At 53.2% G+C, this 142,096-nt stretch overlaps 1 protein-coding gene across 1 annotated transcript; it reads right to left on the bottom strand.

Annotated features, from left to right (window-relative positions):
- Positions 1–25,480: 25,480 nt before the first annotated feature.
- RUNX3 (RUNX family transcription factor 3) lies at positions 25,481–86,200 on the bottom strand. The gene is made up of 6 exons (XM_061186982.1): positions 86,143–86,200; positions 51,977–52,251; positions 49,938–50,094; positions 42,265–42,369; positions 30,817–30,975; positions 25,481–26,025 (listed from the first exon to the last, which is right to left on the bottom strand). Exons 1-6 carry the CDS (start codon positions 86,198–86,200, stop codon positions 25,481–25,483), a joined length of 1,299 nt encoding a protein of 432 aa, XP_061042965.1.
- Between the last annotated feature and the right edge of the window lie 55,896 nt (positions 86,201–142,096).

Below are 142,096 nucleotides of genomic sequence, written 5' to 3'. Positions count from 1 at the left end.
GGCCCAGGCTCACACAGCCAGGAAAGGCTGAGGCCGATTCTGACCCCAAGCACGGCTGACTCCTGTGGGAGATTATTAGTCCCTTAGTAGATATTGATCACAACAGCCACTGGGCAACTGGCTCGGTAGGACAGGATTCAGAGTGGCCTCCTCACACAGGGGGAGAAACAGCCCAAAGAACGTGTTACCAGGGACAGAATTTATGACATCGTGTTGAAGAGCAAGGGTTTTGGCATCAGAAGGACATGCTTGTGTCCAAGCTCTGCCCCTTCCTGGCTTTGTGACCTCAGGCAGGTCCCTTCACCTCCTGGAGCCTCAGTTTGCTCATCTTCGAAAGAGGGTGAGAAACCACCTACCTGCCAGGCTCTTGTGGATTGAGCATATTGTGGACAGGACAAGACCGTGTAAACTGTAAAGTGCTGCTTATTCATTTCCGAAAAGAGCATTTATAATGCACCTGCTTTCATGCCAGGCAGGCCCTTCTCATGACAGACGAGGTCCTGGTCCCTCAAGGTGGCCCACAGGGCTGGAACCAGACAATCAACCGGGAAACCAGTGAGAGGATTCATGGGTGGTGACGCGGAGGGGGACGGAGGGCTGGTGCTGGTGGGATGGAGCCGCCTCAGAGGCTGGGCCCTGCGCGGGTGGCTGGTGAAGGCCTCTCTGGGGAGGTGACATCTGACAGCGGCCAAGACGTGGGAGGTCAGTGTGTCACGCTCTTTAGGGGAAGTGCCCTGGGCAGAGGGACAGCCCCGAGGAAGGGAAGCGCTGGCGTGGCTGAGGGGTGAGGAAGGCCAGGGCGGCGAGAGCAGGGAAGGAGTCGGAAGGACTCCTGAAGACAGTAGGTGGATTTCCTGGGGCTGCGCACATGACTCCTCCCCCCCGCCCGGCCGGGCGCCCGTCGGGTGGGGGTCTGTGTACACATCTCAGGAGGCGGGCACGTGTCTGAGGACATGTGTCCTTTCCTTGAAGCCGAGAGAGGCTTCCCCACTCAGACAGGGGAGAAAGCAGGAGCCCTGGGCAGGGCCACTGGGGAGGCGGGAGGAGGAGACCCCTGCCCAGAGCCCCTGGTCCCCTGGAGCGGCTCCGGTGGGAAGATGAGCGGCCAGGCAGGATTAAATGTCAGAAATGGGGCCTGGGAGCAAAGCAGGGGGGATCAAGGCACAAGAGGAGCCTGATGCCCCCAGATGCGGGGAGATGTGCACTGGCCCAGAGGGGAGCCCAGAGAGCGGAGCCCAAGGCGGTCCAGAGGGCGGTCCGGGAGGTGCCCAGGGAGGCTCTGGAACACATCTCCAAGGCAGGTTTCCAGGTGCCCTGGGCAGAGGCAGGGGTTTGGACTGGTCACTGGAGTCCCACATCCTCAAAAAACCCCAGACGGCTAATGCCCAGCCACTAATCATGATCCTTAGCAAGATGGATCTTTCCAGAAATGTCATTTTCTCCCCAGGGCAATTGGTTTGCTTAGGGGTGCCCGTGGGACGTCTCAGGAAGGCGGTTAGTGCCATCCACTGCCCTGTGGGGGTGGAGTCTGCCAGTGTCACTCTGGCTCCCTGAGTCGTTTCCTCGTCTGGAAGACAGGAGAGCAGTAGCATCCCACCCGCAGCTTTGCTGTGAGGCTTGAGGCGCTAGTGTTTGCACAGCCCGCTGCTCGGCACTTGGGCCAAAGTGAGGAAGCAGCAAAGGGGGCTGTCCCAGCCCTGGGTCCTCCAGTCACAGGATCACGGACTCTCAGGGTGGAAGGAAGGTCGAAGAATCCACCCCTCCATCCTGTAATTGATCACTTCTGTGGTGTCCTGCTGGGCAGTGCCAACCTCAGCTTGATCTCCTCTGATGACAGGATGCTCACTCCCCACCCCTCAAGGTAGTGTATTCTACTTTAGGCAGGTCTGTTGGCGGTTCTTCCTGACGTGGAGCCCAGCTCTGTATCCGGGGGGGTCTCCTCCCAGAGGTTCCAGTCTTTTCTCTCGGGACCGCGTGGAGCGCATCGCACGTCTAATCCACATACGAGCTACACTTATCTGGGTCTGCTCTCTGGTCCCCCCAGCCATTCTCCATCAGGATGCTCCAGGCCCCCCACTCTTCTTATCTCCCACCTCCCACCCTTCTCGTTTGTCCAGATCCTTCTTCCATGCAGGGCTGAGCACAAGACTCTGGCTGCAGAATGCAGAGAAGATACAGGGGCCTCCGGCATCCTCCTCACATGGGGTGGGCTTACCTGACATCATTACCTTTGCCAGCTCTCTCTCGCTCTCATCCTTTTCTTTCTCTGGGTGTCCTAAAAACACAGGCACAGCTGTCTGAGGCATGGAGGTCTTAGCCCGAGGAGGGTCAGGCTGAGCCAGCCTTGTGCCCCGAGACCAGAGGAGACCCTGGCAAACCACCGTCATTTTTAACTGAAAACACGTTTTCTTCCTCTCATCTTTATTTTTTTATTTTTTATTAATTTATTTATTTTTGGCTGTGTTGGGTCTTCGTTGCTGCGTGCGGGCTTTCTCTAGTTGCGGCGAGCGGGGGCTACTCTTCGTTGTGGTGCACGGGCTTCTCATTGCAGTGGCTTCTCTTGTTGCTGACCACGGGCTCTGGGCGCGCGGGCTTCAGTAGTTGTGGCACGTGGGCTCAGTAGTTGTGGCTCGCAGGCTCTAGAGCGCAGCCTCAGTAGTTGTGGCACACAGGCTTAGTTGCTCCGTGGCATGTGGGATCTTCCCAGACCAGGGCTCGAACCCGTGTCCCCTGCATTGGCAGGCGGATTCTTAACCACTGCACCACCAGGAAAGTCCTTCCTCTCATCTTTAAATGACAAAAATGAAACAAGCTCACTGTAAAAATGTGAAGCAATTCCAAAGTGCATAGAGTAAAAAGCAAAGCCCTTTTTCATTGCTCTCTCTCTCCCCAGATCTTAACCTCTGTCAACAGATTGGTGAGTCTCTTTCAAGGCATTTTTCTTTCCACATGGAAAATCTTTTTTCATCCCAAAGGTAGCACTACACATAGTGATCGTTCATTTATCAGGGACAGGTTTCCATGCGGCACATAGAGCGCAACCTCATTCTTTTTTATTTTTTAAATGAAATATGAAAAACAACTTTATTAACTGTTCTTAAAACAATGCTGTGCCTGAGGCAGCCACGTAAACAGCATAAAAGTTTCACTGTGAAAACCGAGTTATCTTCAGTCCCATCCCCCACACTGACCCCTGCTATGAGTTCTCTGAACCCCCAAACACACAGGGGAGGGCAGGTCATACTGCATTTGGTCTAACAGCTACCCCGGGGGGCTAAGGGTGTGGGCATGCCATGCTCTGTGACTGACCTCCTACTGATGTCACTTAGCTTATCTTTAGCTTTTCACTTTTAAACAAGGCTTCAGTGACCCCACTGCACTGATACACTTAGGCTGGAGTAGGAAACCTTCCCAAGGGTGGACTGGCCAGACCACAGCATCGCCGGTCACAATCAGGGTGCCAGCAGACCTGAGACCCTGATTCCTGGGAGGTGGCTGGGAACAGGATGACGCAGGAGGGGAAAGAGTCCTGGGCCAGGAGTCAGGAGGCCTGGGCTCTTAGAGAGTCACTTCCCCTCTCTGAGCCTGTTTCCTCTACCTCAAAAGAGGATGTTGGCCAGAGGGCACTGGCAGCCTTTCTTGGCTTGCATCAGATGTCAGTCCACAAAACGCGGCAAGGACTCTTCTCCAGTGCCCTGCAATTCTTCCCTGCTGTCCGAAAGGACTCTCTCTGCTCTGGCGACAGTGAAAGGCTACTGGACTTTTCTGGGTTTGGGGGTGGTTCAGTTTCTGCTCTAGGACCTCTCTGGGTGGAGCCAGCCTGTTCAATGCCCCATCAGAGGGAAGTGGGCACTGGGATGGGCAGGGGGCTGTGGACTCCTGGGTGAGAGTCGCAGGCTTACAGAGGACCTCCCGGATCAGCCTCTATCCATGACTTGTCAGGACAAGGCTCTTCATGTGGCTTCAGGAAGGACTTGTGTCCTTTCAGACCCAATCAAGTAACAGACACGCTCTGGGTATTTCAGATAGAGGGACTTAAAACCGGGAGTTGGTTACCCAGGTGTATAGGAGAGCCGAGAGGCCAGAGGGGTGATGAGTCAAACCAGAGATCATCCACCGTGGGAAACTGCCACCGCCCAGGGGTGGAGGGACCAGGGGAGGCGGTGGGGTGGGCAGAACCCAGGATCCTGGGCTACCTGGTGCCAGCTGGAACCTTGCTGTGTGGAGCACAGAGGAAAAGCAGCTGCTGCCAGTGACCCCACCTGGGGCAGACTTGAACGGGGGAGGAATAGTCCAGTTTCTCTCATCACGCCCCCCTCCTCCAGGTCCCCCAGTGCCTTGACAGGGCAGCACCCAACTGGAAACCGGCTGGCAGGAGAGCCTGGGCAATGCAGCCCGCAGGCATCAGCCCCCTGCAACACAGACAGGGAGGTATTTGAGACTGGAAGCCCAGGACTGGCCTGTGACTATTTGTGCTTAAATGCTTCAGGTGCTGGGGAGCTCACTCTCTAATCCTAGAGGGAGCAGCAACAGACCATTTCACTGCCTGCTGAGTATGAACGTTGGCTCAGAATAAGGAAAAAAACGTCTGTGACTCCCACCCTGAAGATGAGGGTTTGTCTTTGGAGCAGGAGCCCTTTGTGTAAGACAGTTGCCTCATGCCTCCTGGCTTTGCTCATGCTGTCATATCTGCCAGGAATGCCCTTCCCACCCTCCACTGCTCAGCTGACTTTCACCCACCTGATGAGATTCAGCTCTTCCAGGAAACCTCCCAGCACCCCCATCTTGGGTGACGCCACCCTTGTGCCCGTTCAAAGCACCTCGTGCCTCCTTCTCTGCTTAGCACTAACTGCATCACATCACACATGAACTTCCATGTTTGTCCACCTGATTCATCGGAGCACAGAGCTTGATGGACTCGACTTTGCCTCCCCAGTGCTAACCTACTAAATGCTTTGCATACATTGTTTAATTCTCCCAATAACCTGAACTTAGGCACTATTATCCCCATTTCTCAGCTGGAGAATCTGAGGTTCAGAGAGGAGAGTGTCCAAGCCCACTCGGCTCTGGGAGCGCAGACTGGGATTTGAACCCTCTTCCCTGGCTGTGAAGGCCTGGGGCCGGCCCACATGGCCTTGCCACAGTACAGCTGGGCAGCGGGGCGGAAATGCATGGGATGCCTCCCTGGGAACGTTTTCAGTTCATCTCTGGTGCCTCATCCCCCGCCCTCTGTCCAAGCCCCTACGTCAGTCCCTTACAGACAAGGAGGCCATTCCCATGGCCACTTCTCCATTCTGAAATGACCAAGAGACCAGGCTGGGACGGCAGGTCTAACCACAGATTGACAGATGTTTCCACATGTGGAAGTGAGTTTGAGCCTTGACGTGTGTTTTCACGGTTCCCTTTTCACTCTCTCCCTTGGGTGATGTGTTCAGTCTTGGTCTTGATGCTCTGATGTGTTTCATGTCTATTGCACACACTCCTTAGACTGTTCTTAACAATCTTTCTCATTAGCAGAGCACTTTCTAGTTTGCATAGCACTTATATATGCAACAGCTCAGTGGATCTTCCCAGCAAACCTGGGACTTGGGCCCATTTGATAGATGGAGGCTCAGAGAAGCTAAGAAATGACAATGACATCAATTTGCTGCCCTTTATTGAGCTCTTTTATGCCTCGCTAAAGGCGTGGTGCTCAACCATGCTGCACACAGCATCTCCTGTAATCTTCTCAGCAGCTATATGAGGTAGACAATATTATCATCCCTATTTTAGAAGTAGGGAAACTGAAGCTCGGAGAGGATAACTGACTTGCCCAAGGTCACAGAGCAGCAAATCCAGACTTAGAACTCATCTCTTGATTCCTGGCCCAGTGCTCTAAACAGTTCTTGAGAACAGCCATAAAACTGAAAAAAATACATTACTATAGTTCAATAAATCCACAACATCATTGAACATAGATACACCAGTATTTTATATGCCTTAGGAAATAAAAATGCTGTCAGTTAAACTAAGACACAATACGTTATCACTTAGGATTTTTTTGTTTCCTACTTAGTAAAAGAGCTCTTTTAGACTTAGATGCATATCATATATATGTATATATATACATATATATACACATCACTCTTGTGCATAATAAAAGGAAATTTATATGAAAATAAATTTATGTGAAATGAAACTAAATTTATGTGAAAATAAACTTCTTCACATTCAAAATCTGACTCTGACTCAGAGTGGCCAAGGCTGGTGCTTTTTCACACAACATCGTCCTCTGTGTCGGCCAGCGCTGGTGACGCAGACCTCACTCTCTCTTTCTATTTTTAAAAACATTTTACTGCACTAAAGCTTCCATATAATAACATGCACAAATCAGAAGTATATCTGATGAGTTTTTGTCCACTTGTATATACATCAGTGGTGGGCTCATGGTTAAATATCTAGGAATTTTGCACACTGGTTTTTAAACTCTTAGTCACTTAAAATGAGCCATAGTGAGAATATTTACACCGTGGAAATTGGCAAGTGCTACAATTCAGGGTCCCCCCTCCCCCCCTCAGAGATTGGTTTACGAGCACCTCATTGAGTGTGACCACTGTAGGAATCAGGAGAGAGCTTTCCAGCAGCCTAGAAGGCGCCTTTGTGCTCTCCCTAGCCCACCTCTGCCAAGGAACCTCTCTGAAGCAGCATTTCTTACAAGAATTCACAGATAAATTGAAAGCCAAGGGTCCTTACACTGGCCTTGCCTTTTGTAGCTCTTCCCACATTGGATCCCCGCTTGAGGAATGCGGCTGAACACGTCTGCTTTACTGACTGCCCCACCCTCTACCCACAACCGGTTGGTTCCTAGAGGTTAAAAGAATACTCTTCTATTGTCTCCAGGGTTTTCTTCCAAGCCGCAGAAACCCATACCAGAGTGCTGGGCAGGCAATGATGACTCCATCCAGAGGGGCCCTGGCCAGCAGATACTGGGAGACGCACCCTGATTTCAGAGCTATTAAAATGTGAAAAACCATGCCTCTTAGAGTGGCTGAGTTACAGTGTATTGTTACACTTTTGAACATCATCCCTTGCTGAAGCAGTTTCCTTTGAGAAGCAGCTCGTCTTGATGATTAAGCTCCGTAAAGCAGATGTGCCTCCGTTTCCTCACGGCCAGCAGTCTCACTGGTCATCCCATCCCTAAACAGGTGGCATCTGCCCATGTCTCCAGGGTGTTACTACCTCTGGCCCCGACCTGGAAAGAGAGGGAAACCGTGACTCTGACACCAGGCTGCTTCTGGACCATCTTTTCTGGGTGCAGACAAAGGTGGGGCTTGTGCTCTCTGGGGATGGTTCAAGGTGTTCTTTATAGGGTCTCACCTCAGACAGACCCCTCTAAGGACTGTTTCAGGGTCAGTGTCGTCTTCCCAACCTGGCTGTGACCTTCTGCAACTTTTTGTTCCCTCAAAACCCAGCACACCCCTGACACGGAGCAGGTGCCCAGGAAATATTTAAATGAAGGAGCCAATGACAGACCCTGGTGGAGAGACGTCATCCTGCATCCTGCAGCCTGCCTGACTCCCTGCCCTTGAGAAAGTCCCTTTTTGTGAAATTGACAGGAGCAACTAGGATGGCATGCAAGATGGCTTCGCAGGAACTCTGAAGGATTCACTGAGAGCATCGTTATGTGACCCCTTTGGAGACCTCGGGACCACCCCTTCCTTCTGTGACTTGGTTCAGGCTGCCCTACCCCAACCCTGCCTGTTGGGACCAAGGACTGGGTCTCTGGTGAGTGGGGCAGGGAGTGGCAGGGAGGATAAGGCTGAGACCTGCTCTGGAGCTGGCGGAGGGGGTGGCCGGAAGCAGCATCCAGAGTAAAGCGGATTCAGAGCAGAGGGTTTAGATAAAACCCCCAGAATAGCAGGGAGATTGCAGTGAGTTTGCGGAAGATGGAGTGAGTGGATTGGAGCACTGGGGGTCTGGAACGGACCTAGCATGTGCTTCAGGAACTGTGGGGAATTCAGAGGGAAGTACGTGGACCAGAATATCTGGGCTCAAGTCCTAGTCCTGCCACCTCACGGCTCCAGGTGGTTCCTGCTTCCTCTAAGCCTCAATTTCACCACCAAGATAATAACCCTGGTCCTGCAAACCTCCCAGTTATGGTTATGGGAATAATTAAAATGTGCTTACGTGATAGAGAGTCCTTGCTCAGAGGCCAGACCCAGAGCACTTTACAGGAATAATTAATTCAGTGCTTCTCAAAGTGCGGTCCACGGACCAGCAGCAACAGCATCACTCAGCAACTTGTTAGAAATGCAAATTCTTGGGCTCCTTCGGAATCTGAAACCCTGGGAATGTGGCCAGCAGTTGGTATTTTAACAACCTCTCCAGGAGATTCTGCTGAAATCTAAAATTTGAGAATCACGGCATTAGCTTATTAGCCTGCTCATGCCTCCTGTGAGGTAGGTGCTGTTATCATGAAGAGTAGAAGCCTCAGTCATGCCAGATTGTCCCCAATTTTTCCAGACTCAAAAGCATTTTTTGGAAAAAAGGTATGATTCATATATCATACAATTAACCCTCTTACAAAGTGTACAATTCAGTGGTTTTTAGTATAGTCACACAGTCATGCAGCCATTACCACTAATTCCAGAATATTTTCATTGCCCCCCATAGAAATGAGGTACCTTTTAGCAGTCACTCCCCATCCCCCTTTCTTCTTAGCCCTTAGCAACCACTAATCTATTCTGTTTCTATGGATAGACATTTCTGAACACTGTGAACAATAGACAATGTTAATGTCAATGTCTATTCTGGACATTTCAGATAAATGGAATCATATAGTATGTGCTCTTTTGTTTTACTTAGCATAATGTTTTCAAGCTTCTTCCATGTTGTACTTGATTCATTTTCATGGCCACATAATACTCCATTGTATGGATACACCACATTTTGTTTATCCTTTCAACCACTGATGGGCGGTTGGATTGTTTCCATTTTTTGTTAATTTCATTGTACACTGAATGTACAATTCAGTGACATTTAGTTCATTTACAGGGTTGTGCAACCGTCACCTCTATCTAGTTCCAAACATTTTATCACCCCCAAAGGAGACCCTGTACCCACTAAGCAGTCACTCCTCAGTCCTCCCTCCCCTAAGCCCTGGCAACCACTCATCTGCTTTCTGTTTCTATGGATTTAACTATTCTGGATATTTCATATAAAAGGAATCATACAATATGTGATCTTCTGTGTCGGACTTATTTGACTTAGCATAACGTTTTCAAGGTTCATCCATGTTGTAGCATGTACCAGTCCTTCACTCTTTTTTATGGCTGAATAATAGTTTATTGTATGGATAGACCACATTTTGTTTACCCATTCACCCGCTGATGGACATTAGGGTTGTTTCCACCTTTTAGCTAATGTGAATAGTGCTACTATGAACATTCACGTACTTGTTTGAATACCTATTTTCAATTCTTTGAGGTATACATCTAGGAGCAGAAATCCTGGGTCATGTGGTAACTCTATGTACAACTTTTAGAGGAAATGCCAGTCTGTTTTTTCAAAGTGGCTGCACCATTCTACATTCTCACCAGTAATGTATGAGGGTTCCAATTTCCTCACATCATTGTCAACACTTGCCATTTTCTTTCTGTTTTAAACTTTGGCCATTCTAGTGGATGTAAAGTAGTATCTCATTGTGGTTTTGATTTGCATTTCCCTAATGATTTTTGATGTTGAGCATCTTTTCATGTGCTGGTTGGCCATCTGTATATCTTCTTTGAAGAATGTCTTTTAAGTCCTTTGTCCATTTTTGATTTGGTTTGTTTGTCTTTTTGTTGTTGAGTTTTAGGAGTTCTCTATATATTCTGGATATTAATCCCTTATGAGATATGTGATTTGCAAATATTTTCTCTCATTCTGTGGGTTGCTTTTTTACTCTCCTGGTAGTGTCTTTTGATACACAACATTTTTTATTTTGAAGAAGTCCAATTTATCTACTTTTTTCTTTTGTTGCTTGTTCTTTGGTGTCATATGTCTAAGAAGTCATTGCTAAATTCAAGGTCATGAAGATTTAACCTCTATAAGCTTTAGTGCTTACATTTAGGTCTTTGATCCATTTTGAGTTGGTTTTTGTATATGATGTGAGGTAGGGGTCCAATTTCATTCTTTTGCATACGGATATCCAGTTGTCCCAGCACCATGTGTTGAAGAGACTAGAAAGAGGCAATATTTTAAAGAAAAATGTTAAGTAAAACACTTGTGTAGCTGATATGGGCCAGATATGGGAAAAAGTGGGGAAACGATACTTGAGTGAGTGAAGTTTGGGAGATGAAGTTTGGATTTTTGCTCCTTGAAGATTTCCTCTGGCCTGGGGAGATGCTCTGTTTAGTAAAAGATGCCAGGACTGAGGTGATATGGCTGTTGGTCTCTCACCCAGAGGGACAACTTGGCAAGGTCCCAGCCAGGTTTCACCTCCCCTGCTCTTCCTAGACCTGCCTTCATGGACAAGGGGTCTCCAGGAGCAAAGAAGAGCCATCCCTCTCGCTTGCTCACCTGGTGCCCGTCTGCTCCCTCCTCTTCCCCCAACTGGGCCTTGGTCCAGCTGCCAGGCCCAGCACGTCTCCCATCTGGCCAATGTGTTTCCAAAAACAACCTCAGGAGCATTTGGATGTGTTTCCAGCCCAGACTAATGGCGCTCCTGTCCACAGCCCAGACCCAGGCTCCTGGTGGGGGGGTGGGGGTGGGGGTGGTGGCAGCTCCCCACCTCCTGGAAGGTGATGGAAACGTGTGGTTTTTCCTTTTTTCGTTTTGCTTTTGGGACGTAAGTCTCTTTCCAAGTCTCTCTGGCCAGATGATGACAGTGCAGGCCCGTTGGCCTCCTCATCAAAGCCCAGGGCTTCCATGTGCTACTCCTGCTGCCCGCCACCCAGACGCTTCCAAGTGCATTCATTTCCTAGGGCCGCCGTAACAAAGGGCCACAAACTGGCTAGCTTAAAACAGCAGAACTGTGTTCTCTCACAGTTTCGAAGACTAAAAATTTGAAATCAAGATGTTGGCAGAGTTCGTTCCTTCTGGAGGCTCTAAGGGAGAATCTGTTCCATGCTTCTCTTCTAGCTGCTGGTGGCTGCTGGCCATCCTCGGTGTCCCTTGACCTGTAGATGCATCATTCCAATTTCCGCCTTCTTCTTCACCTGACCTTCTCCCTGTGTCGCTGTCTCTGTGTCTTTTCTCCTCTTATAAGGGCACTGGTCATAGTAGATGAAAAGCTCACCCTACTCATCTGATGATGATCTTACCATCTCATCTTAACTAATTACATCTGCAGTGATCCTGTTTCCAAATAAGGTCTGAGGTTCCAGGAAGGATGTGAATTTTGGAAGGGACACTGTGAAACCCAATGCTCGAGGTGAGGAGTTGTCGCTCTTGGGAAGCTGGCTGGAGCTGACACAGGGAAGGAAGCTGGAGCTGACATTCTGTTTCTGTGACCGCCCCGCCGGGTGCCTTTGCTTCTAATAGCCTGTACCTGTGGCTCTCTTCAGGGGCCTCCCCTTGAGCTACTAGAGCTGTTTTGCTGACACACACGTACACACTCACACACACACACACACACAGACCCAGAAGTGCCTGGGCATTTTTGTCCCCAGGGCGGCCTTAGCTTGATAATGACTGGCTGGTCCTCATGCAGGAGTATGAAAGCACAGTTCACTGGCTTCCAGTTGGGAACAAACTCTGAGGTGCAGCTGACACTTCAGAGGCCTCCATAGGTCAGGGTTGAGCTGACTAGTTCACTTTCCATGTCCAGATACCCCCACTCTGTTCATGGCTTGTCCTGGGAGCACTTCCTTAAGAAATTCACTTTCACATAGACCCTCTTCTAAAAGTCTACTCTGGGCAGCCCAACCTGAGACAGGTACCCATACCTTGAGCCTGCTGTGGTCAGGACTGATGCAGGAACCCAGCCCAGGGGACCCACGAAGGGACCCACCTCCCAGGGCCCCAAGATTCAGTGATCTGTGGCTGGTGGCACTTTGTAAATGGATTCACCCGCCGGGGGTCCTGAGGATCTTCCACACGTCCTGCTCAGGTCAGTCTTCCCAGCCATGCCATCTGAGATCTTCTAATTTTGCAGTTTCAGGCTGCTGACCAACCAGCTTGGGAGTTAGTGCCAATGGGTAGTCCTTCTTCCTCCGCATGAAGGGGACGACCACATGGATCGCTCATCGCTGTGTGCCAGCCCATGACCCAGACCTGAGTCCTTGACTCCTCTGACAGTTGACCATAGGGATCTATGACCATGAGGCCACAGGACTGTGCAGAGGGACAGGTATAGATGCAGCACAAGTGGGCAGCGTGGGGCCTGGCACACCTCTTCATGGAACCTGCTTGGATCCTCGGGACCTGCTCAGTCCCAATTCCAAATATATCATTTCCATTCTATAATGGATTGATGCTGGGCCCTCCTAATATTATGACTTGGTGGATTTGATAATACACAGCTCACAAGGGAAGCTCAGATGGTATAGTGGCTGGGTGTCTCATGGTCAGGCATGCAGTCTCTATTAGGATCCGGGAGAATGCCAGAAATTATCACAAAAAAAGAGTAGTTCTCTGCTGCAGAAAACCCAAGGAGTGTGCAGCAGCACTCTTCTACTGGGGTTTGCCAAAGGCTCCGCCCAGTATCCTTATCTAGCACCGTGGAATCTTCTTAGTCACGTGGCTTAAATAACAGGGCAGCTTGCATTGCAGCCTGAACCTCTGCAGAGTTATTTCTTTTTTTGTCTCAAAAATGATAGTTTTATTCTTTTTAATAACAAATGTTGGTGAGGATGTGAAGAAATTGGAACCTTTGTTCACTGTTGGTGAGAATGCAAAATGGTACAGCCACTGTGAAAAACAGTATGGCGGGCCAAAACAATCTTGAGAAAGGAGAACAGAGCTAGAGGTATCACATTCCCTGATTTCAGACTATACTACAAAGCTACAGTAATCAAAATAAATGGTACTGGCACAAAAATGGACATATAGATCAATGGAACAGACTAGACAGTCCAGAAATAAACCCACACAGTTATGGTCAACTAATCTACAACAAAGGAGGCAAGAATATACGATGGAGAAAGATAGTCTCTTCTATAAGCGGTGCTGGGCAAACTGGACAGCTACATGTAAAAGAATGAAATTAGAACATTTTCTCACACCATATACAAAAATAAACTAAAAATGGATTAAAGGCCTAAATGTAAGACATAAAACTCCTGGAAGAAAACATAGGCATAACACTCTTTGACATAAATTGTAGCAATAGTTTTTTGGATCTGTCTTCTAAGGCAAAGAAAACAAAAGCAAAAATAAACAAATGGGACCTAATTAAACTTAAAAGCTTTTTCTTTTAAAATTAATTAATTAATTTATTTATTTTTGCTGTGTTGGGTCTTCGTTTCTGCGCGAGGGCTTTGTCTAGTTGTGGCGAGCGGGGGCCACTCTTCATTGCGGTGCGCGGGCCTCTCACTGTCATGGCCTCTCTTGTCGCGGAGCACAAGCTCCAGACGCGCAGGCTCAGTAGTTGTGGCTCACGGGCCCAGTTGCTCTGCGGCATGTGGGATCCTCCCAGACCAGGGCTCGAACCCGTGTCCCCTGCATTGGCAGGCAGATTCTCAACCACTGCGCCACCAGGGAAGCCCAAACTTAAAAGCTTTTGAACAACAAAGGAAACCGTTGACAAAACGAAAAGACATCCTACTGAATGGAGGAACATATTTGCAAATGATATGACTGATAAGGGGTTAATACCTAAAGTATATAAACAACTCACACCATTCAATAAAAAAAAAAAAAACCCGATTGGAAAATGGGCAGAAGACCTGAATAGACATTTTCCCAAAGCAGACATACAGATGGCCAACAGCAATATGAAAAAATGCTCAACATGGTAATCATCAGGCAAATGCAAATCAAAACCACAATGAAATATCACCTGACAGATGTCAGAATGGCTATAATCAAAAAGACCACAGATAACAAATATTGGCAAGGATGTGAAGAAAAGGGAACCCTTGGACACTGTTGGTGGGAATGTAAATTGATGCAGCCACTATGTAAAACAGTATGGAGGCTCCTCAAAAAACTACAAATAGAGTTACCATATGATGCAGCAATTCCACTCCTGGACATACATCTGAAGAAAATGAAAACACTAATTCGAAAAGATACATGCACCCCAATGTTCATAGCAGCATTATTTATAACAGCCAAGATATGGAAGCAACTTAAGTGCCCATCAACAGATGAATGGATAAAGAAGGCTTGGTGTATATATACAATGGAATACTACTCAGGCATAAAAAAGAATGAAATTTCGCCATTTACAACCACATGGATGGACCTGGAGAGTATTATGCTTAGTGAAATAAGTTAGCTACAAGGATATATTGTACAACATAGGGAATATAGCCAATATTTTATAATAACTTTAAATGAAGTATAGTCTATAAAAAATTTGAAACGCTATTTTGTACATCTAAAACTAATATAATATTGTAAATCAACTTAAAAAATATCTACCTCCCCCACCCCCAGTATGGAGGCTTCTCAAAGAATTAATAATAGAATTACTATATGATCCAGCAACTCCACTTCTGAGAGTATACTCAAAAGAATAAAAAGCAGGGTTTTGAAGATGTATTCTACACCCATGTTTATAGCAGCATTATTCACAATAGCTAAAACATGGGAGCAATCCAAGTATCCATCGATGGGTGAATGGATAAGCAAAACGTAGTATATCCACACAATGGAACAATATTCAACCTTAAAAAAGAAGGAAATCCTGTCATACGCTGCAACATGGGTGAACCTTGAGGACATAATGCTAAGTGAAATCAGCCGTCACAAAAAGACAAATACTGTATGATTCCACGTATATGAGATACTTAGAGTAGTCAAAAATCATAGGGACAGAAAGTAGAGTGGTGGTTGTCAGGGGCTTGGGGGTTATCATTTAATAGATATAGAGTTTCTATTGTGCAAGATGAAAAGAGTTATGGGGATGGATGATGGTGATGATTACACAACAATGTGAATACATTTAATACAATTGAACCGTACACTTAAAATGGTAAAGATGGTAAATTTATGTTATAGGTATTTTAACACACACACACACATACACACAAAGCTGGTAGCTTTCTGATCACCTAATAGGTGATCAGAGTAGTATTGCCAAGTGTGGAATATGCTGCTTCAAAATTTAGAGAAGCCAACGATGGTGGCTTAAAACAATAAGAATTTACTCTCTCAAAGTTCTGGATGTCAGAAGCCTGAAATCAAAGTGTTGTCAGGGCCTTGCTCCCTCTGAAGGCTCCAGGGGACGAACCATTCTTTGCTTCCTCCAGCCTCTGGTGGTTCCAGACATGCCTTGGCCTGTGGCTTCTTTACTCCAATCTCTTCCTCTGTGGTCACATTGCTTCCTCCTCTGTGTGTCACTTATAAGGACATTTGTCATTGGATTTAGGATCTGCTCGGATAACCCAAGATTATATTCTCAACTTGAGATCCTTAACTTAATTACATCTGTAAAGACCCGTTTTCCAAATAAGGTAATAATCGCAGGTTTCAGGGATAAAGACATGGGCGTATCTTTTGGTGGGGGGACTTTTTTGCCTACTGCGTGGTAGAAGGTACAGAGTGCAGCAACTTCTCTTAGAGGTGAAGGCGTGGCATGCCTCAGCTCCCTGCTCCTTACTGTCTTCATTAACATGTTGGACCCCTGAATCTTCATGGGGTTTATCTTCCACCCTCTGGCACCCATGTTCTTGCCACTTCCTGCTCCTCAGGTTCACAGCAGCAGGGGAATGGGGCGCTGGCCCAGGGAGGGGGTGTATGGGTAATGTTTTGGCAGCATCCACTATGGTGTGCCCGATCCTCTAAACATTCCAGACACCGCCCTGGGCCACCAGGTTGGCTCTAGCAGCTTATAGATGCCTCCTTCCCTGGAGAATTGCTCTCCTCCCAACAGTAGGGATCTTACCAGGGAGGTTGCTCCCCTCTGGCGGGGGCAGGTCAGCCATACCGGCTGCCGGGGAGGCAACTCAGTGGTGCAATTCACACTTCAGAGGGCCCCGTGAGATCAGAAGGAGGCCAGCCTCCAGTCCAAAGACATCATGGATTAGCTTTCTTCCCCTGCTCTGTCCTACTTCCTTCATTCCACTTCTGAAAGCCCACCCCACAAAAATCCCTACCTCTGGATCTGCTTCTAGATAACCTGAGCTAAGACAGCCCCTGGCAGTGTTATTATGTTGGGGCTCGGGCAGGGCCGGGAAGGGGGTGCTGCGGTCCCTGCCGTGTAAAGGCAAACTGCATTGGCTCCTCTCTGCCGTGGGACATCATGAAGAGAGTTTGCCAGATCAATAGCTGTCTGCCGGACTCCAGACACGCTGACCTGCCCCAGTGAAGATGCCACCTGTAGCGGAGATCCAGCCACACCTGGCCGAGCTCCTGGCAGACTGCGTCCCCTCCTCAGGGGGCCCTTCCCTGACTACCTTTTCTAACGTTGTCTTCTAACACTCCGTCTTCCTCCATCATATTCTCCCATTTTATTTTTTGTAGCCCTTATTCCTTTCTGAAATCATGGCATATATTTATTTGTTTGTTTACAGTCTTTCTCTCCTACTAAGGCCGTAAGCTCCATGGGGCTGAGGATTTTGGCTTATTCACAGCTGCATCCCAAGCCCCCATCATGGTAGTAGGTGCTGAACCAATATGTGTCGAATGAATAAAAGAGCGGGCCTGTGTTCTTTCACTTGAAGTCGACAGAAGTCAAGCGATAGGGTTTTCTACGGAGGTTTTAAAGTGGAGGCCACTTCTGGGGGGTCACTGGGGTGGGAGAAAGCAGGTCAAGGTGGGCTGTCTTCCAGGTGGTGAAAATCCCCTTGGCCCGGTGAGCCCCTCCCTGGCTGGGCTTCTTGTTGGGTCTGGTGCAGACCTCAAGGAAACATTACATTTTAAATAAGACCTCAGGGTCAATAAAGCCAAATGGCCTCGGGTGCCCCTCCTGCCGGCCCCAGCTGTTGATGTTAGAAGTCAAGAGGTTGGGGAGTCGCCCAATTCCCGTGTAGTTCGGGGAGACGTAAGCTAGAAGGGCCTGGCCCATTTTCTATGAAAAAAACAAAACAAAACAAAACTCACTTGTCCTGGAAAGATTCCACCGCCAGCCAGAATCAAAGGTCCATTCAGAGTGACAGAACCGCTCACATTCGCCGCTAATGAAAACCAAATTTCTCGTCCCCCTGAGCGTTTCCAGGGGCTGCAACTGGAAGGGGCTGCTGTGGGCTCTTGGCCACCCTTCCTGCCACCCAGAGGGCCCCACCGTGTTAAAATAGTTTTATGATAATACCGGCCGCGTATTTTTCTAATTTCGGGCATCGGTGGTTTAGAACTGGGTTGTTTTCATGGAAAAAGACATAGCACTTGTTTGAGGCAGGGAAGACTGCCCCCTCGGCTGGTGGTCCCACTGTGTGTGCCTGTCCGGGGCGAGGGAGCCCTGTCACCAAGGGCCCGGGTCCCCCCAGGGAGGCCTCATTCGCAGGGCGTCTGTCCCCTTGAGTATGCAGGACAGGCTGGGGGTTGCCGGAGGGTCCAGAGACGGTGATTTCTGTCTTTCGATTTCACACTTCTGTGAAATCTTAGGTTCACAACTCAGAAAGGCAGACGCATCGCTCTCAGATGAGAAGAAAGGTCTGTAACGCCTGTGTCCTCCCTGCTTCTGCTTTTTTTTTTTTTTTAAAAGACATTTTCTCATGGCTTTTTCCTTTCTTTTTCCCTTTGATGGGCAATCTTTATGGCCAAGATGAGTCGTGGGGCACAAACTCAGGTGTGCAAGAAATTACACTTTTTTCCTAAAGTCAACTTAATTCTTACTTTGAGCCCCCAATATGTTTGGCTAATGGGAAACTTAAGCTCAACTTTTTCAGGTATTGCTCTGTCCTTGCTAGAAATGGGAGGGAATTCTTTCCTTGTTCTTCAGTTTTCTTATCTGTAAAATGGGGATAATGATAGTATAGACCTCAAAGAGCTGATTTAACATGGCAAAATATTTATAATAGCGCCTGGCATGCAGTGTTAGCTATTATTATTATTCCAAAGATAAACTCACAGAGAAGGCACCAAACCCAGCATGAGGTTATCAGGAAAGACTACCTGGAAGAGGTGACACCTCAGCTAATGTCAAAGGAGTTGGTCCAAGCATGATTTTGAACTCCTCTGCTTGGATATTCATCAAGGTCTAGAAGTTTAATATACTATACCCCTAACAAATGTGCTCACTTTAGAAAACTTGAAAAAACACTGAAAAATATAAAGAAGAAAACAGAAAACAGCTATAACCACAACCTTCCAGTGAGTTCACTCTAGATTCCTTTTATTTCTATTTTTTTAATGACATTAATTGATATACTGTATATACAGTGTGTACCTGGCTAGAAAATATTTATTCCTGGAAAAATATGTATATATTTATAGAAATAAAGATCTGGATGGGGGAAAATCCCTGAAAGTATTAACAATGGTTATCTTTGGAGAGGTGGGATTATGGGTAATTTTTCTTGTCCTCTTTTTGGTAATCTGTATAATGTATTTTTTCTCTGTAATTACTACTAATTACACTAGTATTATTTGGTGTAATTTTAAAATGTGATTTTACATCTGTGAGTCTGTTTCTGTTTTGCACATACATTCATTTGTATTATTTTTTAAGATTCCACATATAAGTGATATCATACAGTATTTGTCGTTCTCTGTCTGATTATTTCACTAAGCATAATATTCTCTAACAAACTAGTGGTTACCAAAGGGGAGAGGGAAGGGGGATGGACAAATTAGGGGTATGGAATTGACAGATATAAACTACTATGTAAAAAATAGGTAAGCAACAAGGATATATTATATAGCACAGGGAAACATAGCCTTTATCTTGTAATAATTTTTAATGGAGTATCATCTGCAAAAATACTGAATTACTATGCTGTACACCTGAAACTAATATAATATTGTAAATCAACTATACTTCAGTTAAAAACATTTGATTTTAGAATTTAATACATAGAATTTGGGAACTTCAGACTCAGGATCTTACAGGCATTACATCTTTGGGCCACGGAGGAGAGTGGGGTGGCAGGACCAGACTCTGAACCCTGGACCCTCTAGACTGAGAGGCTGCATGTGGCCTCGGGGGTGGTGAGGGGGTTGTCATGAGCCAGGACATAGGCTTCACTAAAACATGTGTGGGGGGTAGGGATTAGGGAGAGGGCAGGGTTGCTGTTATTACACACTCGGCATAACAAAAACTATTATCAAGACCTTGTCCCCAGTGCCTCCATCAAATGCCATGAACCCAAGAAACTGAGAGACACTTGAACCTGAGGTTTGGGGTACTGGATCCTTCCTCTGACTTTTGTGCTAAAGATGCCTTAGGGAACACTTAGCTCCTCCTCCGACCGTTTTGCACAGCCTTCACCCTCCTTTGCCTGGACTATTGCAGTAGCCTGTGAGCAGGTCTCTTCTCTGCATCCCCATGCAGTCCATATTCCAGGCTGCCATGGCGACTCCCCCCAACAGACGCACAACCATCTGAACCTGCCCCCACTCCCCAGTGCCTGCAGGAGCAAATCCAAGCTTGACCTTCAGCCCCTGTGACACCCCTGGCCTGCTTGTCTCCCATATCCCCTCGCCATTCCTCCATCTTCCCCACTGTCCTCCCAGCTTAGACACACTCCTGTCCTCCAGGCCTCTGCACGTGTGGTTCCCTCCACCTAGAGGCCCTCCTGCTGCTTCTCTGAGTAGAAGTGCTGCTGGTGAACTTCTACTCATCTTTCCATCTTGTCTCATCCGCACCATGTATCCCACGGGTTAGCCCTCCTGTCTTCCTGTCTGTCCTGTGAGCTCCCCGGGAGCGCAGCCGTGTCTTATTGGTCTTTTTTCTTGCTGTCTGGCGCATGAGGGTGGATCGAGGCCTGGGTCTGTTTGGTGAATGAGTGAATGAACTCTGGCCAAGGCCTCGCAGACACCAGGCCCAAAGAGCAGAGTGGGGTATGTGGCCCAAACAGCTGCCACCCATTAGGACAACAACGAGGTCACAACTGTTTCTAGCAGCTGGCATGGGCACAAAGGAAGGGTGGCTCCAGAAAGCCAGCTCTGGGGCTGCTCCTCTCCCCTTCGCTCAAGGGCTTCCTCCGGGCTGGCTCAGGGCAGGCTCCCTCTGCGGGCGAATATAAATATATAAAACAAACAGCGCGCCGTTAACTGCCAAACTAAAAATAGGAAGCCTGGAATCCGGCTCCCCGGGCTCCTCTAGCTGCTGGACCACATAGGTGTGGATGCGGGTGTTGGGGGGATGCGGCCCCTCACCCCCTCCCAGCTCCCCAGCCCTCGTGGGGAGGAATGGGGGGCACCCTGACTTTCCGCAAGGAACAGTTCATTCTTTCACTCCGGTGCCCCCCCGCCCCCGTCCTTTTGACAGCTCATTTCATTTACAACCCCAGAATGAACCGACCCACTGAGGTGCATTCCCCGGTGGCCAAGCTGCGTGTCTGTTGCAGCTGAGAGCTGCCCCCTGGGCCATGCTGGGGGGGCCTGGCTGGCTGTGTTTGTGGGGTGCAGTCTGGGGAAAGGGGGGAGTAAGGCAAGTCTGAGGCCCCTCCCCAGAACACCGGTGCTGCCCCACACCGGGCAGCCCCTCACCGTGGTCTCCTCCGGCCCTCACAGTTCTTCCCTTGGGCACACATCATTACCTGGGGCCCATAGACCCCTGCCGGGACATCCACCTCTCACTATAAAAGCCAAAGCCATCCCCACGGCCAGAAGCCCAGCACTTTCAAGTCTGTCTGGGACCACTTCACCCCTCAGGAGGTGCCAAGATCAGTCCAGTGCCCAGGGAGACCACCCCTAGAAGTCCCAAGGCCTGGACCACCTCTCTCAGCCTCTGGCCAGGCCGGACACAGGCTGTGGCCTGACATGGCTGGTGAACCCGTAGGCACTGCCCAAACTGGACCAGCTCCTCAAGGCTCAAAATGGAATTCTAGAGTCCAGGGGCTCCCAGACTCTGGAACAAAATGGCCCCCTTACCCTTGACGGGAGGTGCAGGAGGTGGGGGGCTCGGGCCTGGGCTCCAGCAGGCTGGGGATGCTGGGCCAGGGATGTCAACCTGTCCTTCAAGCCGAGTAAACCCCTGTCCCAAAACAGGGCCTTTGGGGATCATGGGACTTGATACTACATACCTGGCATATGATACTTCTACTACATACCTGGCATACAGTAGGTGCTCGTGTAATATCTGAATAAAAAGGGAGGCTCAGAGAGGGACAGGGACCTCCCACAGGCACATAGCTAAAGAAGGAAAGAAAACCCTTCCTCCATATCAAGATATTTTCCAGGCCCTTCTGGGATGAACCCCCTGAGGTTAGGAAGTTCTTTCCATCACCTAACCTGAATTCTGGCCATAACTGAGGCAAGTCCCTTTTCCCCCTTCTCTGGAGGGGCATGTTCACTCTCCCCACCTGCTGCCACCTGCAGGCTGATATGGTTACTGCAGCTCTTCCCCCAACAGCCTGTGTGACCTCAGGCAAGTCCTGGACTTCTCTGGGCCTCAGTTTCCCTTTGGGAACCTGGGTGTGCTGGTCTGTGCTTGCTAGGGGTAAGGTGATGGAGCTTTGAGTCAGGGGCTCTGGAGGCCACACCTCCTCTTGTATCAGCTGTGGCAACAAAGTGTGGCCAGCGGGGAGGAGCTTGAACTGTGGCTCCCTCATAACCTCCATCATTCGCTACAAAGGGCCCCCAAATAAACACATACTACGGAAGCAGAGTGTTGACTTATAGATGCTGCTTCAGGACCATTCCTGCTCATCCGGGCAGACGGCACTCAGAGCACACCCACAGAGTAGTTCTGCAGCTCTGGCTGGGACCCTGCTCAGAGAAGACTCTGCTGGCCCTGGGGCAGAAGGGGTGCTTCAGTGCAGAGGGGCGGGGATCAGGGTTTAGGCTGGGGAAAGGGGAACTTCCTGTCGGGTGTTGGGTTTCAGGCAGACCAACCTAACTGAACAGGGCAAAGTCTTGGGATTAGCTTTTGAAGTATTTTCACTCAAAAATAAGGTGTTTTATGAAATTTCCCCTCCCCAAGCCCCAGCTGGACAAGCACGGTGGGCCAGGCCTCCTTGCTGGCAGGCTTGGGGAGGCTGTCAAGCCAGGTCCCCACACCCTCACACCCGTCGCCCTCACCATCAGCCACAAACTCCTCCGCGGAGCTGTGGGGCCAGATTACACCCCCTCTTTGCACCTTAGTCGCCTCCTCTGCAAAATGGGAGAGCTGACGTAGCTGATTGCTTTGCAGTTCTGATTGCCGCTAACTTATCAGTATTGCAGCGAACAGTTCCCAGAGATGGGTTCTCACCAAGGCTGCTTCACGGTCCACCTGCCTATGCCCCCTTCCCAACTCAGAGCCTGGGGGACGAGCTGGAACAGATGCTCTGCCTGTTCTGTTGACTTGTGAAAAGTCATGGGCCACCTGTGAAGGGAGACGGGATGGTGGCACCTTGAAGACCTGATATTCCTCTGGGGTTCCAGCCACACATGGGAGAGGCCTCACCAGCTGCACTCACCCAGGGTGGTCTCTGGGGCCCTTCCAGATGGAGCCGGATGCAGGGAGGCCAAGGCGCTGGGGATCTCCAAAGCAGTGGGGTCAGTCCTGCTCCTGTCCCCAGGCCCTGCCCCACTCCTCCCTGGCCATGGTGGGAGGACTCCCATCCTCTCCCACCCCCCAAGCATACAGCTCTAGAAGTCTGGCATTGAGATCCTTCAACACATCTCAGAGTTATATTATTGTAACAAATCAGTCAAAATTTCATTTTACTGTTAAATAGTATAGAAGACAGTTTACTGTACATGGAAGTTGTGCATTAAAAACAAACACACCAAGCAAATTATAGTGCAAAGCAGTTTCCATCCCTCTCCACCTTCTTCCCAGCCCTGGGTCGGTTTTACGGAAGATATGAGTATAGCAGGTATTAACTCCTCAGCATGACAATATGTCACAACGTATCCGTACCCACCACCAAGAGGCTTACAGTAATATGGTGCCCAAACCCCTTCGTTTCCTTGTGCTTTCTAAATCAGTGTGTTTGCCTAGTACAACTTCAAAGCAGCCTTGTAAATAAGGACCCATTTTTACCAGCCCAAGCTGTCTGTACCCACTATGGGCCTTAAAAAAGACTCAGCACGGCTGCTGTCACTTTGAGTCAGGGAGTTGCGGGGAGGGGGTCGATTTATTTCCTGTCCCTGCCCCCACGGGGGCTTGAATGTCAGGAAGGGGGAGTAATCTGGGGAGGGGCTACAAAGTGCTGGGCACTGGGAACCCAAGGGTGCCTCCCACTGGGGCCTGGGGCCAGTCTACAACCAAAGAGGAGAGGAGGAGACACAAGGGCAATGGATTTGTAGCTGCTTCCTGAGAAGGGGTGGAGAGATCCCCCCCACCTCCCCCGGCTGAAGGGAGTCAGCAGGATCCCCCCAGCAGCTATTTTGAAGAGATAAAAGCAGGGGACTGCTTTTTCCAGTGAGGGCAGGACAAGAGAAGCTGTAGCAAGAGGGGTTTGAATAAGATCACCAGAAGGACCTCCTAACCTGTCTGAGCGTGTATCCCACGTGCTTATCTGGCGGTTGTTACAGGGTGCGGTGGCAGGCAGGCCACGTGCTATTACAGAGACCACCGCTAAGGAGCATTTTGTAGGGGAGATTTCCACATCCACAGAGGATGGGGCTGAAACAATGGCTAAAAGCCACATGCTGCCCAGTGCTTATAAGAGTTTTGTCCTTTTCCACTTACGCCTTTCGAGAACTAAAAAATTCAGACATGGGTTTTTTATGCCTTTCTAGAACGAAAAAAACTCGGACATGCTTAAACCCTTGCGCAAGGCCTGCTTTCCCATTTGTAAACTGTAATACTTCCCCTGTGAGCACAGCAGGGGCTGAGCTGAGGCTGCCAAGCCCTTCACAGCTCTTGTGTTCTGCCATCATGCAGCCACCGTGCTCCCCCACATCCCTCCCACCTCTACCGGGACACCCACACATCCTCTCGGACAAATGCCCGAGAGCCACAGACTTGAGATTCCAGCATCTCACCAGCGCTCCCTTTGTTCTGCACCAGGTTGGCCTTTGGCGCAAGCTGGTGGGATGCTGCTGAAGGACTGTGACCTCTTGAGGAGGTTTAGGGATCCTAACAATTCCACACTCTCGGAGGGGGAGGGATATCATTCACTATCATGGGGCCTTTTCCTGTAAGAGATCGTGTGTCTGAAAATGTTTGACAAACTTCTTTCTCTAAAATCAGCTTTAAAAACTGGTTTTTTGTTCAAGACTGCTTTGGGAGCAGACTGGTTAAAGACGGAGAGTTGTGTGTCAGAGACTGGAAGGTTTGGCTGGGCCTTCCCACGAGGCTGCGGGTCCGGGGCACAGCTTGGCTGTGCACAGCTTGGCTGGACCTAGGTGGGCCAGGGATGCTGACATCTGACCCCATGACCCCTTACCCCAAGGCTTTCTGGTAGGACCTGTCTGGTCCTGGTGCTCTCTCCAAAAATGGCAATTTTGAGACCAGCCTAGGGGGAAAGGGACCCTTCCCAGCCCCCACCGAGAGAACAGAGGGCGAATGCCTTGGACTGGTAAAGTGCATGGAGGACCTGTCCGCAGGTGTCTTCCCCAGTTTTAGGGGCCTGCTGCCGCAGGCCAGTCTGCTCTGGGGCCTGGGACCCACGGACGGCTGGGATGGGGTCGGGGCCCTTAGCTGCCAGGAGTTGTAGGGAAGCAGAACTGGGGGGCGGGCCTGGGGGTATCCTCATTCCATCTCTGCTAGCGATTCCCTGGGGCCTCTGGAGGGGTTCCTTCCCCATCCAAACCATAAGTGAGCCCCTCTCAGGGCTGGGGGACCTTCCAGTTGTGACTCAACTTGTGTAAATGCAGAGGGAGGGCTGGGCCCACAGGGTGCGGGGTCTCTGAGGAAGGTAAGGGTGGGGAGGTCTTTCTAGGGTCCCGAGGATAAGAGGCCAAACCATGTGGGCAAATGCCACCTCGCTCTAGAACAGAGATGGTCTCTGTCCCAGGAGGCCTGGGCCCCGTGACAGCAGTGGGCATAGCTGGGGACAGCCAGGTCATTCCAGGGGAGGTGGAAGGAGGAAGCTACTTCTCCCACAGGGACGCGGGATGAGATGAGTAGGATCTGGGCTGGGGGCGGGGTCCTGGGGGAGGTCCCGACCCCTCTGTACAAAGACGTGGCTGGACCAGATGCTCTCAGAGCCAGCCACCAGCTCTGGGCCCCAGGACCATGGACCCTGGGCCCACAGCTGCCGTGAAGCGTTAAGTCCCATGAGTGCCCTGAGCCTTGGAGCTGGGCCTGCCACTTGTCTGGAAGGTTCTTGGGCTCCCCGCCACCAGCGGGAGCAGTCCACTTGGACCCGGGCGGTCAGTAGGGCCGCCACACGGCCTCGTCCATGCGGCCGGGCGTGCTCAGGGCGGTAGGCGAGTTGCTGTGACTGCCATCGGCCTCCACACCGTCGCTCTGGCCACCCAGGCTGGGGTTCATGAGGTTGCCGGTGGCGACAGAGGCGGCGCTGCTGGGGCAGGAGGCCAGCATGCGGGTGGGCGAGCGGTCACCAGCGCTGCTGCTGCCGGCCACCATGGAGAACTGGTAAGAGCCGGAGGAAGCGCCGTAGTAGAGGTGGTAGGGGGAAGGGTTGGCCTGGAAGGGCCCGCTCTGGTTCTGCGGGGCCCCCGGGTAGGGCGGTGGGAGGTAGGTGTGGTGGAAGCGGCCGGTGGCCGGCATGCTGGCCACGCCGAGGCTGCTGATGCTCGTGCCCGAGGGGGTGGCGCTGTAGGGGAAGGCGGCCGACATGGCCCCTGGGTAATGCATCCGGGGGTCGGGGAAGCGGCTCTCCGGGAGGGTCGGCAGCGCTGCGAAGGAGCGGTCAAACTGGCGGGGGTCGGAGAAAGGGTTCAGGTCGGAGGCGCCTGGGGGACAGCAAGGAGGATGGTCAGTCACTGCCCGACACCACCCCGGCGGCCTTTCTTCAAGAATGACCTCGGGCTCTGGTTTACAGGTCCATCTAGGGGGATCCCTGGTGCTACATGTGGCTCTGCTCCGACCGCCCTGAGCTGCTCGGGGGCTGGAGCCTGCTGATTCCCAATCCGGCCCCACCTGGGAAGCAGGTGGGAGCAGGGGTCTGGGCTGTGGGTGGCCCCGGGCGCTGCTGGGGCAGGCAGAGGAGGGGGAGGGCTTTTCTCTCCTCCCGGCATCCTCTTCCCAGCCTAGCCGTGCAGAGGCCTGTCGAGGGGGCAGGTGGGCTCCCCGCTGGGCTGTGGGTGCGTGGGGAGCCAAGCGCGGGGCCAGCACAGGCCGCCCAACAGCCTGGCCCGGCAGGTTCGCCCTCCCTCTCTCGCTCTCGGTAAAGAGGGTCTCCAACGGTCCTGTGAGATTGGGAGTCAGGCCCTGCTCTCGCAGACGAGGAACCAGGCAGAGAGAGAAAGATGGATTCTCCTGATGCTGCACAGAAAGGACTGGAACTCATCACGAGGCCTCTGCTTTCTGCTCCCGCTGGGGTGTACGTGCGCGTGCGCCTGCACCTCTCCTGCCCAGGTGGGGCTCAGTTAGGTTACGGGAGCTTCCGCCTGTGCTGTGGGAGCTGGGTCCACGGCAGCTCTGTCCATCCCCGCCCCCCACCGCCCCAGCCTCAGCCTGGGCCTGTGTCTCCAGGGCTGCCCTGCAAGCTGGAGCTGACTGGTGGCCAGACAGGGATCAGATGCCACCCTCACCCCCCTCCACAGCAAAGTGAGACAGACGGCAGCCAGAGGGGCTTGGTGGCCTGGACCCTGCCCTTGTCACAGAGAGACCCAGTGTCCAGCCCAGGCCCCACCCTGGCTCCCCCAGGAGTTGGCTCCAAGACAAAAGTATCCCAGCCTCTGCCCCGTACTTTTGTAATCACAGACCCCCCAAACCTCAACACTCAAAGGGGCTTCAGGATTGAGTCTAAACCCCTTGGTAGGAAGACTGAGACTCAGAGAGGGAGAGGCACTCGCCTAAGTGTCACACAGCATATTGGACCTACACAGAATCCTAGGGCTCTCAGTCCGGAGTTCTGACACGCGCCTGAAGGGTAACTGTCCCATCTTTGAGGCAGCACAGACTGAAGGTTAACTGTGTGGTCTCTGAGGTTGGATACTTATCTAGTTCTGACACTTACTAGCTGTGTGCCCTTGGGCAAGTCACTAAACCTCTCTGTGCATCAAGTTGTCCCACATGAAAAATGGAGACAATAACAGTTCCTAGGGATTAAATTAGTTAATACATGTAAAGTGCCTACACTGGGCACAGAGCAGGGGCCTGATGAGGGTTTGTGCTGCCACTGCAGCTGTGACACCTCCTGTTCTGGGCACTCAGGACAACCGGCTCATTCAGGGCCCTGCAAAGATGAGCCCCTGACCCTGGGCCTTCCTTGTACCCTGGCCAAAGGGGTGACTCTGGGCAGCAGTGGGGAGGCGGATGAGCCCCCAGCAGCAGTCTAAAGTCTGTCTGTCCCCAAGCCCTCTGTCCACCAAAGACTAGGGGCCAGAGAGGGCTCAGGAGGAGCCCAGCCTCTGCCCCTGGCCAGCTCCAGGTGTGCACTGCCTGCCGTGCCTGAGGCGTGGCTGAGGCTAGAGCTGCAGGTGCCCTCAGGCCTCACTTCCCCTGATCTGCTTGAGGTGCTGTGCGACCTCAGATAAGACTTGTAACTTCTCTGGACTTTGGGGTCTTCCCAGCTCAGCTGGGGGGGTGTTTCCTCAGCAGCAGGCTCTGGTCCTGGATGTGGATGATACGGGATGAGGCTCCGGGCTCCAGGTGGGGAGATGTGGGGGCGAGGGGCCAGGAGATGGGGGCCTTCTGGTGCATCTGGACCCTCCCTAACAGATCCCTTGGCTGGTCAGTGGTGCCCTGAAGCCTAGGGGGTCAGAGGAGCCTGGCTCCTGCCCTCATCTCTGAACCCCAGGGGAGGAGCCTTGTTGGCAGTGCCTGGCACCCCAAGCACAGCCAAGCATGAGGCTAACACCTTGCTCTGAGCCCAGGGAAGCGAGCGCTGCCGCCTGACAGGAACCCCTTTTTCAAAACAAAGGGAGCCCAAACAGGGAGCCCAGGATGCGAAGGCAGGGCTGCAGCCCGGGAAACAAGGCCGTGCCAGGTGGGCCTGGGTGCGTGTGGCCCTTGGGGGTCATGTGGGCTGTGGGCAGGCCTGCCCAGCCCTGCCACTGTCCTCTCCTGCCTCCCTCCCAGGGTGGGGGGAGCGTCTGCCCTCAGCACCCCCTCAGCTCCTGCCCCCAGCCCCGCCCCCTCCAGCCCAGTAGCCCCAAGAAACCCGAGCTGGCCAGGCCGCTGTCGAGCAGCCAATCCCAACACTGGAAGGAAATGTTTATTTTCTTCTCCAAATTGCCCCAGCTGCTGTGTGGTGGCTGAATGAGGCCTTTGAGCTGTGAGAAGCCCCCATTGTGGGCGGCCACAGCCGGGGGGCTGGGGGCTGGGGTACGGAGGGGTTGGGGCCTCGGCACTGCTTGCCAGTCACCAAAGCTGGGGGGTCAAAGCTATTGACAGGAACCAAGAGAAGTGGTGGTGGGGTATCCTGAGGGGGACCTCCAGGATGGAGTCTGAAAGTAGAGGCTTGTCCCACCAGAAGGGGAGGGCCAGTGAGAGGGACTCCCCAAGCCTGGCCCTGCCAACACCCCTGTGACAGATACCTCCTTCTTCCCACTTTACAGATGAGAAAACTGAGGCTCAGAGAGGTGAAGAGACTAGCCTAAGATCACACAGCCAGTGCCTGGCAGAGCCCGAATTCCTAGCCAGGTCCACCTGACTGCAAAGTTCATGTTCCTTCCTTGGTCTTGGTTGTCAAAAGCCCTTCCTCTCACTCCAAAGGGGACAGGCCTGAGGACGGGGAGGCCTGGCTGGTGTGAAGGGCCACAGCGGCTGCCTGAAGTCCAATGCTGTGGGTGGCTAGCGAGCACCCTGCCTCAGGATACAGCAGAAGGGGAAGGACTGGGTCAGCCACTATCCCACACAGGCCCGACCTCCTCTCCTCCCAGCCTCGGGGGAGGAAGGGGCTCTGCCTGCTGCTGGGCTAGGCCTGGCCCTCTGGGGCTGGACAGAGGGTGGGTAGGCCTGCCTCAGGCTCCGGCAGGTGCTGATTCCCAAGCCATGTCCACACAAGTGGAAAGAGAGGTGGGTTCTCCTTCCACGGGAGCTGCTGGACAGGACGCCACTGTTAGCCCCCACCTGCTGGGTTCCAGGGCCCCCTGGCTGGGCCCCAGCTCTGCCCATGTCAGGGAAAGGCCTGGAGTGTTAGACCACTGTACCTGCACAAAGGCTGGCCTGCCAGGAACGGGAGCACGGACAGCTTCTGGGCAGGGGTGGGCATGAGCCCAGAGGACCTCTTGCTGCCTCTTGAGCTCAGACCCCTCCACTCTGCAGCCCCCCTGGCTCAAGAGTTGCTGAGTGTCTCAAACTCGACAGCCCGTGGCTAAAAGCCTGGACCTGGGGCCTCTCCCCACCTTGGGGGCTCAGCAGGGCCAAGGCCCAGCTTCCCAGGCCAGAAGGGAGGTACCGCCTCTTCACACCAGGGGACTGCATCAAGTCCCCCTGCCATGGCATTGTGCCTGGCACACATGGCCAGGGCTGGGGGCAGCGCCTCCCTTAATAGAGAGACCCAGTAGGGACTCCCTTGCTTCTGCCCTCAGAAGTAAAGGAAGTTCCTGGGGGCAGGTGCTGTGGACACTTTGAACCTGGTCATTGATGCACTGTGTGACCCAAGAGTGGCCCTTAACCTCTTAAGCCTCAGTTCACTCATCTGCCAAATGGGTTCTAACCAGGGCCTGGAGGACCAAGAAAGAACAGACACCCACGGTGCATGACAGCAGCAGCCAGCCCTCCCGGCCGCGTCCAGCACTGGTGACGAGCACTCTCCGTCCCTGCCTGGCCTGAGGGTCAGCTGTGCACTCAGCCTCCTGCACCCCAACCCACTGGCCAAGAGAACCTAGAGAGCGGAGGAGATATTCACCATTTGACCACCTACTGAGCACCTGCTATGTGCCAGGCCCTGTACACCTGGACGGCCTGCCCGAGACTTAGGCTCACACGTGCCTGCCGTGTCCATCTGGCCGAGGGGTAAAGACTCCATCCTGGGCCTCCGCTCAGAGGCCTCCCTCCTCCCTCCTGTTTGGGAAGAGTCTCTGGGCCAGGTGGGGACCTTTCTCAGGAGATGCTCTGTCTCTCTCCAGGGACAAATTCACTTCACAGTTTACAAAGTTTGAGTGCAGTAACGTCATTTGAATGTCACCCGAGGCCCAGGCAGAGGCATCCACCACCACCCCGCTTTCAGATGAGAAAGCTGAGGCCTGGGGTGCTGAGGTGTCCTTGGCAGACATGTGTCTGTCTCAGGCTCCTTGGGCGAGTCCTGCCCAACTTTAACGGGTGCACTGGGGGACTAATACCCATTTCCCGCAGGCGACGGGGAGCTCCTGGAGGGCAGGGACTGTGCCTGTCTATTCATCCCTGTGGCCAGGCACCACGACGGCACAGGGTGAGTGGCAATAAATGTTTGCTGAATGAATGAAGGAAGGGCTGAGCCCAGGACCGTGTAGGAGCACTGGTGCTCCTTTATAACAAACACCAGGGTGGTGCAGCCAACGACCCTGGCATGAGCTTTTGGTCTGGATCAGAGAGACCACTTCCAGGCCCCCGCCCCCTTCTCCCACCGCAGCCCCCACCTCCCTGTGCCGTACCTTGGATGGGGGTCTGGGCCTGGCTGCTGAAGTGGCTGGTGGTGCTGAGTGAGCCTCGGGGGCTGGGCGTGCTCGGCGTCACCCGCATGCGCAGGCGCTCCAGGTCCCCGAAGCGGTCGGGGAACGCCTTGGTCTGGTCCTCCAGCTTCTGTCGATGCCCTGCAGAGCATGGGAGCCCATGAGAAGCTGGTCCCCGAGAGTCTCAGGGGGGCAGAAATGTCTTGCTCTGCTGGGAAGTTCTCCCTGAGGTCTAACCTTAGGCCTCTGCAGGGAGAACCCATAGGACACTACCGATGTCTCTTCTGAACAGAGAATGGTCAGTACGTGCTGCCCTGAGGCCATCATCTCACTCCTACCTTCTTATGCCATAGGTGAGGCTCAAAGAGGTTCCAGGCCACAGAGCCAGTAAGTTGTGGAGTCAAGATTTGAACTCAGGGTTCAAATCAAAGCCTGCGACCTACACCTCTACGTTACGCTTTTTGGCAGAAGGGGAATCTGAGGCAACAGGCACGGGAAAGGGGCTTAAGCAGGCTCCCATGGGAGGCAGGGAGAGAACCCAGGGATGCTGCCGCTGTCTGCCCCCCAGCATCCATCCTGCCCGCCATTCACATCTGCAAGAGGAATGGGATATGGCCCCGGAATGGGAATGCTGGCTCCTCCAGCCCAGAGCTACCCTGGGACCCCCAGCACATGCCTTCTCCCCTCTGGGTCTCAGGAGGGGAAATTCACCACGATGCTGGGAAGTGGAGTGGGGCGCTGTGTGAGGGGCTGGACTCCCATCTCTGTCCCGAAGCTGGGGACAGGGGACCAGTGCACCTGGCTTGGGCATCACACTTGGAGAAACTGCCAGCATTTCCCAGTATCCCTCTGCCACGGCCCACACAGGAAGGACCCCAGCCTCATCTCCGAGACCCTGGAGGAGCTGGCAGGGTCAAGATGGCCATGCTCCTGCCTTTAAGCAGCCAGCCGAGGCCACCCTCAAAGCTTCTTGAATGACATCAGGCTTGCAGGGACCACCACCTCTCTCTCTCTCTCTCTCTCTCTCTCTCTCTCTCTCTCACACACACACACACACACACACACACACACACACACATACACACACACACCACTTGTTCAATTACTCATTTTACATTTCACAAGCAACATATGAATAGCTACAAAAATAAAAGCATTACAGGTAAGGCTAATGGCTCCTCTGGCCCACCCTAAATCCCTGCCCAGAAATCCCCACGTGATCAATTTGGAGGTCTTTCTTTCCAGCCTTTTTTTGGTTTCACGTGCATGCAAAACACAGAGCAAGTTTCTCACAGAACTTTCTTGAATGGTCTCAGCCTGGCTGTATCATTCTCTAGCTTGCTCTTTCAGTAGCACACCTGCGGGGCCACCTCAGTTTCCTCATCGGATAGATGGAGAGAGTCACCCAGCCCCAGAGAAACAACCTCGGGGGCCCGCCCTGGGGCACATTGAGGAGCAACAAGTGGGGGCGGGGTGGCCTCACTAAGCCTGTGGGTGTCCCTCGTTCCTGCTTGTCACATCCCCTGGAGGCCGCAGTCCCCTCAGCCGTTCCTCTCAGATGGACACTTAGCTCGCTTCCAAGTTATCCCCCTGCATGCAGGACTCCCAGGAATCTCTCTGTTCACACCCCTCCTTGTGTGGGGGGATTTCTCCAGGGCAGACTTCTCACTGAGAGGGCCGGACATTCCTGGGCTCTCCTGATCAGCCTGTCAGCTGAGGTTGGCCCGTTCGGCTCCACCCGACCCTGAGGGAGGAGGCCAGGCAGACAGGTGGGCCTGGTCCTCTTTTTACAGACAAGAGAACTGCAGTTCAGAGAGGTGAAGAGGCTTGCCCGAGGTCACACAGCGAGGAAAGAGGGAGGATGTCTTAGACTTGGGATCCTTTGAAAAGAAGTGTGGGGAGGGGCTGAGGGAGAGGGGAAGGCTTGCCTGAGTCCTGGGGTCTTCAGTGACACGAGGAATTTTCTAGATTGACAGAGAAAGAAGAAGGAGAGAGAGGTAGTGGGAGGTAAAACAAAACTCCTCACTATGCTTGCTGAGGCTTGGAAAATGGCGTCCTAGGGGCCTGGAAAGTGTGAGATGACTCTTCACTGCCATTGGGAGTGAGGGGACAGAGGTGGAGGCTTCAGAATGGGCCTGATTTCTGATTTTCAAAAGGGGGATGCAATGGATTCTGGTGCCCACAGGCCCCTCGTCTCGCTACACACCCCTGTCACAAGCTCAGATAGGCATCTGAGAGCCCTTAGAAATGGAACAGGTTGTCCTGGGAGCCTCAATGGGCTCAGCAAGTCACCAAGAACCAGGGACCCACTTTCTCCTCCTCCGAGGCCCCAGGTCCGAGCCCATGGGACACTCAGCAGCCAAAATGAGACCACCTGGCTCCCACCCCGGCCCCCCACTGCTACCTCCCAGGACCCTTGGCAACAGGAAAAACGTGGGCTGGGGTTAGTTTGGCTGGAGCTGGGGCCACTAAGTTAGATGACTATGGGGGCTGCGCAAGTCACATAAGTGAGGCACGTGGGATGGGTAGGACCTGGGGCAGACTGGAGAGGGTGGGCCTTGTAGAAGGGGCAGTTGCCATCCCGTCCAGCTGACTGGTGCCCTGATGGGGGTGGACCCAGTGTCGCCAGAGCTTCCAGTTTACCAGAAGCCATAAACCTGCTTTTATGTGAAACCTCCCATATTTTATATGTTGGCAATTAATTCAAATACTGAAAACAACAACAAAATAACTCAACCACTTTGTAGAACATGTCCTGTTCAGGGGCTGCCAGTTTGCATCCTCCAAGTTTGGGATTTCATTTGCTGGTTGGTTGTCTAACCTTAGCCATTGAGGACTGGCTAATGGATACCCCTCAGGACGTGGTCTCTAGGGAAGTGCCGGAGGGCTTGGCCTCAGTCCTGATCGGCCTTGGAGGAAATGCTGTTGCCCTTGCTGCTGAGGCCACTGAAAATGGCAAGGCAATGTGGATGAGCTGGGGCATGAATGAAGTCAGAACAATCTCAACAGGCAGGAAGCCGGCTGGATAGATCTGGAGACCGCAGACTGACCTGACAGCAGCTCAGGTGCAAAGGATCTGGGTGTCTTAGTCAACCACAAGCTTGAAGTGAGCCAGTGGGGTTACACGAAAGCTGGTGCAAAACCTCAGGCCTTGTTGTTATCGCCACTGGCTAATAAAGTCCCGTTTCTGAGTCACACTGTGCACTAAGCGTCTAGAGATACTCCTGTGGGCCAGTGGAAGGAGGGAGGGGTTTGCAGCCAGCCTGGGTCCGAGGATGGGCTCTGCCGCCTGGTAGCCTCACCCCTTTCCCCCACCCACCCCAAGCCACGGTGTCTGCATCGTGGTGCCCTCGCAGGTCGTGGTGCTGGCCAAACAAGGTGACCGGACGCTCTCCACCCACCTGGGGCCCCACCATCTGCACGGTCACTTCTACCCCAGCCCGTGCCAAGGGACGCAGGATTATCATCCCCACATGGAGACCAGGACACGGAGGCCAGGATGGTAAGTCCTGTCCGGGACACAAAGCCAGGACAGCGGAGCTGGTGTCGGCACCCAGACCCCGACTCCAAGTCCAGTGCTCTTTCTCCTGACACTTCCCTTTTGGTCCCATTGTACAGATGGGGCCACTGAGGCTTCAAGATGAGCCCTACACTAAGCGGTTGGTCTGGGATATAAATCAGGTAACGTGGTCCCAGAGCCCACGCTCCACCACATGCTGTTCTGCCTTCACGTAGGGCAGACTTCCTGGAGGAGGAGTTTTAACAGCACTTAAGGAACTGCTTCCTTGTTGCTGTGGAAGGCCGGAGCCACGGCCCAGGAGGGGCAAAGGGGAGCTGAGGTGGCTCCACGTGGCCAGGGCGCCAGAGAGTCTCAGAGCCACGGGGCCTGGGCCTTCACACTGGGAGCAGAACGGAACTCCTTGTGCCCGAGGAAAGAAGATGTGCCTTCAGAATAGACCTCTTTCATTCGGCTGCCCACAGTGAGAGCTGGGTGGGGAGCCCTGGCCCAGCTCACTAGGTCACCAGGGGCCCAGCCCTTTCACGCTGGGACTCAGTTTCCCATCTGCACACACTGCTCACTGAGGCCCCTCTAGCTTTGAGAGTCCCTGACGTAAGACTGCAAGACTCAGCCACTGGCCAGGATGAAGCCCCCGGAAGGAAGGGAGGCAGGGTTGCTTGCTCCCGGGCCCTCCCATCACCGCCTCCTGTTGCTTCTCCTGCTCCCAGGGTTTCTCTAGTATTTATTCCCTGCCTCTTCCAGGAAGCCCCCTTCTCCCAGCACCTCTGCAGGCTAAGAGCAGTAGCTAGCAGGAACGGAAAGAAAAACAGCGGCTGACACTTACTCAGTGCTTCCTCCACTCCGCTGTCTAAGCAGTTGACACGCTCTGCCTTGTTTCACCTGCATTATCCCCATGAGGGGGTCTACCACTGTCCCTAGTTCACAGGTGAGAAAACTGAGGCTCAGTGAAGGTCAGGGACATGCTCGAGGTCACATAGAGGCACCTGGCCACCTTGTCTTCCCGGAGCCCATCTTGTAGGAAAGGAGCCTGGGTTTGGAAAGTCAGGGGCTCCAAACAATGGGTGTTAGGGCCCAGCCCAGGCCCAGGGCCCGGAGCAGATGCAGGAGGACAGGCCTGGAAAGAGGAAGATGAGAGGGTCTCAGTGGACTCCACCAGGAGCCCTGCCCTGCTCTGAAGCTCAGCACTGAGAGTCCACCCCTCTAATCGCACCCTGCTCTAACCCACCCCTCTAATCGCACCCTGCTCTAACCCACCCCTCTAATCGCACCCTGCTCTAACCCACCCCTCTAATCGCACCCTGCTCTAACCCACCCCTCTAATCGCACCCTGCTCTAACCCACCCCTCTAATCGCACCCTGCTCTAACCCACCAAGTCCCTCTGCTCCTCCGGGCCTCAGTTTCCACACCTGTCAAGTGGTTATCATAGTGTCTAACCCCTGAGTTGAGGATGAGCTGGAGGACAGGCCCCAAGTGTTTCAAAGTAGAGCACTTTGTGCAGAGGAGGGGGACTGCCTGGGGACGGCCCCACTTTGGCCCTCTGGACCTCGCTTGGGCTGCCTGTCCGCCTGCAGCACCTGGGCTCAACTCACTGACAGCCCCTCCGACGTCACCTTGATGAGTGCTCCGATCCTCATTTATGACCCTCCAGGGCCCAGTGGCCCAGGCCTGTCCCAGGCAGCTCTTACCCACTGGGCCACAGTTGTGTCACCTGTGAAGTGGAGCTCACACTCTAACTCCTGAGGATGTGGACAGGCCGGGAGAATTAAACAGCCCACCTGGCCTTGGCACTCAAGGAAGGCACTCTGGGTTCACAACCCCTCCTCAATGGATCTGGACAGTGGGAGGGCCCAGCCTCGCAGGTGTGTGAGAAGGATCAAAGTTGGGGGAGGAACACTGGGGCCCAGCCAGGCGGGTGACTCACCCGGGGTCCAGCGGCAGGAGCCCGAGGATGAAGGCTGGATTCCAGGTGGGGCTCCCTTCCTTCCATTCCCGGGGCATCTCTCAGCACCGGGCCAGCACCGGGTCCCCACACCTGCCAGGTACCTGGTGCTTCAGGGGGAAACCCAGGGGCCATCAGGGCCATGCCCTTGCCTTCACACTGGCCCGACACGAGCCCCTGTGATGAGAGTGGCAACCGCTTGAGCAGACATCTACGACGTGCCAAGCACTGTGCCAGGCAGGCCACGCGTGTCGTCTACAAGGGCCACGATCCTCTGAGAGGCCGCTATCATCACAACCATTTTACAGATGGGAAAGTGGAGGCACATGGTCAAGGTCAAACCTGGACTGGTCAGCATGTTGCATGGAGCTCAGCTGCTAAGGTCTTGACTTCCCAAGACCTCCAAGAGAGCAGAGCTGGGTTCCTTGGCAGTGAGGCCCGACTGGCAGGAGGCCAGCTCAGTGTCCTGCCGCGGTGGGGTGAGGGGGGCAGGAGGCCATCGGGAGCAGGGAGCGGGGAGAAGCAGAGCTGGGCGGGGCCCCAGGAGCAGCATGGTCTGCAGGCAACAATGTGGGCCCCAGCCATGGGGCCCTTCTCCCATCTGAAGCCACTCGGCCACCTCCTCGGCTGCCCGACCTGGCCCTGGTGCGGCCACATCCCATACACAGCAGCCACTGTCTGTCCAGCCGTGGGGTGGGGCACCCGGGCCCAAGGCCGGCTCTGCGGCCTGTCAGGAGATTTACACCCGGCTCCTAACAGCCCAGCAGAGTCGCAGGCGGGGGCTGAGCCCCAGGTGGTCTGTGGTGAATCGGCCCCCTGTGAGCAGATGAAAGCCGGTCGGTGGCTAGGCAAGGAACCAGGAGGGTGGAGGGCCAGCGGCTCTCCCAGGGGCACAACTGGGGCTTCCAGTGGCCTGGGGTTGATTAGGGGAACCGGGGAGGTCCGAGGTTAACCCCTTCCCTCCTGCTGGGTGCACTCCCCCTGGGGGCGTGGGGTCCTGGGAGCCAGGGACCGGGAGCAGTTGCCTCTCCTCAAGCCGGGCATCCCTCCAATCCCACCTGGAGCTGAGGACAGAACTGTGGCAACTTTAGGACAGCCACAGTCCTAAAGTTGCAGGCTCAGGGTCACTTTTCCTGCCCACATCGTCTCCCGCCCCCAGCAGCCCCATTGGCTGTCTGCTCACCTCCTTCAGGCCTCTGCTCAAATGTCACCTCTTCAGGAGGCCTCCCCTGTCCCGCTCCCGCTGTGGGTCCCAGCCCTGCACTCTCCACCACTCCCCCCCATCCCCAGCTTAGATTTTCCTTGCAGGACTTCTCACTACCTGAAATTAAACTAGCTAATCATCTGTTTACCTCGTTTATTCATTCAACAAATATTTACTGAGCACCTACTAAGTGCTCACGTCTGTGTTCCAGGGTCTACATCAGTGTCTGGCAAAGCAAAGAACCCCCACCCCATGGAGCATATATAGTAGTCAGGGGAGATGAAAAATACGTGAAATAAATGAGTGAACTATATAGCATCTTAGGAGGTGATAAGTAAAATGAAAGCCGGGAAGTGTAAGGGCAAGAGGGGGATGCCTGTGTGTTTGATTAAAACAGCGTGGTCAGGGGAGGGCTCACTGAGAAGTGTGAGTAAAGACTTCAAGGTGGGAAGCAGCGAGCCACACGTCTGGGGTTGTTGGGGGAGGCGTGCCCCAGGTAGAGGGAACGGCAGTGCAAAGGCCCTGAGGCAGAAATGTGAAGCTGCCCAGTTTGAAGACTGGTCAGGAGGCCAAGGTGGCCAGAGTTGGGTAAGGAGAGGAGAAGGGTGTCAGAGAGGAAGGCAAGGGGTAATGGGCACAGATCAGGTTGGGCCTCGTGGGCCATGGTGACAACAGCACGGTTTACCATTTCTCCCCACCCCTAGTGTGTGAGACCCAAGAGGGCCAGAGCCCGTGTGTTGGGTTCACTGCAGTGTCCCTAGCTTCTAGAATAGTGCCTGACACAGAAAAATATTTGTTGAAATCATCCCATGTACACTTTGGGGAAGAAAGGGCCCCCAGGCAAGATGTCAGAACCGCCCCCGCCCCCTGGCCTCAGGCAGCATGGAGAACCTGCGTCCTGCCCTCTCAGCTACAGCACCTGCTAAGCCTGGGAGACAGGGTGAGCGGTTCCCAAACTGCGGTCTACCCCAGGCTCGCCAGGCGCTACGCTGCCTGCTGCCCCGTATATTGGATCCTGCTCCACTGCTTCTCTACCAGCCCCCAGTGACTCTGAGGGACACCAGCACCGAGAACCTCAGAAACCAAGGCCACACAGGCAGGAAGCCACCAAGCCAGCCTTCAAACCCAGCCGGCCACCTGGCTGCAGACTGGGCACGCTCTGCAGGGCAGCAGAGGGGAACGACCTGGCCACAGAACCCACAGCCAGGCCTCGGGGATCTGCAGGCGCCCCTCCCTGGCTCCCGGGACCAGTCTCTACTCCCACCCCTCCCCACAGAAGGCTCAGCCCTCACACGGGGTCGGGGGTCACAAAGCAGGAGAAAAGCCCAGAAGGGAAACCCTGTGATAATCCATCAGGGTTGTTGGGTACCTCCTGCAGGCCAGGCAGCTGTAATTCATGTAAAGCTCACAACTCCCCGGAGCAGAAGCTAATATCATCCCCATCTTACAGATGAGCACACTGAGCCATGAAAGCCCTTCTGAGTGGCCCTTGTTTCCCTGAGCCCCAGGGTGGAGCCCCTGGGGTGCACCGAAGCTCACCCTTGGGCAAGTGGCTTGGCCTCCTGGCCTGTCTCCTCCTGGGGTTGTCGAGGATCAATTAAGAGACTCTGGGGGACTTCCCTGGTGGTCCAGTGGTCAAGACTCTGCGCTTCCAATGCAGGGGATGCAGGTTCTATCCCTGGTTGGGGAACTAAGATCCCACCTGCCGTGCGGCATGGCCAAAATAAAAAGAGACTCTGCACAGGGCCTGGCACACAGGGAGTGCTCATTGACCAGCAGCAGCTGAGCTGCCCTCTGACCACTTATAGGTGGGGAAACGGAAGCTGGGAAAGGAGGAGGATTTGTCCAAGGTCGCAGAGTGAAGGGCAGGTTGGGGCTGGAACCCAGGGTGCAGGTGAGACCTGCCCTGACGGCCGGGCAGGGGGAAGAGCAAGCAGGTGCTCAGATGGGAGACTGGGAGATGTGCCACCTCCCACATCTGCTCTTTTCTCTAAGCGAGCCTCTGCTAAGATTTTGTTTCAAGTCACTCTAACACCACTGATGTGGCCCGTACCGCCTTGCTTCTGACTCCAGTTTCTCTCCGCTCCTGATTTCTTTCCCTTCCTCTTGCTGCCTCGACCTATGCCACCCCTTCCCCTACCAGCTCACCCCGAGAAGGGGCTGTCTCATGTATGGGGGACCTCAGGAGAGACGAGCAGGCAAGGACTTGACTGGGGGCTTCCAAGGGCAGGGCTGAGCCTCCACCCTCATCCAGTGGCCTCGGCTGGGGAGGGGGGGGGCAGCTGCTCTGGGCTGGGCAGGGCTGAACGTGGAGGGTTCCAAGGGATTCCAGGCATTGGTCGGTCCCTGGGAGCCTTCCCACCAAGCTCCCAGCGCCCTCTGCTCACATGCCTCTACACAGTGGGCGCTCACTGTTTTGTGGAGTGGCTCCTAACGGCTCATCATCCCGTTGAGCCCAACCGTGGCTCCCATTCATCCTGATTCTGCCCCTGGAGACTTAGAGTACGATACCACCTCCCTCAACGGAGACTTGATACCTCTATTACTACGGCCTGGGTTTCTCAGTAGCCACCCTGCTGCTGACCAAGAAAGGTTCATCATCGGCTGATGGTGCTAGTGGTGGGAGTACAGAAGGGATGCCAGGTACCAGGGATAAGAGAATACCACAGATACAGAGACTCACAAGGACCCTCCCTCTGCTACAGCCAGATGCTATCCACAGCCATCACTGATCTCCAGGCCTGCAGGCTGGGTGGTATCATCCCACTTCCTGGAGGAGGCAGCTGAGGCCCAGAGAGATCAGAGACTTGCCCAAGGTCTCCCAGCCAGGCAAGCTGGCTCAGAATCTGCTCTCTGTACCAAGGGCCTATGGCTCACAAGGGCTTCCCAGCCATCACCACCCTGAGACTCTTGGGGTCACTGACCCGGTTCACAGATGACAAAACTGAAGCCAAAAGGGAGCCATGATTGTCCAGAGCCACAAAGCCCAAGGCCAGGGGCATGGACCCATCCACATCCAATCCCAGCAGGAAGGACTCAGCAGGAATCTGACCAGGGCAGGTGCCAGCTGGGAGGTGAATAACTTGGGCCTGATCACCAGGTTCAGGAGCCCGAGGCGGGTTGGAGGAGGTGGCCCTGAGAGGCCTACAGGGAAACTCTTCTAGGGCCACCGGGCCCAGCTCTGAGCCTTTCCCAAGTGGCCAGGTACTGGAGTGGGCCCAGGAACTGGACTGATGGGGAGCCAGGCCTGGGTGGCCCTCACTGGTGCTGCCCTGGTACAGCCACACCCCATTCTCAGCCTCCTGCCTCAGGCCCACTTAGCCCTGGAACTGGAATTGAAGGCTGCCTCTGGGAAGACTGGCGCCTCCCTGCACCTGAGACAGTGTGAGGCCCTGGTCAGGTTCTCAACATCCCCAGGGCTGGATTCTCTCCTCCCTGGAACCTAGGGACCCTTTGGTTCAGGATCCCATGAGACAATAAATGTGAGAGGGTTTTCTAAACTGTAAAGGGCCACAGTTACAAAGAGAAGGACAGGGCAGCTCTCAATACACCAGGCATGAGCATGCCGTGAGTGGGGGCCGGTCCACACAAGAGCTCTGCTTAGAGCTCAGGAAGCAGCCAGTCCAGCGATGACCAGCTGCTTCTTTGTTTCACTCATTCATTCAGGGAACACAGGCCTCAGGCCCACTGTGGCAGCTGCCCCTCCAGTTTCCCCAGTCTGAATCTGCAAACTCCAGGTCATTCAGCAGGCAGAAGCAATGAAACACAAACTTTCTTTGATGCTAAAGTGCACGGATCAGGGCTCCCTGCACAGAATATGTGCTCAATAAATACTTGCAGAATCAAATTTGCATTCCTGATCTCAAGATGTGGGTCCTGGGGTCAGAGTGTCTGGGCTCTATGTGACTTAAGTCACATGCTAAGACTCAAAGAACGTTTCCAAGGAGGGGATCTGGCCTTGCAGCCCGAGCAGCCCCTACTTCTGATGGCTCCCTCCCTCCGCCACTGGCAGAGGAAGCTGGGGTGGAGTAGAGCAAACCTGGCCCAACCTCCACCCCCAAACACACACACACACCACACACACACATACATACACACACACACACACCCCCCCACACACACACCACACACACACCCCCCCCCACACACACATACCACACATACACACCACACACACACACCACACACCACACACACACACACACCCCACACACACACACACCACACATACACACCACACACCACACACACAGACATACACACACACACACCACACACACACCACACACACACACACACACACCACACACACACACCACACACACACACACACCACACCACACACACACAGCACACACACACATACCACACATACACACACCACACACACCACACAGACACACACACCACACAGACACACACAGATGCACACACACACACACCCATCCTTTTCCTTTCCTTAAAGGTTGCAAATCCATACTCCCCCAGCGAGCCCCCAGTGGGCAGTCATCCCTTGGGGTACGGGGAGCCAAGGGTAGGTCAAGTTGATTCAGTCAACTCCTCTTCCCAGCTTGGCTTCCTACAGCCCGGGGCTAAGCACAGGCACACAGTCGGGGGGGGGGGGGGGGCGGTGGTGGGTGTGGAGCGGAGGACTGCAATCCGCCACAGCTCCCAGGATCCAGTGCCATCTGTCTGACCCCGGCAACTGCCCTTCCCCCGCTGGGCCCTCCTCCCCGACCCAGGGGTTCAGTGGCTCTGGCACTTACGTCTGGGCTCCCGGGGTCCATCCACGGTCACCTTGATGGCTCGGTGGTAGGTGGCCACTTGCGTGGGGTTGGTGAATACGGTGATGGTCAGTGTGAAACTCTTCCCTGGGGGGAGTGGGGAATAAAGAAGAGGTTGGCACCTGGAGCTATTCACAACACCCTGAAGCCCTCATCTTCCAGAAGGAGCAGGTCTCTCTACTTTGAACCTGGGCAGAAGATAGGGTTCTGGGTAAAATTCAAGCTGCTGGGGTTGGCATTCAAGGCCCCGGGAGGTCTGGCACCAACTTTATCACATTCCCCCGCCCCACGCTCTGGCCACCCTGGCTTGCTTCCCCCCTGCTTCTTGGCCTTTGTTTGTGCTGTTCCTTCTATCTAGAGACCCTTGCGATTTTGGGGTGGGGAGCTCAGATGAGTACATATTTTTTTTTCATGAAAATAATTAGTGATCTTTATAGAAGGCTTTGAGAACACAGAACATATAAAAAAGAAGAAAAAAAAACCACCCACAGTTCCACTAGCCAGAGATAAACACTGTTAACATTTATCTGGGTGTTCTTTCCTGCAACCCTTTTTGGGCAAGTGTGTTTTTACACAGTTGCAATGACACTAAAATAAGTATTTCCGTACCCTCTTTTTTGTTCACGTAACACCACATCATAAGCACTTATGTCATTAAAAATTCTTCATAAACTTCATTTTTAATGGCTGCAAAACATTTCAACTCATGGAAGCCTCATCTTTTACTTATCCACTTCCTTACTCTTGGGTGTTACCTTGCTGCTAATTTCTTATTGGCGTGTGCAGCTGGGGCTGATAAAGGACTGATTTGGGAACTGCAGACATTTCATTTGTAGACACAACTGTTATTTCCAGAACTCTGTTCTATTTTTAGATAGACATTTGGCTCCAAAGTCTCCATTCAAAATTCCTGAGAGGGGAGAAAACTTTTAAAATCATCATTTTTGTTTTACCATTTAAAATAAAATGAAAATGGCTTTCTGTTTATAAAAATCTTTGTCTACATCTCTGCTTATTTCCTTAGAATAGATTCCAAGAAGCGGTGAGTGATTTCATCGCATCAGAGGGTTGGGATGGATTCAGGGGCATTAATCTCTGCGGTGAGATGACTCTCTGGAGAGGATCATCGTGATTGGTGTGGGCCCGAGTCTACCGTGATGCTGTCAGCATCTTCGTGACCTCATCTGTCAAGGTGGAAGATCTCTTAAACACTCTTGACTTCGTCGCCTTTGCTCTATTACTAGTGAGACTGAAAATTTTTATATGTTTATCATCTGTCCTAATCCAACACAAATCATTGCTTCATGGTCTTTCATACTTTTCTATTAAGGTTTCAATGCCTTAAGGAAAAATCACTCTATCAAGCTTGTTAACACTTTCCTTGTCCTGTTTGTGGCAGTCGGTTTCCCACTTCACTGGCCTTTACATTTCGCTTTCTGACACCAAGCTGATTTGCATTTTCAGTTCTACCTCTTGCTTGTGATTTCTCCTGTCATTTTATGTTTAGAAAGGTTACCTTCAATAAACACCATCCTCTCTACCTTCCACGTTGAATTCTTTGATTCTTCTGGGGGTTTACTGGTTGGGTTTTTCTTCAAAGGGCACCCCAATTTTCCCAGCACCTTTACTGAAGTGAGAGCCCCCCTCTCCCGCCCTGTTCTCTACCAGCATCAAAGCCTCCATGCGTGTGAGGCTGGGGAGGGGTGTGGGGGGAGCTTCGCTGATCCTCAAGTCAAATTGGCCTCCTCCTGCTCTGCCTCTGAGCACCCCTATCTCTGGTCCCCAGTTACAGGCCTGGGGACTCCCAGAGGGCAGGGGCTGATGGCCCTGTGCACCTGTGTCCCCCCAGGGCTGTCCTCGTCCTCCCAACACCTCTCCAGGGCAGGCAGGCCTGATTCCATATTCCCACTTCACAAGTAGGAGACGAAAGCTTGGGGTGGGGGGCGGGGTGTGAGAAACGATAGCTTAGCATGGCTGCTACTTGTTGATCCGGTGATGGAGGGAAAACTCCAGCCTCAGAAAGAGGACAACCCAGCACAAAAGAAAACCAGCCAGGCTGCCGGGGCCACACCCAGGAACCCAAGGGCTTCTGAGACTGGTGGGGGGTGTAGGGGGGTAGGGGGACAGAAGGGGTTTAAATTGAGGTGTGACTCGAACTAGGGAAGAGTGGGGTCTCTCTGGAGGGATTTGCCAGAGCTGCCAGCTGGAGGCAGGGTGGAAATACAACCTGCTCCTGACCTGGAACTCTGGGCCAGAGACACCCACCTGGCCCTCACTCAGACAACAGGGGTGCTTTCCATGCTTTCTGGAAACAGGAAGTGTAGAGGCCTCCCGCTCCAGGCCCCACACTTCCCGGGACCCTCCTTCCCCCCTACTGCTTCCCCTCACTCTGAGGTCTTTTCCCTCCTGAATCCTTCCCCCAACCAGTCAGGCCCTCTCCAGGGGTCCCTGGGCCTCTGACCCTTCCGTCACCTCCTTGGTACCACAGGGTGCCAAGCTGATGGGTAGTTTAGGTTGACAGCCCAGAGCTGGATGGGCCCCTGTGCCCCGCACTTGCCAGCTCCCTGAAGTGCTCTATTTCTCACCTTACTTCCTTCAGGTCATCACTGAAAAGTCACCTTTCCAGTGAGGCCCTCCCCGGTCACTTTATCTAAAGGAGGCATTTTTAACTTGGCATCCCTCTTAGAATTGAGTGGGCTCGAAAACTGGGATAGGAAAAGAAAAAAATGGCAACTGTATTGTCCCTAGCCTCTAGCTGAAATTTAGCATCTCTCTTAAGTATGAACGTAGACAACAAACCACAGAGGCATTACAGCAGTCCCTGTGACCTTGTCACCAACAGACGTCACAGATATTTACATATCACATTACAGACGTTGCAGATTTCTTTAAATATCTTTCATGCTCGTCACAACTTCAAAGTCACGGTCGTCATCAAACCCGTTGCTAGATCTTGTTATTTAACAAGCTAACAAGGCAGCGCATTTATCACAATTTTTAAAAACGTTTTGCTATGTTTTAACATAATTGGTTTTCATTGCCATCCTTTGTATTTTATTTCATTCTTTAAAAAGCACTATTCTGAGACTGTCAAAGGGGTCCATGGGGTGATGAAAGGTTAAGAAGCTCACTCTGAAGCATCACAGACCTTCCCACTCCCACTCGATCTGCTTCAGTTTCCTCCTGATGCTTATTACTTCTAATAATCTACCTACTTATCTATTTAGTCTCCCTTTACTAGATTATAAGCTCCCTGGGGGCCAGAACTTTTGTCTTGTTCACTGCTGTGTCCCCTAGGACAGCATCTGGCATATAGTAGGTGCTCAATAAATGTTTGTTAAATGAATTAAGGGCAGAGGTTACTGCTCCCATTTTACAGACGAGAAAACTGAGACTCACAGAGGGGCAATGAGTTGACCAGGTCACACAGTATCCAGGCAGAGCCCAGGAAGGTTAGAATGTACTGGAGCCTGCCCCTCCGCACCGACCCTGAGCACCTACTCCTGGGGAGTGAGGAGCCTCCACCCCACCAGGCAGCAAACCACAGGCTAGCCCTGAGGTCACCAGCCCACCTTAACAGCTTCCTCCCAGTTTCCAGGCCTGACACCACCCCTCCCAGGTACCCACAGAGACCAGGGAGGGAGGAAGGGAGGGGCTGGCACTTGGGAGCAGGAGTGGGAGGGAGGGGCAGGTGTCAGGTGCCACAAGAGGCAGGGGCCCCATGAACCACAGGTGGGGAAAGCTGTCTCCCTGAGCGCCCGTCACCTCTCTCTCCGCCTGGCGGCAAACCCATCCGCCCACCTCTCCACTCTCTTAGAGCAGGAAGCTGAGAGGACAAAGGAGGTGGACAACGGTGCAGAAACCCCGGGCAAACTCGCAATCAGCCGGGAGCCCAGGAATTGCAAATCAAGGTGCTCCCACCGGCCCTGGTGGCAGGGGGAGAAGTCCTAGTCTGGAAATAGCTGCTCCTTGGGGCTGAGAGTGGCCCTAGGCGTTCCCGCAGGACCTGGGTCCCTGGATGGAGCCGCAGGCACAGCGGGGTCTGGCAGTGCGCCCTTGGGCAAGTCCCTATCTCTCTTTGCCTGGGTTCCTGTGGGACAAGCCCCACTCACTGGGGCCTCATGGACAGCGGGAGGGGACATCTCTGGGGGCCTCTGGATTTGTTCAGTGTCGACCAGGAAGCCATCCACTCCTCCCCCACCAGTGGTCCCCCTAAGCCTGCACCTACACGTTGGCTCCCAAATCTGTCTCCACACACTACAGTTTCTTTTTCACCAGTTCATGACAGTTCAGGAAGTCATGTTGTTTTCATCTTCACCTAGGCCAGTGGCCCCCTCCTAGACAGCATTTTGGGGATGTGTGCTGCGTGGTCCTCAAGAGGTAGGATGTGGAAGGCGGGGGGGATGCAAATGTCTAGCACTGCACAGGGCAATCAACTATTCACTCTTCCCGTGTGGGAAAAACTTGCTTATGTAGATTCTCTGAGCCATGAGCCTAACTCACTTTTACATAAAACAAGGAAAAAGTTTTTACACTCTTTTAATATCTACTGAATTTTCTGGGAGGGAAGACAATTCCTTTTTTTTAAAATTTTGCTCAGAATCTTGCCAAGAATTGCTCACAGCTTCAGCAAATCATGTCATTGACGGCAGTGCCACGTTCAGACTTTGAGTCACGTACACCTGGCCTGTCGGGCCGGCCGCAGGGGTCACGGGGCTTCGGCTAGAGGTGCAGACACCCAGCCACCTCACAGTGTCTGTCATCTCGCCCCAACATTTACATATTCAAATAGATACATTATTATAAGTTACTTTTCCTTTTTCTCTCCATTATAGCTATGGAATTATATAGATTTTGAAAATGCACATAGGTGGATAGATTAAGTTATCTTGCGCGTTTCAATTGTAGGATGGTAGAGGGCGCGCTGCAAAAATTTGTTGTAAGAAGGGGCACTGCGTCCGGCAGGGCGGGGACCTTGGCCCTAATCACTGCAGGAGAATGACTTGGTTTCCTTCCCTTCCTTCTCTTGGTTTACACCTTCAGGCTTATCGTGAGAGCTCTGTGGTGGTATTGTGTGTACGCCTTGTACGGAAAGCTATCTTCTTGGAATTAAGACAGATTCAAGGAATAAAATGCAAGGAAACAAGCAGAAGTTTCCTTCTGGTTTCTTAGTTCTGGCAGAAGTCAGAGAGCCAGGGAAAGGCTCTGAGTCCCAAACCCCAGCTGTCCTGACTCCTAAAGTGGCCCAAACTGTCTGTGTCAACCACCGATTTGTTCCTCAGAGGGAATTTCCCAGTGGGCAGGAGGGGCACAGCAGATGCAGAGCTGCATGCCACAGGACCCCTGTGTCCTCCTTCCTCACTGCCAGCCGCCTCCACTTCTCCCACTCGACACTTCACACTTTCTGGGTTTCCCCCACCCCCGCCCAAACCACACCGTAATCAGAAAATCAGTGACTGTCACCATTCAAAGGGACTGCAAAGATCTCCTCCAGCCCCAGGCATTTGAAGTAACAAAATCTCTGACCTGTATCCAGCTCTCAGCATGTGCCAAGTGATATGCTAGTACCCGTTTCCTTAACGCTCACAAAAATCCCACGAGGTAGGTAACATTATTATCCCCATGTTACAGACGATGAAACGGAGACACAGAGAGGTTAAGCCATTTGCCCAATATCATCCAGCAAGTCACTGGCAGAGCTGGGACTGAAATCCAGGTCGGCTGGTTGTAGAGCCCAGGCTGTTGAAGACCATGAGCCTCCAAGGTCTGAAAGTCCCGTCGGGTACCACGGGCATCGGAGCGCCCACTCAGGCCTCTTCTGCCTCCCAGGACCACTGAGACTGGCAAGAGAATGGCTGTGAAGATGTCTCATAAACCCAGCCTCCTGCATCTCCCAGAGCCATGACCCCAGCCTCAGCCTTGCCTGCTCCAAGAACACGCTGCTACACAATGCTTTGGAAACCTATCTCCCTCCCGGCGGGCCTTGCAGGGTGGGTGCAGGTCTGTGGGTATAAATACCAAAAAGAAATCGTTTTCAGCAGCAGAAGGGCCAGGCAAGATCTCAGTAACACAGAGAATCACCGTCTCTTCTCTTTCTGGAGTTCACCTCCCAGAAGAGGGTGTAGGTGCTTTACTGGGCTCCCAAGACTGACCTCCCCTCCTGCTGCAGCTGTAGGGGGCCTCCCTCGCCACCACCATCTGGGCCGGCGGACCTGGCCACCACCCCACGGTCCAACTGCATCCAAGCAAGCTACCACCAACCAGTGGCGAGCGACTCTCCACTCAGGGCTGGGGCTGGGATTAAGTTGCAAAAGGCTCGAGAGATTGGGGATGACAAAAGGGGCTTGGAGACTAATTAGGAGCAGCAATGAAAGCTTAATTCATAAAAGCAAACATTTTCCATCCATCAACCTGCAACCAGTTAAGGGCAACGTCTGAAAGAAATCTGGGCGTGGGGAAAGGAGCCAACAGGAACAGGAAATGTTTGAAAGAATGTAAACTATTTCAGTTTCATAAAAAGTAACAAGTAAACAGTTATTACATGCAAATAATGCCCTGGTTTTAATTAATGCTGAAAAGTCAAAATATGTTTGACATTTGTATGTATACACTGAGCGGCTGGAGAGGAAAAAATGGTGCCCAGATGCCCTTTTCCGAGCAGGACCGGCGGCTCAGAGGGAACTAAAACCTTAAGCAGGTCTTGTTTATTGGTGATGAAAAGTACCATTCTGCCTCAGCCCCTGTCGCGACTGGATGCAGAGGCAACCTAGCTTACTTTCTTAAGCGGGAGGGGCCGGCTGGTGCTTGGGAAGGACACTCCCCACTTTTCGGCAGGCTGGTCTTAAAGGGCCAGCGAGCCCTCAAGTCCCCATTTCGCCCCAGCAGGGGTTCTAGAACTTCTCCACCCAGAAGTGATGATGGGTTTCAGGTCCCAGCAGCCTCCCACTCAACAGCCCCTGGCAGCAGCCACAGCGGCGTCTGGTCCTGCCTTCCTTCATCTTGCCTGAGGAAGATCAGACAGGCAGGGTGGCACACCAGCCATGATCCTAGGGTGGGAGACGGCAGCCTTCAAGCTATGCTTTCCAACATTCAGCATCCTGCACTGCATTCATGTCTTTTCTAAACCACCTTAAGGCTCGAAGAACTGGTGAAACTGTGGCTTCAGGAGACCGCAGCTGGGGAGAGGCAGCCTCAAAGTGTGGGGGAGATTCCACCCCAGTGGGGAGAGTGGCTGGGGTGCTGGGGACCTAAAGACCAAGGATTTGTCTAAATCAGCCTCGAAGCATCCTGCCAAAAAAGACTGATGAGGGCCCATTTTGAACACAGGGATAGTCCACTATCTTCTCCCAGCATCTTTTGTGAGACAAGCGTGCTTAATCGGGAAAGAGGGGAGGTGTGGAAGACTTCACAAGTTCGTAAACCCCAGAAATGGGAAGAAAATTGTGTCTTTTCCGGCAAAAGACCCTAACTTTTTTCACATCCTCAAAAGGGTCTGTAACACCCTAAGGGGTTCCAAACCGCTGTTTTTGACAGAGCTGGCCCTGAAGACCTGTTTCTGGGGCTGCCACAGGGACCCCAAGGCCTCGCTCTCAGCTTCTTTCTCCCCGCCTTTGCCATTGCCAAAGTCGGGCTGGCGCGGTCTCCCTCCCGCTCACCTCGCCCACTGCGGCCCACGAAGCGAAGGTCGTTGAACCTGGCCACCTGGTTCTTCATGACAGCCGAGGCGTTGCGCAGCTCAGCGGAGTAGTTCTCATCATTGCCCGCCATCACTGTCACCACCGTTCCATCTGGCACGTCCCCCAGAGCCACCACCTGAGGGCATGGGGGCAGGGGGACAGCTTAGGAAGGTAGGGGAGGCCAAGGAAAGAAGGGGAGGAGCTGGGCGGGCAGCTCCGCTAGGTCCCAGGCACACTGCAGATTTTTCAAATGCGGGTTGGAGAAGAGGTTTAAAAACAATAGCGACCTGCCCCCCAATACAACAAAAATCAAAAGACAAAATCTCTACCTTCCACACCCAAATCCTAGATCAACTGGTTAAGTCACGTCCTGAACAATTTATCCTTTCAATGAAATTTAATCGAAGTGAAAGCAGTGAATGAGCGCAGGCAGTATGCTGTGGGGTGCAGTTCCTCTCTTCCCTTCGGCTTGAGCAAAAGAGGAATCAACACGCTCCTAGCAACCAAGTCTCTAAATGAAAATAATATCATCAATAATAACGGGACTGCTCCCCACATTCAATTAATGCCAGAGCCCTTTGGGGTACAAAATTTGGTCCTGAAATGCAGCCCAGGCCCTGTTTATCTGCCTCTGCAGAGCCTGAATTTGTTATGGAGGGAAAATGCAAAATGCAAAACAAACTGGTGTTTTCAGAGGGGTTGTCCAGAAAACCCCTTTAAAGTGAGAGAGGGGCTTTTGACAGCAGGAGGACGCACCTGCTGGGAATTGCAGGATGGGGGTGGAGATGCCCCCCTAATACAGTCTCCCCTACGCCCCCACCCCAAGGAGCATGGGGAGGCAGATGCCTTTTGAAAAGGAATCAGACTGCAAAGGCAGTCACAGCCATTTAAACGTGGCCACCGCGTGCAGGGACTAGGGATCCAGATGGTAAAAATTTCAAGGAGAAAATGTTTGGGGTCTGATTAAAAAGGCCAGATTTCCTGTCAACATCCTGTCTTCTTTTAATTTCAAAGATTCCTTTTAAGCTCCAAGTGACAGTAAAACCTCCGATCTGAGGATTAAAGTCACACGGGCTTCCCCCTCCCCCTTCTCCCCGGGAGATTTTCCCCACTGGTATTTTAAGATGTCACCCGGGAGACCTCAAAGAGCCACTCATCCCTTTTTCCAATTTGGAGTCGTCTTAATGGGACCAAGGACGGCCTCAGCTGCCAGGAGCCGCTGTTTCCAGCCACCTCAGGCACCCGCCACCCCCAGCCGCTGGCCCTTCCTGCCTTGCCCTTTCTCACGGCAGCTGTGAGAGGTTTAGGGGAAAACCAAGGCGTTTTCGTTTCATCTCGCTGCCCCCTTAAAAAAATGAAAATGAAACAGTCGCCTACTCCCCAGCAAAGAGAAAAAGCTCCTTTGAATGACTGGGGGTTGCCGGGGGTGGGAGCGCCCCCAGTCTCTGCCTGACATTCGGGATCCCGGCCGCAACCGATTAGGGTTCGTTTAGGCCCCCGATCCCGGCCTAGAGCCTCCCGGTGTAAAATTTCAGAAGCCGGGAGTTGACGGTGTGAGCAGGAAGTGTTTCTGAAGCAGTGCAGAAGGAGGGGTGCTGCTCCTCTGAGAGGAGGGTAGGCCCTCTCCACCCTCCGCACCCCGCCTCCGGTGTCCTCGCCCTGGTCCCGGGGCTCCTCTGCCCCGCTGCCCGCAGGGCTGTGTCCGAGGGATCCGGGCTGGGGAAGAGCGAAGCCCCATCCGCCCGTTTCCGTATCAACGTCTCTCCGCAGGGCTCCCCAAGGGTGGAGGGGCCAAATCCTCTAAAAGTCGTCCGTGTCGGGTGCATCCAAGAAGGAACGCCTAAGTCCCCGGCCGGAGCGCGCGCAGAGACCGAAAGCGCCCGTGGCTCGGCTGCTGGGCTCTCGCCGCGGGGTCGCGGGCACGTCCCCTCCCCTCCCTTTCTGGGGCCCTGGCCCCAGCAGCTGAGACGCCCGAAGGCGCAGGGCCGGTGTCCTCCCGCCCGGGGCCTCGCACTCACCTTGAAGGCGACGGGCAGCGTCTTGTTACAGCGCCAGTGCGAGGGCAGCACGGAACAGAGGAAGTTGGGGCTGTCGGTGCGCACGAGTTCGCCCGCGTGGTCCGCCAGCACGTCCACCATCGAGCGCACCTCGGGTCGGGCGCGCCCGCCGGGCCCCACGGCCGCCTGCGCGCCCAGCGCGCCGCTGTTCTCGCCCATCTTGCCGCCGCCGCCGCCGCCGCCGCCGCAGGGGAAGGCCGTGGAGGGAGGTGTGAAGCGGCGGCTGGTGCTCGGGTCTACAGGAATACGCATAACAGCGGCCGTCAGGGCACCGGGCGGGCGGCGGCGGCGCGGCTCCCCCGGGGGCGGCTGGCGCGGGCGCCTCCTCGGCCGCCGCTGCCGCGAGAATCGGGAAAGCAGAAGCAGCCGGGCCGAGGCCTCAGGGCGCAGGGGGCGGCGCCCGGGGACGCCTCGCCTGGGCCCGCCAGCCGTGAGGCCTCGCTGCCCCGACGGCCGCGCAGCCGGTCCGCTAGTCCCGCATCCTGGTCGAGCGGCCCGCGTGCGGCCGCCCCTCGCGGCGATTCCGGTTGCCTTGACCGCGGCGGGGCCCGCGCGGGCTGTGCCGCCACCGCCGCCGCCTCCCGCCCCCGCAGCCCGCTAGCGGCCTCCCCACCGACTCCGCGGCCGCAGCCCCAGAGCAAATCCTCGAGAATCAAGTGGCGGTGCCGAAACCGCCTGCGAGGGGTTAGTACCCCGGGGCCCGCGGGGGCGGGGCCGGCCCGAGCGACGCGTTGTGCAGCCAATCGGAGCCCCCATCGCGGGCACCTCGGCAGCGCCCGCGGGGGAGGAACGGGGACCGCCGAAGGCCGCCCAACGGGGAGGGGCGGAAGGCTCCGCCCCGCCGAGGAAGCCCGGGGTTGGGGGCCCCCAGCGCGATCGCCCTGGGCTCCTTGAGAGTTCTGGGGAGCCGGAGCCGAGGCTAAGAATTTGTTTAAAACGTCTAGTCCCTACAGAGGCTCATTTGCCGCCGCCTCCTGACTCGGGGGCTGCAGCTCCTTTTCTGTCTCCCTTCCCGGCCGCCCGCAGCCAGGCCTCCCCAGCTCCAGCTGCTTTCGGCCTGTGAAGCTTGCACCCTCAGCTGGGGGCCGCGGGGGCCTCAAGGCCGGTGACATCCAGCGGGGAGCTGCCCCAAAGTGGCTTCTCACTGCCCCTACCTGTCCCGCAAATTATTTTGACCCAAGAGCCTCCACCGCATAGGAGATTACGCGCGAGCCAGAGGCCTCTGCAGCTCCCAGCTCTGCGCGACTTTCCTCCCGGCCTCGGTGGCTCCGGTGCCAACCTGGGGACAGAGGGAAGGGTGTCCCTTACGCGCCCTCATCGGCTTGGGGGCGAGTAACCCCATTCCTCTCCGCTCTCCCCTCAAAATAACTTTCAGGATCGCGCAGGCCTCGCTGCGTCGTTCTTCGTTGTGGCGGCCTGAGGGTCTTCGAAAAACGCGGTGGGGCCTGAAAAACGCGAGTGTTTACCCCCGCCCCCCGCCGACCCCGCGCGCATGTAAACACTGTCCTGCATCGTGGAAGAGGACGCGAGTCCCTGGTGAGAGGAAAACTGTGCAGAGAACGCAGGAATGGCTGCAAAGCTAAGGGCCCCTTCTTCCAAAGGAGGGAATTTTCATCCACCATGTGGATGCAAACTGGCCCCCGCGGGTCCACGCCCACCTCTTCCCGGGCGGTGCGCTTGGGCCGCGCGGGCAGGGACCAAAGAGCTCTGCCGAGGCACTGCTCGCCGGCCCTGGGTCCTCGCTCCCAGTCCCGGCCGCGTGGCCCAACCATTCCCCGGCGGCAAGCAGGCAAACAATCCCTCTCCCGCCTCCTAGGCCGGGCGACCGGGCGTAGGGACAGGCTACATCGAGGAGGGGAACTGGAAAGATCAAGCCGCCATTCACACTGGATTATCGCCCCAGATGCGCTCCCTGGAGTCTGGGGAACGAACGCGTGCAGAGCCTCCCCGCCGTTTTGCAGATCGGGTTGGATATTCGTTGTTTCCGGCACTCGACAGGTGCAAAACGACCGATTCCAAGCCTCGGGAGCAAAGAAGCATAGGATCCGACGGTGGCTGCAAGATCTCGCCCTGGATCTGACCCCGGCCCATCGCGCGCCATTTCGTCGTTGCCAAACGAAATCAAGCCCTGCGTCCGCTCCAGGGAGGACCGGCTCTGGCCCAACCTCGACCACCTGGAGAGCTGATCCCCACCCCTGTCGGAGCCTCACGTCAGTCCCTCGGGCCATTTAGAGAGCAGCGACGACGAAGGTCCCTCACTGGACCTTTTTATAGAGCCTACACGTCGGAGTTGCAGATCGCCGGGGCTCAGGCCCGCTCGCTCACGTGAGCGCTGACACTAGCCGCAGAACTAGAAGAAAGTGAGGAACCGGGACCTTGGTGCATCCAACCTCTGGGAGCTTCCCGCCAGGTAGGGCCCGGGGCCAGGGAGGACGGGCGACGCCGCACTGCCCTGGAGCGGCTTTGGGGCCAGGACCCGCTGCGTCTGGGGTTCGTAAATTCGATTTGTCGAGTGGTTTTGGTTTGCAGCCATGCCCTTACTTGTCTCTCCGCCTGATTTCTCCCTCTCATCCTAGGGCGGGTTTACAAATGGGTTTCCTGAGAATGGGGCTCCTGTGGATCTTGGCACCTGGCACAGGACCCGTCATGGCTCCAGCCCTAAGGAAAGCGCTCGCTGCCAGTGGGCGCCAGAGCTAGGGAACCTGGGTTGTAGACGCAGGAGGTCGCCGGGGCCGCCGGGGGAGGAGCAGTTCCGAGATCCACCGCTAGTTGACGCCTGCACTCTGCCAGCCGCGGAGATGCCCCGACAGGCTCTGTGCACAGATGTGTGCCAGCTGCGGTCCCGCGTTCAGGCGCCGCCGGCCGCCTCCTGCAAGCTGCCCCTTCTGGACAGACCTCCCGCCCGATTCCTCACCATCTGTGCGGCTACGTATCGGACAAACCAATGGCTTTGTGGTAGACCAGAGGCTGCCCTCTCCGCTCCCTATGGACAAGGATGCTCTCTGCCTTCGCATCTCGGACACCGGAGGGCTCCTGCGCCCTCTGACCCGCTGCAGAACGTTCCCTCTGGCAGAAATGCACAGTACTTTCCTGTCCTGTTCTGGAGCACCGGGGTTGAGGAGCACTCACAGAGGAACAGACCAGCTCTTTCCCAATTTCACCCTAAGGCAAACCTACTTTGTCCCCACCCCAGACTGACAGACCTAGGGTCACACCCTCTCTCTCTCCTTCTCTTCCCACCCCCTCTCTCCCCGTTTTTCGAAGGACAGTTACAGTTGGAAAGCTCCCAGTCCCCAAGTTGGGACACCCAGTTACCCTATCCCTTCCCCATCTTATGTGGACCGTCATCTCCTCTCCTTCTTCTCTGGGACCGATGGACAAACAGCCCACCTAAGGGAAAGCCAAGTTGTCCGCAGGAGGGGGAGGAAGCCAGGAGGTCTGGACCTACCTTGGCCCAGAGCTGGGTAAACAGGGACACAACCTGGAGCCTGCAGAGTCTGGGTTCTGGGAGCCACTCCTCCCGCCAGTGTCCTCCACCCCGGAAGGGGATCCATGGGGTCAGAATGACCCTGTGTCGGGCACCCTCCTCCTGCTGCAGGAGAATGTCTAGGAGTGCGCTCCTAGTGCACTCCCGGTAGTGAGGTGCCTGTATGTCTCTCCCCTCCCACCAGAGAGAGCGCTTCTGAGGGCAGGTCTGATTCCTAGGGAGTCCCAGTGCTTGGGGAGGGGTGAGGACCCCCCAGCTGTGCCAGATAGTGGACGTTTATGCTCTGGAAAACCTTCTAAGAGGTCCGTTGGCTGTGGAAGGAGCTTTGGTCTGCGGTTCCACTGCCTGAGTTCTTCCACCACCTACCGTGATCGAGAGAAAACTGCTTAAAAGCTCTCTGAGCCTCATCTGTTTCGTCTGTAAAGTGGGGGTAGTACCAGTGGCCTCCTCATAGAATTGTGTGTAAAGTGCTTAGCACAGGCCTGGCACATAGGTGGTGCTCCATCCATTCAAGCTGGCACTGTTGTTTATACTAAAAAAAATAAGTCCTGATCACCCCTTGTCCGGGGCCTTTGGCAAGTCCCTTCCCCTCTCTGGGCCTCACATTTCCCATTTGTGAAATACCCAGTTCCCAAATTCAAAGCTTCCCCAGACTCGGAACCTAGTCCTTGGCAATCCTGGCCCCCTTGGTTCTCCTGGGGGCGGCCTGGGGGAGCTAAGGAATGTCCAGGCAGAGACAGCTTGCAGGAGGGTTTTCCAGCAACCATCATAGGGCTGCCGGTGCCTGGGTCTTGAGGACTCACCTTCCCCTGGGCTCTCAGACCCTCACTCTGGAAATCCACTCGCCTCACCCCCTACCTCCCCACAGACACTTTCCCAAGTAGAAACTGGCCTCAGCCAGCACTGTCAGCCCCCACGCCCTCCCCAGGAGGCGGCTGTTCCCTTTATCCTGAGTCTCATGGGAGCCCTAGTCCAGTGAAGAGACAGAGGACAGTCATCCAGAAGCTAATGGTTTCTCCCAGCCCGACCTCCACACCCACTCCAGAGAGACCCATGGTGAAACCTGTTTCTTTCCTAGTGCCCTGGAACCCAAGGTGGAATATTCCTGTCCCTCACTGAGCCTCAGTTTCCTTTTCTGTGAATGGAGGTCATTCTAATTGCTGCATTTCACAATCTGGAGGGGAGGGGCATTGTGTTTCACCGTATCAAAAATACCATCAATTGTTCCATGTGAAAGAAAAAGAAAGAGAATGCTGCTAATTAAACTAGGACTTGTCTGTATCCTTATTTCAGATATATATTTATACATATGTAAGTTTTATTATATATGCTACCTATATATCATATATTAAAATATACATATAGAATTAGTGAGAAAGGGTCATGAAAAACAGTAATATGGTTGAGGGGTTGCTGCCTCCGGAGTTGGGAGCCTTCACCCCAGAGAATCCACCTCTGAGGCGTCCCTCCTGGGCAGCCTCTCAGGAAGCCTCCTGCTGATGGGGCTGGAGGAGGAGGACAAGTGGCTTCTCAAATTGCAGAGGTTTTTTTTTTTTTTTTCTCTTTGGAAAGGGCCAGACTCTGAGGGGAGGGAGAGGGAGCTGGGGAGAGCATGGTGAGTAGGACACAGCTACAGTCTCTGCGGTTAACTGGCTGTAACTTTTGCCCAGGGTCTGCACCTCTCTGAGCCTTGGTCCCCTGGACAATAAAGTAGGAAGAGCAGTAACAGCCATGTTGGCTGAGGTGTTATCAGGTCCAGCCCTGTGTTTGGGCTTTAAGTGCGTCTTTCAATCCTCATGTGTACGAGGTAGGTGTTAACGCCCATTTAAATGAAAAGAAACATTGCTCAAGGTTTTCCGGGCTAAGGAGGACAAGAGCCAGATTAAAAGCTCAGTCTGACTCAAAATTCGGGGAGGAGGCACCTCAAACGGTTATATACGTTCCTTCCCCCTCCCCCCACCAGTGGTTAAATGAAGAAATGGGAAGAGCCCAGTGTACAGATATTGAAAGAGCTCAGTACCGTTAGCTGTGATGATGGTAGGGGAGCTAGAGGCAATGAAATTTGTTAAACAGCAGTGGACTTGGAAATCAGCAGACCCTTCAGACTCCCGGAAGCGGGTGCAGGGGTTGTCCGCTCCCACAGCCTGCTCTCTTTTCACCTCGGAACCAACTCTCCTGTGAGGAGGCTGACTCAGCGGTAGTCCCCAGTTTACAGATAGGAACACTGAGGTCCAGAACGGGGAGAGACTTGACCTGAGTCACCAAGGAAGAAGGGAGACTTGGACGGAGCTCCTGCAAGGCCAGGGGGCAACACCACAGCCGGGCGGCCTGACCTCCGCCCACCCTGCTGGAGCCCGCAGACGGAGCCCCCCGGAGCCAGGGCTGCAGGGCATCCCTCCAGCACCCCCTCCCGGCCAGGTGCGACCCATCGCTCCAGGGGAAGTGCCCCGTCTCCCTGCAGGCCTCACTTTCACCAGCCTTCTAGGCTTTGGGCCGGCTCGCCGCAGTACCCCAGATGATTTTCACTGTGACTCCGGGTTGGAGCCTCAGGAGGTGCCAGCTCCCTCTTGCCCCTGCAGCCGTGGAGCCCCCCACTCCCACTCCCACCCTGCTGTAGCTCCCCTGGGAGAGGGTGCCCAGCTTTGGGAATGGGAGAGGGAGGACGGAGGGCAGAGGGGTGGTCTCAGCACAAGCCTGGCCAGGGGAGAGGAGGTGGCCCCATCAGTAGCCGGGGAAGTGGATTCTGGCTTTGGCTCCCGCCACTGGGTCTGGTCTTCCTACCGCCCTCCCTGTTCCTCACTTTGGTCCTCTATAAAACGGAAATAATTCTGGCAGAACGCTGTGGTCTATGACTAACAATTGCCCTAATTGATTGGACTCCTGCTGTGTGCTGCGAGTGCTACCCCAATTATCACTAACCCTTATGAGGCTTCCGCAGGGTAGAGATTTTGTTTTCTCCACTTTACAGGTGGGAAAATTGAGGCTCAGAGAGTAAAGAGCTTCTTCCCTTTGGGCCTCAGAACCTGAGAGGTTCAAACAAGAAAGTCTCGAGGGCTCTTCTTTTTTTTTTTTTTTGCAGGATCGTAGTTCCCCCACCAGGGATTGAACCTGGGGCCACAGCTGAGTCCTAACCACTGGACCACCAGGGAAGTCCCTCGAGGGCCCTTCTTTTAACATGACTCCTTGACACAGAGCAGGGCTCTGTCTCTGCTCTGCTGGCTGGTCACAGTGCCTCCATCCACAGCACTGGGTGGGTGCCAAGCTCCTTGCTGGCAGAGCCATCAAATCAGAGGACTCTTCTGTTGGGGGGCAGGGAAGAGCAGGAGAATGGTGAGAGGGGCCTGGGTATCTTGGAGCCCAAGAGGGCTTCAGGGAAGTGCGTGGCCTTTCCGCAGGCCCAGGATGGAGCTTCCGCTCTGGCAGTTAAGGAAAGGGCTCTTCTGAGTGGCTGTTGCCTCTTGCATCCCCTATAGTAGAGGAAAGACAGGAGGGCTTTCAGGTTCAAAATGCCTCCAAACCTTAATCAGGTGGCAAGAATAGGAGTCCAAGAAATTGGTAGTCCCAAAGCCAATTTTTCCAATAGGATTGGAACAGGGTTAGAATGCTGAGCTTTATTAATCATTACTGACAACAGTTAAAGTTCATCTAGCCTCACAATACTTTTATGGGGGAGGTACAGTTATCACCCCCATTTTACAGGTGAGAAAACCGAAGACAGAGAGGTTAAATAATTTGCCCAAGGACACACAGCTGGGAAACTGTGGAGCTAGGATTCCAACTAGGCAGCGTGGCCCCAGAGCCCACGTTCCTGACCACCACTCTCTTGTTCTCATGGACCAGAATCAGTTGCTTGAAGTTACAGTCATGGAATAGAATTAGAATCCTGGCATGAGAATTGTGGGCAGGATTCAGAATTTTATAATGTGAGACTCCACAGGGCTCTGAGGTATCATATCCAGATCTCCTATTTATCACATGGTGGAACCAAGGCCTAGGGAGGGGAAGCTGCGACTCAAGGTCGCAGCTTTGGCCAGGGGCAGAGTCTGGAACCCCCTCTCACCGCCTCCCACTGACTGTGTTCCAGGGTGCCTTTCTCTCCACGCCACCTCCCCCCATGCCTGCCCACCCGGTGCCTCCCGGGCCCAGCCAGTCCCATTAGGGATTTTCCATCGCCCCAAAAAGGTCCTAATGACTATCAGTCCTTGTGAAGCCTTAATTAATCTCAGAGGCCGATGGCTCTGAGGAGACTGGGGGCTTTGGCCTTACGCAGATGAAGATTACGGCTCCATTTCATGTGGTGGTAGAGGAACGCCTCAGACATTCCTGCCAGCAATAAAAGCCACATGGCTTTCCAGCGTCGCCCTTGGAAAAGAAAAAAAGCGCAGCCCTTTGCGGAAAGAAATCAACTATGTGCTGTATGCATGGCATGAGATAAAAACGGGGCAGAATGAGGTGGAGAACAGTTGGTCTTTTATGTGGCCTCCGATGGCCACCGAGAGTGGCAGGGCCCAGCGGTCATGATCCCAGCTGCAACCCCGGGGAGAGGGGTAGCCCTCTGCGCGGTGGTAGAAGCCACAGTGGCAGGGCCTCAGCCCCTCAACCCGAACTGAGTTTGAGCCGCCCCAGATGTCCCACAGGCAGGGCCAGCTTCCTGGGCCTGTGACCCATGCAGTCGCACAAAAGGGCCTTGCACTTGGATTCATGCTCTGCCGTCACTGCCTTGACATTCTTAATACTTTTTGAACAAGGGGCCTGCAATTTCATTTTACACTAGGCCCCTCAAATGATATGACTGGTCCTGCCCACAGGTCACCCCATCAGCCCTTTGCCTCATGTCTCCTGGCCCCTTCCATGTGCCCAGGCCTGGGGAGAGTGTTTTTTGAGCACCTATATTGTCTGAGGTGAACTTTAAAACAACCCCGTGAATTGGGCAGATGTGGAAACTGAGGCTCAAAGAGACTTTCATGTGGCAAGGAAGCCTAGATTTGGACTCAGGTCCCTCTGACTCCAAAGCAAGTGTCTGAACCACTCCCCATTCTGCAGTCTTTCATGTTCATCATGCCCAGTGGGGATGGTGATGCACACGGTCAGGCTTTTTTATTCCCAAATAACAGAAGGGATAATTGAGGCCTGACAAGTGAAGGTACTCATGGTCATACCCAGTCAGTGGGGAATGGGTCCCTCGGTCCTGGACTGGGCAACAGTGGACCTGGGCCCGGACCCCTAGGGCTGAGGGGGAGGGGTGTCCCAGTTTTATAGTTGTTTGTTGCACTTGTAAATTTATTAGCTCTTCTGTGTGGGTAATTGCCTTGAGTCTGGCCTTGGATGTAGTGGGAGTCCTGGCCCCCCTCCCCAGCTCTCCGTCCTAAACATCTAGAAGTCCTTCCTTGTGACTTCCTCCACTGTTTCATGCTCCAGTTTTCCTCTGCTACCCTCATTGGTTGGGGAAGCAGTTGTGCCGTATACCTTGATAAACTCAAAGGGCTTGCAATCCTCTATGAATCATAGAAAGTTGGGGTTGAATGGAGCCTAAAGGTGGTCATGACTTATGACCTGGCTGCTGGCCCCAGGGGAGCCGTCCCCTTATTCCTTGCTGGGTAACCTCAGGCAAGCCCCTTCCCTCTCTGGGCCTCAGACACCCCATCAGGGAGAGAAATGTATTAGCCCACACTTGATCCCCAGGAGGACTGTCCATCTTCAATGTTCTAGAATTCCATGTTAATCTATGACTGGGGAAACTGAGGCCCAGGCAAGGTCATAGACTTGCTCAAGGTCACACAGGATGCTCACTGGCAGCCGGACCCAACTCTGAGGCTCCTGCCTGATAACCTAGCTTTTCTCTGCGCAGACCTCTGGAGGGACCAACTCTGGTCTTGTCCTCCTTCCCCAGCTCCACAGGCCACCATGGCCTGTCAGGCACCTTAAGTGCCCAGGTCTGGAAGCCTCAGCTAAGGGTCCTCTTTAGGAAAAAATGTGCCTGGTGATGGTAATGTCCTTTTTTTCCCACTCACATTTAGGTTGTGTCATTGTTTCCATAATAAAGACCTCTATTCTAGGTGTTATAATTTGGCTAGAAAATGGGGAGGAAGGGTCAAACTCTAGGACCCAAGGGGCAGGTGAGGGATAGAGCGCTGGAAAGCCAGGAGAGGAACGATCTTACTGGACCCAACACACACAGGGTACGTGTGTGCACGCGCACACACACACACATACACACCTCTTCTCATGGGCACACTCACACGCTGCACACATGCTCATGGGCACTCTCACACACACTCACTGGCAGCTCACACTCACACATCTATGTGGACAAGTCCTCATGGAGGCCAACACTGCTAGGTCACAGCCACACATGTAAACAGTTAAGTGTATGTGTGTGCAAAGACGCTCACAAGGAGACACATCTGTCTGTGTCAACACTCACAGACCCATTAGTGTAGACGCAGATAGGCCTCCATAGGCACACGTCAAGTGCATGTAGACACAGACCATCCTGTGGACAGAGCTACACGCAAACTTTGAGGCAGGTGTGGAGTAAGGGCTCAGAGCTTGAATTTGTTCTCTAGCTCAGCTCTGGGAGGAGTTGAACCCTGGCTGTGGAAGTTTCTGCTTCTTCTTAGTTCAGGGGCATTGACTCTCTAGGTGGTTTGTGAGCCCAGGGCTTTCAGACACTTCCCCAGTATCTGACTGTTAACCTCCTTCCCTCCCAAATATTCCATGGAGGTGAGGGGAGCCTGCCCTCTTGGTCCAGAAAAAGGTGGCTGTTATATGAGGGTTGCAGGGAGGGTCCCTAAGGCAGCCTGGGCTGGAGGGCAGAGCATGAGCCTGGGGCCCCAAAGCCCTGGGGTCAGGTTCAGGCTGAGAGGCCCTGGACATGACACATCACCTTCCTGAGCTTCAGCCACCTCACCTGTAAAACGGGGCAATTACTGCTGTTCAAAGCGGGTCGTGAAGGGGCTTCTGGCTCACATGGGAGCTCAGAAACAGCAGCTGCCACAGCCCGACCACCCCTGGAGGGCGAGTCACCCTAAGCCCCCTCTTTTAGGGCCTAGGTGACACCCCCAGGGACCTCAGCGTGGGGAAGAGTATTGAAGCCATGTCATTTGATGAACTGTTAAAGCAACTGGGAACTTTGTCCTGGGGAAGAGCAGGCCTGGGACTGAGAACTCTGCTTTCAGATCTCTGAAGAGCCCTGTGTGGCAGGGGACCACGCGAATGCGGGGGATGGAACTATGGCCAGTGGCTGTTGGGCTCCATATGAGGAAAAGAAGCAGAGACAGAATGAGACATTCCTCTAGAGGTAGAGAGCTCCCCATCATGGGAGGTATTCAAGTTGAGGCCAGGATATTGTAGAGGGAATTTAAATGTTGGATGGGGCTGGAGGCTGGACCAGGTACCAGTGTCTAGCCTAGGTTTGGCTCGTAGTAAACATTTATTGAACAAATGATAGAGTGAAACCAAAGTTCCATTTGTGACCTGACAGTCTGTGATGCAGGGTCTGCCAGCTCTGAGTTCTCACCCTGGCATCTTTACCTGCTAGTGTGTGACCTTGGGCCTCCTCAAGCCTCAGTCTCCTCATCTGTAAAATGGGGAGAATTGACCACCTTCCATGCTCTTCCCTCCAAGTAAACTTTAGTAGTTCAATAGCTGACATCTTTTATTGCTGCCTTTCAGTTCATTCCAAAATGACTGCTCTTATAAATAGAAAATGACACTGAAAGCAGAAAGCATACAGACAAACAAGATGATGGTTAACACAAAGACCAGGAGAGTGGTTCCCCTGCCCCGCCATGGCAGGGAGGGGGAGAAGGAGGGATGTGATTGGGAAGGGGACACTGGTGGGAGCCCTAAGGTCCACTTAGTGGGTTTTTTTTTTTAACATCTTTATTGGAGTATAATTGCTTCACAGTGTTGTGTTAGTTTCTGCAGTACAACAAAGCGAATCAGCCATATGCATACATATATCCCCATATCCCCTCCCTCTTGTGTCTCCCTCCCACCCTCCTTATCCCACCCGTCTAGGTGGTCGCAAAGCACCGAGCTGATCTCCCTGTGCCATGCAGCTGCTTCCCACTAGCTATCTGTTTTACATTCGGCAGTGTATATATGTCAATGCTGTCCTCTCACTTCATCCCAGCTTACCCTTCCCCCTCCCTGTGTCCTCAGGTTCATTCTCTACGTCTGTGTCTTTATTCCTGTCCTGCCCCCAGGTTCATCAGAACCATTTTTTTTTTAGATTCCATATATATGTGTTAGCATACGGTATTTTTGTTTTTCTCTATCTGACTTACTTCACTCTGTATGACAGACTCTAGGTCCATCCACCTCACTTAGTAGGGTTTCTTAAAAGCTAGGTGGTGGGTTTATGGATGTCTGTTTTATTATTATCATTTAAACAATATTTATATACACTCCCTCTTACTATATTTTACAAGAAAGTATTTTAAGAGAAAAGCAAAAGGTAAAAAAACCCTCCCTCCCCGAAAAAGCCATCCCTCCCCGAAACCTCTGAAAAAATGATTGACAAAAATGCTAAAATTTGCATAGAGTTGCAAAACTGCCCATGGTGCATCAAAGTTGGAGAGTGTTTATTCTTGGCCAAATCACTGTTTCAACCAGATTGTCCTGTCCACCAGCTCACTCAGCTGAATCATCTGGTGGCCTTGAAGCCATGCTCATCATGGCAGCCCCCCCATGTGGAGCATTTTGGGGTACCCAGCCCCTGCTGAGCATGCTCCCTACTGAGCTCCTTAAATCTTACCAACAGCTTTCTAGGTACATGTCATCAGGCCTGCTTTACAGGCAAGGGACTGAAGTTCATTGAGTAAGTCTCCTGGACCCAGCTAGGAAGGGGCAGAGCTGGGATTTGAATCAAGATCTATTGATGCTGAAATTGTGCCCTGCTGTATGCAGCAGCCTCACCCCAGGGGCCAGGCCCTTCAATATAATAACTAATGATATCCACACTTCACATGTATTATTTCATTTATCCTCACAGCCGCCTTATGTGTTAAGTACCCTTATTATTACTTCCATTATAGCACTAGGAAAACTGAGGCACAGAAAGGTTAATAAGTCGCCCCGATTCACACCTCGGGTGAATGTCAGAGGTGAGCTTTGAACCTAGGCAGCCTGTGCTGCCCTGCCAGGCCCATGGGGAGCACAGACGCCATGGACACAAGACAGAGCTGTGGCCCGGGGTCCACAGATGACCCCCAGGAACCAAAGGCCAGCAGGAATGGATGACTGGGGTTGGGGGATGCAGCAGGGAGATCTGCTCCCAGAGTGACACCAGCCCTATGCAATGAGCTGTGTCCCTCCCTCTTTGCTTAGCAGGCCTGTGGCCCTTGGGGGGGGTGCTGAGGATGTGGGTAGAGCCAAACAGAGGCTAGAGCAAGCTCATAAATCCCTGCCTGGCGTGTCTGGGCCACAGGCTCAGACACCGGGCACTCTTTGTCATTTGCTGTGGGCATGAGTTTGTCCCTGGCAAGAATGTGACGTTCATCACCTGTGCATCTCTGGGTGCCCCTGAGTGACTTCTGGAATGGGATCATAAAATGTGCTCAGACCCTGGGTGGGGGCTGCACCCTCTTACTGCCCCATCTCTGAACCTCAGTCAAATCAGGGGTGAGCTTGATGCTCTGAAAGTCCTTAGCTCACAGAGACCTGGTCCCATCCTAGGAGCACAGGGGGAAATGTTCCCAGTCCTATCCTCGGGGAGCCCTGCACTTGATGGGGGAAGAGCTGGGATAGAAAGGAAAAGGAGAAATAAGCAAAGGAAGGAGGAGGCTCTAGCTAGATTCATTCAGTCAACAAACATTTTTTGAGCACCTACTATGTGCCAGGGGTTATTTTAGGTGCTGAGGATACAGCAATGGACACGATAGCTTTGACTCCAACAGGGAAGGCACAAGATAAACAAGGAGGCAAATACACAAACACGAAGATAGACAGTGGGTGGTCACTAATTCCTTAGACAGGCGGGTCAGTGAAGGTCTCTCGGAGGAGGTGACATCTGCGCCGAGACCTGAAGGTTGAGGAGACTCAGGTGGAGGAAGGGAGAGGGGAGCTGGTGGGAGGGCCCACAGCACGGCAGGAAGCAGCTTCTCCCACCTGCCTTCTCCCACCTCCTCTGCTCCGGGCATGTCCATGATTCTAAAACTTGTTTCCCCTTTTCTCCCTTTTTGCTTCTCCCACAATAGCCCTGAGAACCAGATGGGGCGAATTGAAGTAGCCTGACCTAGAGCTGAGGAAACTGAGGCTGGAGATGAGAGGGGCTTGTACTGCATTCGTTTGTGCCCCAATGCCAGGACCCCACCAGGCCCCATACCCGGCCTGGTGCTCCTCAGGCCGGCCCCACCGTCCAGCATGTTCTTCAACCTCCAAGCCCAGGCAGGCGGCAGCCAGAGTGGAGTCAGGCCATGGGCACCGCTCCTCAGGGGTCACGGGGCTAGAAACGTGGGCCGCTGGGCAGGGCCTGGGAGGGACGGCGCTGGGGGCTGTGCAGGGGTCCGGAGCAGAGGGCGCCTGGCCCTGATTGGAACAAGGTGGCGGCCCTGGGAGCCCAGCCGGGCTTCACTGATCTTGCCCGGTGTTCTAGCCACCGGGCGGGGCCAGCACCGGGCAGGCTGCCGGTTTTCCCAGGTGTGGGAACACCCTGGGGGAATGGCCTTTCATGTGGCTGTGGGGTAGGCATGCCACCCAGCACGTGGGGAAGGCCAGGGCATCGGGGGCACGCTGGCAGTGTAGGGGCCTTCCGGAGACTTGGAACCCCACAGCCGGCCAATGTCAGGCTCCCGGAGACAGGGTCACGGACTCCAGGCTCTGAGACACTGCGAGAATGGCGGGATCTTTGTCATCGGGACTCACATTTATTGAGTGTTCGCTGTGTGCCGGGCACAGTGCTGAGCACTTTATACGGTTTAACTCCGTGCGTCCTGGGTTCTATGATCCCCCCACTTACAGGCGGGGAGACTGGTCTCATCAGAGTTAAGTAACCTACCTAAGGTCACACAGTTATGAGGCTTTTGTCCTAGAATATAAGATCCCTAGAATCAGAGGGTCTTAGAGTGTGGAAATCACAGCTGGTTGATATTGGGAAGACTTTGAAGATCCTTGAGTCCGACTCCCTTGAATCCCTTTTCCTTCTCATCTTGTGATACTTCTGAGGGGAGTTTGGCCTTTGATGTGAGTGGGTGTCAGCTTAGCAGAACAGGATGGTACTGGGGGCAGGGGTTGAGGGCAGTTGAGAGCCAGGAGTGGGAAGGGACATCACTGATTCTCCCCTTCCAATCAGCCCTATGGGGTTCTGCACGACTGCCCCCCACTCTTCCATCTGTCTGTCCTCATCTCTTTCCACTCTTCCATTCCCTCATCCCACTCCAACCACGCTGGCCTCCTCGCTGGTCCTCAAACACACAATTATACCCCCACCACAGTGCCTTTGCACATGCTGTTCCCTCTGCCTGGAAAGCCTTTACATTCAGTCTGCATGGCTCAACTCCCCACCTCAGTCAGGTCCCTGACACCCCAGTGAGAGGCCCTCTTGGAGCCCCAGCAGTAGGCAGAGTAATGGCTCCAAAAATGCCCACATCCCAACCACTGAAACTGAATATGTCACCTCACATGGCAAAAGGGACTTTGCAGATATGATGAAGGTTAAGGACTTTGAGATGGGGAGATTACTCTGGATTACCTGGGTGGGCCTAATACATCACAAGGGTCCTTACAAGTGGAAGAGGGAGGCAGAAGAGGACAGTCAGAGGGAGACATGAGATGGAAAACTGATTGGGGAACCAGAGAGATGTCAGCATGAGAAGGACTTGGCCCAATGTTGCTGGTTGTGAAGACAGAGGAAGGGGCCCCTAACCAAGGAAAGCAGATGGCCTTTAGAAGCCGGACAAGACGAGGAAATGGATTCTCCAGTAGCCTCCAGAAAGAAACACAGCCCTGCCAGCACCTTGCTCTTAGCGAGACTCACGTAGGCCTTCTGACCCCCCAGATCTGTAAGATAATAAATGTATGTTGCTTTAAGCTACTGCATTTGTGGTGATTTGTTACAGCAGCGATAGGAAACTAATACATCCTTCTTCCCTGATTTATACTTATTTAGCACAGTTATCATTGCCTGATAAATTACACTCTCACTTACGAATTGTCTTTTCCCTCCCCCAGCACCAGAATGCCAACTCCAGGAGGGCAGGGTTTTTTTTTTTTTCATTTGGTTTCGCAGTCCCAGTTAGAGTTGCCATATTTAGCAAATAAAAATACAGAACACCAAGTTAAATTGAATTTCAGATAAACAACAAATACTGTTTTAGTGTAAAGCTGTCCCAACGATTGCAGTCATTCATTGTTTATCTGAAATTCAACTAATTTGGGTGTCCTGTATTTTGTCTGGCAACTCTACTCCCAGTGCCTAAAAATGTGCTTGGGATCATACTAGGATCTCAATAAATATCTGTTGAATGAGTGAAATAAATAAATGAATGAATGAACATTAAATTCTAGCTTAAAAATCCTTTTGGCTTCCAGAATTCCTACAGGATAAATAACAGCAAATAATGAAAGTAAACAGTTTCATGGCCCTTCCTATATACCAGGTACCGTTCTGAGTGCATTACAATTACTAACTTACTCAGTTCTTGCAGTAACCCAATGGGGTCATTAGCCCACTTTACAGATGAGGAAACTGAGGCCCAGGAGGTTTAGTAACTTTCTCAGTCACACAGCCATCGCGTGGCAGAGCCAGGCAGCGCAGGACCCTCGAAGACCCTGGCTCACAGAACATTCTAGCTTTATCTCCTAATTCACTTCCCTACACATAGTGGATTCTTTCTCTCTAATAGACCATGGTCCCTCTGTGAGGGGTGGCTTCCCGCTTTTCTCTGACTGCAGAACTCCTGCTCGTACACCAAAGCCATGTCCTAATTCCCCTTCATTGTGAGACTGTCTCTCCTGGTGCTCCCAGGAGGACTTGGCCCCTTGTCTGAATGCATTGTAAGGACTTGCTGTTTTGTCTTTTACTCCCCCAGACTGTGACCTCCCTGAGGACAGAACTGAGTCATTTTCAGCTCTTTGGCCGAGGAACTTAGAACTGAGCATGGCTCTAAGGGGCTTTCCAGAAGCATTTAAGGACCAATGAATGAATGAATGAATGAATGAGCGGTGAATGAAAGAACGAGGGAATGAACAAACATCTTTCCTACTCTGGGCCTCAGTTTTAGAGTCTATGAAAGGGGAAGAACAATCTCTAATCCCTACCCCCTCATCTCTTGAAACAAAACACATTTTTTGCTGATAATAAGAATAATACACATTCATTAAAGAAAAATTGGAAAGTAATAAAATTATGCAGAAGAAAATTAAAACCACCCATATCCTGCCACCCAGAACAATTGTTAATATTTTGGTGTTCAGCCTTCTGGTATTCTTACTATATGTATAGATTTTTTTTTCTTCTCTCCCTCCCCCCTCCCTCTGTCTTTCCTTCTTTCCTTTTCTAACAGTGGGAACCTGTAGTCCATGTTTTGAACCTGCTTTTGAAACTCACCAACATACAGTGTGCATTTCCCCTTGATATTAATCCTCTCCCTGACGGCAGGCGACAAAACTACACTGATCGGGCATGGTGGAGGTAAGTGTGTGCAGAGACCCCCCCCAGTTCCAGCTGGACCACCGTGGTGTTCCCTCGTGGTCAGCCGTTTGGGGTGTTTCTGGATCTCAGTTATGAAGACACTGCTAGAACACCCCAGTGTGGATGTCTTAGCCTCGTCCCTGGTTCCTCCCTTGGGACGTGTTCCAGGATGGGGAGCCCCGTGTGGACACTCTTGGGCTCTTGACACCACCTGCCTGTTGCTCCCCAGTCCCGCTCCTACCATTCGCCTTGGCTTTCTGGGCTTGGCAGGAAATTGTGGGAGTTATTTGACCTCCTCGGAAGAAAAACCCCCTCTACATCCAAGGCCTCACTGGTTCCATCCAGGCTGAAGATACCCATTCATTTAGCCATTTGTCCGCATTGTGGTCTAAGGCTCATGATTTCCATCTCAGACACTCGGTTCCAACTGAAACAGCCTCAGACATCTCTGAGGGTGCTCACGGCCTCAGGCCTGCATAGACATCATGTGTGTTAATAATTCAATGACTGAACTTACCTCATACCAGGCCCTGTGCATCTCTGTGTGTCCCCACAATCACCCTTGGAAGTAGGGATGACTATCTCCCATCTTACAGATGAGAACACTGAGGGTCTGAGAACAAAGTGGCTTGGCCGAGCTCACAGAGCAGGGAAACAGGGCATCTGGGATTCACCCTAGGTTGGCCCAACTCAGTGTAAAGCTGACTCTTCTGCCCTCCAGGGGCTGCACCTGTGTAGACCACTGATTCTATCCTGAAGAGCTGTGAGCCTTGTAATGTGGGGGTGCAAAGACCTAGCCCCCCTGCCCCTGCTGCCTGCTACCTGATGGGGCAGAGTCCCAGCATCACCGGGAAGTAAGGAGAGAGCTTTGGCCTACAAGCTGGGTGGGCTAGATTCTGTCCGCTGTCCTGATGCTGTGTGTGCCCTCACCCTCTCCATCTGTAAAATGGGAGAGCAGGGACTCAGATGACAGCCTCCTGGGCATGCGGCTTCTCTGAGCACAGCCGTGGTGATACTCACCGCTGAGTCAAAGGAAGAGAGAACTCTTGTCAGACGGGCCACGTCATCAGAGGCAGCCAAGCCTGGTTCTTGCGGGGTTGGAGTGGGCAAGTCTCAGTCCTAGACCTGACAGCCCCAGATGGAGCCTACCCACCACACCCCCCCAGCTCCGGCAGATGGGAGGCTATTTTTTAACCAACCCCACAGGAAGAAGAGGCCAGAAATGAGTTCAGGGGGTTAACCCAGGTCCCTGGGGACCCCTCCTATTTGCATCTTCTTTCCCCCACCAGCCAGGGAGCTGAGTGGACTTCACCTGGAGCTCCCTGGAGCCTTCCAGAGCTCCCAGCAGATCAGACTGTTGGAGCTGGAAGGTCCCCGAGTGGTCCCCGTGTGATAGGCAGGGAAACCGAAGCCCAGAGAGGTTGGACCAGGCCTGCCTTCCTCACCGCCGCCTCTGCTGTGTGCTTCCACCTCCTCTGCCTCCACCTTCCTGGGGTGACCCAGGGCAAGACCCTCCTGTCTCGGCCTCAGTTTTCCCACTTGTCAGATCATGAGTCCCCTCTGGGCATCTCTGAAGCATCTCCCAGCTGGAGAACCTCCTTCTGAGCTGGGGCCTCCACTCTGTCCCATCAGTCCTGGGTTTCCCGTGAGGCTCGAGAAGCATCAGCCCTGTGGACAGGGGCCAGTGGCAGGTGTCTGGGGGCCCCCCAGGAAGAGGAGGAAATTCCTGGCCGGAGAAGCTGGGACCAGCCTGGGTAGGGGCAAAGCCGCTTCCCTTGCGGCCTCCCTCAGACCACACCACCAGGTGTCCCTGGTCCCCACAGACAGGGGTTCCTGAAAAGTCGGGTGTCTATCACAGTGGGTGCGGCCTCTGATGTGCGTTTGCCTCTGTGTGTGTGTGTGTGTTCACACGTACGTGGTGGGGGTGGGAGGAGCATGGGGGCCAGTGGGCACACGGGCCTGGGGGGACCAGACTTTGGTTGCTGAACAGGGGCAGCTTGTGACAGACCCTACCACAACCACAGGTCTCACCCAGAACCCCATGGCTGGGGCTGGTCTAACCTGAAGGCGGAATGCACGTGGGGGAGGGGGTGCATGCAGGGCAGGTGTACGGGGGGAGGGGCACATGTGACAAGGGGGTATATGTGGGGGAGGTTTGCGTGTGGGGGAGGGGATCATGTGGGATGGGGCATCTGTGGGGGAGGGGCTCACGTGGGGGAGGGGGGCATGCTGGGCCCAGGGCCCCGGTGCTATCGGGGCCTCCAGGAGCTGGGACCCCAGTGAAGGCCTGAGGGGAGCTGACTCTGACTTGCCTCCTTTTTATTGTCTGTTTAAAACAATACGGTTAATAAATAACATTAATTGAGGGTCTCACATAACACACCCCTGCCCCTGTGATACAAGTAGAACGAGCACAATGAAAAAACTTGGACAAATACAGAAAAACACCTAAAAAATGTTGAAGCCTGAAATCTTAGAGCCAGAGTGAATACCACGCATCTTTGAGGAGGAAGGTGTCTCTAGAGCCTCTTAATATAAATCATCTTAATTCTCACACCCTGAGCATTTCACTGGGGCCGGGGGCGGAGCTTAGCACTTGAAATACTGTCTTAGTTAATTGTCTGAACTGTTGTTCTCTCCCTTGTACAGATGAGGAAACTGAGGGAAAGGGAGCTTAAGTATGACCCTCGGGGAGTAAGTGGTAGAGCTAAGATTCGAACCCAGGTCTGGCTAATTTGCAAGTGCAGATCCTCCCGGGGTCCAGGGCTCGGCTCCCCTGGGAAAACTGTGTTCACTCATTCATTCCTCCAGCGGTATTTACTGAGCATTCCGAAGAGTCAGATCTAGCTCAGCACTGGGGACTTGGCCTTGAACAAGACAGACAGGCCCTAATCGGAGCCCCCAAATTGTCACAGACTGAGCCCCAACCCTGACCACAGCTTGACCCCCTACAAGCTGTAGTCTCGCCTCCCCCAGTCAGCAGGGGCCTTTATGAGCTTTTCATGGGCCACGATGTATCCAAAAGCCAAGGCCAGGTGCCTGCCACACCAGTCCATTGTCTGCTCGGGCAGGGAGGCCATCAGGAGCCCACTCACCACCTCAGGCCCACCACTCTGGGCCAAGCCTCCTCGGGGCAGGGGGCTGCGTGCTGACCTGGGGCCTGCCCGGGCAGGGGGCCGAGAAGTCCAGCTCCCCTCTTGCCTTGGCCGAAGGGCAAGCCTCCACTCAGAGCATGGGGCAGCCCCAGAGTCTGAGCTGGTGTGCACCCCCCAGCAGCCACTTTTTAGCCAAAGATAAAGGTATTAAGAATGTCAAGAGGCAACCGCGGAGCATTAAATGCAAGTGTGGGAACCTTCTGAGCTTGGAGCCCTGCAGCACCCCATGGGTTACAGCTCACGTAGCTGGCCCTGCCTGAGGGAGGGACCCAGCTCAGACGGAGGGTCAGTCACCCAACTTCCACCCCAGCAACAAAGCCCCTGACATGCAGGGGTGCAGGGGGAGTGTGGGTGTGTGTGTCTAGCAAGTATACTCAGGAGCTGCCTTTTGTGCACTAGGCTGTGCCTATGGGGGACACCGTGGCAGTGGTGAGGAGACCCTGGGATTGAACCCCAGCTCCACCACCTATAAACTTTGGGAACTTAGGCAAGTGACTTCACTTCTCTGGGCCTCACTTTCCTCCTCTGCAAAATGGGGACAAAAATACCAACTGCTTGGGGTTGTCAGAGTTAGTAGTGATTATATCAAGTGCTGAGCCCAGTACTGGCACAAGTCAATTTCAGAGGTGACCCAGGGCAGAGGAATATACCCCCCTGGTAAGCAGGGTGGTCCATGAATAGGGGCAGAGGCATGTCTGTGTGTGCCCCTCACTCCACACAGAGGACCCAAGAGGGGAATTCCAGAGGACTGCTGCAGGATGCCCAGGCAGTAGGCTTGGGGCGTGGTGCTGGATCACACAGAACCTACACTAGGTGGGAGGGACCCCTGGGAAAGCTGGGCGCCCCAAGGAGAGGAGCCCAGAGGGAGAGGCCCCCACCAAAGTGCTCAAAGTGCTGTTATGAGAGGGATAACAGGGGCCCCTCCCTGCCAAATGAGAAAGGAGTCCTTTGCTTGTGCCATGCGAGGACTGGGCCAGCTATGGGATTTTGGCTTGGTTCCTTGGAGTGCTCTCTGAGCTCAACTTTGGCTCAACTTTCCCCCCCGGCCCCTCCCCGCCCCCTCTGCTCCATGCCTCAGTTTCCCCAACTGTGCACTGAGGAAGGAGAGGACCACCATACATCACGTGCTTTCTAAGTAGACCTTGCACTGTGTTTTACAAACCTCCCTCTCTTGGTCTTCAAATGATTACTGGCCCATTTCTCAGAGGAGGAAACTGAAGCCCAGAAATGGCAATGACTCACCCAGCAAGAAAGCAGCAGAGCTGATTCTGATTGGCTAGGCTCGTGGAAGTGCCTCCAGCCCTTCCCAGGAAGGAGGCCAGTGGAAACCAAGGGATGTTCCTTTATCTGGGAAAACCTCAATTAACTCAGAGCTAATGTGCTGCGGTGAGGTGCACAGGCTCCGGATGCAGGTTTGAACCTCAGGTGGGTGATCCTGGGCAGGTGGTTTAACCTCTCTGGGCTTCAGTTTTCTCATGGATAAAACAGGCTTAATAATAGCACTTATTTTGTAGGGTTGTGAGGATCGAGTGAGCAAAGATCTGTAAGGCACTTAGTGCCTGGCATACAGTAAGAGCCATGTAAGTGTTTACTGCTAATGTGACTATTTAAGAGTTGAATTGTCATAATTTATATTTTCTAGATAATTATGCATTTATTAATTCCAATTTTGTACTTTTCCTTTTGCATTTAGGATCCAGCAAATTTCCCTTTCAAGTTTCATACAATTTCTGCTCCCACAGGCCTGCAGCTATGGTGGATTTAATAGCTTTCCCTAGAGCAGCTTTTCCCAAAGTGGGCTCTCAACACACCAGCTCCTTCAAGGAGCCAATGTTCGTTAGCATATCAAAGGCTCTGAAAAGTCCTGCAGTAAAATCCTCTGTGGAACACTGCTTGATACAGTCATTCCTGATCTTATTTGGTCACAGAGCCCCCTTTATTTCTTTTTTTAAAATTAATTTCTATTGGAGTATAGCTACTTTACAATGTTGTGTTAGTTTCTGCTGTGCAGCAAAGTGAATCAGTTATACATATACATATATCCACTCTTTTTTAGATTCCCTTCCCATTTAGGTCACACCACAGAGCACTGAGTAGAGTTCTCCGTGCTATACAGTAGGTTCTCATTAGTTATCCATTTTATATATAGTAGTGTGTATATGTCAATCCCAATCTCCCAATTCATTCCACCTTCCCTTCCCCCCTTGGTACCCATAAGTTTGTTTTCTACATCTGTGACTCTATTTCTGCTTTGCAAATAAGTTCATCTGTTCCATTTTTCTAGATTCCACATATAAGCGATATTATACGATATTTGTCTCTCTCTTTCTGACGACTTCACTCTGTATGACAATCCCTAGGTCTACCCGTGTCGCTGCAAATGGCATTACTTCATTCCTTTTTATGAGCCCCCTTTATTTCTGCTCAACACCTGATAACATCTGCTGAACACACGTTGGGAGATGCCCCACTCATTTCCTGGTTTCTAGGAAATGACAGAGCTGTGAGCAGCGCCCCTCACAGAGACGAGTGGTTCCACCTCTACAGAAATCATCTCCAGTAACTTGCCTCCATTGCTCAGCTGGTTCCCTGCATTCTCATCATCACTGTCTGATTCAGTCCCCACAGCATCCTGGCGAGGTCAGTAGCGTCAATATCCCCATCTCACAGGTGAGGAAACTGAGGTTCATGAGGTTAAGTGGCCACACAGCCAGTAAGTGGCAGAAACAGGAGGCAAACCCACAACTTCTGATTCTAAACCCCACATTCTTTTTTCTGTGCGTTGATAAGAAAAATAAAAATAGATCTCATTCTGCCAGGATCAATCTTCCCTGGTGATATGCTTTTAAAAATCTAAAGCCTTTTTTCCCCTTATAGCATGGAATATATTACAAACTTAAATCTTCAGCAGCTTTCTTCTGCTTACAAAAGCAATCCGTGGGGGCTTCCCTGGTGGCACAGTGGTTGAGAATCTGCCTGCCAATGCAGGGGACACGGGTTCGAGCCCTGGTCTGGGAAGATCCCACATGCCGCGGAGCAACTAGGCCCGTGAGCCACAACTACTGAGCCTGCGCGTCTGGAGCCTGTGCTCCGCAACAAGAGAGGCCGCGACAGTGAGAGGCCCGCGCACCGCGATGAAGAGTGGCCCCCGCTCGCCGCAACTAGAGAAAGCCCTCGCACAGAAACGAAGACCCAACACAGCCAAAAATAAATAAATAAATTAAAAAAAAAAAAAAGCAATCCGTGATGGTTGGGTATAAAACTTTTCAAACATTTTGAGTTGGAAAATGAAAAACTCCATAACCTCACCTCAAGAGATAACCTGGGTTAACAGTTGGGCATATCCTCTTCTAGATCTGGATGGTCCAACATGTGCTATTTAAATTAAAATAATTAAAATAAAATAAATATTAAAAATTCAGTGTCTCAGTCACACTCGTTGTGGACCTGGGTGGGCACATTTCAAGTACTCAGTATTCACACGCAGTGAGTGGCTACAGTATCGGGCAGTAGAGACAGAACATTTTCATCATCACAGAGAGTTCTATTGGACAGCATTGCTCCAGACTCTCCCAAGACATATCCCGACATATATGCATAATGATTGTTAATATTTTTGGTGAAGTTCCTGGATATGTCATAAGTCTCCGTATGACCTCACCCATAAAGGGAAGAGACCCTCTAGAGGCAAAAACCAGACACAGGGAAAAACAGTCTAGACAGAAATACACTGAATGTTAGTGGTTTTCTCTGGGTGTTGAGATTACAGAGTTTATTTTTAAATTTCCTAGGTCCTTCAGGTGATCTACAACCTAAAATGCCGGTGGGGTGGGGATGTCGGGTGGATTTATGTTTTCCCTAACATTCTTGTTGGTTCTAAAAGCTTCAAGGTATGCTCTTGCCCAAGGCTTAATTTATTATCATTGTTTTAAAAATTGTGGACTCATGAAGAATGGAGGCCTGCACAAGTCAAAGGAATGAAGCACAAAGAAGGAAAGGCAGACAGAGGTTCATTTTCAGGCTAGGGCCCCTCCAGCCTAGGGCTGTTTTAGGCAGGGCCGGCTTCACGGGCCTGCAGGCCAAGCAGTCACACAGGCTCCCTTGCTTAGAAGAGTCCCACACTTGGTTTCATGCTCTGCAGTTGCCATCTTGAAATTCTTAATGATTTTTCACCAAGGGGCTCTGCATTTTCCTTTTGCACTGTGCCCTGCCAGTTGTGCCGCCGGCACTGGTCCCAGGTTCTCCCGGGGATGGGTCTCGTTTTGGCTGCTCTGACTTGTCTTCGTCAGACCACAGACGATCCCATCCATGGCGCAGTCTATGTGCCTGAGAAAAAGTTTGCTTTCGTTGCTGAGGTGTGTGTCTAGAGAGTGATAAAAATAGGGCTCGCAAGCAGGTGCGGGAGGGCCCCTGTGGTCTGTGTTCACACACTTACGTGCACTCAAGGCACACGTCTACACTGGCCTATTTCAGAGAGCGGCCTGGTGCATCACAGGATACTCTGCCCCACATCACTTCCCAGCTTGGATCCTGCCTGGACCCCCACTGCCTTGAAGGCCATGCCCAACCTCTAGGCCTGGCTCAACTTCCTTCCAGCCTCTTCTCCCTCAACGTTGCCACAGAACCCACAGGCCCTCTCATTTCTAAGCAATCCTCTCTACGTGGTCCTTCTTCCATACCTTTGTCCATGCTATTAATTCTGCTTGGACTCCCCAATGTTCCTTCCTTCCCCGATCTACCTGTCTCAGATTCTACCCTTTCTGGGAAGCCTTCTGGAATTATTTGAGAAGGGCCTGAAGGTACTCTAATTGCATAGAAGAAAATATGAATCACCTTGCCTGGAGGAATCAGGGAGGGCTCCAAGGAGGTGGTGAGCCTGGGCCTTTAAGAAGAGATGTCTGCCAGGTAGAAAAAGGAGAGTTTTGTCAGGCTGGCTTTGATATCAGACAGATTCTGACATGAATTTGGGCTTCACCGGTTACTAGCTACATGACATTGGGTGAGTTACTTCCCTTCGCTGAGCCTCAGTTTCCTCATCTGTAAAATGGGGATAATATTGATAACACCTACTACATGGATTAGAGATTAACTGATTAACTGAAATTAGAACCACCACAGTGCCTGGCACACAGCAAGTCATCAACAAACATGATTCCCCTCTCCCTTCCTCAGTGTCTTCCTTCTGTGAAATGTTAGTGTCCATCGCCCATCGCTCTGGGTCTGTCTGTTTATTCATCTCTGCAATGGAGGTAGTGGTGCCCAGCACACGGAGCTGTGATGAGGGTTCCATGGGGTAATGGGAAGTTACAGAAGTCCCAGGAGCCTGAGATTCTACATCGATAGGAAGGGCATAAGCCAAAGGGGTGCTGGCCTTTCTCACTGGGGCATTTCCCTGAGGCAAACTTTCCGTACATCACGAGGATGTCAGCTCCAGGAGGTCAGGCACCTTTGTCTGTTTTGTCTGCTCCTGAATCCTCAGTGCCCAGGACAGTGTTTGGCATGCAGGTGATGCTCAATAAATGTCCATTGAATGATCAGCAGCACCAACTGGCCCACATCACACGCCAAGTCCTGGGCGCTGGGAATGGGAGAATCCAGGAAACCCAGACCTTTCCAGGGAAAACTGTCTTCAGATTGGGACCACAACACAGGCCACAAGCATTTCCCAAGCTGTATGCACGGCTGTATGCACGGCTCTGCCCAGCCCACGGCAGACCCTTGTTCCACAGCCAGATAGGGAGGGCTGGGGAGGAAGATGACTGACATAGCGATTTGGGAAGAGGAAGAGAGACGAGGGGCGGCCGGTGGGGCCTTGGCTGGGCAGGAGCAGGCCGACCCCTCGCTGCAGCACCGGCTGATGGGAGGCCCAGCTCACCTGCTCCTGGGAGTGTGGGGCTGCCTCTTCCTCTTCCTTGTTTTGAAAAAAAGTTTCCCCTAAATTTGCAAGTAATACATGTTCAGTGTTTAGAAGTTTGGAAAACCTACAAAAATCACCAAGAGAATTAGAAATAAAGGCTCCCCGCCATCACTGCATCATGTAGCACTAACTACAACATTTTCGTGTTGCCCTTCCAGTCTTTTTTCTAAGGTGGCCTTGTTCCCAGAGGCGGCTTCCTCTGCCTGCCCGGAAAGGGATATGCCTGCTGTACAGGGGAGAGCCATGAGCCCCTGCCACCCCTAACATGGGGCTCCAACCATGCTGGCCCTGAGGCATCTTCCTAAGATATGAGGGAGCCCAGAGCTGTGGGTGAGGCCTCAGCAGGGCTTCCTCCATGGGGGGTAACGGGGGGGCAGAACTCGGGCTCAGTGAGGGAGGATGAAATGGAAGTCCTCAAGGTGGGGGCACTTCTTGGGGCCATGCAGTGTTGGCCTTTAGCCACTGGGCACCCGGGTGAGTTGAGTCTGGGGCAGGGGCATGACCAAAATGGACCTCCCTTCTCTTCCCCATGCCCTTTCTTTTCACCCCCTTTCATTTGAGCACCCCAAGTTTTCCTTCCCTTAACACCTTCTACTTGCTGTACACCCAGCCGCTGTTCTCCTCTTAACAAAGGTGAGCAGATCAGTGAACTCACTGGCACTGGACCCTGCGTTCTAAAAAAAGCCCAGCTGGCAATGCTTCACCCCAGAGGGGCCGAGTACCGTGGTGGAATTTCAGTCCACCAGTGTCCACTTTCAGTGTCACACAATGAAGGATGTTCTGGGGGGGCTGATTTCGGTCACCCCTGCGAATTATAAGTTATGGCATACGCCCTTTCCGCCCACCCGTAAGTCTGAACCTTTTGCCAGAAACACTTTTCCCAGACGCGAAAGAAAACCCCAAAGAGGAACCTAACCCTTCACACGGCTGCACCAATTGGATGTGAGAGCTCAGGCACCCACCAGCAAGCGTTTCAAAGAACGAGCCAGATGGCAAAGGGGAAGTGAGGGGAGAAGCTGGAACCCTCCCTGGAGGTCAGTGTTGGTCCATCTATTCATTGGTCCTTTCACCCTCTGTCTCCTCCCTCCTCTTAGCAAGAAGCGCTGAGCCTGACTTGCTCCCAGGAGCACCCCACCCGACAGGAGGGGGTGGGGGGAGTGAGGGCGGGGGCAGGGTACTCCCGAGGCCTGGAGGGGAGAAGGGGGGAACCCGGGAAGGCTCCCCAGAGGGGGCGGCCTTTAGGCTAGGTCTTTTTTTTTTAAACATCTTTATTGGAGTATAATTGCTTTACAATGGTGTGTTAGTTTCCGCTTTATAACAAAGTGAATCAGTTATACATATACATATGTTCCCATATCTCTTCCCTCTTGCGTCTCCCTCCCTCCCACCTTCCCTATCCCACCCCTCTAGGTGGTCACAAAGCACCGAGCTGATCTCCCTGTGCTATGCGGCTGCTTCCCACTAGCTATCTATTTTACATTTGGTAGTGTATATATGTCCATGCCAATCTCTCACTTCGTCCCAGCTTACCCTTCCCCCTCTCCGTATCCTCAAGTCCATTCTCTAGTAGGTCTGCGTCTTTATTCCCGTTTTGCCCCTAGGTTATTCATGACCATTTTTTTGGTTTGTTTTTTAGATTCCATATATATGTGTTAGCATACAGTATTTGTTTTTCTCTTTCTGACTTACTTCACTCTGTATGACAGACTCTAGGTCCATCCACCTCACTAAAAATAACTCAATTTCGTTTCTTTTTATCACTGAGTAATATTCCATTGTATATATGTTAGGCTGGGTCTTGAGAGGAGAGAGGCAGGTTTCTCACCTTCCCCATCCTTTTCAGAGTCAGACTCTTTTGCCCAGGAGGAGCGGGAACATGAAATAGTCATAATTTCCATAATTATGGAGGTCTTGCCTCTGCACCAAGCCCTATATTAAGTACGTAATATACACGATCTCATTAACCTACCCAACACATTTTGAGATGGCTACCGTTTGTTCTGCCGATTGTACGGATGAGAAAACTGAGTTCAAAGAGGCGAGGCACTTTGTCCGAGGCCACGGAGTGAGGAAATGGTGGGGCCTGGCTGCAGCCTGGGCTTGTAACTAACTGCATTTCATGTGGCCTCTTCCGCAGAGGACGCCCTCTTCTCCATCCCCATCTCTGGGAGCCATTGACAAGGGGCCTGACAGTCCCGCTGCAGTCTCCCCCATGCTTACCTCTCTCCAGCACTGAGAACACCAGGCGGTTCGTGCTGGAGATGGAGCAATGGGGTGATACGTGGGAACATCTGCCGGGTGGCAAGTGAAAGAACGTGGGGAGGCAGCGGGGCCGAGGGGCTCAAAGAGGTGGCCGTGCTGAGTGAGCACTCGCTATAGACCAGTGCCGTGCGCAGGGCTTCAGGGCAGGGTCACATTCTCCCTTGCAACCACTCTAGTCCCATCTTACAGAGGAGGAAAGAGACTCAAAGAGGTGAATTAACATGTTGGGTCACCCAGCTACCTAACAGCTTAAACCTGGCTTGACTCTTAAACTGTATGCGAGCCTGGTCCCCGAGTAGCTGAGAAAAGTTGGTGTTCCTGCTACGAATTCGACTTCACACAAGACCACACATCTCTTTGGACCTCAGTTTCCTCATCTATAAACCGAGGAGGAGGCACTCTGCCTGCCAGCTCCAACATTCTCCTGGATTCACTCACTGTTCCTGCTTCTTGTGGAGTCTTCCCGTATGACAGGTCTCGCTCCAGTGCCACAACTCCCAGCCCAGCTGTGTCCCTCCAGGAAGTGCTGTTTCAAGGCGGGTGATGGAGGGCTCGGGTTCCACATCCACTGAGGGATAAAGCCCTCCCTTCCTACCTCCCTCCGTCCCCTTCCAGCACGTAAGGCAGGCTACTGGGCACAAAGGCGGGAGTGACTAGCTGATCCCCCAGGCCGGCCTGGGCCCGGAAGCTCCCAGGAGGCCAGGGCTCCCTGGTGGCCACAGGTAGTCCCAGGGAAGACTCCTGGCAGAGGGGTGCTTGAGCTCAGTCTTGAAGATTGGGTGAGACTCCTCAGCTGCCAGCTGGGTACCCCCCTGCTTGGTGGATTTGAGGAAGGGTCTGCAGATGAGGCATCCCCAGGAGATGGGAGCAGGAGCTGGTGTTGCGGCCGCCCCACTGAACCCTGAGCCCAGAGCCCAGGTTCCCCGCCTTTGCAGGAGTCTGGACTGGCTCAGAGGCGAGGCTGGGGTCAGGGGGTGCTTCTGCCTCCCTTCCCTAGGAGGCTTCTGGAAGGTCAGGTTTGCAGGCCCTGTTGCTCAGGGGCATCTGACTCCTGGCCCCTCTCCCCTCCTTGAGCTCCTCCACCCTCTCAGGTAGCCGAGCGGGCCTCAGCTTTGATGCAGCCACCTCAAGACTGAGGCGTCAATGGGCTCTCTATGTGACCAGGGGGGCCGCTGGGGGCCGCCGGCCGCCGTCGTGGGCGCGGGTGAGGCCTGGACACACAGTCCCACTGTGTGAGGCCGGCTCATGCCCGCCCAGACCCTGTGGCCAGTGGGGGACTCCCAGGAATGCCCTTCCCGCCTGGGGGGCACTGTGGACTGGCAGGGTGGTCTGGGGAGATGGGTGTGTGCAGGGCGGACTCAGGAGCTGCCGTCAAAGGGCCCCGGCAGAGGTGGCGCCAGGCAAGCGCCAGAGTGGCTGTGGGTGGCTGGCGGTCAGCCCCTTCGTCTCCCAGGGTCACGGGGGAGGGGAGGCGGCCAAGGGCGCTCTACTCAGGGTGACCAACCATCCTGGGGTGCCCGGGACTCGGGAGAGCCCCCTGTTGTTTAGCCACTGCCCAGAGCTGAGCACAGGACACGGTGAGTGACCTCTCTGGTCGTGGCAGCTCTCCTGCCATCCAGTGACCTCTGAGTCAGACCTCCCAGCTAGACCTGCCCAGGGCCGTTCTGTTCACCCCGCCTCACACCTGAGAGGCCGTTTCCCGTTCCTTCCAGGTGCCTTCAGCGGTGCAGCTGCCCACCGCTGCTCAGAGAACTCTGGCCAGACAGGCCTGTCCCGGTCCCCTTCCAGCACCTCACCCCGCATGGTGCCCCCAGCCATCCCAGGAGGTGCCCACAGTCATCTCATCCTTTCCTGCCTCTGCATCTTTGCCCACCCAGGCCATTCCCTCTGCCTGGGACATCCTTTCCCAGTCTGTCATCCCCTCACCCTGCAAGGCCCAGCTCCAGGAGGACTGTCCTCTCCTCCCCCAGGCTGACCAGTGCCCCCTCTCTGATCCCCCAGCCCCCTGTTCTTTGTGCCTTATAAATTTATCACACTCCAGTGCAATTTTCAGTTTACCCGTCTCTTTCCACACCAGACTGTGACCTTTTCAAGGGTGGAGAGACTGACCTAGTCACCCGTGTACCTGAGCTCCCAGCACAAGGCCAGGCTCCTGATAATTTAAAAAATGAAGGCATTTATTGAGCACTTACTCTATGCCAGGCACCCTGCTCATTTAATTCTCTCCAGAGCCCATGAACTTGGTGTAATCATCACTCTCATTTTACAGATGGGGAAACAGAGGCACAGAGAGGTGAAGTGGCTCGCCCCGGGCTACAAAGTTAGTGAAGGGCAGAGTCAGGACTTGAGCCTGGAGAGTCTGATTCCAGAGCCCAGCTTGAATCTCGGGTATCTACTCCTTGATAAGCTTTTGTGGAATTACTGAATAAAGGAAAACCTTTATCTCCCTGAGTCTCCCAATTCCTGCATGTGGCAGCTTAGACCCATTTCCTCCAGTTCCCTCCCTGGAGGGGTGCCCTCCCTCAGTGTCCTGGGGAGAGTGCTTTTGCCCATGGGGGTGCAGTTTGAGGGTGCTGTGAGAGGGACCTGCTGCAAGGGGGACGCCCCCAGGGGGTTCAGAGAAGGGCCTCGTGGGGCAGATCCAGAATAAAGGAGCTGGCCCTCCATGGGTTGTGGACGGGCCCTTGGGCAGCATCAAGGCCGTTGCCCACATTTGTCAGGTGGGGAAACTGAGGCCCAGAGACCGGAAGGGACTTGCCCATAGTCACACAGTGTACACACAGTGTACCATTAGGCCTCAGCTTCCGCATTTGTCAAAGAGAATGTTCATACCCCTTCTCGTACCTGGGAGAGTCCCGGAGAAGAGATGGGAGAAGGTGGTGAATTGCTCAGGGCACGGGGCACCCCAGGAGCCGCCTTTGCCCTCTCAGTGCCTGGAATTCTGCCATCAGTCTGCCAGCTCTGTGGGTTAAGCATCGCCCTCTTCATGTCTCTTCCTCACCCTCTACTTTGTGTAGGAATCAAATGCCTCTTCATGCTCTCCCCAAACCTCTTTGTCACAGGGAACTGAGAGGAGTTCTGGAATCCAACCTTAAAAGCTCTCGAGGGGCAGTGATGTCGTGAGACCCGCTGGCTCCACTGCCTCCTGCTGAGGAGCTGGGACCGCAGGCCTGCATTCAGGGGGGTCCGTGAACCCAAGCGGGAAACACGTGACAGCTTTCCTTTCACTGACCTCTAACTAAAATTTAGCATCTTTTGCCACAGTGATTTTGTCACCCATGGAAATCACAGATATCCTCCAGTCTCATCAGGGCTATCACGCATTCTCTTGAAATACCATGTATGCCCATTCCTGCTGCATTATATGGCCGTTACTATCTCCACTGAAAGGCCCATGATCACGGAGTCACAGACTTGCTTTTTTATAGTTTGATAACTGTATTTCCATAGATTTGGGGTTTTTTCATAGTTCTTTGTATTTTGTTTTATGCGTTTAAAAATTCGATTCTGAGGAGTCCGTAGGCTTCCTGAGACTCCAGAAAGGTCTGTGGTTCAGGGCAGGTTAAGGACCCTACATGGGACAGCATGTAGCCGAGCACTGCAGGACCCAGAGGTTGGATCTCTTTGGGGACAGAATTGGCAGCTGCAGCCCTGTGAGCCTCCAGAGACAGAATTTGGTAGACAGATCTCCCAAAGTGAGCAGAATGTGGGGGACAGAACTGTGCAGGAGAGACGGGGCCAGACAACGGGGACAGAACACGGAGCTGCAGGGAAAGCCTCAGACCCCAGACCCTGAGGCCTCCCCCCTGGACCCTGGCTTACAAGACGCATCTGCAGCCCTGTCCGCCAGGGATCAGCCCGCTCTGTGCACACAGCCGGCCCAAAGCCACCAGCTCTCCTTTTCCTCTCCCTCTGTGTCACCGTTTACCATCTCTCGGGCCCCATGGCATCAGGAGCCCATCCTAGGTGGGTGGCCCTTTAGTCCTGTCTCCCAAGTTTCCTTTGTTTTAAACTCGACATTTCTCCATCTTGCTCACGGAGGGAGAAATACAGATTACAAAGACCCAGCAAATGGTTTTTATAAACTCTTATTTTCTTGCCACAGAACTGCCTTTAATTAGCTCCGAGGACTACAGAGGGAACAGCGTTATAATAGGAGCCGCTTGAAGGAAGGAGCCCATGGCGCTCGGCTCCCAGACCTCGGGCTGCTGCTGGTCGCCAGCCACAAGCAGGTCTGACGGGAGCGCCCCTGCCTCTCCCCACTCAGCCCCCACATGCGGCCACACAGCCTGCCTCAGCTCCTCTCCAGGGAGGAGGAATGGGTCCAGCCCTCAGACAAGCCCTCACAGAAACCTCTGGACCATAAGCACCCAGATGTGCCTCAGTCCCTGCCCAGAGCTGGCTGCCCAAGGACTGGCTCAGAGTCACTCAGCCCACAGCAGGACAGGCAGATGGGCAGAAGGGCAGATGGACAGTCAGACCGACTTCTGTGTCTCAGCCGATCACCTCAGCTGAGAAAAGGCAGCGCCAGGCCCCCAAACCCTGGAGCTCTGGATGCCACTCAGTCCTTCTATCCTGGAGAACTCATCCCCGTGTATAACCCAGAGGCACTGCCCTCATACACAGTCCATTCCCAGCCTCAGGCAATCAGAATGTCACAGCCAGAGGGGCCTCCATTTGGGGCACAGAGAGGTTAAGTAACTTGTCTAAGGTCGCTCAGCAAGGTCGCCACTGAGCTGGGACTCAGACTCAGGGCCTCTTGACCTCCAATCTCAGGTGCCACAGCCCCCTCTGGGCTCCTGCTAGCGGGGAGGAAGGCAGCAGCGGGGCCAGACAGAGGCAGGAACAGTCTCCCCCCGAGTTCTAGCCTCAGTCAGAGGTTTCAAGTGGGGCATCCCGGGACCCTATCCTTTTTGAGGCACATAACTCCGATCTCCGGGTTCCTCTAGGCCACGAATAGAGGCGGAAGCCACCCAGAAACACTTATTTCTACCCGGGACCAAGTCCTTAAGCCTTCCCGAGGCCTGCTCCCTCAACTCCGATCCAGTTTCAAGGCCACGCAGAGCTGCACGAGTTCCAACAAAAGCCTGTAGCCCCTTCCTCCCTCTGCTTCCCTCACCCCAGGGACTACTCGGAAAATGCCATGCAGGAGAAGTCCTCGGGAAGGTCTCTAGATCCTAAGGTGTAGCCTTGCCCCCTGCCTGCTCCATGGCTCTGGTCAGAAGCTTGCTGGGCTCTGGGGGATCGGAATATTTGCGTGTCTGCCTGAGCACAGGTGGAGGGTCTGAGCTCTCCGGGTGGGCCAGGGGCTGGGGCAGCTGGGCTCAGGAGCCCTGATGGTGAGGCAGGAAGCCTCGGGTCACAGGGACACCCCCGTGTCCTCTCCACCCCACGACCCTCCGAGGTCTGGCCTTTGAGGTCTTGAGGTCTTGTGGTATCCGTTGCGCCCACCACGAACAGTCCCCACCAGCTGAGGATGAAAGTCCACAAGGATGTTCCACTCCAGGAGACCACGGAGGCCACCAAGCCCTCTTCCCACCTCAGGCTTTCAGAAGCCAGCGGATTTAGGTAGTCAGCCCGGGCACTTGAAAGCAGCCAGGGCTGGCGGTGGAGGGTCGCGGTCTGGGGCCTGGCCACAGCTCCCCACCCGAAAGGGGGATCATTACTCACCGCGGATGAAGGTCGGCGAGTAGGTCGGGAAGGAATCGAAGATGCTGTTCGATGCCATGCCCCGCTCTGAGGAAGGCGAGGTTTCAACGCTTCAGGGGGTTGGGTTGGGATTGACTTGGTTGGCTGTTGTTTTATTTTTTCCTAGCTACTTTTGAAAACAAGGGGGGGGGCCTGCTGCTTTTTGTTTGTTTTTTTCGTTTTGTCCCTTTTTTCCCCCTACTGCTATGAAAAAGAAAAAAGCAAAGAACGCGAGAGTGTGTGTGTGAGCGAGAGAGAAAAAAAATCCCCAAGGAAAGTAAGTTTCTGTTTGTACCCAAGAATTTGGATTCCAGGTCCCACAGGAATGTCTCGCCACAAATTTTCAACAGAAGCGTATGCAGAGTGTATCATTAGATGGCGGGAAGGGGCCTTCGGCAGCCAGGGCAGGAGTCGCAGGGCAGTGAGAGCAGACCCAGCCCAGTATCAAGCACCACGGGAATGAATGAATGAGGCTCGCCCCCGGCAGAGCTCAGCTCAGTGGGTGCGAGGGCGGCCCGGGGGTGGGAGGACCGGGAGCCAACCAGCTCCGGCGCAGGGCCCTGAAGGCGGCTGAGGGCCTGGCCTTGTGGTTCTGTGGTTGAGGGACCAGGCCTTCACGGTGTCAACCCGACCTCAGCTCACAGGATGCAAGAAGTCAGCTCGCGGCCTTGGCCCATTGGCTGGGCGGCGGTCACCTGGGCCGTGATGTCACAGCCTCTTAGAAGATCTTGTGGCTGCCTCTCTCTCCTTTTAGAAAAAAAAAAAAAAAGAAGAAGAAGAAAGAAAGAGAAAGAGAGAACAAAAAGGGATGGCTTTTGTTTGTGGAGCTGGCCTCAGCACGCGGCCCAGAAGCAGAACTGGAAGCGGCTGGGGAGGGAGTGGCGTGGGGGGCGGTTTGGATCCTGTGGGAGACCCCTTTTTAATTAAGGCCAGTGTTGGCCCGGGCAGCCGGGAGCCCTGCAGGCCCCGCACTGGGCGCCGGGAGCCCGGATCCCCTCCAGGCCCCCCACCCTGGGCTGCGTGTGGCTCTCCCCCTGTCATCGTCCACCACTGCAGCCGGGGAGAGGCGTCCACATGTGTGGCTGGGTAGCACTTCAGGGAGATTTTAGGGGAGTTGGGATTAAGTACAAAGGGAAACACATGAAGGGGTGCCACCAGCGCTCACGCCGAGGCCTGTCTGCCTTCAGAAAGACCCTCCTAGGGAAAGCTGGTGGCATGGCCTTGCCAAGGGGCCCTGTGCGGAGCTTGGGTTCTGAGGCCCGCGCCAGTCATTCAAGGCCCTTTGCTCATTTTGCCCACCTGTGCATCTCCGTAGGGTTCTCTGTTCCAGCCTAATGTGCCTGGGCTTTCCTGCTTCTGGGTCTTTCCTCTTGCTCTCCCGCTCCCCGCTCCCCCTACGCCTGGCTCCCAGTGCCCTTTGTCAGCCCCTTTTTGAATCCTTCCATTTCCAGGGAGACTCCAAAGTAGGAAAGACATGGAGGATGATTCAACGCCACACTTCCGTGTTCCCAGAAGCCAGGTCAGGCGTTGTGGGGGAGGGTGGCGGCTTTACCATTTCCCTCGTAAGTTCTACTCTCCCATTTCATGGGCCAGACCACTGAGGCCCAGAATACTGAAGTCAGCTTGTGCAAGGCCACACAGAATTCTGAGTGGAATTAGAATGTCAGCCTCTGGCTCACCAGCCTGGGCCTCAGCCATGACACCACAGTGCTGTGCAGCACCCTCCAAGCTAAATCCCGAGGTTTCCAAGAGTCCTCTGCAGACTGGGCAGCACCACCTGGCCTCTCCCAGGGAGCCCAAGCTTGGGGCCAGGCCCCGGCACCAGCCTCGGACTCACGGTCGTCTCTGTAAGCTAACACGGAGCAGAAGGGGCATCTGGGGGAGGAGGGGCTCATCCAAGGTCCCAGGGAGACTCGCTTCTGCCCCCAGCCTCACTGGGTCACCTGGGAGCGGGATGCCCTAGGAAATTCGTTGTCTGTGCCTCATCTGGACCCTCATGAAGGCTCAGTCTCCTCTTCCTGAATGGCAAGTTGGTGGGGGCAGGGGATGGGGGTGGAGGTTCTAATTTGTCCAGAGAGGAAGCAGGTTTACAGTGAAAGCCACAGGGCTCCGGAGTCAGATTCAAGTTCCAGTCCAGCTCTGCTGGATCCCAGCTGCAAGACTATGGGCCAAGTCACTTGCCTTCTCTGGGTCTCAGTTTCCTTTCCTGTAGAATGGGGACAACACATTTCTCGAAGAGATAAGCAACTGGGTGAGGGCACCATGAAGGTTGGTTTCCTTGTCTGAGGCTCGGTGATGTAATTTGGGCTCTGTTATGAGTAAGTGCAGGAAAAGAACCATCATAGTCACATAGGAGGATAGACTGCCCCTGCTGGAAACTCATCAGCTGGCCTGGCCCGAGTAGGGCCGGGGCGGGCGGGGGGGCAAGGGGGGGCGGTCAGCGGCACAAGTAGAGCCTGCCAAGGGGCCTTGGCCTCCTGACTAAATTTGGAGCGTTTTGGAGTCTGCCATGTTGTGAAATAGATCAGAGATGAACACAACTGGAAAGACCCCCTTTAATAGAAGTGGAAACTGAGGCCCCCAGAGGGGCAGAGACTCACCCTACCTCACCCGTGAGTCAGTGGAACCCGGGCCCCTGCTTCCCAGCCCAGGAGTTGTTTCCACTCTGCCGACACCACCTCTAGTTTCTAACGTACCACCCTACGCACTCGGCTGTTTTTTCCACACATAAGAGTGGGCCCCCCATAACACCTATACTTTGGTCACTCTGAGGGACTCCCCCTCCCTGGGAAGCTGAGTTCAGGCCCAGGAAGGGGGCCCAGGGGCACTTCTGTGCAGCAGGTGGTTTACTGCCTTCCTGGGACCATGTGGCAAATGCTTACTGGGTGACAAGTTTGGTTTTTCCCTCAAGAGGCTTATAATCTCCACGTGCCTCTTCAGAGGCGTGTGCCAGACTTTGCTCGAACTCCTGGAGGCTGCCTGGGGAAGCAGAAAGAACCTTCCCGAAGCCTGACTTTGTTCCTTATGAGCTGTGAGATTGTGGGCAAAAGGCTTTTTTCTTCTGAGCCTGCTTCCTCGCCTGTGAGATGGGGCCAACAGCAGGACCCACTTCTCAAAATTGCAAAGAGGATTAAATGAAAAAAATTATTGTGGGTGTGCCTGGCACATTGTAGGTGCCCAGTTCCTGGGATTCCCTTTCCTGACACTTCTGACCGTGCACCCTCTCGGCATGCTGTGGGCAGTCAGGTGTCCTCTTGTTCTCCACTGGAAAAAAAAAATCCGATACCTTAGAAGCCTCTGAATCATTAGATCAGGTTAATCCAAAATTTTGGTTGAAGAAGGAAATCATTAAAAAAAATAGTAATGTTCCTTTATTTTACGTTTAAACTTATAAATGGCCTCCCTCCTGTTCTTCTGTCTCAAACCAACCCAGAAGGCATCTCCTACAATTTCCAGATTTGTCCTCTTTAAAGTGGAATGCAAATGTAAAGATGCTTACAAAGCAATTAGCACCCCGTAGCATCTAGACCTTACTCTTTAGCCCAATCTTTTACGTTTCACCCATACCTAATTCAGTTTATTTTTTAGCAACTTGCCTTCACCGAGTCTTTCTAAGGTATTCAACCTTGGAAAGTTTTCATAGAGACAGACAACCCCTTTTTGCATCATACCATGAATAACATCACATTGCCACTAGTGAGGGTCCAATTAGGAAAACAGAAGCCACTTTGAGTGATGGAAACCGAGGGAAGGAAGTTAGTTCAGGGATTATTGGCAACCCAGGTGACGGAAGAGCTGCGAAGCCAAACAGAGGTGGGGAGGAGCCCCAAGAGTAGCCACAGCAGGAAGCCACTGCCACCGTCCGGCAAGAGGGACACAAGGAGGAGTGGTGTCGCTAGGGTCCCCAGTGGAAGCAGGAGCATGATGGGCCAGTCTTGCATGTGCTGGAACCGCAGAGGAGACTCAGCTGCCATGGAGGGCCCCTGAGACAAAGAATAAAGAACTTCTCTCTTCCTGCCATCCTTCCATCTCCTTCTAGTGCCTCCCATCGGTCGAATGGAGCTGGAGCCGGCTGACGTAGTGGAATCAGACCTCTGCATTATAGAGCCAAAGAGTGGAGGGAGTACATGGGTCTGAGGGCAAAGTGGCCCAACACTGGCATGGTATTCAATGGAGTTCTGTAACCATGGAAACCCAGCTGGAATGAACGGGTTTGGGAACAAACCCAACAGATGTTTGGCAAGTTGACAGCTCAGTGGGCTGGTGGGACCAGAAGGTGTGGATACCAGCGAGGGATCTGCTGGCCAAGGGCATCCACTGGCATAATACGCCAGAAGTACCAGTGAACCCCATGGGCCATTTACATTGGGGTTCGTTAAGAAAACACCTACTGTGAATGGTGATGAAATCCGTTTTCTTAACCTGTGTGCAGAGCTGATATTTTGACTACAACCTTGGGTGACTGTGATTGGGGAATTATGAGCATTGGCTGCCGGGCCTGTCGATGAACTTCACAGTTTACAAAGATGGCACACTCCTGAACCCACTGGACCCTCCCAACAACCTGCAGGATAGGTGTGGCTCTCTTCACTTTTCTGATGAGGAAAAGACTAATCACAGGAATTAACCCCAAGTTTTAGCTTCTAGGAGTCAGCACAGCCAGCTTGGACAAAACAGGCAGCAGATTTGAGGTGGGGACTGGTCTTAGAGTTCAAATCCTGGCTTTCCACCAGCCAATCACAGCACTGGGTCCAAGGAAGGTACTGGAATGATATTTGATATCTACTGCAAGCTGCCTGGGGGGATGGGGTGGGGGTGGGGCGGGGGGGCTCCACCTTCAGAGCTCAGCACAGAGGCATCAAGATAAGATGTCTTTTCCCCCATCTCCCCTTATCCCCCCAGCCAGATCCACCCCCTGCTCTATCGGGAGCTCAGGGCAGAGGATGAGGTCTGCAAGCATGCAGACCACCCAGGGGCCAGGATACCCAGGCCAAGCCAAGGATCATTAGCTAAGAAGGTACCAGGTGGGATGCACATGCCAAGAGCTGTATGCACAGGGTCTCCAATGGTGGGTTCTCAGGACAGTCAACCATGCATCCTGGTCTTCCTGCCATTTCCAGGGGCAGTCAGAAAGGTGAGGAGACCTGCCCAAGGGCACCCTGTTTGTGGATGGAGGAAGCAGGATCAAACCCAGCCTGCCCTCCTCCTGCTTTCTGGGCTTCTCCCCTCCCCACCCCCCGCCTCTCTCTTTCCTGCTGTTTGTTTCAAAAAACTGCTCATGGTGTCCCCTTCAGAACCAAACCTCTCCCTTTCCTCCACCTTCTTGCCTCAGCCCCCTTCTCCAGGCCGTCCCTTTGCTGGACCCCACGCTGCCATCTCTGTGTAGCTGCCATAGGCTTGGTGGCATTGAGGACAATCTTGCAACAATCTTTACTCTCAGCATCTGCTTTACCAGGGACCCTGATAGCTCCACTCATGGCCTTTCTTCCTGCCTGAAATTCCACCATCAGTACACGTTTGGGTTTGGATACATTTCAGCCATAAGCCCTCTGTCAAAAAGGCAGATAGAAGTCGGTGGAGGAGTAAACAGAGCCCCATGCAGGGGAAGAACACAGGCTGGGTTCTACCCAGCTGCCCCCCAAATGGACTTGCTGCCTCTCTCTCTGGCCAGAGTTTCCCCGCTGCTTAAAATAACGGTCCACATGCTCCCCCATCCCACTGCCACCTGCACACAAACATCCCAGGCAGACAGAGCAGACATGGTTCTCTCCGTTTCTACAGCTGGGGAAACTGAGGCTCGCAGAGGCAAAGGGCCTCACATGCAGTCACAGGTGTGGTAAGAGGGAGTCAACTGCAGGTCTGCTGCCGCCACACCCAGCCATCCCCAGGGCACCCCTTGACTTCCCTTTTCTCCCTCAAGTCCCCTTCTAGGGAGGTTGACGTGCTGGGGCCTTGGAGTCGGGAGAGCGGGCTCAGGTCCCAGCTTTGGCTCTTCCTGGCCGTGCAATGTCAGCTGGTCCTGTCCCAACCTCGCTGCCCTCACCTGTAAGATGGGGAAGATCAAAAACCCCTCTCTTCTCCCAGGGTGGGCAGGTGAGGAGGGAACCCCTGGGCAGAACACAGGTAGGCAGTTGGCTGGGGTAAGCTCTTCTTCTGTTGCTGGTTTGTGGCTGATGGTCTGAGAGCCCAGGCAGCAGCGTGTAAGGGGTGAGGGTGTCGTGCGTGGAGGGCAGAGCTGGTGGTAGGAGGGGGCGTGTGCTGACTCACAACTTTCCCAGGGTCCTTGGTGCCCCCAGCAGCTTCCTGCCCTCCCACCCAGTCCCACCGAGGCCCTGCTTCCAGCAACGTTGACTCTCCTGGGTTCGGAAGGCCGATCCCAGTCCAGGGCCACCGGAACCCGAGTCCCAGGCTGCAGGACTGGTCACCCCGGCCAGAGTGCATCCCTCCCGAGCCGCCGGTCAGCTCAGAGGCCTCTCCTGTGCTCCTTTGAGACCTGGAAAGGCTGGCCCCTGACATGCTTCCTCCCTCAGAGTCCCAGGCCCCTCAGAGGAAGCAAGAACACCCCAAGCTGTAGCCCCTTTGGGCTCATAAAACGAGCTCTCTCTGGGTTTTTCGGTGGAATAATCTATTTTTAGCATCAAACAGCGCTGCCAGGGGCTTAGACCTGCTGAGGGACAGGCTTGGTGTGACCACAAACCCTGCCGGAGGTGGGCACTCCTCAGCGGGGCGGGGTGGGGAAGGAGGGCAGCAAGGAAGGGTGTCCCCAGCCCACCCCGCCCCGACCCCCAGTGCCACACGCGGCGGACGCAGGCTCAGGGCTCCTTCCTTTCCTGCTCAGGGAGCCCCCCCACCCCCCATTTTCTCTCAGTGCTTTATCCCTGCAAACGCAGTACTAATAATCATAACAGTAATCATAAACTAGCACTTCCCCCATGCCAAGGACTCTTCCAAGAGCTTTAGGTAAATTAACTCAATTCTCACAAGAATCCAATCACTTAACAGACGAGGAGACTGCGTCTCAGAGAGGTTAACTGACCTACCCAAGTTTGGCTCAGGAGGGATGGAGCCAGGATTTGAACCCAGACAGTCTATTTTATCATTAGTTAGTCTCATGTTCCAGCTGAGGAAACAGAGCCTCAGAGAAAGGAATAAATGTGCTCAAAATCACCTGGACAGCACACGATGAGGCCAGGATTCACGACAGGGCTGCCAGGGCATGGCACCTATGGCCTCGGTTCATTCTCCCAACAAATGGTGTTGGCGTGTGTGTGTGTGTGTGTGTGTGTGTGTGTGTGTGGTGGGTACTATTATTCTCCCCCCCTCCCATTTTCCTGAGGAAACTGAGGCTCCGACAAGAAAAGGGACCCACCTGAGTTTGCAGAGCTAGGAAGTGGTGGAGTCGGGATTTGACACTCATCTGTTGGAATTCCTGAAGCCTTTGCTAGAAGCCACCAGTCTCAATCCCCACCCCCACCCATGCCCCAATCCCTGCTGCTTTCTCTGAGGAGGCTGGGCCCCAGGAGGAGCCTGGATAGGGTTGTAATTTTAAAAAAATGATTTGGTCTTAATGTCCCCCCCACCCATCTCCATCCCTTTCTCTCTCCCTCAATCATAATGACCCCATTTGCAAGGGTGTGCTGGCCAGCAAATTTGCTGACCCAGGCAAAAGGAAGGGGGGGTGTGTCATTATGTGGTTGGGAAATGGTGAGGCATTTCATATGCCACCGATCTAGTATCCCAGGAATTTCTGCAGCCCTCAAGGAAATTAAAGAATTAGCTACCATCCAGGGCTGTGGCTTCCTCCTCACTGTGTGTGTGCGTTTTCTTGACTTTAAATAGGATGCTCTGAGCATCTGCACGTAAGTGGCAGCATTGTAGGAAGAGGGGCTGCCTGGGGTAAGGAGAAAGTCCTGGCCAGTGAGGTTACAGGCCGAGGCTCAGAGAGGGGCAGGAACTTGCCCTAGGCCACACAGCTAAGGCCAAAATCTACACCACCCAACTTGTGGCCTGATGCTGTTTCCATGATGCCAGGCTCTTCAAATAATTTGCTGTGTGAAATCAGACAAGTTCTTTTTCCCTCTCTGGGTCGTTTTTCCTTGTATGTAAAAGGACACGGTGAGATCATTGTCTTAGTTTGGGTTCCTCCAAAGACAAACCTTGAACCTAAGGAATAAGTGTAAGCAGTTTATTTGGGAAATGATCCCAGGAAGCAGGGGTGAAGGAGGGGGGAAGTGGCACAGGGAAGGGAAGGCAGCCCATACAGGGTGCAGGAGCGGTAGCTTGCTGCTCTGGCACCTGGAGCTCTACCCCCCTGGGACCCCTCTGAGGAAGTGGGTGGAACCCGCACAGAACTGCTCCCCGAAGGGCCAGGGAGCTGCGGAGTGTATCCACCAACTCCCATCTCTCATTAGTTGAGGGTTATTCTAAGAGTAATGACTCTCTAACAATTCTTGCTGTTCCCCTTGGGCAAAGCTCACTCAAGACCAGAAAATGTCCTCAGGCCAACCTGTTCTTTAGAGGAACTGTCTATTTGGGGAGGGTGTATGATTTCTAAGGCGTCTCTTGGCTCCGATAGATAAGGATTTCTTATTTCATAGGCATCTTCCTCAGTATCCTATCAACGCTTCTGAGCTGTCATGACATCAGGGAAGTAATGTGTTAGCACAGTAGATGAGGTACAAAGTCATACCCTCACTGCCTGTCCCAGAGCCTGAGCTTCCCCTATCCATGCTTCAGCATGTTGGACATTGGTTTTTAAATAGTGTTTGTTGAAACCCCTCGGGGTCAGTGCCTCAGCGTACCCTCAAGGAGGGAGGTACCAGGGAGTAGGCTGAATGGGGGGAGAGGGACTCTGTCCTCCATCACTTTGGCCAAAGAAGTCTGCTTTGTCTTTTAATTTTAATTTTTAATTAAAATATTTTTTTTATTATTCCCTCAAAGTTATGCATGCTCGTGATTTAAACCGCCAAATACTTCTATGAGGCACTCCTTCCCACTCCTCAGAGAAAACCATGTTCAACACCTGTAACTGTTTCTTTTAGTATTTACTCCACTTCTCTAAATAATATGTTTACCAAATTCATTGTGATTTTTCAGTTTTAGATATTATCTATTGACTTTCCATATGAAAGAGGATTTAGCTCCTTTTACCTGGCCTTCTCCTTAACCATGTACCATTTCTATCCTCCTAGGATAGTAGTTCTTTTGGTTAGATGAGCTGTTAGCATTTCCTTTTTTCAACTGGGTAAATGCTTTCCGAGCTGGGTCATATAGTATGCTCTGATCACATTTCCTTGCGTGCATAGCCTTTTGTTTTCCCTGGAGTTATAGTTTGTTTAGCTTTTCATTTGCATAATTTTCTGTGTGTTACCACAAATTTATTCCCAAACTCTCCACTAGTTGTCCAAATCTCCTATTATGAAATTCAGTGGCATCTATTCCTTTATGGAGTCCTCTCTCCTGGAATACCCTAACCTGCTCCAGTCTAGACTGGTTGCTCTCCAGGTCTGCTACTCAGCGATTAACCTGTGATCTTTCTACACTGATATCCTGGGGTTCTCTTTGCCCCCTCTTACACCGGAGGCTCTGTTTTCTGGATCCTTTCTCTTTCTCGGTTTATTTCCTTGTTTTGATGGAGCACATCTTCCAGTAGCTTCCCAAGAATGGATGCATGCGAGGTAGATTTACTGATGAGCATTTGATGACGTCTTTAGTCATCCTTCATGGGTAGTTTGACTGGGCATAGAAATCATAGTTAAAATAATTTTCCCTCTTCAAAGGTATTTCTCCATTGTTTTCTTGCTTTTTGTGCTGCTACTGATAAGTCTTAAGACATTCTGATTCTTAATCTCTGAAAATAGCTTTTTTTTTTCTCTCTGAAAGCTTTGAAGATATGCTTTGTCCCAAGTGTCCTAAAATTCCACAATTATATGCCTTTGTGTGGTTCTATTTTCACCCATTGTTCTGGACATTCCATTAATCCTATGACTTGGACTTTTATGGTGATCGATCCTGGCTAGTTTTCAAGAATTATTTCTTTGATTATTTTTTTCCCCTTCCCTTTTCACTGTTCTATCTTTCTGTTGAGGCTTCTAAAGTTCTAAATAATTTAAGATTCTCATAATTTCTAAAATTCTTATTCTCTCTTATTTTCTGTTTCTTTGTGTTGTGTTTTTGTAGTCTTTTGGAGGGAGATATCTTCATCTTTTTCTTTCCATGTCTCTATTAAGTTTCTAATTTTTGTTATAATAATTTGAATTCATACTTTTTGATTTTCTAATTATTACATTTCATGTCTTTTCTTATTACCTCTCCTTATCCCTCTGAGGATATGAATGATAGACTTTCAAAAAAAGATTTCATCTCCCTGCCTAGTGTGTTTCTTTTCAATTACTTTATTTTTTCCATTTTATTTTGTCTTGTCTTTCCTGGTAGAGGCTTTCTTCATATGGCTGATGATCCTTAGCTGTCTGCCCTATTTAATAGAGAGGTACTAAACTCTGATTGGAAGCTCTGTGTAATTGAGTCCAGCCTGACTCTGGACTTCATAGAGGGGTCTGACTAGGTCATTTCCTTGGTCAGTATCTTTAGATCTTTCCCCTTGGTCTGCTCAGATTCCTTTGGGTAGACTCTCTTGATGTCTTTAGAGGGTATTGGACTGGCTGCCAATATTCCGGGCCAAGAGGGTTATAAATGCACATATGTAACATTCTCCTGATCCTTCATGATCCTTCATGCCATACATAACCTCTATCTTTTATGTGGCTGGTCCCCTCCTGTCCAGAGACACTCTGCTTTTTTTTCTCTCCAAAAAATAAACCTCAAATATCCTGTTGAGGTGGGAGAGAGAATCTGGGGGTCTAACTGCTTCCTACAGACTTTCAAACATTCCTCCTGTTCTCAGTCACTTCCCCGCCTGCATTTCTGGATATATCTCTTGTGCCCAATCCCTGAGTCTTTGGCAGTTTTGCCATGTAAGAAGCTGAGCTGCTTTCTGCTTTCCCACTGCATGTCTGTGGGGATTCAGGTCACTCAGGTCTGCCAAGTCAGTGGCTTCTCCCACAGATGCTTTACAGGTTCCTACACTTTGCTGCTGTTATCTTTTCTCTGTTCTCTCTGACCTTGTAGTCAAATAACCTAAAATAACCCCCCAAACCAAAAAACACACCACCAACCACCTAGCCGACAACAACACTCTACAGATAGGAAGCAGAGGTAAACTCATGTCTTCAATCCACTCCTTTCTGTTTTCTAGAGTGTGGGGAAGATTTTGATTGAAATAAGAATTCCAGATATATCTTGTTTGTGTTTGGGAAGACTCAACTTTAAAAGATGTCAGGGCTTCCCTGGTGGCGCAGTGGTTGAGAATCTGCCTGCCAATGCAGGTGACACGGGTTCGAGCCCTGGTCTGGGAAGATCCCACATGCCGTGGAGCAACTAAGCCCGTGAGCCACAATTACTGAGCCTGCGCGTCTGGAGCCTGTGCCCCACAACAAGAGAGGCCGCGATAGTGAGAGGCCCGCGCACCGCGATGAAGAGTGGCCCCCGCTTGCCACAACTAGAGAAAGCCCTTGCACAGAAACGAAGACCCAACACAGCCATAAAGAAAGAAAGAAAGAAAAGGAAAAAAAAAAAAAAAACTTTAAAAAAAAAAAAAAAAGATGTCAGTTCTCCTCCAAATTCACTTATAAATTATATTAGCAATTCCAGTAAAAACCCCAACAGGATTTTTCAGTAAAACTTGACAAACTATTTCTAAAGCTCATGTGGAAGAAGAATGGCCAAGAAAAGCCAAGACAATTCTGTAAGAGGGGAGCTAGAAGGGTCCCCCTGCCCGATATCAGGATCTAGGATATGTTACAGTCATGAAGTCAGAGAGGTACTGGCACGAGACGACACGATTAGGCCAGTGAAATAGAATAAAGAACCCAGAAACCGATGCCCCTATAAGGGTGCATCAGTCAGGATCCTGCAGGAAACAGATGTTACCCTCAAAGGCTTGACTAAGGAGCATTAAGGAAGCAGCTCTTTATGGAGGTATGGGCAGGATCAAGGGAGCCAGTAAGGGATGCCGATGCTCCCAGGTTCTAGCAGCAATGGGAAACCATCACCCCAGCCTGTAGGGACGAGGGAGGGGAGATGGTTCGGGAAGTCAACGGCTCTGGGACAGGAGGTGACTCACAGAAGGAACGCAGACACTGCCCAAACCATGGCCGGCCAGGCAGGGAAGGAGCACCTCCTACAGTGCCAGAGGGCATGGAGACCAGGTGAGGCAGGCCATAGACGGTAGCCTCCAGGTACACAGAAAGAACAGTGTAGAGAAAGGTGACAAGCAGATCTGAGCATGGGGAATGGAGAAAAACCAATACAAATGGAAATAGCCAACCATCTCCCGGGTAGTCCACTCAAAGGTCCCACGGACAATGCAAATGCCACAGCTCCCAAAGTGACTTGATCAGAACCCCCTTCTCCTTCTTCCGTGAATGGCACAGTCATCCGCCCTGTCCCCAAGCTGGATCCTGGATCTCTCTCCTCTCTGCATTTACTGTTGAATTTACCTGCAAAATAATCCCCGTGCTGCTTCTTGCCTGGTGGGATGACAGCTCATTGTCCCCCTATCAGCCAGGTAGGTGGAGAATCGTCAGTACCCTGCCTACCCTTTCAACAGCATCCCATTTTCTACAAGAAAACCCTGGTCTTTCCCTCCACCCGTTCCTCCCAGCTCCAGCCTCCCAGGCCAGGTGTGGTGTCTTCACAGCTCTGTGGCTTTGCCCCTGCTGTAATCTCTCCCGAGAGGCCTGCCTGCTCCCTGCCCCGGCTTCCTGCCCACGGACCGCTCACTCCTCCGTGAAACTCCTCCGCGTCCAGGCTCCTCGCCTTCTCCGTATTTCTAGCTGCTGTCATTCCTATGTCTGGTCCCCTCCACCTTCTGTGAGTTTTCAAAAATAGGAAGTGTGTCTCCAGATACCAGAAGAAGCACTCATGAATGTTTGTTGAATGAATCCATGATCGAATGACCAAATAAGGAATTGAATGAATGCCCCTCCTTTTCTGAAATACTGAAAAAGAGAGGGCTTGGGCAGTTGGGATCGAATTTCATTTCATTTACTCAACAGCTGTGCATTGTGCACTTACTACGTGTCACATCCTATGCCTGGTGCTGAGGACACAGCGGTGAACACAACGGGTGTGATCTGTCCTCTTGTGGGACTTAGAGTCTGATGGGGGAAATCGACATTTGACAAGTAAGTTCACAAATAATTACTGAATTTTAGTCATGGATGAAGTGACATTTTACAGAGTCAGGAGCCGTTGTGACCCATGGGTGGGGGTGAGATCTGTGAGGAGTGGGCCTGGTGGAGGGCACAGCATGGGGAGCGACCGGAGGAGGACAGGAGGTCGGCCTGGTTTGGGAGCTGCAGAAGAAGGCCATGGGCCCGGGGAGACGGGAGGCTGAACAGGTACACAGGGGCCAGCTCTGGAAGGATGTAACGGTGACCAGAGGTGAGGATAGCGTTGGTGAGTCTTGGGGGTGTAACATGATCAGGTTTGCATGTTCTAAGTTTTCTCTAGAGAACTAGTTGAAGGGGAACTGAGGGCTGTGGTCAGGGGCGTCCTATACACACACACAGGCTGCAACCCCTGTCACCAAGGACAGAAGGGCAGGGTGACCCGCGCCCTCCTCCCCTCCCCACGCCGTCTGTGGTGGCTTCCTGTTAAGGTTAGCCCTGGGGCCCCTGTCCCAACCTCTCTGAGATAAGCCTGCCTGCTCTGAACCTGCCCCCTCCAATACTCTTCATGAGGGTCTCCCCGGCAACCCCACATTTTTGAAGAAAGGGACAGCCTCTCCCAGCACCCCACCCTAGGCCTGCCTGGCTGTCATGAGTTGAGTGGTGAATCCCCAAAAGATTATGTCCACATCCTGGAACCTGTGAATGTTACTTTATATGGCAAGAGTGAATATTACCTTATATGGTAACAGGTGTGCTTAAATTAAGGATTTTGAGATGAGGAGATTATCTGGAGTTATCCAGGTCGGCCCCAAGTGCCGTCTCATGTGTCTTAGAGGCAAAGGGAGGCCACGTGGAAAAGAGGAGGCAGGGACCAAAGTGATGCAGCCACAAGTCAAGGAATGCTGGCCCCGCTGGAAGTGGGAAGAGGCCAAGAAGGGACTGTCCTCTAGAGCTTTCGGAGGGAGCTCGGCCCTGCCCACACCCTGATCTGGGACTCCTGGGCCTCAGAACTGTGGGAGAATACGCTTCTGTTGTTTCAAGCTGCCCAGTTTGTGATTGTGTGTTTCCGCAGACCTAGAAAACTAACATGCAGCTGAGACCCCCTCGCTGCCTGGAATCCTGGACTGCCGGCTCGGTGCACTGTCCAAGGGTCCAATAGCACAGGCCTCGCGCGTGAGGCGTGACTGGGCCAGTGTGTCCAGAATGCCCAGCTGGGGCTTGCCACACGTTGTATTGTGCCCAAAAACAGTCCTCAACTGAACCGAAGTGAATTTTGCACGTGGAAAGGCATGGACTTGCCAACCAGGCCAAGCTGGGTTCAAATCCCCTACTGCCAGTTGCTTCACGGCACGAGACACAACTCTCGTGTCTGTAAATGGGGGTGACGGCAGCACCCATCAAGGCAGAGTGGAAAGGACCCGGGTTAAACCTGCAGCTCTACCACATGCTGCTGTGCACCCAGGGCCAGCGCCTCAACCTCTCTGAACTTTTACTACCAGTTGAGGGTCAAGAAGGCATCAGGGAATTGGACTGGGGCAACCAATTGGCAGGCAGTTTCCGCGGGTCCCCTTGGCCCCAGGGTCAGCCCCACAGGCTCAGATTTGCCCATCAGCCCACCCCAGCAGGCCCCTCCTTGGCCTGTGGCCCCTCACAGGGCCAAGGACCCTCAGAAATGGTTCTGTCCCTGGGGAGGGGGGAACGGGCCCTCCAGGTTTCTTGCGGGGCCGAGAGGAAGTTGCCCGCCCCCATCCCCAGCTCCCACCCCACCCCTGCCCCTCATGCGTAGATGTTTGAGTTCCTTCTTTCAAGGAAACAGATCAAAGAGCCTGAAGTTGCCTCAGGATGCGGGGCGGGCAGGAGGGGAGAGCTGACTGGGGGTTCATCTCTGCTGTGCCCTGCACTTCACCTTTTACACGCTACCCCTCATCTTCACCCTCACCAGCTGACCAAGGTCACCCTCTGTCCCCATTTGAAGGGTGGGAAACTGAGGCTCAGGCCAGGCAAGTCCCTGACCCTGCAGGTGGGGCTGCTCCACAGCTCTGAGTGGAGCCGGCCTCTGCCCCTCGGGGGCCCCCCTCCAGGTCTGCCTGCCTGCCCTGCCCGCCCTGCCCGGGATGGGGGCTGAACCCCTCCTCCTCCTCCTGCCTTTCTCCCCTCCCTGTAGTTACGTTCATCTCCCTCTCTAATTACAAAAGCAACACACGTTCAATGCTGAACACTTGAAAAGACCAAAGAAAAAAATTTAATAATTACCCCACACCTCTTACTTAGAATTTAACTCTGTCAATATTTTGGTGTGTGGACTAATATACACTACCAAATGTAAAATAGATAGCTAGTGGGAAGCAGCCGCATAGCACAGGGAGATCAGCTCAGTGCTTTGTGACCACCTAGAGGGGTGGGATGGGGGGGTGGGATAGGGAGGGTGGGAGGGAGATGCAAGAGGGAGGGGATATGGGGATATATGTATATGTATAGCTGATTCACTTTGTTATACAGCAGAAACTAACACACCATTGTAAAGCAATTATACTCCAATACAGATGTTAAAAAAATTTTTTTGGTGTGTGTCTTTCTCTTGAGTCAGTGTCTGTCTTTTTCTTTCTCCTCCCAAGATGTCATCACCATACCTGAATTTTCATGAATCTTTCCCCACCTGCATAGATAATGTTCCACAGTGGGCATTCTTCCCCTGAGTGCAACAAGCTTCAGAGAGTCTGGGGGCCCCTCTTTGTGTGGAGAAAACCACACACAAAGTCACGTAAAATATGTAGTTTCTGGTGAGAGGGTCCCTAGCTTTCATAAAATTCCCAAAGGAAGCCAGGGCCCAAATAAAGGTTAAGACCCCCTCTTCTGCCCACTGGCCCAGGTCACAGGCGGGAGCTGTGACTGGGAAAGGCTAGCCATTTGGGTGCCCTGGGGGATGACTGCCCCTCTCCGTGGGCTCTGCAGTGCCAGAGCTGTCTCTGCGGGAAGGAGCTCGATTACACGGGTATTTGTGGGGAGAGGTCTAAGGCCTACATGCATCCGGGGTTTGTCAAAGTACAGATTCCCAGGCCTGCAGCCGCTTCCACCCAGCCCCATGCGACAACCCTCCAAAGAGTCCTCCACTTCCACCTGCCTGTGCTTCAAAATGTTTGAAAAGTGCCCTCTGGTTTCTGAGGTGCCCTTAGCTTTGGGGAGCTCGGGAGGCGTGTCCAGAAGAAGGGGGTGAGACGGATTCAAGAGGCATTTAGGAAGCTGGCTAGAATGAGCTGAGAATGACTCTGGGTTTGTGGCCTGGAGGCTGGGTGGATGGTGGTGAGGAACACCAGGCCGGAGCCTGTTTGGTGGGGGCCATGGGGTGGAGTCTTTAGGAACACGGGGCGGAGCTTGTGAGGTCCAGAGTTGGGAGGGCTCCCGGTGGGTCCTGCCACATCTGAGGAGGCCTCCTGGAGGAGGTGTCCAGCAGGCAGGTAGAGGTACAGGTCTGGAGCCCAAAAGGAGTTTGGGCATCACCTGCTCACACATGGCCATGGAAGGGCGGGTGTGAAGAGATCCAGACAGAGGGCTGGAAGCTGGGACACACCAGTCTGAGGGATGGGGAGGGGGAGGTGAGCTCAGAAAGGTGACTGCGAAGGTAGAGCGGGTTCAGGTGAGGGTTTGGAAGGAAGGTGTCATTGATGGGAGCGAACGCTGCAGAGAGAACCTAAGACGTGACCACGGATTTGGTGAGCAGAATGTTGCTGGTGATTAATCAGGTGCAATTTCAGGTGAGCAGGGTCGGGGTCGGGGGGGCAGCAGAAGTCAGACCATATTCATTGATTCGCTCATCCATTCATCAATTCGTTCACTGTTTCAGGCTTGGGGCAAAGAGGAAAATGGTCTTCCAGGGGCCTAGGTCTGGAAGGGCTGAAGGGCTGTGGCCAGGGGACTGGGGAGGGGGGGACAAAAAGGGTCCAGAGGACCAGAGGGTTCCGTGGGAGATGATGGGGGGACTCTCTGGGGTGGCATCTGGAAGCAGCGGGGAGGTGCATCCCCCTTGACAGCGGGGAGAAGATGGAGGGGCAGCCTCTCGGGGAGGGCTGCAGGGAGGCGGCATACTTTGGAAAGAGCCAGGTTCTGGGCAGGTGGGAGGTGAAAAGAAACTCCCTAAAGTGAACCATGGCCTGGGGGACCCCGGGGCTCCGTGGCAAGGTTTGGTGTGGTGGGGAGAGGATGTAGAGGCACAGAAAGCACAAGTGACCAGCATAGGAGCTCTGGGCCAAAGAAGGCAGAGATGGGCTTCAGAAGTCCCAGGGCCCCCATCTGTCCCTCACCCTGCCTGATCCTTCCTGCCCCCGCCAACCTCTAGAATCCCTGTGCTTTCCATCCTCCCCGCATCAGAATCCACTCCCAGCAAACAACCAAAATGCCTTCCCTCTGAGGCCTGGACCACAGAGCCACCTTCCTGGCTCCCCCTCCCCTGCATTCTGGTAAGTGGATAGAGCAGGCATTAGGCCAGCAGGGAGGCAGCTGAGATGGTGGGATTTCAGGCAGTGGGATGCAGAAGAGAGAGAAAGCTCTTCCCAGCATCACCGGGCCAGTGACTACACTGGCACTAGGGGCCTGGCCTCAATGTAATTCTGGGCCCTGCCACTCCTGGTGGCCCAACAAGGACAGCCCAGGACTCACAACCCCTCTACCCCCAGCTCCTACTGAAGCTACAGTAGTATTTCCAAGGCAGAGCAACCAGAAGCAAGAGAGAAATCAAGACACTTCCCTTGCCTGCTCTGTCAACTCTGCACTTTAAGGCACATCAGATAAGCCTCTTGTCTTGTATGTGGTCGAGGTGTCAGACGGGCCGGCTGCTGTCTGCTTCCCTCGGTGGTTCTAACTGTTCAGATGGGCCTCCGGGAAGCTTAGGGAGGGCGTGGGCAGAGGCTGCTCACTCCTGGAGCCTGGGCTGGGGTAGATTCCTCAGCCCCGTGGCAGCCCCAGGGGATGCAAAATGCCTGGTCCTGTCCCTGTCTATAGCCTCCCATGGCTCCCTGGGATCCGCAGCAGCACGTCCACACTCCTCAGCCTGGAGTTTGAGGCCTTCCAGGTAACCTTCTTGCTGCTCCTAATCATGCATCTTGCACTAGCCAGGATAGGGTATACTTTGCACTTAAAAAAAAAAAAAAATCCAGGGGCTTCCCTGGTGGCGCAGTGGTTAGGAATCCGCCTGCCAATGCAGGGGACACGGGTTCGTGCCCCGGTCTGGGAAGATCCCACATGCCGCAGATCAACTAAGCCCGTGCGCCACAACTACTGAGCCTGTGCATCTGGAGCCTGTGCTCCGCAACGGGAGAGGCCACGACAGTGAGAGGCCCGCGCACCGCGATGAAGAGTGGCCCCCGTTCGCCGCAACTGGAGAAAGCCCTCGCACAGAAACGAAGACCCAACACAGCCAAAAATAAATAAATAAATACATAAAAAAAAAAAAAAAAAAAATCCAGACCACTGTCCACAGGGATTCTTCCTCCTGGAAGTCCCTCCCTTCCTCCTGCCACTGTCTAAATCCTGCTCCCCCTTCATGACCCGGCTTTCGTGCCCCTCCTCTAGGAAGTTCCCAGCTGCCAACCTCATGCTTCTATTCTTCTGTGCTTTTTGTAGCCAAGATGTCAGAAGATGTCAGCTTCTGTTTGCCCCCTTAGTGCCTGGCACAGTGTGGTATGTGGCATGGGCATCAGTGATTGCATTCACTGGATTTTCTACCCTGTTCAGGTTTAGCTCACATATATTAAGCACCTACTACATGCAGGCCTTAAATTTAAAAAACTCAGCCTCCTTAAATTTACTTAATGGTGTGGTGATGTTGGTACTACCTCCTCCATTTCCATGTCAGGAAACTGAGGCTCAGAGAGGCTAAGGAACACCCCATAGTCACACAGCCAGGAAGTATCAGAGTTGGGATTTCACTGGGGCCTTCCTGAGTTCACAATCTGGGTGTTTCTACTCCATGCTTTATCTTTCCATCTGGAACATTTTCCATCAGATGGGGTTTTGGAGGAAGCAGAGAGGAGTGATCTGCTGTTTTCACATTGACTTTTATTTCAACCTTCTCTTTCTTCTTTATTATGTTTTTCCTTATAACAAAAGGTATTTGTGTTCAGGTCTGACTCTTAAATCCAGTGCTCTTTCTAAGACACTCTATTGCCTCTGTTCCAGGTGGAGTCCCTGAGCCGGAAAAAGACAGAAAGTTCACCTGGACCGTTCCCCTGCCTCCGGTCAGGACTCTTTTGGTCATAACAAGTGACAGAAACCCAACTGTGATGGGTTAATATTATGTGTCAACTTGGCTAAGTGCTAGTATCCAGATATTTCGTCAAACACCAGTCTAGATGTTGCCAGGAAGGTATTTTTATTTTTATTTATTTATTTATTTTTGATGGAAAAGAGAAGAGTTTTTATTTGTTTTAATAAATAACCTACACATCTTAGTGATTCACAACAGCAAACAGTTATTGTTATACCTGTAAACTGAGGGCTGGTTGCCTCTGCTCCGTGTATCTTTGGATTCTGGGATGCAAACTTCAGAAGCAGCACATAGTGGAACACAAGCCACCATGAGAATGCACAGGCATAGACATCAAGGCAGGATGTTCACTAACGAGGAGGAACTGAAGCACTGTACGCATTTTATATATTTACAATCCATCGTACAAGCCATGTGCCTAGTAGGTTGTAAGTACCTCATTTCAGAATGAGGATTCAGTCATTTTCAACGTTCTTTTGTCATCACTATGGGCATTGCTGAACTCTATCTGAGCCCTGTCGTCCCAGAAAGCAGAAACAATTAAAAGTCTTCCTACCCTGTGTTCTGGACTAAGGCTGATGGCAAAGGACACTCTGCCCTTGCATGTTCCCACATAAGACAGTTTCCATCCTTTCCATCCTTCCTCATGACTTCCATCAGACTCTTGAATGACTCTCTTGTTTACCTGCCTCTGTAAGACCCAGGCCCACTTCCTTTTCTTTGACAAGTTTTTCATTAATGAATGTTTTCGGGAAGGTATTTTTAGATGAGATTAACATTTAAATCCATAATCTTTGAGTAAAGCAGATTGTCCTCCCTAATGTGGGTGGGCCTCGTCCAATCAGTTGAGGGCCTTCAGAGAAAAAAGACTGACCTTCCCCAAGGAAGAAGGACTTCTGCCAGCAGATGGGCCTTCAGACTGGAGCTGCCACACCAGTTCTTCCATAGGTCTCCAGCTGCTGGCCTCTCTGCAGATTGTGCACCTGCCAGCCTCCTCAACAGAGTAAGCCCTTTCCTTAAAATCTGTCTCTCTCTCTCTCTGTTCTGCTTTCCTCTGTGTTGGCTTCATTCTTGAGCAGGCTCTCCTCACAAGGTACAAAGAAACCTGCCCAAAGTTCTAACTTACTGTCTAAGCTTAGCAAACCAAAGAAAGGGAGGGCTGCTTTTTAAATAATTCCAGCAAAAGTTCTCATTGGCCTGCTTAGGCCACGTGACTATTCCTGAGCCAACTGCTGAGACTCTGACTGGCCAGGCGGCCAGGTAACCCTGCTTTCTGTAGTCTGACGATGATTCCTACATATTTGCGTGCTCTCTGCCTTGAGGCACATCCAGGAAATGGATGGGAACTGGGAACTGCAGATTTGAAGAAAAAGCACACTAATGTGATGAAGCCTAGGGATTCATTTGAACAGCTTTGGAGATGGAGCCAGGCTTTAAACATTCCCTTGGGGGACAGTTTAGCTGAAACTGAAATCTCCAGGGAATGGGCTCCTGATTCCTCTCTACCCTCCATGGAGCTCAGGAGTCTTTAGTTCCTGCCCAATGCTTGAGTGCCCAATGCTTGAGCCAGTTCTACAGCATTTGCAAGTGATTGTATGCCTCCAGTGACAGGGAGCTCATTTCCTTAAGGCAGCCCATGCCATTTTTGGCTAGTTCTGACTGGGCGAAACCTCCCCTTTATGGGGAGCTGGAGTCTGCCTCTGTACCTCCACTCATCAGCCCCAGTTCTGCCCTCTCCCACCCCATCTCCCACCCCCTTGTCCCTTCCTGCCCCAGCCCAGCACTATGCTAATCCCTCATCCACACCACAGCCTCCGGGTCTCTAAGTCAACACTCCTATCAGCTGTTCTCCAGATGCTGAGCTGTGCGCATTACTCACATTATCTCATGCCCTTGTCTCTAAGGTGGGCACTCTCACTGTGAGCCTTGAGACGTGAACAGGTTTCTTTCCTTTTTTTTTTTTTTAAACATCTTTATCGGAGTATAATTGCTTTACAATGGTGTGTTAGTTTCTGCTTTATAACAAAGTGAATCAGTTATACATATACATATGTTCCCATATCTCTTCCCTCTTGCGTCTCCCTCCCACCCTCCCTATCCCACCCCTCTAGGTGATCACAAAGCACCGAGCTGATCTCCCTGTGCTATGCGGCTGCTTCCCACTAGCTATCTATTTTACGTTTGGTAGTGTATATATGTCCATGCCACTCTCTCACTTTGTCACAGCTTACCCTTCCCCCTCCCCATATCCTCAAGTCCATTCTCTAGTAGGTCTGTGTCTTTATTCCCATCTTGCCACTAGGTTCTTCATGACCTTTTTTTTTTTTTCCCCTTAGATTCCATATATATGTGTTAGCATACTGTATTTGTTTTTCTCTTTCTGACTTACTTCACTCTGTATGACAGACTCTAACAGGTTTCTTAAGGTCACCCAAGTAATACAGGGCAGAGCAGGAGGCCTGTTCTGCTCCAAAGCCTGTGTTCTTTGCCACAGGCTATGCTGCCTTCAATTGTTCCTCAGATGATATGGTTTCAAGACACCCCCGCTATCCTTGAAGCTTACTTCTGATCATTGGCCAGTAGATACAAGCTTCTCAAAGTGGGGTGGCCAGGACTGAACTGTACTGGTAGGGACTCTTGTAGTTCCATATTATGGAAATCTCTCTTAAACTGGTTTAATTATTGGTTCATACAACTGAAAATTCCAAGGTGGTATTGCTTCAGGCATGGCTGGATCCAGAAGCTCAAACAACATTATCAGGACTCAGGCTCTCTTATTCTCCTTCTGCAGCTCTCCATAATGCTATCCTCTGTCTTGGCGTGATTTTCAGGCCTCCTTTTCCCTTTAGTGGCCTTCACGAACCAAAATTTTATATTTTATCAGTTTAGCAATCCCAGGGGAAAGAGCTCCCCTTTCCACAGATCTAGGCAAAGTTCCAGGACTGATTCTTATTGGCCTGGCTTGGATCATGTGCTCTCCCTCAAACCGAGGGCTAGCTGCAGGATCCAGTGATCTGACTGGCTAGGCCTGGGCAACATACTAATCTCTGGCGCTGGGGAATAGTATCACTTCCACCCAAACCACATGGACTGAAATTATGTGTGTGTTTGGGGGCGGGGAGGTGGTGAGGGGAGTTCCTCGGAGGAGACTAAAGATGCTGCTTAAAGAAGAAGTAAGAAGGGAGGGCAGCAGGCACAGACACAGATGTCCACTCATGAACCAAACCTTCCGTATTGCTGGGGACTTGTGAGGGATGTGTGAACCTTACAGGGGAGAAGGTGACTCACCTCCTTCATCTGGGTGCCCTTCCTTCATTAATGCAGCCGAGAATCCCAGCATCAATTTCAGCAGCCAGGTCACCCAGTCAATGCATCTCCAAGTGCTAAGTCCCCACCCCCACCCTGTGGCTCAGGCCAGCTTCTTCCTGCTGTATTTTGGACCCAAGTCCAGCACTTTTACATGTATCCCTCTGACTGTCTTGTGACGCTCGAATGAAAACTCCACAGAGGCTGGGGCCTTTGCCTGTCTTCTCCTCTGTTGTGTTCCCAGCACCTGGGACAAGACTTGGCCCGTGTAGACACTCAACGAATGTTTGTTGAAATGAATGAATGAGATTAGCCTGTGGCTCTGGCCAGTTGAGACACCTTAGCCAGCCCCCAATCCTGCCACTTCGGTATCTGTAAGCCTGGTCCCTCCCTGTTGGATCACACGTCACAGTTGAATCTCAGCAACTACCATGTGCTGAGAACAGGCCACATACTCCACACCCATCATTTTGCTTAATCTTCCATCTCCTCAAGAGCCCCATGAGGCGGTACTAATTTCTTATTTGTCAGATGCAGAGCACAGGGGCTCAGAGGGGTCATGCAACTTACCCAAGGTCACACAGCCAGAGCATGCAGAGCTACGATTTGAACCCATACAGAGAGACAAGGCTGGAGCTCTATCCCAAATGGCTTCCAGTAACAATCATGGCAAACTCATACTGAGCATTTAGTATGTGCCAAGCATCATACTAAGGGTTTTACATGTGTCATCTTATTTCAGTCTTTACAGCAGCTCTGCAGGGTGGGTGCTATTACATCCCATTTATCTGATGAGGAAACTGAGGCTCAGGGAAGTTGAATGATATGCCCAAGGTCACATGCTAGCGAGTGGCTCAGCTGGGATTTGAAGCCATGATTGATTCTGGGTTCTTTACAGCCACCCAGTGCTGACTCTCCCAGCAGTAACCCCTCTCCCCTCCGGCTAACCCCGATCTGATGACTACATCAGGCATTGTTCTAGGCACTGGGGACACAGCCAAACAGAATGGACAAAGATCCCTGCCCTTACAGACAACACTCTAGCGGGGGAGTCAGAGAGAGAGAATAAACCACAAAGCACGATCAAAAACGGAATATGTCAGATGGCAAAGAGCATTGAGAAGGAAACGGTATGCAAGGAAAGAGGACTGAAAGCTACATGGGTGTCAGGAAAGGCCTCTCTGATGAGGGGATATTTGAGCAGAGGCCTGAATGAAATGAGTGAGCGAGCTGCACCCTTATGTGGAGGAAGAGTATTCCAGGCAGAGCAACAGCAAGTGCAAAGGCCCTGAGGTGGCAGCAGGCTTGAAAGTGAAGAGACCAGTGCGACTGGAGCAAGTGAGTGAGGGGGAGGGTGTGAGAGGAGGAGTCGGAAAGTAACACAGGCCAGACCTATAGGGCCTGAAGCCCATTGGGAGGGTTTTACCTTGTCTTTCCATGGCGGTGGGAGCCACGGGAGGATCTTGAGCAGAGGAGAGGCCTGATCTGACTTGTGATCAGGTGATGCAGAACCACAGGGAGGGAGCATGGAGGACGGGTGGTTCCTCACAGGAAAATCCAGATATTGTTTTCAAAGGAAGAGAGGACAGATGCTGGGGGGGCGCGCCCAAAACAAGGTGTCCATTGCAGCTGCCCAGCTCTGCAGAGCAGGGCTGGCACGTGGGACAGGGGCTGTCTGGAAGGCAGCGCTGGTGTACGGGACCACGGTCTCTGGGGACACTCCTGCACCCTCCTCCTCATTTTCTGCTGCCAGTCCTTGGAGACAGTCCTGCCAGATGATGCAAAAAGGCCCTGTCTCAGGCACTCAAGGGACCGACTTCTCTTTCCAGCTCTCCAGTCACTCAGGCTTCTCACGGCTTCCGAGCATGTCCACCCGGTCCAGCCTCTGGGCCTCTGCTCGTGCCATTTCCTCCTCCTGGAATGTCCTCCTTACCATCTCCACATGTTGCAACCCTGCCAGCCTGCAAAGGGGACCACAACTCACTGAAATGGGCTGCATGTGGGCCTGTCTCCCTGACTTGCCTGCAAGCCCCAGGAGGGCGGGAGGAATGTGTCGTTTTTCCGCGTCCTCATCACCTCAGCTGGGCGGGTAGGCAGGAAATGCTGGCTGAATAATGAATGATGAACAAATAAATTATAATTGAATGATGAAAGGGAGGGGGGAGGGAAGGAGGGAGGGAGGAGGGAGAGAGGGAGGGAGGGAAGAAGGAAGGAAGGAAGGAGGGAAGGGAGGGAGGGAGGAAGGACAACGCTGTTCAAATGTGACCTTCCTTGGGAGCCTCCCCATGAAACATTTCCATGTTTCAAAGCCACACATCATTTATTTCTTAGCATCAGTCATTTCGGGATATGCCACCTCATCTCTCCTTCTTGTGATTCCAGGAAATATGTCTTAATCTCTATCTTTTCCTCTTGCCTCCCCGTCCCCTTCCCACGCCCCCCCCCCCGGCATGTGGGGCACACAAAGGGCTTAATAACTACTGAATTAAAACGACTAAAGGCCTGAGAAACATACCAGTGTCCTCCCCTACCAGGAAGATGAGTATTTTTCTACTGAAAGAGGGTAAGGCTTAAATCCATCTTTCTCTAGCAGGGGAACCTCAGACATAAAGGGGAAGTGAAGAAGGTGAAGGAAAACAGGTTCCAAGTTCTTCAAGGGAAGAAGGGGGTATATGCTGGGTGCCTGCTGTATGCAGGTGCTTCACACAGACTCTGAGTTTATTTCCCCAGCAGCCCTGGGAGGTGGGTATTAGTCTTCTAATTGCATAGGAAGAGAAACAGGATTAGAGAGTGACAAGACCACAGTTACACAGCTGTTAAGAGACGTGGCTAGAATTGGACTCCAGGCACTGGTGTTCCGGTGTAAACCAGCTCTCAAAAAAAAAAAAAAAAAGCCCTGGTTTGTAGTGCTGGCCAATTTCTATGGTGTAAATAATCCCACCAAGGCCAATTTCAAGTTACCAACAACTGGCCTGCAAAATTCCCAAATGTTTCACCATTGCCTCCTGCAAGCTCACAGCAGCCAGCACCAGCCGGCTCCAGCCACACCACTGAAGGTCTGTCTGACCCCTAGGTGAGGCCCCCCTCCCACTGCCCTGGATGGGCGGTGGTGGGAGGACAGGCTGCTGGAGCTGACATGAGGGTGAGGGTGGCCCTGGAGGTGGGGGTAGGGATCCTCCCCAGGCTCAAATTTCCCCTGTGCTTCTGTGGGCCTCGCTGGCTCCCTTGGCCCACTCTCCCTCCCTCTCCTCTCCCTTCCTCCATCACCTGCGGGCGCCTCCTGGTGCTTTTCCACACTGGGGTCCCTCCCAGACGCCCTCTCTCCTCCATCTCTCTTCCTTTCTGATTCTTAGTCCTTCTGACACATTTTCCCTCCCATTTCTACCTGCAGGTTTCTCTCTCTCTCCTTCTCTTGACTCTCCCTCCCTCTCAGGAAACTTTTCAAAGTCGGCTTAAAAAACAACACAGCGACTCACTTTACAGGTTTTTTTCCCCTGTTCTTGAGAACAGGACGTGAGAAGGCCAGGTTGAATTTCCTGTGTGAAATGATGTGTGGGGTTTCTGAGCAAAACAAGGGTCAGGCTGTGGTCCTGGAGGAGCCGATGCCAAGGTTACCTGGAATCAAGCCTCAGACAGAGCAGCCCAGGGGGTACCCAGGCCACTTCCACCCTCTCTGGATACAGATTTTCCAGACATGCGCTGGGAGAGAGCTGGGACAGGCACGGAACATTCCACCGCACACCGCCGTTGCGCCCCATTCATCCAGGCCCTCACCACAGGGCAAGAAGGGGCCCTGGCCAGTCCAGACCCTGCTTCAGCTCTTCCTGATGTGGGTGTGACCCAGGGCACGTCACTCTGCCTCTCCGATCCTCAGTGTCCTCATCTGCAAAATGGGGATGATGAGGCCAGCTTTGGGGCCTTGGCAGTGAGAGACTAAATGTAGGTAATACACCCAGAAGAATGTCTGGCAAGTAGGTGGTGCTGAGGTAACATTAGTTATCTGTCCAGTGGGGAGGAAGCGGAAGGGAGGTGTTCTATATAGCTGCTAACTGAAATCTCTACCCTGCATATGGTAAAACCATGGTTAATTGAAATTCTCTTGAAACTTCCAATATTTGGCTGTGGGACCCTAGGCAGGTTACTTAACCTACTCATGCCTCCGTTTCCTAATCTGTAAAGTGGAGTTTATGATAAGACCTACCACATAGGAGTATTACATGGCTTAGATGAGTTAATACTCGAAAAGTGCTTAAAGCAATGCCTGGCATAGAGTAAGTGCTTAATTAGAGTCAGCTGTTATTATTGTTGTTAATTTACACATTCCTAACAGCCATTGGACCAGAGAACACTGTGACATTTCTCAGTTAAATTTAAGGAGGCCTCTGATCGGGACAGTCTCCATACATTTTCCTCCCAGGCAACATCATTCAGAGGCTCGTAAAGTCTCTGTGCTGCCCCAGCGTCCTCACATGCTACATGAGGTGATAACCGTCCCCACCTGATAGGCCGGGTGTGAGCACCCGGTGGGAAGTGTTGGGAAATGATGGCGGTGAGTATTACTCTTTCTTTTCCTGGTGGCTGGGATTCCACGTGCTCTGGACGTGAGGGCATTGCCTCTCTGTGCGGCATCACCACCCTGTGGTCCAGTTCCTGGTGTTCTGGTGGCCACGCCCCCATCTCCAGGGCCGGCACGTGACTCACCTGGCCACCCAGGGTTTCCCTGATTGGTCTGTGGTTGGGCATGTGACCCAAGATGGACCAATGAGAGCCCAACCCTCAGTCCGGGCAGAGGAATCCCAACAATCCCGATGGCCTTTGTCGTGTGCCCAGCACCGTCCCAAGCAAGTTTGTGGTGCTTTCGTTGACCCTTCTCAGCATTTCTCTACTCATTTTACAGATGGAAACAGGAGTCAAAAAGCCTGACGTCTGGTCCTAGTTCTGCCACTGACGCGCTGTGTGATCTTGGGGGAGGTCCTCTCATTTATTTACTCAACAGTTAAGTGTCAAGTGCTGGGAAATAAAACTGCTAACATTTACTGAATCCTTGTTATGCTCCCAGTGCTAGTCTATATGCTTTACAGCTGAGAGAAATGTTATTATTCCCATTTTAGAGGTAGGAAAACTGAGGCACCAAAAGCTCACACAGGCGATTCGTGGGAGAGCTGCGATTTGAGCCCAGGAGTCTGGGCCCTTAAACTACTAACTGTACCACTTCTGCTGAGCCAGGGGGAGTTGTCAGTTCTTCATGGAACAAGGGTAATGGCTCTTGGACCCTCTCTCCACTTTCCTGTTTGGTTCTGGTTTCAAGGAGGCAGAATGGGCTATGTCCCTGATCTGGGACTCCTAGCTCTGACCTCACTCACCTGTGACAATGGGGTCTTGGCTCCTCTCTGAGCCTCACTTTTCCTCTGTCAATGAGGTGTGTTCTCAAAGAAGAGGCTCCACACTCTTTCCACCTTCTGGGAACGGCTGGGCTCTTAGCACCTCTCTGCCTCCTACCCCTGCCCCATGCGGTCCATTCCTCCCATCCCCAAACCCTGTTCGTCCTCTGGGAACTCACTCTTAGAAACAGTGGGTTGTATATGTATATCTCCTGGCCTCCCTCCCCTAACAGGGGGAGACAGACAGCTGGGGCAGGTGGGATTCAAAGGTCCCAGGTTGGTATAGATCCACTGCCCACCAGCCATGCAAGCCTGTCTGGCCTGGCAAACGCAGAGCTGTTTCTATTGATCTGTGCTGTCAGCACGGGGAAAGCAGCTGTTTTCCTCCAAATCTGAAATCGATGGGGGCAGAGGGTTTGGAGCCAGGAAATAGTTCTCCTTGAGTTTCGGAAACACTTTGCTTGGAGGGTCAGCTGGCATGGGCAGGACTGCAGAGCATGTTGGGAAGCCCCAGCCTGTGGGGAGGAAAAGACCTAGCCCACTGGGCACCTCCTTCCAGGCTCAGGGTTAACCTCGATACTTTCTGGTGCTTCAACTCATTGCTGTTCCCCTCTAGCCCTAGAATTTGAACCTGAAGAATAACCTGGTGGTGTGTGTTTGACAGCTCTGGGCTGGAGTCATCAATCTGGTTCTAGCCCCTGCTCGGACATTGACCTGCTCTGTAGCCTTGCAAGTTTCTGTCCCTCTCTGGGCCTCAGTTTCCCAGGGGTCAAAGGAGGAGGTCAGACCAATGATCAGTAAGGACAGTCCAGCTCTGATCTCGCTGATGGTGGTGACGATATTCCCTGCTGTCTGGAAATGTTGCACTACCCAGGGAGGGCTCATGGAGTGGGCATGGTCCTTGTAAGTGCATAACTGGCTCCCTTCACACTCTGGCCCCTGCCATACCGGACGGAGTGTCAGTTACTGTTCCCTTTCCACCCACTCCTACCCTATCCTGGCAAGTTCCCTTCAAAAGCCCTCATGATACTCAACCCCACCTCCTGCCCCACCCCTGTCACTGTCTCCCAAGGAGGCTGTAGCTTCCCCTGCGGTCAGGGAGTGGGCCCTGGGTTTTTGTTTCTCTATGGGGGTAGGGCTGGCCCCCAGGAAGGGGACCTCAGGAGCTGGGCCTGCAGACAGGGTCTTTATGATGGCTTCCAGAGCTGGGCTTCAGTATTTGCTGGTCAAGGAACACTGGGCTGATGGTCTAAGCCCTGGATACACCCTGGTTTCTGGCCCTCGGTGCCCACATCTGCAAAAGGGGTGCACCGAGCTGGGGCAGCTCTGAGGCCCCTCCAGTCTGATCTCACATGCTGCTGTCTCTCTCTGTTCTCTCCACATTTTCTTGACTATCCTCCCTTCCCCCCTTTCTCCCCCCCCCCCCGCCGCTGCCACTCTGCTCCTCCTGCATCCCACCTGCAGCTGCCTCATGGCCTTCCCTCTCCCCTGTTCCACTCTGTCCTTTAAGATGAACCTTCAAAAGCACGTGTCTGATCAGACCCTGCTCAGCAACCTCCCTGGTTCCTTGTTGCCCAAGACATAGAAGTCCAATCAGGGCGCTCTGTGCTCTCCTCCCAGCCCTCCCTTCTGTTCTCATACCCCTCTCCCCACCGTGCCCGCGGCTCTCCAGCCATAACACACTGCTCCTGCTTGTCAAGTAAGACCAGAGCTTCCCCACCTCTGGGCCTTTGCTCTTGCCCTTCCCTCCCTTTTCCTTCTGTCAAAGCCTACCCGTTCTTCAGGACCCGTACATAGGTCATGTCAGCCGTGGTTCCTGGTGTTTAGAGCTCCCATGCCCTGGCTACAACCTCTACCACCCTGCAGGCCTGGCTCAGATTTGAGGTGGCTCCCACAACAGGGGATCCCTCCATGCCATAGAGGCTACCTCCCAAGGGAGACTGTGAGGACCCTGCAGACAGGACCTACGTCTTCTCATCCCCGTCCTCAGGGGCTTGTTTAATACCGAAGAAAAGTAGCTTCTTAATACCAACGTGTTGCATGGAACTGGGCTGGGGTGCCCTTTGGAGGGAGAGCATGGGTAGTCTGTTTGGACCTGGACTGCTTAAACAGAATGAGCTGGATTGGGAGGATTTATCCTAAACCAGGTGGATTTAAGTTGAGTTAGATGGGCTACCCAGGCTGGGTGAAGCTGGGTTATTTGGGCTCAGTTGGATTACACTGAGTTAATTGGATTGGACCAGTTAGTAGAGTGGGATTGGTTTTGTTAGACTGGACTGCTTTGGGAAAATGGCCTGTTTAGTTGAATTGTGTTGGGTTACTTGGATTGGGAGAGCTGGGGTGGCTTGATGTGGGTAAATTGAATTGGCTTAAGTTAGTTGAGCTGGGCTACTGTGTTGGCTTTGTTTGGGTTAGTTCATTTGGGTTGGGTGAGTTGTGTTGATTTAGTTGGATTTGGCTGGTTAGATGGATTCAACTAGGTTAGCTGGATTCAACTAGGTTAGCTGTGTTGGGCTGCTGAGTTGAATCTTAGTCAGTTGGGGCTGCTATAACAGAATGCCACAGACTGGGTGGCTTAAACAACAAATATTTATTTCTCACAGGTCTGAGGCTGGAAGCCCAAGATCACGGTGCCAGCATGGTTGGATTCCTGGTGAAGGCCCTCTTCCTGGTTTACAGATGGCCATTTTCTCTTTATAGCCTCACAAGGTAGAGAGCGAGCTCTGCTCTCCTCAACCCTTTATAAGGGCACTAATCCCATCATGAGGGCTCCACCTTCATGACCTAATTATCCCCGGAAGGCCCCACCTCCAAATACTACCACATTGGGGATTTAGGCATCAAAATATGAATTTAGGGGGGACACAAACATTCAGTCCATAGCAAGTTAGGTTGGTTGACTTGGGATGGGTCAGTTGAGTTGGGCTAACCTGTTGAGTAAGGTGGATTATGTGGGTGGAGCAGGGCTACCTGAGTTGGTCTGGTTGACTGAATTAGGCTTGGTTACATGGGTTGAGCTCATTACTTGGGTTGGGTTAGTCGGTTGGGTGATTGCTTTGGGTTGGTGCGGGCAAGGTTAGCTGGGTAGAGCTAGTGGGATGGGCTGGGTTACTAGGGTTTCTAGAACTGGGCTGCCTTAGACAGGTTGGGTTGGTTGGCTTGTCTGGCTTGGGCTAGGTTGCCGTGGTGGGCTGGGTTGTAGGCTGGCCTGGTCTGGCCTGGGTTCCAGCTGCTGTGAGCTCTGCTCCGTCTCCAGTTCTGAGCCAGCGCGGGATGGGGGCGGGTGGGCGCCTTGGCCACAAATAGCTGTGGGGAACACAAACAGTTTGGTCTTCAAAGACCTCAGTGGTGTCGGCTGTAACTTTCCACACGGCCCAACGAGCACACCTCTAGGCCTCGTGTTCAGGCCCAGCTGCTGCTTCCTCTGTGAGCAAACCGCAGTGTGGGGGGCGGGAGAGGTGGGGAGCATGGGGGCTCTGAGCCCCTCCTTGCCAGGCATCCCCCAGCTCACATGCCAGCTGCTCTCTGCCAGGGAGACGGAGATTGACCCCATGGTGGGCAGCATCCCCTCCCTACAGGGGGCCCGCACAGTGTGTGTCAGGCCTGGCAGGGGAGGGTGAGACCAAGAAGGACCGCAGGGAGGTAGGAGCCAAGGTGGGGTGATGGTTAAACTACAGGCCTGGGAGATCTCAGGGGTGCCTGGGACTGGTTCCTGCACAGCCATGGTGGGAGTTGGGCTGGAATTCATTCATTCATGCATTCATTCATTCAAAAAACTATTTCTTGAGCACTAGGTGCAAAGACCTGGCAGGCAGGAGTCAAAGGAAGGAGTGTGGGTGATGGCTACACAGACAGACTTAGGCTTCCTGAACGGCTGGCTCACCCTGCGGACCCCTGTTTTCTTACTCCCTCGGCTCAGTCCCCTCTGTTCTCCTTTGAGGGCACCCACTGTGAGCAGCTCAGAGCCCACCTGTGCCCAGATGAGATGTGCCTGTGGGCAGACAGACACACGATGGTGGCCAAGCCCAGACAGCAGGGCTTGGCACTCACTGCCCGGTAACCACCGCTGCCCCCCAGCTTCCCTGCCCGTGGTCTTGCACCGCACCTCACCTTCCCACCCATGCCAGCTGAGCCGAAGGTAGAGCATTTAAACCCTAGGGGCCGCAGAGGCTGTCAAATCTAGAGATGAGGAAATTGGGGCCCAGAGTCAGGGAGAGCCTTGCCTCACAGCACATCAGAGGCAGAACGAAGGCCCCCATCCAGATGTCCTGATGCCCCATGCCAGGAGCAGCCACATGGCTCAGCGGAAAGTCCACGTGCTTGCGATTCCAGCAGCCCTGGGCTTGCTGTTTACCGCTGTGTGGCCTTGGATAAGTGTCTTTGTCTCTCAGCCTCTCTTTCCTCTAGGGTGATGGTTCTCAGCCCTGGGGGACTTTGCCCCTCAGGGGAACATTTGGAAATGTCTAGAGACATTTTTGGTCGTCACAACTGGAGGGTCACAACTAGCAGGCAGAGGCCAGGGACGCTTACAGACATTCTCCAGGGCACAGGACAACCCCTCCCCAAGAGAAGCAGCTGGTCCCAAATGTCATTAGTGCTGACGCTGAGCAGCTCCGTTCTGTGGTGACCAGCTGTCCCAGTTTGCTTACCGGGCTCCTTCCTCCTGCGGGTCTTTGCTCCAGCATTAATGCGCTCTGTACCCGGCCCGTCCTCCCAAGGTGCCCAGGCTCAGCTCCTCCAGGAAGCCTCTCGGACGGGTCCCTCCATAGAGAACTCTCCCTCCTCAGGCTTCCCGCCACCTCACTGTCTGTCCCTTGCAGCAGGGCACTGCGCGTCAGGTTAGTCGTCAGGTGTTCTGAGGGTCAAGGGTCTTTCTTCTTTCCAGGTAGCTCAACTCATTGCCCTGACCCCAACTAGAGAGAGCTCCCGCCCGTGCAGGGCTGTGTCGGGTATGTGTCTGCGCCCCACGTCCAGCTCAGGACCTGGCACAGAGGGGACAAATGTCCGCTGGAGACATTCCACCAGGTGCCAGGCTCCACCGTCTGCAAGCCCTGGAGACTCTTCTCTCCCTGTCACCCCTTTCCCCGTCACGCCGAGCATGGGACTGGGACACAGCAGAGGCCCAGCCCAGACCTGGGTTCTCTCAGCCTTGAGAAATGTCAGGATTGAGGTCATAATGTGGTAAGAGGTTCTCAGTACACCGAGTGAAAAGGCTGATTACAGAGCAGTATGTGGGTGTGAACTCATCTTGGTAAATTACATTCATATGAAGGACATGTTTTCTTGATGTAAAAATGCACTTTGGCTCTTGAGGGCAGAGGTGACATTGGCAGGGCCTGGCCACTTCTCTGCTGTGTAAACTTGGGGAAGTTTTTAAACTTCTCTGGGCCTCAGTTTCCATATCTGTAAAGTGGGCTATGAGAGTGTCTCCCTCCCTCGGGGGTTGGGAGGCTCCAATGAGCTAACGCTGCAAAGGGCCCGCACGCAGTCAGTGCCCAGTGGGTGTCACCACTCTGTTCTTACAATTCTGAGGACAGGGTGCCAACCTTTCCTTTTCCATCCTGCCCGTCGCCCCAAGCTCTCCGTAACAACAGAGGGAGGCTCCTACATCCCAGCAGAGACCCGGCTCTAAGCCCTCGTGGTCCCTGGATCAGGATGGGGCTATAGGCTTGTCCTCCGGCACCTTGAAGAGGCCACCGAGGACATCCAGGGCATCTGCCCTGGTTCTCCCTCCCTACACTCCGTGATGGCCGCTGACTGCCGTGCCCACCAGGAGACAAGGCCAGCCTCTCTGCACAGGCTCGGATGGGGCAGGGTGGGTTTATTTACTCTTTGCCGATGCTGGTTTCTCTGTCCCCGAGGTGAAGTCCTGCTGGTTGACCATGTTTCCTGCCTGGGTTTTCCCTGCCTGGCACGTCTGCTAGCCGCCCCACCCTGGACCCCCTCCACCCTTGCCACGAGCTCTCCTTCCAGGTCCCCTCCCTGGCCACCGGAAACCAGACTCAGGAGCCTCCAGGGCCCCTCAGGTTCTTCCTTAGCAGGAAGTTGGCACCCACGGGCAGCTGGCTCAGCCCAGTTCACCCTTTGGTCCTGGTTAGGATGGCCACAGACTACACATCAGTCAGCTTTACGGAACATAGCAGAGCCGCTGTCCTGCCAGGTCCAGCCAGGCAACTCAGTCCACAAAGATATGCTCTCTGCTTCTGCCATTGTTAGAGAAGAGCATCTTAACTTGGCTTGGTGGCAGGGACCCGACTTAAACTCCCTGACTTTTGGCTTGATGACTCAGGAAGAAACAGAGCCACACCCCGCTCTGTGGTGAACTGTCCTCCCAAACATGCTTTTTTTTCCAAATTTCAGTCATTCCGGTAACAACTTCAAGACATTTCTTACTCTAAATTCATATTGCACATATATTCCTTACTTCGTATGTTTTTAAAACTGTATTCACTGTTTTTACTTAATTAAATTTAGCCTCATCCTGAGAAATCTTATCTGTGGAATCACAGGTTTGATTGACTAGAGACTTTCCACCCTAAAATATATGAAATAACCACGAAAATAGCAAATACTGGTTGGTGCACCATCTATAACACAGTCCTCGGAGAGCAATTAGGATGGTTATCCCTGTGGGGGATCCCCGAGCCCATCTCTTATCAGACCCCTGAGATGGCACAGCCCGGCCCCTTCTGAGCCACCCCCAGCACCAGGAACACTGAAAGCTACTTAATGTCATGAGAATTGATTGGGAGCCAAACTCCATTCTGCCCAGCCGCTGTGAGTACCCGGAACAGTTACAAAGTCCAGCTTGGCTTAGTTCAGGAAGCAGGACGAATAATAATAACCCCCTGTATTAGCACAGCACTTTACAGTTGGCAGAGCCCATTCTCAAGTCCTAGGCTCACTGTGAACACCCTAAGGCCATGTGCCCAAAAAGGACGGGGCTGAGATTGATGGTCAAAGTCATAGAATGTTATTACTGGAAAGGCCCAAGGGCTGTCTGGTCTCTGAGGTGTTTTTAGGTGACTGTTGATGGGCACGGACTCAAGAGTGAGCCTGGAGTGCCCTTTTCTATTCATGTTGATACCTCTGATTCCCATCAGTTAGGTGCTGGAGGGTCTTTAACAGTCTTGTTCTTGCCGGACTCCCGTCTAGGCAGAGAGTCTCCGAGTCACAGGCTTCAGCAGACTGCAGTGTCCAGCTGGAATTTCAGAACATTTGTGGTAGGCAGCTTTCTCAGATGGCCCCCAAGAGTCCCGTACACGCCCTGTGTAATCCAGTCTCCTTGACTGTGAGCAGAACCTGTGAATGTGGCTTAATCAAAGGAAGTTTATGTTGGGTGGGCCTGACCTAATCAGAGGAAACTTCCAAAGAAGGTGAAGTGCCAAGAAGTGACTTCTGCTGGCCTGGGAGACAGCACGTGGGAGGCCACACAGTGAGGAACTGCGGGCAGCCTCTAGGAGCTGAGGGCTGTCCGCTAGCAAGAAAGCAGACAGCCCCACAGCTACGATGAACTGAATTCTGCCACCACCAGTGTGTTTGGAAGAGGAGCCTGGGCCCCAGTGGGATTTTAGTTCTGCCAACACCCTGAGCAGAGGATCCAGCTAACCTGTGCCTGGACTCCTGACCTACAGGAACTGTGAGATAATAAATTGCAGTTGAGTTAAGCCGATACATTTATTAAACAGCAACAGGAAAGTAATACAATGTTTTTGCTTTCTTTATATTTATTTTTGCAGTTACTTGATGCTGGTTTTTATTTAGTGTGGAGATATAAGGTTTTCTTAATTTTTTAAAATTAAATTAATTCAATTTAAAAAATCAGTGTGGCAGATTAAAAAGTAGCCGAAATTCTTTGACACTCGTATCATCAAGAAGTGGGCTTTATGTCCCCTCCCCGTGAATCTGGGTAGGCCCGTGTCTGCTTCCATCAATAGAATATGATGAAAGTGATGTGATGTGACCGCAGTGTTAGGTGGTAAAAGGCCTTGCAGCTTCTGCCTGGTTCTCTTGGGACCCTGTTGCTTGAGAAGCCAACTTTCGTGGAAGGCATCTGACTACCCTGCGGCCACCGTGTTGGAGAGGCTCCACGTAGATGCTCCAGCGGCCGGCACAGCTGAGCTCTGGGTCGACAGCCAGCATGGGCAGCCAGCTGTGAGGGGCAGCCAGCTGTGAGAGGCAGCCCGCTTGGACGTCCAGCCCAGTCAAGCCCTCAGATGAATGCAGCCCCAGCTGGCACCTGACTGCAGCTGCATCAGAGACCCCAAGCGAGAGATGCCCGGCCCAGCCCAGCCCTTCCTGACCACAGCATCATGAGCAAAATTAAATTGCTGCTTTAAGCTGTTGCATTTTAGGTAATTTGTTATGCAGCAGTAGCAACTGGAACAATTAGTGACACATTCTTGTGGCTCCAAACTCAAAAAGTACAAGACTGTCTGGGATCAGCTGTGGACGAGGCCTGCGCAGAGGCGGGGGCTTTGATGAGATGCAGCACGGCTCCTCCACCGCCCTCTTCACCCACAGCCTCACCAGTGATAGACATTCGCTGAGAACCTGCTGCCTGCTGAGTAGTCAGCAAAGGCAGGCTGTCAGCGGGACATTAATGGACCTTCTCATTATTTAATAGCTAACGACTTAAGCACTTAATATATACCAGACACCATTCTAAGTATTTGAGAGTGTTGAAATCACCTCAAAGCCACCGGATGCTGTTACTATTACCTCTCTTTTCAGATGGGGAATTGAGGCTCAGAGAGGTGAGGTAACTTGCAGGAAGGTGGCAGAGGAAGGGCTGGAACCTAGGCTTTTCGGAGCCCAGAGACCAAATCCACCACCCTGTCCTGCCTGCCCAAGGGACAGCAAGGCTGAGCCGGCAGAGAAGACCCTCCAGATGGGGAAACTGCAGGAGCAAGGCTCGGAGGCTGGAATCTGCTTCCTGGAGCCTGGGGAAGGCGAAGAGGAGAAGTGGGAGGTGGAGCGGGGCTTGAATGCCCAGTCAGGACGCCTGCATGTGGCTGTCATGTGTGTGGAGATGCCCGAATCATCAGAGTCTGGTTCTCCTCTCCCCGTACCCCTCCCCTCCCTCCCATTTCTCTCCTACTCTCTCTCTCTCTCTCTCCTGGAGCCTCCCTTTCTTTGCAGAAATGTATTTTCTCAATGTAAATAAGTATATATATATATATTATACATATATATATATATATATATATATTATACATGTAAAAACTTTTTTTTTAAACCAAGGTTAATGTCTTTAATCAAAGTTGCCCCCTACCCGCTTCCACGCCCCAGCAAAGGAGGTATGTCAGTTTGCCAAAGGTATAGAGAAGCGGGAGCCGTCTTTGGTTTCCAGTTCATGATCACTTTGGCCCAGGAAGGCCTTTGCGATAGTCGGCCTTATGAACGCCAGCCTCCCTGGCAGCCTGAGACACGCGGCCCTGGAGGAGAGGGCTCAAGCACTGGGGCCAGGAGGCCAGGCGCTCAGGACAGGGCATAGCGGAGTCCCTTCTCCACCCCTGCAGTCCCAGTCCCCCCACCCCACCCCCCGCCCTGCTGGGAGGCACCAATGAGCCTCACCTGTTAGAGCTGGAGGGGTCCCCTGATTTCCTGTGCAGGTGAGGCCCGAGGAGGGGGAGGGACTTGTCCAAGGTCACACCGTCAGAGCATGTGACTTAGACCCTCCAACCCAGGGCTCTTTCTCTGCACTGGGGGTTCCTTCATGCCTAGGGATAAAGGGTCATCGGAGGAGAGACATGTGCTGAGCCCAGGGGCGGGGGAAATAACGGTAGGGTTTCAGGCTGGGCCGCCCGGCTTTCTTCATTTGGGGGTTCACACCACCAGGCATTGGTTCCGATCAGGCCAGCCTTGAATGGGGTCTTCCTGATACCTCTGAGGAGGATGGGTGGGCGGGAGGGAGGGAGGGAGAGAGAAAAGGGAGGCTTATCTGGCCTGGGGAAGCCACTAGAGAGCTGATGTTGGACAGCCAGACTCCCAGAAAGACGTCTGAGGCTCCAGAGGAGCACTGGACAGGGAGTCAGGGGCCCAGGGTCCAGTGCGAGGGGGCCACCGCTTCCACTGTGAGCTTGGACATTCATTTCACTTACTTGCTGAGTGTCTGCTGAGGATCTGTGTGCCTGGCCCCATGCTAGGAAAGGGGAGAGGGGAAAACTGTGGCCAACCTTCTCAGTTACAGGAGCTCACAGCTCAGCAGGGAAGAGAACATATGGGAATACCAGTAAAATATAAAGTCTGACCAGGACCAGGAGAGAAAATAGAGGGGGGGCTGTAGGGCTTGGGGTGGGAGAGAAAGCTGACCAGGCGAGACATGCGAAGAGCATCCCAGGTACAGGCACCACAGGGACAAAGGCCTGGCGGTGGGGAATACAAGGTCATGCGTGATCTTGCTCAGCTGGAACACGGTCCTAGGGAGGGAAATGACATTTGGAAAGTGTCCTTGGAGCAGGTCAGAGTGGGTCTTGAATGACCAGCTAAAGATTTTGGACTTTATTCTTTAAGCAGCAGGAGCCAGTGAAGGTTTTTGAGCGAGGACACGGCGATAAGCCTGTGAAGCAGGAAGAGTCACCTTTTGAAATGCCCCTTTTCTTCTTTAGAGCTCAGCTTCTTTATCAGTAGATTGAGGGAATTGGACTAGTTTAGAGATGGTAAATACCTGGCACACACAACATTACTTCCCTATCTGCATCCGTAACAGGCATCAATAGTCAGTCCCTGCACTTTCTCCCATTGAGCTCAGTTTCAGCTCTGTAGCGCCCCAGGCAGTCTCTGTGATCACGTGGAATTTGCCTAAAGGATGCACTGCTTGACTATCTCTCAACAAGGTGATGATGGTGATGCTAATTGCAATGAAGACCGCAGCACTTTTCACCTTGCAGAAGAGCTTTTGTCCCATCTTGCTTCCTGATTACTCCTACTGGCTGCAGAGAGACAGGGAGGCTTTGCACGAGGTCACCCAGCTTTCTGCAAAAGCCTCTCCCAGGCTTCTGTCCCAGCACCAAGGGCCTGACCCGCCTTCTCAGCTAAATGCCACTGTCTTCCCAGCCCGGATGAAGGGGGCTGATTTAGGGGCACCTCCAGTCTTGCCACTGTCCCCAGAGCTGCTGGAAGCTCTCTCCCAGCCCCGGCCACAGCCCTGGTGGTCCTAGAGGCAGAGTATGAGGAGCTTCTGGAATTGCTGGCACAGGACAGTCGCCCAGTTAGTTAGAAAAACATGTGGCTTACTCTTCCCTCTCCAGCCCCCTCCAGCAGCCACCACCTTCTAATTCAATTTCCCTTGAAAAACAATGGTTTCAGTGAAGGGGAAAACAAGATTTTCCGAAGTAAAGTTTTGCAAAATAATTACCCCCTAAACTGGCAGACTCCCTCCCCGTCCCGCCTTGCATAAACGCCTCTAGGACAGTTTCACAGACCTCAGATCCCAGCTGGATCTGCCCCTCACCTCCCCCAGAAGTTGCCCACCCCAGATCAGATCCTGGGCATCAGCTGGGCATGGGGCCCACAGGGGTCATTGCCCTCCCTCCTGGTTGCCCACCTCCTCTTTCAGTGAGGACTGGCCTGGGAGGAGAGGAAGGAGAAGGGAGTCTTGCTGTTCCCCAGGCCTGGCCAAGGAAGAGGCAAAGCCTTGGTGGCAGCTCCCTGAGCTGGCTCCACCATCATGGTGCCCTGGCTATTCCCACAGAAGGGAACTGAGCACCCGACAGGGGAAGGAGTCTGCCGGAGGTCTCAGCACGATGCAGCGGAGGACAGAGACCAGACTGGACCCTGGACCCTGGACTCTTCGTCCCAACTGCCTCGCCTGGAAACTTTGGGTGGGCCTCTAATGATGGGCCTGATGCCTGGCAGGACTCCTGAGAATGAAGCCTCTTGGTTGGTCACCCTCCACCCCGGGTCCTTGCCAGCCCACTGGGCAAGGTACGGATTCTCCTTCCTGCTCCACGTCCTCAAGGGAGCCTTCCAAGTGGCCTGGGGTGGCCCAGCTGCAGTGTCTGCCTCTGCTGGTCACTAGTGGGCTGTGGCCCACCCCTCAGTCAGACACACTGGCAGGCAGCCAGCCAATCACATCCTAACTGCCAGCCAGCGTCCACCCATCTGGGCCAGAAGCTTCTCTTTGCTGTGCCATTTCCCCTTGCATGCCTTCTGCCCTCTCCTGATGCCCTCACCTGGGCACTTGTTGATCCCCAGATGACCCTGAGCAGTGGGCACCAGCTCCCATCCCAAGTTCTTCCCTCACTGACCCCCTTCAGGGGCCCCACTCATGTGCTGCATGAGGTGTCCCCCTTCTAAGGCTTCCCCCAAGATGGTCCCTTCTGGCCCTCCCCAGAAAGGCTGCTCCCTGCCAGAGAATCCCTCCAAGTGCCCTTGGCTTACCTTCCCTACAACCTTGACTCTGCTTCCCACCAGCTCCCATCCCAAATCTCCTTCTTTTTCTCCTTCTACTAATTCATACCAAGGTGTGTCTGACTGACCAGCCTAGCTCTCCCAGAGAGGCTCCCAGAGAGGTTCTGGGCTGAGATTCTGGGATGGGAAGAGCAGTTTTTGCTCTCAAGACACAACTAGGTGCTACAATAACAGACTTTGATGCAGAGCCACCTGCCCCATGACCTTTGCTGTGTAGCAGCTTTAAGGAGCTGAATAGGAAGGGTCCTGGGCAGTGGGACAGCTGAAGGCAACTTCTGCTTGCTACCTGCACCAACCGCAACCTCTGGCTGAAAGGACCCTAAAGGTGTCCAGCTGTGGATCCAGTTTCCAAGATGGCCACAATGATCCTCACCTACTGGTATTTACCCCCTTGTGAAGTCCCCACCCACATCAGGCAGGGCTGACTTGTGTAGCCAATAGCCTGTTGGAGAAATGTTGGAGTATGATTTCTGAACCTAGGTCATAAAAGACATTGCTACCTTACCCTCTGGGATCTCTGAGGGAAGTTGGCCACCATATTGTGAGGGTACTCAAGCAACCATGGAGAGGCCTACATGACAAGCCCTGCCAACAGCCTGCACCAATTGGCCAGTCGTGAGTCACCTTGGGAGGGGATCCTGCAGCCCCAGTCAAGCCTTCAGGTCAGTGCAGCCCAAGCTGACATATGATTGCAACCTCATGAGAGACCCTGAGCCAGAAATGCCAGCTAAGCTGCTCTCCCATTCCTGGCCCATAGAAATTGCAACATAATAAAAGCCAATTGTTTTAAGCCACTAAGTTTTGGGTAATATTTTATACCACAAACGATAATATACCAGCCAACCCCTTGCCACCAGAACTCTCCTGCAGCCTTTCACTGGAGCCATTTGCACAGCTTTGTAAGAAAAATTATCCAAAACTTGAAAATAGACAAAGAGAGGGCAACATGTTTTTTCAACTTCATATTGGAGCACTGTTTAACTGGCCCACCAAGGGTATTTAATTATCTGGAGGATTTTACTTTTGACTTGGTATGTGCTATCAAAAGACCTGACTTTAGAAGTTATATGTTAACTGATAGATTTCTCTCTAGTAGAAAACCCCAAAAGGTTATGGGTTTTTGGCCCTTTAGGACATTAATCAGTTTTGTATTTAACTGAGCCATTTTATTCCAATGTTCTTTCTCTAATATCCTGTAACTCTGTTCCTCTTGTTCTCCTTTGAATCAGCATTACCGTCTTACTGGTTCTCTCATTCAGGATTTAAACAAATTTTTGACGTATGTTCAATCTATATTTGAATGAGTCATACTTCTTTTTTAAGATTATACTCTGACAGCTTACATACCACCAGGAATGCGGAACTCACTACCCATCAAGGAACCCAGGAATCTTAGAATAGTTCCTAGAACAGGCTTAGGAACTCTTCCTTATCCTTATAGCTACATCCTATAGACCTGGTTTTCCATTTGATGAGAACCTCAGGAAGTAAGCTGAGCCCCTAATTCCCATGGCAGCCCTTTATATTTGCTAATTTCCCATTGTTTTCTGCACTATAGAGTGCATATTTTGTCATCAGGAAAAGAAGTTATTAAATAAAAAAAAGATTGAGATCTAAATTTTGCTTCTGTGAGTTGATGGAGAAGGATATGCGGAAGAGTCATTTACTGATGCCGCTCTGTGCCCATACCTATGCAGCTAGAGGAACTGGAGACTGGCAGGGGTCCACTCTGACCCTCTACCTAATCTCTTCTCCCCAGGCTTTGGAGGGATCTCACTAGGTAAGACCTTCCCCCCTCTCCCCTGGTTTCCTTTCATGGCCTTGTGGCTTTCAGGGGTGAAGGCCAAATCCCCACCATGACCCCCCGCATGGCCCGGCCCTGCCCCCGCTTCCCTCTTATCTCATACCAAGCTCCGCTTTGCCCCCTTCATTCCAGGCACACTTTCACTCCCTTAGGCTCACTATGATCCTTTGCACTACCTGGCCTTTGCTTATGCTGTCCTCTCTCCCTGCAATACATCCTTCATCTTCTCCTTGCCTTGACCATTCCCCGCCCCCACAGAGGCTCTCAGAGCACCTGTGCCCCGCCCCGCCCCCAGCATGCATCAGGTGGCCATTGGACGTTTGCTTGTGGGGTGATCTGATAGTGCTGGCCTCCCCTGCTGGACTGCCGGTTACAGAAGGATGGGAACCACCTCCGCCTTGTCCTATATTTTGTCCCCCAGGACTAAGGCCAGGACTGGTGAGCAGTGGACCCTCAGAGCCCATGGGGCCCTGCGCCTGGCACTGAGGAGGCACTAGGGAGAATTTGCTGAGCAAATAAGTAAAGGTTTCATCACACGTGGTGGCAGAATGCCAGGCTAACCCTACATCACTGGGCTCGCGGTCCAGTGTTCCTCCTGCAGCCCCGAGTGTGCAGTGGGGGTGAAACTGTTTCTTGTTAAACTCGACGGGAATGCCTTGGCCTCTTGCACACCCACGAGCCATGACTCAGGTTCTATGAAGTACAATCAAATGCTCCCTCTTTTTTTATCTAAAGAGAGCAACTTACTAGCCACAAGAGACCTCTTGACGCCTACTCACACCTCAGCTGAGCCCGAGGTTTTTCTTTATTTAAAAAAGGTGTGTATATCAAAATAGAGGTTAAATGCTCATTGAAAAAAAAGTAAAATGCTACTGAAGTGTGGTGAGTACGAAGTGGAAATCCTGCCATCCCACTCCCAGAAGTAACCACTGCTAACAGCTAAGTGCATACCATCTACATGGGTAAAATAATCGTAATGATCACAGCTTACATGGGGCTGACTCTGCACCAGGCCGATTTATAAATAAGTGTCACAGTAGCCGCATAAGGCGGGTACTTGGTTTCCATCCCCATTTCATTGATGGGAAACTGAAACACACAGAGAGGTTGAGTAAGTTGCCCAAGGTCACACAGCCAGTAAGTGGCAGAGCTGGGATTTGATTCCAGGCGGCAGGCTGGAGAGTCTGGGTGCTTGATCCAGAGACCGCTTGAATTTATACAGGTGTCTACACTGAGGTCTTAAGGCATAGCTGTTCACGTATGGAGTCTGGACCTGAGCCTCAACTCTGTTCCTTTCTAGCTCGGTGATCTTGGGCACCTTACTCAACCTCTCTGTGCCTCAGCTTCTTCTTTGTGAAATGGGGCCTGTGGTGGTTCTACTGTTTGGATGGCTGTGAGTTAGTGGGTGGAAAGTGCTTGGAGCAGGGCTTGGCACGCAGTACGTGCTCAGGCCATGTCGATGTCATCACTGTCACCCACACCAGACCTGAGATGTTCTCTGGCCACAAGGATGCACACTTCCAGCTCTCCTGCCACAAGCCTTGGTCCAGCACAGGCAGTGAAGCCCCACCTCCTTCACTTTCCTGACAGCCCAGGCCTGAGCCCAGGGGTACCATGCAACAATACGACAGCTGTCAGCGTGAGGCACCCACCTCCAGCAAGGAGCCCTGCTAGGGCCTCTCTGCACATTTCAGTCGACTGGTTCAGAGCTGGGGAGCCTGCTGGTCCTGAGCTCAAATCCAGGCTTGGCGCTTCTTGTTGCTGAACTTGGAGCAAGTGGCTTTACCATTCTGATCCTTGGCTTGGGGTGGAGGCATGCAGGAACGGGGCAAGTACAGAGCAGGCCTGCAGTGAACGAAACAGGTCTCATTTCTCTTCTGTGAACGGGGACGGCGTGCACACTGATGGAGCTGAGGATGAGCTGAGATGATGCTCCCCATGCAGGGCCCGACGCCCGCCTTGTGATCTCCGAGATGTCCGCTGTGAGCGTGGCCTCATTTTCTCCTCGCCACAGCTTCACAAGTTAGGACTTATCAGCTACAGTTTGCAGGTGAGGAAACTGAGGCTTATCGAAGGCAGTGATTTGTCCAAAGCCCTGTTTCTGGCATTCAGCAAGCTCAAGCAGGAGCCCAGGGCTGCTGGCTCTGGGGTGGCCAGCCCCAGCACCAGCCCCGACCCCGGAGCCAGCAACCTCTCCGTACCCCGGGACAGGTCCCGCCTCCAGCCCCCATCCTCTCCTCACACCAGGCACCTCCTGCCACGGCTAGAACACCTGGCCCACAGGGACACTGGGGGCAGTGGGAGGCGGTGGGGAGCCAGAGGCTGCAGCTCCAAGAGGGAGAGGCCCAGATGGGCCAAACGGGTTCTAGACTCCCCAGATCCTGGAACAGGAGAAGCAGACATTCTTGAGATGGTCGGGCGCCCAGCTCTGTCCAACCTCTTTGAACAGGCCGGAACCAGCTTGCTCCCCGTCAGCCATGGGTCCTCCAGCCCCTGCTTGCACCCCTACCAATAGGGAGCTCGCCGCCTCCTGAGGCCCCGCTGCACCCCAGGGAGGCACTGGCTCAGGGGATCACACAAGAACACGGCCGCAGGGGCTTAGGCAGGCTGGTAGAAAAGCATCCGTTCCGGGAAAGCCCACTGCATCCTCCCCTGCAACCCAGGGACACATGCCAGCTGAGGCCCTCTGCTCAGAACTGTCATCCTACTCTTTCCACACCAGCTTACCCAGTCCTTCCTCTGCACATGGCAGAACTTTACACAACCAGGTTATTTAATCCTCCAACAACCTCGTGCAGGGAGGGCTAGGACGAGCCCCCGATGGAGAAACTGAGGCACAGAGCAGGGAAGAGGCCCAGGCGCACACAGCGGTGCGTGGCAGAGCTGGACACCAAACCCTATGCTCTGGTGGAATGTCAGAGCCAGAGGGCCCCTCACACACGACCTGGCGAGGGGTCCTCAACCCTGGCTGCTCGGTTGAATCACCTGGGGTGGGCTTAAATGGTGCCCACCCCAGAACCTTAATGAAGTGCATGTTCTAAAAGATCCCCAGTGCAGCCGGAGTCGAGCTGATGAACTCAAGCCCCTCGCTTTATAGGTGGGGCGACAAAGCCTCAGAGAGGCCAAGCCACTTGTCTAAGGTCACACAGCAAATCAGTGGCACCAGAACTGGGCCTTGGTATCCCTCAACCCAGCAGGACTCTGACACTGTTCAAGGTTAACGCTAAATGAACTAGTTGCATTTGGTTGGTCAATGTACTGCCCACCCCCATCTACCCACACCCACCCCTGGCCACAGCTGCCTCGCCCCGAGACTAATTTCTTCTCCAGGTTGGCTGGTTCCTCTGAATTCAGCGGCAGAGGAAAAATCCACCAGGGGAAATGATGGCAGGTGTGGGGTCACTTCGCCTGTGTCTGTGGGTTTGTCTTCCTCTTACCTCTCATGAGACAGGCTGGAGGGTAAAGAGAACAGTGTTCCTCGTGGAACGCAGAGGGGCCGGGCTTCCGCAAAGATGCGGGGGCGAGGAGGGCTGGGCGTGAGGCTGCCACACCCTGGGCGTCCCCTGGCCTGGGCTGCTGGGAGTGAGGCTGGCGGCACAGAGGGGACACGTGGCTTGGTGCCTGGCAGCCAGGCTCAAATCTCACCTTTTTCATTTGCTGGTTGAGTGAGCATAGCCTTAAACTGCGCCCCACCAGTGGACACCCCCCAGCAAGATGGGGCTGGTGGTCGTATGGCCCTGACAGGATTAGATGAGACTGGACGTGCGGTGGATGAGGGGTAGGGCTGCCTGCAGGCAAGCACAGCCCCTGTTGTTATCATGAGGCATCTCTCCGGCCAGGCATGTGCTTGCACCTCACTGTACAACCCTGGCCAAGTCCCTTCCTATCCTGAAGCCTCAATTTTCTGCTCTGTAAAATGGGGAGAGGGTGATATGTAGGGGCCCTTCCTACCCAGTTCTTGGGGATTGTTTTCTCACTGTCTTCAGAGGGGTGGTAGTCATGAGTAGACATGGTCGAGAGCAACACCTGGAATCTGACCCTGATCCTTTTGGCGAAGTCCAGGCCAGCGGTGCCGACTGCCCCTATGCAGGAAAGGCCGGAGGGGGGCACCTTCCCTTGGGACACAGGTTGGAGGCTCAGGCTGGCTTCTCCTTCCCCTACTATGCAGTATCCCCCCGACCTGGAGCCTGATGCTGAGAGTCTAAGACTCCTGTTTGTTGACCACCTACTACATGTCAGGCCCCATGATGTGAGGTGACTTGCTCAAAGTCTCGATGGCAGGATGGAGCCTGACACTCAGGCCCTGAGTTTCTGCCCTTTGCCCCACACTGCCTTGCTTTGCTAAAAGAGTGTGCACGCTACCTTTTATAAATGCCTCACTAGGCTCTTGGAAGTTTATGGCATTTGATTGGAAGCATGGGCTCAGGAGCCAAACTGCCACGGTTCAAATCCTGGCTCTCTCCTTTGCTGTGTGACCTGGGGCAAGTTACTTAACCTCTCTGGGCCCCAGTTTTTGCACCTGTAGAATGGGTTAATGACTTACTTCCAAGGAGAACAGTATGGAAAGGGAGAGGTTTGAGAGTGGGGAGAGTAACCTTACAGTAGAGAAACCTGACAAATGCTACCTCAGCCGGTGGTCAAGGTCAACAACAAGAGTGATAGGTCATATCACAACAACAACAGTGATAGTATGTACCCTTTATATGATGTGATGGATATGGCACTTTACCTGTATGGCCTTTCTCCCCAAATCCTATAACTCCAGTCTAATCATGACAAAAACATCAGAGAGATTCCAGCAGAGGGACGTTCTACAAAATACCTGACCAGCACCAGCACTTCTTGAAACTGTCAAGATCATTAAAAAAAAAAAAAAAAAAAAGGCAAGCCTGAGAATCTGTCAGAACCAAGAGGAGCCTAAGGAGACACGACAACTAAATGTAACATGGTTTCCTGGGTGGGATCCTGCAACAGAAAAAGGACATCAGGTAAAAATGATGGAAATCTGAATAAAGTATGAACATTAGTTAATAATATCAATTCGTTCATTGTAACAAAGGCACCAGACTAATGTCAGATGTGAATAACAGGGAAACAGGATATATGTGTACGGTATACGGGAACACTGCATTAGCTTCTCAATTTTTCTGTAAATCTGAAACTGTTCTGAAAAACTAAAGCTTATTTTTTTAAATAGGATTAATAATAGTTCCTACCTCATGGGGTAGTTGGAAGGGTAAAATGAGTGAATGCATGGAAATTACTTTGAACGGTATCTGGTACATACAAAGCCCTCAAGAAGTGCTGGCCATTATTATTATCATTGCATTGGTGGGGGGACACAGAAACCCAAGGGAGGTAGATCAGCAGATCATATCAGCCAAGGTTTGCTCCCCACCGCCACGGAAAACCATTTCTCCTGAAATTCTGAGAAGGCAGGTCTGGCGTTTCCATGGCTGAGTGTGCTCGCCTCACCCTGTCCCGTTCAGCCCGGGAGTGCTCCCCTTGGGCCCAGGATGGGCAGAGGAGCTGGAGGAGGTCATGTGAGGAGTGGGTATGGCCCAGTCTCAGAGCTGGCGGGCCTGGCAAACCCTGCCCCATCCCTGCCGGCTGGTGACCTTGAGCAAGTGAAGGCACCTGTCTGAGCCTCCACTTACCCACCCATAAAATGGGAGTATTTGCCTCAACCTCATATGGCTTGGCTTGGTGGTAAGTGCCCAGTAACAGGAATAGTTCAGGGGCAGGGGTGGGTTTAGGGATCAGAAGCGTCTTGAATTGGAACGATGCCCTCCACAGTCCATTGCTCAGAAACCCCACACCCAGCCCTGCAGAACTACCCTTCTGGCCTCCAGATGGTTCTTCTCCCATCACGGGGGGCGAGATTGGGCTCTGAGCACAGGTGACCACAGAACTGAGGGGCAGTGGCTCTTCTGGTCCGATAGGAGGCAAATCAGGAGAGGGAAGGGGCCTGACTGCCAGCTGCTTCTCTCCAGAGGAAAGGGTGGCATTGTCCGGGGGAGGATGGGGGTGGGGTAGCCAGGTGTGCCTGCCATCTGCACACACCTGGAGCCAGGCAGTGGTGGGTGTGAAGGGGAACTGCATGGGGTGGAGAGCCCCCATCTCCTGTCCCCAGAGACTCCAGAGCCCAGCTTCCCACCTCTGTCCCAGCCCATCACAGCTCCTGCAACTCCACCATTAGCAGCCCTAGTCTTTGGGGCTTGAAGTCCTTTGGTCTTCCACAGTCAGTTCATTGCCTTGGACTCCTCAGCCTTGACCCCAGCCACAGACCAAGCTCTGACTCCTGACACACAGCGCCGGCCACACACCATGCCCTGACCTTGGCCTCAGATGGACCCATAACCACAGCCACAGGGTCCTGACCCCAAGCAGCCATGTCAGAGACATAGATGTGGGCTCTGGACCAGCCCAGGCCGTTCACTCCCTGAGGCTGGCCTGCTGGGCCAGGGGTGTCATCCCCGAAGGTGAAGGCCATCCACGCGGCTCCAGGACAACGTGGACGTGCACCACAAAGCCCCCAGCTGGTCCTCGGGAGATGTGGTTGTAACTGGGCCTTGCACCACCCCCTGTGTGACCCTGGACACATCCCACCCTCCTTGGCCTCAGTTTTCCCTCTTCCCTACGAGGGAGGAATGGATAATCTTTGAGAGCTTTCCCAGCTCTGACAGTTGGCGATTCAGGAGACACGAAATGCTCTTGTGGGCATGTTTCCAGACTTTTCCCAGCTCTCACTTCCCTAGTCTGACTCCCCTCCACTCTGCCTTCCTGGCCTCAGCCTCACAGCCCAGTGGTTAGAAACAGCCCTCGGGGCCACCCAGACCTGGCCTCAAGACCCAATCACCACATCCTAGCTGGGGGACCTCCGCAAGTTTCTTAGCCTCTTGAAGCCTCAGTCTGTTCGTCTGTGAAATGGGGATTTCGGGTGTTGGGAAGACTCACGCAGGCGATGTGTGGAAAGCTTTCGGTGCAGAGCCTGGCATGAAAAAAGGGCCAGTAGGTCAGAGCCAAGCAGATCACCCTTGCCTGGGCTTCCTGGCTTTACTCTGCTCCAGTGGTGATAAGATATTGTAACACCCTTTTCTTCCCTTTCTCAATGGGGTAATGGAGGCCTAGAGAGGGCAAGCTCCTTGCCAACAGAGTGGGAGCAGCAGAGGCTCGTGTTCCCCCCACCCCACCTTTCTTCTGTCCTCCGTGGAAGCCACCAGAATCCATCATCAACCTCCCTGAGCCTCAGTTTCCTCCTCTGTAAGAGGAGGGAGAGGGACCAGTGGGACCTCCCCACCTTCCACTCCCACAGCTTTGCCCACCCAACTACTGAAGGGGACGGGAGCATGCTGGGGTGGGAGGTAATGGCTGGACGGCAGGCCTTGAGAAACATCTGGAATGCCAGTTTGAAAGTTTGGGGCTCATTTTTGCTACAAGAGTCCCCCTTCTCCCCTTCTTTCTTTTCATGACCTTTCACCAACTGTTTCTTCCCTTAATCCAAACCATTGTCTTTCCAGGGTGAAATTTAAATCAAAGCCACATGGCTCCCCCGATACACACCCCCTTGCCAAATGGAAGCTTGTTCTGGGGAAACAATAACGACCCTGTTGAAGGGGATTCTGATCTCTCCGTGGGGACCACCAGGCAATGGGAAGACTTGGGGGGCTTCAAGTCGGCCTGACTGGGGTGGGCTCAGAAGTTTCTAGGCCCAAACGTGGCTCAGACGGAGAGCTAGGGATGGGCCACAGTTCCACCATTGAGAAGACAAGAGCTCTTTCCTGAGTTCGGGGTCTCCATCTCCTAGGCTGTGAGCATATGAGATGGTGCCCAGGCCCCTGAGGCCCCTTTTGGAGGGGGGGGGGAGGTTCACAAGGTCCGCCCCACAAGGCTTGGCCATTCAGGTGAATTGAAACGTGACAGCAGTGTGGCCTAGTGGGTAGGACATCTGGATGTGGACTCTGGTTCGTGTCTGACTCTCAGTCACTTGCTGTGTGACCCTGGACAAGTTCCTTAACTTCTCTGAGCGTCCATTTCCTCATTGGTAAAATGGGGCGCTTGCCAGACCTCTCTCTTGGTAAAGCGCCAAGTACCTGCTGCACGGTGCAGCTCTCAAAAGCAGTTCAGGGAGGTGCAGAAGTGAAAGGGAGTCTCGCAGAGGAAGGAAGGAGATGTCAGGCATGGTATCAACAGAGGCAGAGAGCAGGACGGGTAGGGCCAGGGAGGCAGGGAAATCTAGGCACCCGGCTCCTGACGGGGTGAGGGCCGTGGGGCAGAGGGTCACAGGACTCTGGAAGGGGCAGGCTGCTCTACTGCGGGTAGTGAGGGTGGTAGGGATGGGGAGCGTGTGGGGGGAGGAGGAACCGAAGTAGGGGAGGAGGGCCAGCCGGTCCCCAGGGGCCGCTCTCCAGGGGCTTCCCCAAACCTGGCCTCTGTTTTGCATAGTCTGGCTCTCGCAGGTGGGCCCATAACTTGGAGTCTCTGGGGAAGGGCGAGGTCAGGAGAGCAAGGGGCACCCTCCCACCCCACGCCCCACAAAGAATTAACATATAGGCCTGAACACAAAGAATTAACCACATGAGGCCTGAACACCTGTGGGGTGAGCACACTCATACACATAGGTCCATGTGTCCAGGCACACAGCCTAAGACATCCATGCAAATACACACACGCTAGACCCATATGCAAAACTTAGACCCAGACAGGCCCATGCACAGACACACACTTCCATGCTGGCTCACACCTGCATACCGAGTGTGCATGCACGCACACACATGTGCTGTGAGAGGGGGGCTCTCTCTCCAAGCCTTTATTCCCTCCACAAACACAGGCAGGGCATCCACCATGTAGCAGGGACTGTGTCAGGCCCTGGACACAGAGACAGAGTCCCCACTCCTGGAACTCACACCTAGTGAGAAAAAAAAATCAGTAGTGCTTGTTGAAGTAATGACTGCTCTTCACACCGGTGATTTCGTTCATTTAATCCTCACAACGACCTTCTAGAGTTGGGGTAGCTGCCCGACTGGAGGGGGCGTGGCCTGCCTGAGGTCCCGGAGCTTGTGAGCAGCGGCCTGCCTTGGGGAGGTTGGGACAGGGCCCTCTGCTTCCTCACGGTGACCTACACACACACCAGAGAGGCTCTGGGGACACGCCCCACCTGGGGGGCATCTGGGCCTGCAGAGGGGTCTGGCTGCTATTGTTAGCTCAGCTGGGGGGCTGGACCAGCCACTCTTCCCATGCTGTCTGCACCTGCTGGAAGAAATGATTCTGCCCATTGAACAAAGAGGACACAGTCTCTGAGAGGACAGGTGGCCTTAGGGGGTGGCAGAGCTGGGCACTGCGTGCAGGATCAAGGCCCTTGAGGCCATAGGATCAGAGAGGGGGGCACCTCCTGCTCACCCGAGGGCTCCAGCTGCCCCAGACCCCCCAGTCAGTCAAGGAGTCCTCCCTGACCCCGGCTGGACATAGTGCCGGGCACAGGGGTGGGATGAGGGGCAGACCTCAGCCCACTCCAGGGGTCCGGCCAGCCCCTAACCACCAGGCAGCCCAGCCTGTGAGCTTCTCGTTGCTTCCCGAATTACCTAGAGAGACGCCACCAAGTGCTACCAGGCCTGAGAAAACCAAGCTCCTTGAGCGCCAGGACAAGAATGAGCAGACATTTGAGGCTGAGGCACTGGCCCCCGCCTTTCCCTGCAGCAGGGAGGTGTGGGGGGCATCGTTCATTCAGCTCCTCCCTCAGTGATGCATCATTTCTGGGGCCCCTTTGGGCTGGGCCTTGTGTGCAGGCTGAGGTTGGTGTGGGAGGGGAAGGCCGCAGGGTGAGCCTCCCATTAGAAGCCCTTGCAAATCACCCTCCTGGAGGAGTGGCACCTGCCCTGGAGCCACTCACAGTCTGTCCCAGAGCCTCTCAGTCATCTGATCAATTTGGGAATCTTATAAAATGCAGATTCCTGGGCCCGTTCCCAATCTGCTGAATCATAGTCTCAGAGCTGGTGTCCTAGAATCAGTATTTTTGCAAAGCCTAAAGCTCTGTCCGAGAAGCCAGCGCTGAGAACCCCTGGCCTAGGGCTCTGGTGACTGCTAGTTGTTATGTTTCGGACTCTAGCTGGATGCCACCTTATTTCATCCTGGGTCCCTCCGAAGGACGCGCAATAGATGTGTGATGATGATACCGGTGGGCTGCCCAGGGTTGTGGGCCCATGGAGGGGTGCAGCTGGGGCTCCACGGGCCTGCTGTGTGACCTTGAGCAAGCCACTGCCCTCTCTGGGCCTTGGCTCTGATGGTCTCTAAGGGCTGACACTTAGTGAGCCACCACTGGCCCCCAAGGGCTGCTCAAACACCCCCTGGGAGGAGCCGTTACTCCCAGCCTGGGAGGGAACCAGACTGATTGCCCAGGCATCTTTGGATTTCCCCCATTGACCCTCTGAAAAAAGGGGCCCAAGCCGTGGGGGCACCCTGAGCTAAACTGATCTCAGCGTTCTTGCACACCTAAGGGGAGAAAACTTTGCCAGCCCCGGAGCCCCTGCGCCTGAGGGCTCAGCTGGAGAGAAGTGAGGACCCCCGGCCCCTCCCCCCACCACGGGGAAGCCGAGATGGTGGGCGAGGAGCAGGTGCAGAAGCTTCCACTTCTTAGAATCCCTGCGAGGCCTGGGTGGGTGAGCTCATTTACGGGAAAGGGGGATGGGGGGCTCGCTCTTCTCACCCGGCCCTGCCGGGGGGCGGCAAGTGCGTCAGCAGCCCCGGCTCCTGGCCTGCCGCCGGAAACGCCGCCCAGGGCTCAGTCACGAACCGGGCGGGCAGGCGGGGCAGCCGGAGCGCGAGGGGGAGTCAGGTGACCTGCGAGGCAGCTTGGCTGTGGGCCTGGAGGCTGCACCGGGGTGCAGGGTGAGGTCAACTTCCCCCTTCCCGGGCCTGTACCCCACGCCTGCTGCCTGGCGGGATGTCTCTCCAGCTGTCTGTCTGTCCGCTGTCCCCCGGCCCACCACGGGCTCTGGACCTCTGCTGGGTTCCCCTGGTGCCCGTGAGGCCTGCGTTCCCAGCAATGACCAGCCTTCAAGGGGGCTTCAGCTCAGGGTCCTGTGCGGGGAGGGGGGTGGAGACCCCAGCCAGGGCCTGGGAGGGGAGAACCCTGCCTCCCAACCCGCCCTCCCCCACTTCTCTGCAGCTATTTAAAGCAAGTGGTGGCGTGGGAAACTTCTTTAGATGTGTGGTTTCGTCTTCTCCAGCACAGAGACCGGGCGTCTGCTCTCTCGGTCTGGTGAGTCATCCAGAGTGAGAAAAGCCTTTTTGTTTGGTGCTCGCTCGAGGCTCTACGGTCTGAGAACCTGGCTCGATGGGGCCTTCCCTTGCTGGGACTCCTGGAAGGCCTTGGAAGTGCCTGGAGGGGCCCCTTTGTCCTGTCACCAGACCCAGGAAGCCCAAGGGCTGAAACGTTCTGCTGCGGTTGGGGGCTGCCTGGCTGGGAGGGTGCCGTCCTCAAAACTCATCACAGCCACCGCCTCCTCCAAGAAGCCACCCCTGAGTCCTCCAGAACCTCAGCCAATCTCCACCTTAGTGACTCGGTCCTCTGCCCTCAGTCTTCTCATCTCTGAAAAGGGTCAGTGAGTCCAAGGTTGCAGATCTGTGAGAAAATTAACTGCAGAACGTGTAGCACGGTGCCTGACACACAGTAGGTGCTCCATGGATGGGGTTTATAATTAATGAGAATTGCTAATGTTTGTTGGGTGCTTATTTACATGAATGATCGCATTTAATTTTCCTAACAACTCCAGGAAGTGCTTACTAGTATTATTCCCATTTTACAGATAAGGAAACTGAGGCACAGGGAGTCAAGTTACTTCCACATCATCTCACAGCCAGTAAGTGCAAAGTGAGATTCAAACCCATGTGATGTGGCACCAGAGCCCGAGCCATTAACTGCTGCGCCAGGAGCTTGGCAGACGGTGGCTGATGAAGATCTGGACTACAGGAGCTATGAAGAGCACGCCCCTTCTGCTCAGAGCCTTTGCACGTGCTGTTTCCTCTGCCTAAGCACTGACTTTTCCCCCATTTGCCTGACCATATCCTCCTCAAGCTTGAGACCTCAGCTGGAAGGTCACTTCCTCCTGGAACCTTCCAGGATTGGCTCTGTTACGTACCCTCACGGCACACAGCCCCTCTCTGCATGCTAATCATAACTGCTTAAATCATGATTTGTGCAGTTTTCTGCCTGGGTCCCTGCCCAGACTGTGACTGTCCCCAGGATAGGGACGGGTCTGGCCCCTCATGGCTGCATCCCCAGGCGAGCACAGTACCTGGCACACAGTAGGTTTCCAAGGCTGTGGACTGAATAAGTGCCACCCAAGGCAGCCAAAGGCTGAGAGAAGCACAGAGCAGCATTTGCCCGGAAAGTTTTCCAGGAACTTCCCTTCTCCCCTTTGGTGACCTCTGGGAAAGGCAGGCCCTGGGACCTGCTGCTCACTGAGGGTTTAGAGTTGACAGGAGGGTCCCAGAGGGGCCGTGCAGAGGACAACTTTCCCAGGACAGCAGGTGGCTACCCCTCCATGGATGTGGGAATCCCTGGCTATTTGCTTACGGCACTGGAGCTTTGGGGAAGTAAGAGAGAGGGAGCATGTCCTGTGCCCCCCACTCCCTGTCATTCTGGCCGTGGCTGAGGTCCCAAGAGAGAGGGGCATTCAGCTCTGTCGTTGGGGGCCCACAGGTCGCCAGGGCCAGGGCGGACGGTGCTCATCACAGGGTGGCGTTGGGGACAGAGAGAGGTTCCAGGGCAGAGGGGAGCACACAATCTTGGGTCCCCAGGGCATGGGGGAGCTGAGGCCCTCTGGGGGATGGATCTGAAGGCAAGGCTGTCCTGCCCTGGTTGAAGGGGCAGCAGTTCCTGTCTGCTGATGTCTGGCGGGTGCCTTGAGTACTGCCATGAATGCAGAAAGCCGTGGCCTCACACCCAGATCCAGCGGCCATGCCAGTGGGGGTGGGGGCAGCTTACCTGACCACAGGAGTAGCTGTGCCAGCAAAGGGGCCCTCTTTCTGCTCGTGGAAGGAGCCACCACCATAGCAGGCACACCGACAGGGGCAACGCAGTGATCAGGGGGTGTAGCCATGCCAGCAGGGAGCAGGGGAAGAAAGGACAGATGACCATGGAAGAGGTCACGCCGCCACCCACCAGGTAGGAATGGTTCAGAGGACCGGAGGGGCCATGCCAGCAAGAGCAGTGCAGCTGACCACAGACGCAAATATTCCCTTTGACCCCAAATGCTCTGAATACCTCTGCAGATGCTTGGGGCTTGGGTGCCCACTGCCTGCCATCTCTGCCGCCTCCTTCCCTGGCTTGCCCGGCTGGCTTGGGGGCCTTGTGAGGGGCAGCATGAGCCTGTGGAGGCACCAGGAGCGCTGATAGGAGGGACACCGGAGGCAGGAAGCTGGAGGATGGCAGGAGAGAGGCCTGGGCCACTGGTCAGGCCCCAGGGAGTCAGGGAGAGTGAGGCCATTTTGGACATTGGTGTCAGCCCTCTCCCCCCCTCACCCTCACCCTCACTCTGCC

Source organism: Eubalaena glacialis, chromosome 3 (genome assembly GCF_028564815.1).
Source record: "Eubalaena glacialis isolate mEubGla1 chromosome 3, mEubGla1.1.hap2.+ XY, whole genome shotgun sequence".
Classification (NCBI taxonomy): domain Eukaryota; kingdom Metazoa; phylum Chordata; class Mammalia; order Artiodactyla; family Balaenidae; genus Eubalaena; species Eubalaena glacialis.
This window is presented reverse-complemented; position numbering and strand designations above follow the sequence as displayed.

Bases quoted from the DNA above. Each gene is read 5' to 3' on its own strand.
- RUNX3 (XM_061186982.1), bottom strand. From the start codon at position 86,200: ATGGCATCGAACAGCATCTTCGATTCCTTCCCGACCTACTCGCCGACC. The intron at 30,976-42,264 runs GTAAGTGCCAGA...CATGCTCTGCAG, and splicing joins TGGACCCCGGGAGCCCAGAC to GGCATCGACAGAAGCTGGAG. The intron at 26,026-30,816 runs GTACGGCACAGG...GCTGTCCCCCAG, and splicing joins GGCCCAGACCCCCATCCAAG to GCGCCTCCGACCTGAACCCT.